Source organism: Candoia aspera, chromosome 7 (assembly GCF_035149785.1).
Source record: "Candoia aspera isolate rCanAsp1 chromosome 7, rCanAsp1.hap2, whole genome shotgun sequence".
In the NCBI taxonomy this organism is placed as follows: Eukaryota; Metazoa; Chordata; class Lepidosauria; order Squamata; family Boidae; genus Candoia; species Candoia aspera.
Window position 1 is genome coordinate 28,315,247 of NC_086159.1, and position 122,139 is coordinate 28,437,385.

At 42.0% G+C, this 122,139-nt stretch overlaps 6 protein-coding genes across 9 annotated transcripts; 5 read left to right on the forward strand and 1 right to left on the reverse strand.

The window, feature by feature from the left end:
- Nucleotides 1-6,781: 6,781 nt before the first annotated feature.
- Nucleotides 6,782-12,329, forward strand: LOC134501477 (uncharacterized). The gene is made up of 3 exons (XM_063309319.1): nucleotides 6,782-6,921; nucleotides 8,552-8,684; nucleotides 10,923-12,329. The coding sequence occupies exons 1-3, from the start codon at nucleotides 6,782-6,784 to the stop codon at nucleotides 12,327-12,329; spliced, it is 1,680 nt and encodes a 559-aa protein (XP_063165389.1).
- Nucleotides 12,330-17,856: 5,527 nt separating this feature from the next.
- On the forward strand, nucleotides 17,857-62,446 carry TRIOBP (TRIO and F-actin binding protein). 2 transcript variants are annotated; one of them, XM_063309051.1, is made up of 14 exons: nucleotides 17,857-17,996; nucleotides 42,721-42,777; nucleotides 43,380-43,448; nucleotides 43,799-43,888; nucleotides 44,684-44,793; nucleotides 45,733-46,276; nucleotides 47,253-47,348; nucleotides 52,737-52,884; nucleotides 56,915-57,026; nucleotides 57,848-58,007; nucleotides 58,672-58,782; nucleotides 59,504-59,590; nucleotides 60,815-60,968; nucleotides 61,712-62,446. In XM_063309051.1, the coding sequence occupies exons 1-14, from the start codon at nucleotides 17,991-17,993 to the stop codon at nucleotides 61,714-61,716; spliced, it is 1,749 nt and encodes a 582-aa protein (XP_063165121.1). In that variant the 5' UTR covers nucleotides 17,857-17,990; the 3' UTR covers nucleotides 61,717-62,446. The 2 variants fall into 2 exon arrangements, with proteins under 2 accessions (XP_063165121.1, XP_063165120.1); XM_063309050.1 differs by lacking the exons at nucleotides 17,857-17,996; nucleotides 58,672-58,782; nucleotides 59,504-59,590; nucleotides 60,815-60,968; nucleotides 61,712-62,446 and adding an exon at nucleotides 18,418-18,516 and having other exon boundaries at nucleotides 57,848-58,176.
- Nucleotides 62,447-67,879: 5,433 nt separating this feature from the next.
- LOC134500688 (histone H1.0) lies at nucleotides 67,880-70,327 on the forward strand. Its single transcript, XM_063308020.1, has one exon. The coding sequence runs from the start codon at nucleotides 68,364-68,366 to the stop codon at nucleotides 68,940-68,942; it is 579 nt and encodes a 192-aa protein (XP_063164090.1). The 5' UTR covers nucleotides 67,880-68,363; the 3' UTR covers nucleotides 68,943-70,327.
- Nucleotides 70,328-75,136: 4,809 nt separating this feature from the next.
- GCAT (glycine C-acetyltransferase) lies at nucleotides 75,137-86,800 on the forward strand. Of its 3 annotated transcripts, none has more exons than XM_063309401.1 (9): nucleotides 75,137-75,349; nucleotides 77,309-77,439; nucleotides 78,568-78,669; nucleotides 79,355-79,501; nucleotides 79,624-79,778; nucleotides 81,421-81,503; nucleotides 82,815-82,986; nucleotides 83,980-84,101; nucleotides 85,873-86,800. In XM_063309401.1, exons 1-9 carry the CDS (start codon nucleotides 75,151-75,153, stop codon nucleotides 85,938-85,940), a joined length of 1,179 nt encoding a protein of 392 aa, XP_063165471.1. In that variant the 5' UTR covers nucleotides 75,137-75,150; the 3' UTR covers nucleotides 85,941-86,800. The 3 variants fall into 3 exon arrangements, with proteins under 3 accessions (XP_063165471.1, XP_063165469.1, XP_063165472.1); XM_063309399.1 differs by having other exon boundaries at nucleotides 85,895-86,800; XM_063309402.1 differs by lacking the exon at nucleotides 85,873-86,800 and adding an exon at nucleotides 85,367-85,449.
- A 5,199-nt stretch (nucleotides 86,801-91,999) lies between these two features.
- Nucleotides 92,000-93,420, reverse strand: LOC134501478 (noggin-like). Its single transcript, XM_063309320.1, has one exon. The coding sequence runs from the start codon at nucleotides 93,418-93,420 to the stop codon at nucleotides 92,602-92,604; it is 819 nt and encodes a 272-aa protein (XP_063165390.1). The 3' UTR covers nucleotides 92,000-92,601.
- Nucleotides 93,421-111,443: 18,023 nt separating this feature from the next.
- GALR3 (galanin receptor 3) lies at nucleotides 111,444-113,834 on the forward strand. The gene is given in 4 exon segments (XM_063309321.1): nucleotides 111,444-111,481; nucleotides 112,460-113,047; nucleotides 113,049-113,123; nucleotides 113,125-113,834. Coding segments are annotated over 4 exon segments (762 nt in total). The 3' UTR covers nucleotides 113,186-113,834.
- Nucleotides 113,835-122,139: the final 8,305 nt, after the last annotated feature.

Genomic DNA, 122,139 nt, shown 5'->3' on the forward strand with positions numbered 1-122,139 from the left:
AAAACAGAAAGGTAAGTACCGCATTCGTGAGACAGAAGATGTTTTATTTCTAAAACTTATAGCCAGTTCTCCAGTAGGCATTCAGAGTTTCCTGGTCAAGCTTTGAAAGTGTGTAACAGGGATCAGCAACCTTTTCATATGGTAGACATCATGTGATTTGGCATAATGTAACAGGTATTACATATAAAGTGATATTAATACACATGAGAGCCAGTTTGGTGTAGTGGTTAAGGCACTGGGCTAGAAACCAGGAGACCGTGAATTCTAGTCCCATCTTACACACGAATCCAGCTGGGTGGCCTTGGGCCAGTCATTCCCTCTCAGCCCTAGGCAGGAGGCAATGGCAAACCACTTTTGAAATCTTGCCAAGAAAACTGCAGGGATTTGTCCTTGGGAGATTTGATTATTTCAGAAGGTTTTACTCATTTTTATTTATTTTTAATTGTAGATTAATGGACTCCCTTTAATGGTATCCCTTGCTGCTATATTGTCAACATCCTGAGTACAGTAAAAAGTCGTGGATCTCCTTTCATATAGCTTCACTGGATAATCACAGTTTTTCATATTTTAAGAATGAGTGGAAAAAGTTTTTTTTGCTACATTTTTCACTCCATGCATAGTTTTATATGACAATGGTAAACTATCTGCAAGGTTCTTGTATCAGATAGTAGGTGTGAAGTGCACCTGGCTGTCTGGTGTGATATTTAAACATTAATTCTTAGGCAATACCTTGGTGAATTGGATTTCACCAAAAGCCAATTGGCTGTCCTTATTCCAGCCATTCCTAAGCATAGTTTGAGGATGGTTTTACACAAAGGTTCAGGTTATTCTATCACCAACAGTGTGTGATTTTTAATTTTTTTTTATCCTGCACTTGGCAATATAGTGAGGTGTTGGGGGGGGTTGGAAAAAAATCAAAATATAATTCATTACTCTCAAGTCTGAGTTCACCTTTTTTTAAATGAGTTACACAATGGACCCAGCTTCAGATGATAAAAGTTTGGCTTAATACATAGCTGGTATCAGCTGGGCAGCAGTTGACAGCTATTGGGATTTCAGCAGATAGGGAGAAGAGGCACCTGATTAAATCTTGACTTTTAAATTAGTATTTGTATTTGAGGGATTATTGAAATAAATATCAGTCTCATGGGAAAGATTTTCTGCAGTGATACAGCATGTGAGCAGAAGAATACATTATTTTTTCTCTCACCTGCTGTGATGTCAGTGGTTATCCTCAACTGTCCACTCTTTGCATGTTAAATGTAAGGACAAAATTAACGTTGGAAGCAGTTCTTTTAAAATGTGATACGTTAATTTTGATGTTTTTTTTATTAATGGCCAAGTAATTGAAATAGAATATTTGATAAGGGGAAGTAACTGGTTGCTTAATGTTGTATTCAAACATTCTTTTCAATGTTATTTTATTGGAAGACTTGTAAATATTTTACGAGGTGACTATTTGGCAGTGTCTATTTCCCTTACATCATCTAAATTTCCAGGAAGCTAAAACATTCAGTAACCTAGTGTTCCAGTTTTAGCTTGATCAGAGAATAGTGCCTTGCACACATGCATACATATTTCCTTGAGAGGGACATCTGAAGAAAAATCACTATAATTCTAATTTGATGAAACAATGCTACTGTAGAAAAGGAATCATTTTCATAGAAAAACCTCAGAGTAGGACATTGCTGGCTGGATTCTACATAGTGTTTCTCCTGCTTAACCTGCAGCTTTGCATCTTTCTTGGCTGACAGGAGACACTCATCCTTCTTACTTCTGACAACTAGGAGTAGAGCAGTGAAATTAGTAAATTCATTCTTGGCTCTTATAGTAGACCAGTGGTGTTACAGGAGCAGAACATCAGGATAAAAGTATAGAATTCTGCTTAGCAGAGAAGAATTTCCAAATGCATCAGCCTTATGTGACACATGCTTAAGTCAGTAAAATAGCACATCACCACCAAAGAAAAACTATTAAATATGAAGATTAAGATTAACTAACTGGTATATCCACTGACGACCACCTTTACATGGTTTTTTAAGCAAGGCTGAGCCTCCTAAACAAGTTTCTGTTATGGGTGTAACTCTTAACATTAAACTGTACCTGAAATGTTGGTGGTTCTCAGTTGTTTGGCTTTTGCCTGCCCTACAGCTGGCAGGAAATCTTGGAGTACACCCAGCTCAACTGCAGAAATGAAGAATCTGAAGCAGCAAATATCTGCCCTGATGCCAACAGCACCCTCAGCATTGATCCAGATGGCAATGCCATGCATAGCGAGGTGAGATATAAGTGTGGGTGAGATCTCCTTTTAGTAGCCTAAAGCTGTCTGTTTCCCCTCTCCTATTTTATGCAAGTATTCCTTCCTTTTGAGCTTCTTTAGACGCCTACAGATTCACTCTTCCATATCATCTCTCAGAATAAAAGCAGATAAAATTACTGCAGCATCAAAAAGGATTTGGTCCTTTGATTGTGGATGTAGTTAAAGGGAAGTACCCTGAGATCTCACGACCAATATTTATTGCCAAACTGCTGGACTGTATTAACACATTTTTCCATTTTAAAAAGAAAATAAGCAGAAAAATAGTTTTATACACTCTCTGAAATATTTAATGAACCAAGTTTTTAAACTCAGTCTTCAAATCTTACAAAAAAGGAGCAGAAAATCCATCCCCCCTTCAGTTCTGACAATACATGCGAGGTAGTGGAAAAACAGCTTTTAGAAAGTGCAGTCCTTGGCCACACAAAAGTTGCCCATCTCTGACTTTGCATAGCTTCTGAAACATCCAAACTTTCCCTGCTGGCAAAAGAAACTAGCTAGATGGGATATGCCCCGTATGTTTTTCCTTCCAGGCCGCTTATTTTTCTTGCTGTCCCCTAAATAAGCTCCAGTTTGTTCATGTCCTTCCTAAATTGCTGTGGCTAGACCTGGACACAACAAGGTACATAAATTCATCAGCTTGCTCTAATTTTTCAGCATTTATATATAACTTACAATAATTAACTCCACTTTCCCTGTTAACCTCCTTGCTCTTTTACCCATTAATTTTCAGATCCATACTCTTCCTTGCATCACACAATCTATCATTTGCTAAAAATAATTTGGGTCCCCAATACAGCATCACCTGCATCCAAAAATACACATATATTTGGTTCCTCAGTCAACATACCAGAAAGATTATTTATACCATAAATAAATATATTAAACAACCAAAGGAGCATCCCGCTCTCTTGTCTTACTCCTTGCTCAATGCTGAACTATACAATTAAGCATTCAATTTATTCTCATGTCTGCTTTAACAAGCTACTATTCCATATGCATGCAAAATATTCCACAGTTAACCTTATTCTCTTTACTGCGCTTTCTCTAAATCAACAAATGTACAGTGAACTTTCTCCATTCATACATTTTTCAGTGACCTGGAGGGCAAAGGTCTAGTCTGGACATTCCCTGCCTGGTGTAAAGCCATACAGCACTTCCCAAAATTTGCTCATGGACCCCTCTTGTAAACTTGCATTCAGAATGCTGCCAAAATACTTTTCCAGGTACAGTTAACAAACCACACCCTGGTAGATGTTGTATTCCCTCTTGCTATCTTTCCTTTGTATAAAGGAATAAGAATAGCATTCTTCTAATCGTCAGACCCTGATGCAGTCTTCACACAAACATTAAACAAGTTGCACATCCATTCCACAAGCAAAACATCAGTATTTTTATACTCCTCCAGATACCTGCAGTCTTACCATTTTTCAACATTCTCACTGTATAAATATCAGTACATGAATCAACCTGCTTCCCTGTAGGGCCTTTTCAGTGACACGTTCATTCTTTCCTTTTTCTTTTAGGACCAGGAAATGACTAGACTCCTCAGCAACATTTTGGGGTCTGAAAAAGAAAACACGCTACACGCTGCAAGTCAGAAGAAAAAGATACAATCTGAAAACTTGCACTCAGATAGACACAGATGGGCTGAGGCAACATCCTGTAGAAGAACAGTGTCCTGGAGTTGTCTGAAACCAGGTACATTTTCCTATCTCCAACAGCAGCTCCAGTCTTTCTGTAGACCTTATTTTTAGGAAATACTGTTCCTCAAAAAAAAAAAAAGAGTCCTGTCCTAATGCTCCACAAAGGAAGACAAATCTGTATTCAAATAAAAATTATTCTTTCTCTCTCAACACACACACTTAATTTTGCCCCATCATTTATATCAACCTTCCCTAATATGGTGCCTTCCAGATGTATTAGTCTTCAGTTCACATAACCTTCTGTCATACTGGATTTCAACTCTATTTGGCTGTTTGGTGAAAGACCTATCTAGGTTTCAAAGAAACAGAAGGTTTTAGACAGATTGGAGGTGGTTGAAGGGCAAAAGGAAATACATATTTTTAAATAGTTTTTTTTAAATTTACATAAATAATTAGTCAAAGAAAAAGATATAGTAAATGTGAAAGAGAAAAGAAAGGAAAAGAGACAAAGAAAAAAGATAGAAAAAAGGAAAAGGAAAGAACATGAAAAGATAAAGAAATGGCTTCCAATCATCTCAGCAATTATACATATTATTCTAATCAAACCTCTCTCTAAGATTACTCATAATTCCCTTCTTTCTATAAACTAATCATCAAAACCGTAAGTCACAAAATCATTTTCTTTTTTATGTAAAAAGTCCATAAGGGGGTTCCAGTCACTGAATGTCAGTAGTGACCTTTCTCTAATCAAAGAAGTCAGTTTGGCTATCTCAGTTCTGTCAATTTCACCAACCATTCCTCCGTGGTGGATAGTGCCAAATCTTTCCACCTTTGTGCATATAATAATCTCACCGCAGTAATCATATAGTGAAATAATCTTCTATGATTCTCTTCTAACTCTGTATCCATCAGTCCTAAAAGGAAAAGTTCTGGCTCCAATTGAATATTAATCTTTAAAATCCTTTGTATCAATGTGTGTATATGAATCCATTTTTTTCTAGCTTTTTTACATGTCCACCAAGCATGATAGAATGTTCCTTCATTTTCTTCACATTTCCAACATACATTTGGAATGCTTTTATACGTTCTAGATAATTTCTCTGGCTTCATGTACCATTTTATAAAAATTCTCTTTAAGATTGTAACATAATGTAAATTTCAACTGTTTTGACCACATATTTTCCCATTGATCCATCTGTATATTATAACCAAAATTCTTAGCCCACTTTATCATACATTCTTTAACCCGTTCTTCCATTTCAAATTTCAACAAAAGTTTATACATTAATTACATGTCCATCATTGGTACACAATTGCACTTCAAATTCTGTCTTTCTTTGCTCCATACCATACGTGTTTTTATCCATTTTAAACCTTTCCGATAACTCTAAATGGGAAAACCACTGACAACTATACAGTATCCTTCTGCCATTAGTTGCTCTCTTGATTTAATTTTATATTCCCCTTGGTGATTCTCCAGTAATTCCTGGTATGTTAACCATTTGGCTTTGCCTGCTTCTCTTCTGCAAAATGCTGCTTGTGCTGAGATCCATAGAGGTGTTTTCAGGCACACCTTGGGTTTATATCTATTCCATATTCTCAACATGGCACATCTGATAAAGTAATTTTTTTTCCTTGTTTGCTCACCATGTAAACTCCAAAAAATTGTTTTTACATTCCCTAGTCTCGTAAGTATTTTTAAATTAAGCTTTCTGTTGGCCGGAAGGGTCTGCTTTGTCAGTTTGGCCACCAGCAAGAATCACTGGTAATAAAAAAGCCTTCACCAAATGGACATTGCTTACATACTTGGATTATAACTCATGTTTTCACCAGCTAGCATAGCCAAGGAGCAGGCTGGCTGAGGCTGATAGAAATTGGTAGTTCAACATGTCTGGAGGACAATTGGCCTGGAAAGTCTGTAATAACACTACTCCAGCATTGTAAAGGAAGATTCTGAAAAAGAATAGGCCAGAATGTTTTTTGTTAGTCCTTTGGGGTCTGTGTTACCCAATTCCATCTTAAAAACAACTCTACCCAGAGGTGTTTGATCTGTATCCTTCCTAGGCATGTGCACCTTCTTTTTTATTAGAACTTTATTATATCTTCAAAGTATAGATAAAAATATGAAAAGATAAAGATTTGAAAGAAAACTAAAGAAAAATAAAACAGTGCAGAAGTAAATAGAAAAAGATACAAAAAGAGTGACTTCCAACTCTCTACAGCAAGGATATACATAAAAAATACATCAATCTCTTACTCCAATTTTAACCATAATAAACATTATTTCTATAGTTGATTTCATTAATAATCAAAATACCTAACACATCATTTTTCTCCAATTAAAAACAAAAAAACCCCAAATGCAGTTTTTCAACAAGAAAATACTTAAACTAAACATTATCTCTCATCCCTATAATCAGTTTAGCCCTCTCTGCCAAATTTATTAAATTTGTATTCTTATTCCCTTAATGTCTTCCACCACTATACTTAAAAAAAACTTATAATACAATCAAATTATTATTTAAGGGATGTGCACCTTTTTGACAATTGTTTCATGTCATATTTTCTTTGCCTTCTAGAATCCAGGACTATGAGCCAGGACTATGGGAATAGTAGGACAAAGCATCAAGCTGAAAGTGGCTATTTCTCTTTGGAGTGTCGTAAATCAGAGTCAAGTTGGACCTCTTCCACTTCCTGTACTAATCATAGCATGTTGCCTGCCCCTAGCAATGCCACAGGGGCAAGCAGGTGGCCGACTTCCTCCCTCAGCTTGGCAGATTCAGAGCTCAGCTGGCACAGTGAGGGCCACCGTGGGCTGATGAGACACAACTACACAGTCTTGGCTGACTTACCCAAGGCAAAGAGGCTCCACCACCAGGAGGCTTTTGAAAAAGAGCACAGCCGTGCCCGTAGTCCAGGCCGGGCAGAGGTGGAACGGATCTTTGGGCAGGAACGCAGGTAAGAGATGCCATTGCATCCCAAGCTTCAACCTTTGTCAGCCTCAAACATGGGAACTAGATAAGCCTTTGTGCTAACAATATTACCACAAAGATTCATCTGCAAGAATATGGGGAGCATCCCTTTGGTCTCTTTAGAGCAGAATCAAACATTCTGGAGCCCCCATATGCTTTGGGCTACAAGCTCCAGACAGCCTGGCTATTGACAAGAGATGGTGGGAGTGGGTGATGGTGGAGTACCCAACTGAGTGTCACAGGTTGGGGAAGGCAATCATTTAATATTTCTGGTACCAATATTCTTGGTAAAAAAGATGGTCAACAGTATTGAAATGAACACTGAGTATGTCCATCTTAAAGAAGACTAAATAGGCATGATAGCACTCTTCAAACATTTGAAGGGTTACCTTCAGAAGAAGGCAAAGACTTGTACTTTATTACTATAGAAGATTAATTGAACTTAAGCTATGTTGAAAGTAAATTTTGGATGAAGGTTAGAAGATTTTTGATGGGTAATTTGATAGCCAATCCCATGGGATTAAGTTCTTATCTTAAAGTGGAGTCTGAACACCCATCTGTTGGAGAGTTTTCTAGTGCCAGAGTGTCTACGCAGTAAGACTTTCTCCAACTCTGATTCTGGAGAACATTATATACCAATAGATTCCTATGCATAAAAGACTTCCCCACAAGGAGTGGCATGCTACCTATGTAATGATGATTGAGACTGCACGATCAGGTTTTCCACTGAGCGTATCAATAAAGGACTAAACTATTTGCTGTAGTTTTCCAGTGCATATATAACATGTTTCAGGGTTCATCAATTTTTCCTTGTCTTGGTATTCAAGCCAACACTGGTTGCTACCAAAGAACTTGTTTGTTCCATATAGTGCAGATCTGCTATAATCCTAGCTTTAAGTTTGCTGTCATTTTGCTGCTACCTGTCACCAAAATGGCTGGGTCTAGCTTTCTCCCACAAAGATGGAGGGATTGCTAGCTCTGTTTTTCATCTCTACCTGGGGTTAGAGAAGGGGCAGAATTGTAGCTGCAGGAACACTACCCACACACTCTCCAGTTACGAACTAGAAAAACAAAGGCTGGAGCTTCCCCTATCAATCCTAGAAGAGGAAGATGAACCCCAAGTGTGATGTGGGTGGCAGGAGGAAATGTAGTCAATCCAGGGTTCACACACTGCTTAATTATGGTTTATGTAATATATGGAATCAAACTATGGTTTAAAACCATAATTTCTTGGTTCCAAAAATGAGACAACTTACCACATGATTTCAACATCATATGGGAACCAAATCTCTGCATCCATTCAGAAAAAAATCCTTGCAGTTCAAACTATGTATAGACTGAAATCAGTAGCCTCCCCTCCAGTGGCTTTGAAATATATTACAGCTCCCATTATCCCCAGCATATCCTTGCGTTTGGGAGAATAATGGGCTTTGTGATCAAACGTGGTTCAAGGCTACCAGACTGGGAAAAATTTTCATAGATACTACAAATAGTTTAATTTTAAAAACATAGCCTGGAATGTAATTACTCATGTTGTCCCTATATTTGAATGTGGAGAGCCTTTGCAGATTACTCAGTTGTTTCTGAATGACTGCCTTTTTCTTTTTGGTTGTTAGGAAGTCGGAGACACTGGAAGTGTTCCAAGCCCTGGAGGAGGGCCTCCTAGACCGGCTGGACAGTAAGTCCTTGAAGCTGGCCAAGGAAGGGCGGTTAGTCAGAAGGCAGTCAAGCCCCACCCTGTGCAGAGAAGTGAGTGACTGGTCCACAGCACAGAATTTCAGTTTCATTTAGCAGCTGGATATTGGAGGGGAAAAGGAAAATATATTTTCAGTGTTGTGTTTCTTAATTTGTCTTGGTTCCTGTGACAGTCTACCTTGAATGAAACTCTTGCTTTCTCAGCTTTGCTTTTCAACTGTGGAAAAGAATACTGAGCACATTTAGACCTGTCCATAGTGCAGACAGCTGAAGATTGTACCACTTCAAAGCACACAAGAAGATAGTTGCTAACTTGGAAATGCTGTTGTAATGAATTCTTCCTGGTTGCACAAAATTCACCATGGTGTGGGGGAGAAGCAAACTGGCCTAACCCTCCCCTTGGTGGGCTTGCTTTGCAAGGATACCAAATTTGTCAGGAGAACCCTTAGAGAAGTTATTCCGTTCTGATGTTTTACACTGTACAGTAACTGGAATGCTCTTTCTGGCTGTAAAACCACCTCAGCATTTTCAGATTCCCATGGCTTCAGTGGATTGGAAAGATTCCAAAGTTGCACTGCAGATACATGAGTATATAAGGGACTCCCAGCATCTTTTCTTCTTGGAAGAGAAGAACAAGTAAGGAAAGATGGGGCTTTCAGGCTTCTCTAAGATGCAAAGCTTTGAGTCCCCTACTGCAAATAACACAACTTTGCAGCTTTTCCTCAGGAAGGAAATCCCCTATATATCTTTGCAGCTTGGTGTTGGAAGGGAACTGCTTGGTCATCTCATTTGCCAAAGGATGGCAGAACACTTTCATGGGTGGGCATGGCAACTAAAAATAGTTGAAACCTATATTTTAATTTCCTCAACTGCTAGCAGTGGCTGCCAGTGGCCTAGTCCCAGGGCATGTGTGTTCCTGTAATAATAGATGTGAGCATGAGGTCTAAAAAATTGCCACTATGTATGAACCAACATGATCTAGGAATCTACTTTGTCCTTACAAAATACCCCTTTGTTGTTAGTTTGTTTTAAAGATATTGATAGCAATCACTGAGGGCAGCAAGTACATAGGATTCAGGGTTAGAGGTCAGGAGCTCAGAATAACCTGTTTGACCAGTTAATCTGATACTGATTTTTTGATTGCACTATATGAGCTTTTTTAGTCTATTGAGAGTGTTCTGCATATTTTGCAAATTCCTTAATACTGCAGAATTTAGCGTCTTCAATGTTTTGGATTTATTTTTTTAGAACTCCCTGCTGTATGCACAGAGCATAGTTCTTAGCATCTTGGACCACAGGCTTGTTAGCATGTGGAAAAGGACTAATGAAATCTCAGAAGTCTTAGAAAAATATCTGACTAGCAATCAGTGGTTTGCCTAACTACAAGAAATTAATGTTTAACCATTTTCTTTGACTTACATTACTGGTTTTCAGATGTGCTGGAATTGTAGTCCCCAGAATTCCTAGTCATTATGATTGGGGAATTGTGGCAGCTGCAATTCCAATCCATTTGGAGGATGTCAGGTTGGGAAAGACTGATTTTGAGCTATGGAGCTTTATAGTAGAATGTTGAATGTTTTTCTGCATATGCGATAGCCATAGCCCTAATTATCTGCTTAAATCTTATAGCACCAGAACGCCAATATCTCTTTTTGTAATACCTGAAAAATAGTTGACCACTAGTTGCTTATCTCCAAATCCCAACTCCCAATCACAAGCATCAACGATGACAATTGTAGCTCTACAGTATCTAGAGAACCTTCTACTTCCTGGTCTAAACAAGACAGTTGCAGCACTTTTCTACAACACAGAATATGTATTTCTTTTAAAAATACTGCCTTAATTAAACGGTTCTGCTTGGGAACATAAGGCACTGGAGGATACACAGAAGGCCTAACTTAGTGCCAGCAAAGGCATCTCAGTAAGACCCAGCAGGTCTGAGCTGAGTAAGAATGGCTTTACCATTAAGTGCAATGAAGCAGCTATTTTGGCCCCTGCTAATGGGAACAAGCTTTATGGGTTTTCTGTTTTGTTTAACAAACTATGTTGGCTTGGCTTGAATATCCAACAGTGAGAGAGATGCAGCAAGACACTCTCTTTACTGAAAATGAAAGAGGGATGTGAGGAAACCAGCCAATGTAAGAAATTGAATTTCCAAGTTACAAATTTCAGCAAGAGGGATGCTTTTCTGATGGATTTCTAATTTCCAAGATAATTCATTAGGTTTGGCTGTTTGCAGTGGGTTCCTAGATGAGACTTGCATGATTCATTCTGTTCCCTTCCCTGCTTCAGGTAAAGAAAAGATTCCCATGGGAGCCAGAACAGCCCAGGAAAAGAGCATCTCTTTGCATAGGAAGATCAGAACAGCAACTCAAGATAAGTAGCCAGAGCCAAGGTGAGTCTTCACACTTAAGGAGCCCAACTCAGCAATTAGAGAGAGAAACCCAAAGTAGAGGGATGCCTTGGTACTCAGCAACTTCAACCTCTCAGAAAATGGAGAGAGAAGGAAGGAAATTGGAGGAGCTTGTCCCCCATCTGAGTTCCAGTGCAGAGAGTGCTGTCCTTCATCCTACGACTCATGGGAGGCAAATGGATAATGGTAAAAAGAGCCAACTGGAGATCTTGCATCACAAGAGCCCTGGGAAGAATGGCACAGAGACCAGATGGAAAAGCTGTCTGAGTACCGTGCACACAGCTAATCCTTCAAAGACTTTGGACAAGAATCAAGCAAGGCTCACAAGGCAACTAGACAGGTATAAAGAAAGTGACCGGAAGGCACGAGGCAAACCTTTGCTGCTTGTAGGTACAGTTGACCAGCCAAGAAAGGACATAAGAGACTCCCAAGAAGTTATTTGTACTGTTGGCCCAAGGAGTGGAATTGCAGCTAGAGGGAAAGGTGGGCAACCATTGGTTTGTTCAAGGCTTGGGCATGAACAGTGGGGAGCCCAAGGAGAGAAAAAGCATCCTTTTAATCCTAGGAAAGAAATGGGATTCAGTTTGAAAAGCCATCGTGCAGAGACCATGAATAGCTTTAGTTCTGGAAGATCTACTTGCAGAAGCCAAAGAGAGATTGGACACTCTTGCAGCCCAGGGAGATGCAAGGAAGGCAGCTGGAACAGCTTGAGAAAGCTCAGACATTCTCCAAGTCCTGGGAGCTTGATGGAAAGTAGCCAAATATGCCTTGAGCAGACAAGAGGCTGTGCTGCTTCACAGCAGCACCTAGAGAATAACTGGAAAAGTCAAAGGGAAGCCAGGAGTTTAAGGGACAGTACCAGTAGTGATTGGCTAAGCAAAAAAGACCATTCAATTGCTTTCACTCATAGGAAGGAGAATGACTTGAAGGGTTGCAAATCCTTTGCTCCCACAGACTGTACTGTTTTTGGACAGAAGAGGATGGTCCAAGATGCTCTTGTACACTCCGTCAGACCAGGGACTAGCCCAAGAATCCAAGAAGGCTCCCAGAGCCATGTGCATCCAATGTCATCCTTGGAAAACGAGTGGGTAAGCCGAGGCAAGTGCTTCCATTCTGCCAAGCCAGGGCAGCAGCAGTTGGAGAATAACGGGGAAAACCAAGGAAATCCAGTAAAATGGGCAGAGGATAAATGGATAGACTGGCAGAGGTGTCCCAGTCCCTCAACAGCAGAGAAGCAGCTGGGAAATGATGAGGAAAAGCTTTTCTCTCTGGTAAGAAAGAGATAAAAATCCTGCCTGAAACTGCTTTCATGTTCTCCCATATTTTCTCCTTGTTTCTTTGTTTTGCCTGCAGTTTGGTCCTCAAAATGCAGCATGGATGGGCAGGTATGCTTCAGAAAATCCTATTTTCTGCCTCCTGAAACAATGTTGATGTGTCTCATTTTTAAGTCAGTATGTATATGCAGATGTGTGTGTATGCCTATAAAATATGTAGTTTGGGCTACTGTGTGAGGAGTTGGCCCAAGGAGTGGAATTATATAAAAACAGAAAATGCAGCTAGTACATCTGGATACACATGTGGGAAGATTGCATGGTCCTAATGTTGGTTCTCAGGATTTCAGGATTTGTTCTACTGACCAAGTAAACTTCCATCTATATTGATATTGCATATACAGCAACCATTCATGCACATTTGGCTAGTTACATAAAACCATGGTTTACATATTTACATTGATATTGTGTAAGGCACTAAAACACCTTAGAATTGCTGTTTTACAAATACATGGATATGCTTATTTAATTTTTAAAAATCCTTGACAAAGACCTGCATCAGCTTCTGAACAGAAGTGGTGTTTGCTTTTTGAGGCATTTCTTCATTATCCCATGAGTGGGGAAAATGAGATCAATGTTTCAAATGCAGATTCTCCTAAAATACAGCTTTCTTTCTGCACATTCCTTTATAGAAGCAGCAGGGTGGAGAGCACACTGTGACAAGTGCCTGTTCCTCTAGAAGGCAAATCCTTTATCTGGACACCAGTAAGAAACGTAAGGTACAGTACTTTATCCTTTGCCTCGAGTATAGGCAACTTGATCCCCTTCTAAGTTTTGGGATTTCTTCAACTCCAGCCAACATGGTCAAAGGAAAGGGACTCTGGGAGCTGAAGTCCTGAATATCTGCATGGCTGCAGGTTGTCTACTCTTGATTTAGCTGTTCAGGATCGTGGACTGTTGGTGCGTCTTGCACTTCCCTTTAGAAATAATAATTCCTCTGTGCATACTTGATACAAGTTCAATCCTTAGTATCTCTGGATAAGGAATTCCTGTTAATATATTTTGGAGAAATAATTATAAGAATCTGAAAGGCAGATTTGTGTGTTCTCATAGGAATACAGACAACTGCCTTATATCTGATCAATCTGTTGATCTACAGTATTTAGTTAAATACTGTCTATTCTGATGGGGAATTGCTCTTCAGAGGAGTTTCCCATCCTTTTTTACAGATGCTTTTAGCAGGAGGTGGCAGTGGCTGTGTGCCTTCTACTTTTAGAGCTTGTGCTCTGTCCTTGAGCAACCAAGCCTCTCCCTAGAGGACTGGCGGTATTGGTCAAAATAGATGCCAAGCCAACCATGGCTGATCTCAGAAACTAAGCAGGGTTAGATTTAGATTAGAGACCACTGGGAAATACTAGGGTTGGAAGTAAACTGGCTAGCTTAAAAAAATCTGTAAGAAAGCAGCAAGCCATTTCTGGATTGACACCACAAAAACCACATGGAAGTGCCTATGAAATTATCAGGAGTTGGAGCCTGACGTGAAGAAGACTTACTATATCTTACCCTGTGAAATACACTACTGATGCAAGTCCACAGATTTCAGTGATAATTGTTTTCAAATAGATGGTCATAAGTTGCAACTAAATGAAATATAGAGAATTTAAAAGTACTAGATCATCCTTTAAGATTAAAGAATTCCAGTTCCATTAATACCTGGGTGTAAGAATGAGAAGGGCCCCCCCCATTGGTCTGAATTTATGGGGTCCAGGGACAATGCACTGTTAAATCTGGACTGTGAACGCCTGATTAGAAATGTAGGTGCATGAATAGCAGGGGAATCCAGATGACATTGAAGACTATTATTTGTTGGTGTTCAGCTGGAGATGGCTGGCCCGCTGGCCTCTTCTGCAGACATTGCATCAGTACCTAGCCCAACCCTCAGAACTTTTAGAACAAGCCTCTGCTCGAATTGCAGCTGCAAGAGAATGATATGAATCTGCCTGCATGCTTTAAGCCAGCCTAGCACCCATATCTCTGCTCTTCCAGACGCTGCCTCTACTGTTGGGCATGCTACACAGCTTAAGGGAGGCAGCAGCAAAGTAAATAGCCTGAAAGCACCATTAATCCCTATGTAGAAATGATGACACTGAAATGACTCAAGGCTATATGCAAATATTTCTGGAGTAGGATCAAATTATATTCTGCAATACAAGATAGATAATATTTGAGGAAAGTTTGCAAATATGCAATCTTTTTAATTTTTAAGACAAAATCCAATATCCAGTTAATTTTTTGCAGTAAAAACTGGCCTCTATTTGCATTTTCACAAATACCAGCTATGAAGAATTTCTACATCTAAGTATTATTTTCTGAACTGCATGATTTCTGGGGAGGGGGGATTTGGTACAGCCGGTAGGGAATTGCCATAGATGTCATACTCCATGGCTACACAGGAAAACACTTGTTTTTAGAGTTCTACTGGCATATTTTAATAAACAGTACATCAACAAAAACGAGTTTGGCAATATAGATTATAAAGCAGTAGAATCATTTTTTTGTTCATAAAGCAATCCAGCCCTGCATGATTGCATTTTAATCTAAATGTTCAAAGTTAAGAATTTGTATTTTGTGAATAGAGAATGTAGAAGTACCTTTGCCAATAGCTTCTGATCCATCTAGGAAATAAATGGTCTTGTATTAGGCAACCTATAAATACCCAACAGGAAAAGCTGGCAATTTCTTAAGTACAGCTATGTAATTTAAACTGAAGATGGAAGCAATTCAGTGATTTGCTACAACAGATGTAATACTGAGCAAGGTTGGCAGGTGGGAGGCAGAAGCAGCAGCTTAGCACCTTGTTTAGGAGATGGCTTGCTGGTGGTGGTTTCTCTGACTGTGGGTATCATTGACATAGCATTTCCTTCCCATCATTCTGCATTCTTTCTTGCTAGCAGCTAACCTTCTCATCAATTTCTTTTTTTCCAGTAGTCACTAATAGATTTTCTCGAATGAAATAAGTGTTTTCAGCTGCTGGGTTGTACATAAGCAAGTACTTTTGTTTCCAACTGTGCATGTTTGAGACTTACAGCTTTTTCCTCACTTAATATATTTAAGAGATTTTCAACCAGTGGAGTTCCCAGAAAGCAGAATTAGGGCCTATTGTACCCTGGTTGAATGAACCATTGATATGCTACATATTTCTTAGGGCTTTTCCAGAGATCATGTCATTACAAGTTCAGTTAGTGCTAGTAAAATGTAAAGGGAAGTAGCATTGTCTCTGAAGCAGAAAGCTTTTCATTTGGAGCCTGACAGAGCTCCATTTAAGAAAAAACAATGAACAGTAATTCAGATTTCTCTGTGGGACATATTTATATTATTAAATTTGCTACACACTTTAACTGCCCGTCTATATAGTTATATAAATGCAATCCCTCCTTAACCAGAAAATCCTTACTATTCTTTTTAATAATAAAAGAGAAGATTCTTTGGAAGGCAAGTGTGTCCGCTGTCAACTGACAGCTTCTAGTGTATTTGCGTACTTTTGCTCAGTATATTATTGGAGCCTTTCCACCCTTGGCATCTACGTATGGCACAAACATAGCATTGTCTTCATCTCATCCCCAGTCCATGAATGAGTCTTAAGTCTTTTTTTTTTTTTACTATTATTAATTACCCTATTACTAAAGTAGTATTCCCCCCTCCCCCCATTCTGGCATTAACCACAGCAGCCTTAAGGTATCTAAAATCTGTTAGGCTTTGTCACCCGCTGTCAGGGAAATCGGGAGACTGCTGTGACCTGAAACAGAATCCGGAGAGGGATCAGCAGCAGGGACAGCAAATTTCATGCCAGCCTAGTTCCCCTGACTCAAAGCTGGGTAGATAGCAGTTCAGCTCAAATGTGTGGAAAGGCTCTCTCTCAGGCAGCCTCCCTAAGGAAATTCAAGGTGAGGGTGTGGTCCACGGTCTGCGTAACTCTTGAATACCTTCATCAGCTACATCGAGAGCCAAAATACTCCAGTCTGCTGTATACCCTTCTGCATACTGGAGCAATGGAAATAGGCTCCTGGTGCAGGAAGTGGGTGAGGAAGCCTAGACTGTTGTGTTTACTCCCTACTTGTAACCATTAATGGCGTTGTCAGCCCAACTATTTCTCTTGTCTCATCTTTAGATATGATGTTCGGATGTAAGTTGCCAGCAGAGAGGTTTTAATCTTTATTGGGTTAAGAGAGAGAGTGCTTTTTGCTTTTTAAGTTTGCAGAGAGACAGTCATCTCAGTTTGCTGATGTACCATAAACAGCAAACATTACCATTACCTTGGTAGTTTAAAAACTAACAATTTGATTTTTTTGGTCACAAGCTTTTGTGGATAGAAACAGCCCCCTTGATACAGTAAGAGTTATTTTAATCTAGAACTAGAGGCATAAATAGGGAGCTGAAAATTATAAATAGGAAGATCAGAGTAAAATGAAGTGCAGTGAGAAGCTTATGTTTTAAAAGGGCTGATACTTAAAACTGCTGTTAGTCTTGAAGCTGTCACAAGACTCCTTGTTTTGATTTAGGAAATTTCATTGGCACAATTCTTGCTTTAATGGGGTTTTCCTCACTCTAAACTAGTATTGTTCTGTATTATACCTCTTGGGTTACAGGATAGAAACTGAGAGTAACTTTGTCTGGCTCAGGCAAGGGCAAAAATACAGTTACTTGTTTTGACTGTACACATCAGAGCAAATACACCGTCTGATCTTGTCAGCCTTTGTGAAGAAACATGAGCCATAGATTCCCACCCCCCATCAGTATACTTAAGGCTGAAGTATCCGATTACGGACTCCCATTTGTGCAAGCCACAGTTCACATGCAAAGCATCATCATGAATTCCACGAAACACCCTTTATCCTATTTAGGTTTCCCCTCTCAGGCTTGTGTACACAATTATGGCAAAGTTAGGAAGAATGCCACGAGAGAAGTCCGAGCTAAGTGCCTTCTTTTCCTTTCTCTAAATTGCAACCCGACGCCTCCCCCTTCCCAACAATTCCCAGCATTAGAGAAGGGCAAAGGAGGAAGTACGCGCGGGAATCTGGAGCGGTGGTAAAAAGGGGGAAGCCCCGCCTATTCGGATCTGATCTGCGAGCTCCTCCGTTCGGATTTTAGGTCGGGATGCGCGCCTCGAGGCTTTCCGTAAGATGGTAGGTTCCGTTACTTGTTTTCCTCTCGGGCTCAGGCAACCTCTCCTTCGCTCGGGTTGACACGGCGCTGCCTGGCGCGCTGTCTGTCTAGGAAGGAAAGGGGACTCCCGAACGCCTGTTTCCGAGCCTTGCTCGCCGCTTTAGTCTCCCCCGCCTCCACCTCATTGGTTACTCTTGCCTTGCCTTGGGCAGCCGGGCCCCGCCCCAGCTCCTTTCCTGCTTCTTCATTGGCTGCTTGCAAATGGTGCCCCACGAACGTTGCAATTGATACGTTCCTATTGGCGGGGAAGAGCCTCCCAGGAAGTTTTGAGGAAAAGGGGGAAAAAAGTTTCTCCTGGGCGGATCGGAGAAGTTAGGCGAGTCCGAGGAGGGAGAGCGGGAGGCGGGGAAATGGCCATTGATGTCGCTGCTGCCGGCAGTGGCTTTAGCGGCGCTTGGGGCTGATACTGAAACGTACCAGGAGGTTTGACAGCTGTTCTCTTTAGACGGCAGTATGACGGTAAGTGTCGGTCCTGGAGACTTTGGTGACCTCAGATTCTGGTTGTGTGGACGGTCTCTGGAGGGCGTGTCTGGTCAGGTTAAGCTGCCCCAGCTACGAGCTATTCTCGAGATGTAGATTCTCCGCGGCGCCTTTTCCCGCTTTTCCTCTCCTAAAGGTGAGCTGATACCTGAACTTCACGTTATGGCGCCCCTTTTTAGGCCTGCTGCCTCCTCCACGGGCTCTTTTCTCTCTTGGGTAGAGGTCACGCGTTTGAACACGAGCGCGCGCCGCGCTGACTTGGGTAGATTTTGCGTTGGCGGCTTAGAAGGTAGGGCGAACGCGAGATCCCTCCGAGCCCGCTCTGTTGAAAGCGGTGCACGCCGGTTCTCCCCATTATCTTCCCGCAGGACAAGAAACTGGCTTGGTACAAGTTTCTGATTTTTACTGAGGCAGAGCTATGCAAGCTTTCTCAGTTAACACAGAATCCTTTCGTTAGATAACTGGTGAAGAATTCTGTAGAAAAGTCTATTAAAACATGGTGAGTGCTTATTATTCCCACAAAGGTATTGTGGCTATAAAATATCCATATCTGTAAAGCGGGTATGTTTATAAATAAGAGCCTTTTTTCCTGGGTAGGAAAATACTGTTTGCCTGTCCCAGAACCTACCAGCCTTCCAAGTGGGTCTACTAAACAGGCTTTGTGCGGTTGCAATCCTTTCTTCAACTTCTTCTCCTTCTCACTCTGACCTCTTGGGAGTGGGTGTGTTGTAATCATAGCATGGAGCAGTTTTGAGATGAACATTACGTTGATTTGGAAAAGACAGCTTTTTTTTTTTTAATGGCTGTTACATATGAGTTGTTAGGCTTACTTTGTGGAAAGGTTTAAAAAAAAAAACCTAGGCAAGCAGACATATTCTCTGGATCTGTTTCTTCTCCTTAGCCTGTGGATTGGACGTTATAAAAATATTGTAATAAATAACAGTATATGGTTTTCCTTTTTATTGAAAAAAGTTCAACATTTCATTCTGCATCTTTACAGAGAAGAGCAGCATCCAACAATTTTGTGGAATTTCTGACTCAGTTGGCAATAATGGTATTTCTTATGCATAGGAAAATAAGGAACTGACAAAACAGGGAGAGAAGATTGTTCCTAAAAGGGTGATGGGCTGGGTTGTGGGTCCAGTTCCTGAAGAAAAGGGGTGGGATGCAGGGGAACTGATGCTGAAACAACTGAAAGCTGTGAGCTGCTTTTCACAAATGTGGGTTATGGACCTTCTCCCAATGCCTTAGGACTGTGGACAGAACTGAGATCCAACAAACAATGCGGCAACAAGTTGATGTCCCTGGCAAAAATCATCTTACATTCCCAGGCTGGTTGGCAAGAAAAAGATTTGCTAGGTGGCTGGTATGAAGCCTTTTGCTTGTCAGACTGTGAGATGAGTGAGCCTGTTATTGAAGAAGGGGTGAAAATAAATGGGGATCTCAGCTCTTTTACCTTTTGGTTTAGCAGCCATGAAGTGCATCCACGTAGACGTTTGAGGACTAAGCAATGATCTAGAAATATTTTTAATCTCCTGAAGTCTGGGGAGAGAGGACTGGAATAATGAGGGAGTGTGTGTGTGGCAATAGCATTTAGTTATTTATGCTGGCTGCATGAAGAATGAAGGCTTCAAGTGATTTCACATCCATATTAGGGGAAAGCAATGACCCTGAGTTTGCTCCGTGCTTCCTACTGCCTTGTTAACATCCTGCAGCGCTTCCTATCCTTCCTGGAGACACCACTCCTTTTCCTCTTCTCTTACCCTTCTGACGCCCCCCATTCCTGGCCCAGGATAATTACTGAGAGAGGATCAGCAGAAGGAAATGGGCACATGAAAATGTTTTTCTCTCTTGAGGCCTGTGTGGAGCCCCCCTCCTCCAGTGCCATAAGAGAGGCATAACTCCTGGTTAGATTTTCCTTCTTTTGGTTTTCCATTCTCCCTGTTTTTATTGGGGGTGGAGTTGATTGTCAAGCCTTGGCTGCAGTGCAGAGGGAGAGTCTTTTAATGTTGAAGAGTGTTGAATTCCATCTCATCAGCTGGAATAGGCTATGCTTACCCCCTCACTATTTCTAGCTTTCCTTTCTTCCTTTTGACAGTGTCATTTTATTTCATTCAGTTTTAGTGGGTTCCCACTCAAGAACATTTCAAGGTGAATGCTTAACACAGGAACATTCTTCTAATGACTGTTGTATGCATAACAGTAAGGTGATCTTTCCTTACTCTTAAACAGACCTGTGCTGTGTTTCTGTAAGAATCTGTTGGAGACAATATGTCCTCTGTGCTGTAAAGTCTCTGGGTTACAGGCATGCATTCCTCAACATTTCACCAAAAGGAATGAGTAGATCATAGAATAATAAATGGCAACAAAGAGTAGTTTGCGTGAGTACATGGGGAATAAGTCACCCATGGTGGCTGCCTGTAGGGGATACATTCAAATATAATGCTAAGCAATTTAATATAATAATGAGTCTCAGTCTTCCCTTTCCCTCCTGAGTCATGGCTGTTGGAGATACGGCAGGATAGTGCTTCCAGTTCAGTTCCAGAAAGGTTCTGTGGACTGCACAGGGATAGGAATATTATACACATCTGCAAGAGTTTAAAGCAGCTGCATCTTTTCTTGGGGATGAGTGCCAGTATACTGTGATGATGATTTAGGTGGTGGACTAGGAGTAGGGAAACCAAGGTTCTAGTCCTCCCTTAGGCATGGAAGCCAGCTGGCTGACCTTGGCCCAGTCCCTGTTTCTCAGCCCCCAAACAACATCAGGCTCTCTGACAAGCCAGCTGAAGAACAAGTCTCTCATTGCATCATGCTTTGATGGCTTTGCTGTGTGAATTAGGCAAGCACAGAGCAAACAAGCAGACTCTTCAACAAGCAAGACAAATGCTAAAAGAAAAAAAAACTTGGAATTTTGCAGCAGCTGGACCTTTGTGAAATAAACCCAGAATACTGCACAGGCCTAGTTAGTGATGTTTGATCCTCGTGTTGTAACAGAGCCTTCGAGTTTCATCCAGAGAGGCAACTGATCTCTGATAGCTTACAAACAAGGATTAGTTTAACTTTTTGATGTACAAGCGATGATAAGCCATGGACTGCTTAAGATGCTAAACTATATCTTGTTTTTGATTTAGCATGTAAAAACTAGCCATTATAGTTTGTGAAACATTGTTTGATTTGTGTTCCATATTTCTACCCAAGCAATATTCAAAGCATCTACAGTTTTTTTTTAAAAATCCAAAAAATTAAAACATAAATTAACATTAATAGTAACATGAACAATTAAAATCCTAGTGAAAGTTGTGCCTTCATAGATTTTCTAGACCAGTGTTCCTCAACCTTGGCAGCTGTATGGTTTTCAACTCCCAGAATTCTGGCTGGGGAATGCTGGAAGTTGAACTCTATACATCTTAAAGTTGCCAAGGTTGAGAAACACTGTTCTAGACATTAAAACAGAGCCATATGTCACTCCGAAGGTAATGTGTTCCATAGTTTGTGTGGCAACCCGGAAGAAACCCCTCTGCTGTGTGTAGAATAAGCAAGCTTCTGATAGCAGGGGCATCTTCAGGAGGGACTGTTCTACAGATTTTAACAAGTTCATACTAGGAAAAGTGGTTCCTGAAATAAACAGAACCATATACATTTAGAATTTATGAAAAATTCAAATACCTGAAATTAAGTTAGGAAAATTATTGGCAAACTCTGCACAACTTTCAATACATGAATGATATACTTCATACCAATTAGCCAAGAGAACCGTTACATTTTTCACTGGTTGTACTGTAATTACTAGACACTTTTCAAGAATAGCCCATGAACAGTAGATTTCAGTAGTCAGATGTAACCACCATAGTCATTCTCATCAAATTTCACTGGCTTGGAGTTACTATTACTGTACTGGCATTGGCCACAATTGTGCAAATATACTTCTTGCCATTGTTGCCATCTTTGAATTCAATACATCTGAGGATCAAGGAACACTCACAAACTATGGAACTTCTCTTTCTGGGGGAGTACAACCCTGTCCAAAACAGTCTGAACCCCAGTCACTGGGTTCAGTTACCTATTTACCAATAACACATTCATCTTATCTAGGTTTCAGCTTGTTCTCCTTCATCCAATCCATTATCAGACTTAGGCAACACTCAACGGTATCTTGGAGCTGGATGCTAATAAGCACTAGAACTGGGTTCATCAGTCTCAATAACGCCCTGCTACAGTGCTTTGAATGACCTCCCCAGCAATTTCATATACATGTTGTACAGCAGCAGGGGACATAAGGGAATCTATGGGATACTTTAGGTCAAAGTTTTAATATCAGAAGTCCCCAAGCACCATGTTCTGGTTATTGCTTTATATGTGAGACTGGAACTACTGTAAAACCTTGCTTCTAAGTCCCATCAGATAATCTAGAAGGATGTCTTGTTGATAATATTGAAAGCCGCTGAAAGGTCCAAAAGCTCTAGCAGGACACAAACTGACCTTGGGTTCTGCTAGAGCTTTGCATTCCCCATTTTCCAGTTTTGGTGTAGATCATCACCAAATTGAGCTAAAATCTAATTGATATGGATCCAGAACATCAACACCATTCAGCTATGTCTGGATTACTTTTCCCAGGAATTGAATGTTTAAGAGTGACTTATAATTGCACAGATCTTTTGGTCAGTAGACATCTTTTAACTCTCTCCTTTGGTTGGGAGGAAATATTCCCCCTGTAAGGAGGCATTGGTCATCTCCCTTGAGTATGGACCCAGGAATAGTATGGGTCAATTAAGCAATTGTAGTCTTCATCTCTGCAGCCTTGTGCACCAGTTCAGATCTACAAACTGAAAATAATCTAAAATGATATACAAGTAGTTGCTGAGATTATGTCTCTATGATCTGCTCCAATACTTCACAAGTCAAAGTGCATCCTTTCGACTTTATCTGCAAAGAATGATGCAAATGAGCCAGTCACTAACCGTTAGAGTGGCAATTGCCAACCCTTGGCTTAGTATAATATAATTTTAAGACTTGGCATATGTAAGAATTGGGAGTTTCTGATTAAACTAGGAAATGCAGGAGTTTGAGGCTATTTATTATCTTCATGGAAAACCCATGGTTTAGCATTATGGCAAGAGCCTTGCCTCAGTCTATTCCTGTCCTCTCCATTAACTCTTTCTGTGAGAACAATGTAGGCATTAGAGTTGCTCAGCATTCATTTAAACCAAAGTGGTTGCATGGATATGATTTGTGCGAGTAACTTGAGTAAGGAACTACGTATTTTGGGGGAGAGTGCAGTTGTATGAAAAACTCAGCCAATGGTTGGCAGACTCTATTATGTGTTTGCCTATTTTCATGATGTGTTCCCAATTTCTGTAGCAGTTGTGCTTTGAAAAAGTATTAAAACAAGTTTATCAATGATGCCTAATAATGTATATCATGAAATTTGAATCTCTTCTGTTACATAGTGCTGTAGGTCAGAAAAGACTTGCTCTAGTGTTTTGTGTTCTGCACAGTAGATGGGTTTTCTTGCTGCTTCTGAAGGTGCCACACTCCCAAACCTAAGTCACAATTTAGATGAACGTTATTCTCTTCTGTTTTGGGTGTGTGTGTGTGTGTATACACACACATGCAAACCTTGCTATTTTCAAATGTTCCTGATAATCAAGATTTCTTTTAAATAAATGTGTACAAAGTCAGTCTGGGCTCTGCAGATGTATTGAGCACCTGTGCCGGATGAACATTTTGGGAATTACAGTCTAACCAATATGGCAACTTTCACACTGGGAAAATCATCTTAATGGCTTTGAAGGATACTTTATACCATTTTTGTCAGTTGGAGGAAGAGGTTTACAAAATATTTTGTCCTCACTTATTAGAAAACAGGGTTCTTTATACAAATTTTATCTGACAGATCATGTGGATAATAATACAGTAGAAGCTTTCTGAATTATTCTAAGGCTGGTAAGATAGGGCTTTGTTTAGTGAGCTACCCAGGGTTAGGGTTACAAAATGAGCAGCCATATAAATTGGGAAGGAAGGAAAGTCTCAGCAATGATTGTAGAAGTGTCAAATTCAGAAAAGTGAGCCTTTGTGCACATTATACTGTATAGATATTTGTTAATCATTTGTGATGTGTAAGTGGGAAGGGACAGTTTACAGGATGTTCCTATGTGATCACCTGTATATGATTTGTATACAAGAGAGGCAATCCAAGTGAATGGCTAATATTTTTTAAAAGTTCCTTTAATTGATGTTGTGTTGTATTTACATTTGAGCAGAATCAGAAGCATTGAAAACTACGAACCTATTAGAAAAACTTGTTATTTGAAATCAGAGGACATTGCTTTTTAAGAAAATGTAGGACATCATTTGTCTTTTCTATACCCATAGCTGTCTTATCATTGTGCAATATTCATTGTGTCATACATCTGGCTGGTATATTATACAGTGATGGTTCCAGATCTGTATAATTGAATTTGCAAATTGGAATGACTTTTGTAGTAGTCTGGTCCAATGCAGCAATGATGGCCATTCATGATGATGGTTTTTCAGAAAAAAATGAAGTTATTTTTTTCCTATGCAAATTAGGCTGTATTGCATAGGAAAATTTGTATCAGCAGTGAATTGGAGTAAAAAAATATTTTTTTAACTTTGCATTATAATTTTATTTTAAGAAATTTACATGCAACTCTTTTCTTTACACTCATAATCCCTTAATGGTTTCAGTGGTGATTTAGTATTCTTGGGTGATAACACCTCATGTACAGAGTTTCCTCCTGGCTTAAACCAAGGGGTGGTGTTGAAAAATGAGCTAAGTCTTGCAGGAGAGAGCAAAGCAAAGTAATTGGCTTGTAGAGATGATGCTCTCAAACTGGAAATTTGAATCCAGAGGACAGACGGGAGCCAGATGCCCCAATCCTCTAAAGCTGCAAGCAGTCCTCCGGTATCCTTTTTCAGGTTTCTTGATGTTCCTGTGGGCATGACTGGGATGAAACACAGGATAGATAGATGTATCAGTTAATCAACTGTGAAACGCTCCAAACTCAGCCCCACCCATTATTCATAGAATCATAGGACTGGAAACCACTTATAGAATTTTTGCACAAAAAAGAAAAAAAGGAACATACCATTTGTGGCTTTGATGATTAGAAAAAAAAACTAGATAATAGAAGAAGAGTTTTTCTTTTTGTAACCGTAGAATAAGAGATAATTTGTAATTATGCCTGTATTTGCTGCAAGGAAATTGGAAGCTTCTTTCTATTTCTTTTTATCTTTCTTTTTGCACTTTTGCCCTTCCTTTTTTTCTCTCTCTTTTCCTTTCTTCTCTTTCTTTACTTTATATTCGTTTTTGTTAGTTTCTATCTTTTTAAAACTTTTAATAAAATTTATATGAAAAACAAAACAAAACTCAGTCCCACCCACTTTGTGGCCCTCAGCTTCCCCCTCAAATGTTAAGTGTGACCTTTGTCCACCCAAAGATCGCCCATTCCTGGAGTAACTCAGTGCTATGCTAAAGAAAAATTTAAGTCTTGGTCAGGCCTCTTGTAGACTTTCTTAGCCTGGTATCCTCTAAATATATTGAGCTGTGGGTTCTGGTTATGGCAGTCCCAACATACTGTTAGTCAGGTGCCAGATTGAGAAAGCCTGATTTACTTTTGAAGAACAGAAGTTGTTAGAGCTAAGGTGGACAACACAGTGCGATATTTGGTTTTCTCTTTGTAACTAAACTACTGCTGGGTCCAGAATATTTCTCATTCTCTGTCACACAACCTTTTTATTAAAGGGCTTGTTTGCTTGCTTTCTCTCTGCCCTAGTTACGAAGTCCTGTTTGCTTTTGGAATGGGGTGGATATGTAGCTGTGATGAACCATTCTGAGTTGATGAATTTTCTGAAACACCTTCAGTTGGGTTCTGTGATCTCATTTCTGAAAAACATAAACAGGTCATTGTTTCCCAATTTCAGGTTTATTGGGGATGTGGCATAGTTCAGAGAAATTAGAAAACTGCTATAGAAACCACTAGGCTTTTATGTTTGATCATGCAGTTTGGTTAGAAGAAGATCATTGCTGCAGAGGGCAGTTTTGTTTTAGCATAACTGCATAGTGACCAAGAATGCCTTAATGTATTCATTAAGTAATTCCTTTATTAAGTAATTCATTAATGTAGCCTTCCTGAACTTGGTGTCCTCCAGTGTGTTGACTAAACAGAGCCATGCTGGCTAACAATAGTAGGAAGTCCTGCATATCTGGAAGACTAAGTTGAAGAAGGGTAGGCTGCACAGTCAGCCATTGGCAGCAGTGAAATTCAAACTCAGCTCCTTTGCTTTAGGTCTTTATTCAGTGGACAGCTCTTGCTACTGAGCTTTTAGGTAACAGGGAATTTGTGTGCTAACTTTTGTCTGTTTAAATTTACTAATTGGTTTTGGCAGTATATGTTTGTGATTTGCATGTGAAAAACTTACACCTTTCCCTGTCAAGATAAGCCACCTTAAATCAAAATTAGGTGTGGAATTGGAGAGATGTCCTAATGTCCATGCTACAAATCACTTCATACTTTCTCTTGGTTTGGTGCCTGAAGTCTGCATGGACTTTGTGTCATTTTAATCCTCTCTACAATCCTGTGAAAAAACCATAGGGAAACTGATTTTGCCAGAATACCAGTCTGCTTAAACTGGGCAGCAGTTGCTTTGAACTAGCTTTTTTGATTGCTATTGTGCTCCAAAGATCACTGACCTACCTAATTCCTTTTTTCCACTTGGCTTCTGTTTTTGATTTGGAGGAAACTGTTCAGAACCTTATGGCTTTATGGTCCTTAGCAGCATGAGACGCAGCCCCCAAACCTCTGAGATATACAAGATATTTGTCATTCTCTCAGGAACTGTTGGATTCCCTTTTTATGCAATCTTGCTATAAACTGACTACTAGACCTCACACTTGATGTCTTATGAACATTCTTTTCTTGTTCTTCTACCCATTTTGCCATTCTAAGCAATTCCTTTCCTTCTTTGGTATTTACATTCTTGGCGTACTTGTGCACTATTATCATAGTCCCCATCGACTTCATTTTATCAGGCTAAGCATTTTTTATTCCTTTTAATCTCATGCAGCACAGACCTCTTCAAACCTGCAAGAGGATTTGGGATTTTTATATATATATTTTGTTTTGCTGCATCTTGTAGCATGTTGCTTTAAGCTGAAATGTAACACTTATGATGTAATTTAATTTACTGGCTAGTTGTTTTCCTGCATGACATGTCTTTTCTACTGATCTTGTTAATTTAATATTGCCAACTTTCATCTAATTGGAATACCACATTCTTTTCCAGTATTCCATTTTTTTAATGTTTTCTTTGGGAGCAGTGTGGATACCCCTTGGCAGGCTGCACTGAGAAGGCAATAAAGTTCAAAGATGTACCTGTGGTGTATGTAGAAGGTGCCAAGATCAACACTAGCATCACCATTTGAAAAGAGTTTGGTAGTACAAATTTCCCCCAGCTGTGGGTCTAGAGCTGATAGGAGTACAGATAGTCCTCATTTAACGTCCACCCATTCAGCAACTGTTCAGTTACAATGGTGCTTAACAAGGGGAACTTACAACCTCCGGTCCTCATAGTTAAGGCTGTCACAGTGTCCAGCAGTCACATGATCACCGTTTACAATCTTCACTGCTGGCTTCTGACAAGCAAAGTCAATGGGGAGGCTGGCAGGAGATCACAAATGGTGATCATGTGACTGTGGGACACTGAGACCATGCAGGATTTGCCTAACAATGACAACTAGGACTGCTGGAACTGCCATTGTAAGTGATAACGTGACATTGCATCTTACAACTGCATCGCTTAATGATGGAGTTCCCAGTCCCAATTACCGTTATTAAATGAGGACTACCTGTAATAAATCCAATGCCTGGAGGGCCAGATTGGGAAGTGTTGGGTTATTGGGTAGAGAAACCGTTTTTCTGAGTCCCTGTAAAGCTGCCTGCTAATCAGAGGAAACGTCCAACAGGATTCAACAGTCTGGTGCTCTCCAAAAGTTTGAGACTACAGTTCTCATAATTCCTATCCATTGGCCACTGGAGCTGTCTTAGTAATTTACAACCTCTGAGGGATACCGGGATGCTGATGACAGATGTAAACAATATTAGATGGACAACCGGTCTGATTTGATCCTGTGCTTCTAAGATGTCTGTTGATAATGTTTACTGGCATGGATTTCTGGAAATTTGCATCAGAATACTGTATTTACACTTTGAATCTGAAAATTTCCATATGATTGATAGAGCTGTCAGACATGCACATGCACACTCATCATGCTATTCCCTTTCAAGGTAGAGAGCATTAGGCAGAGCACAGAAAGGACTAAGAAATATTAAGACAAAGAAATTAAAGGCTTGAGATAAGAAAAGGAAACATCACTAAAACTAGTTTACAACAATACTTTCGCTATTGTCTCCATACTATTCTATCCTTACAAAGCATCTTTTCTTCCACCAAGTCCTTGGACATTGTGACAGAGATATTTCTGTTATGTATTTGCCAGGGATAATCACCTGAAAAACATCAATTCAGCTTTGGAATTACCAAATTTGTCTGATGCTGTATTTGCCATTGGTATCTATTATTATTCCCAGTGCATTTGTGAAGTGGAAAATTTTCCATGGAAAAATTAAGCATTGGGAAATGTTCCACTCCCACTCCACAACTAGTGGGAGGTGTGCTGCTTCATTAGGACTGCTGGTCTTGGCATCAAAGCACAAAATAGTGAAGTTGCTCTAATTTGTTGTAGTTTAGTCCTGCTGCACTCTGAGATTGAGAAGGATCCCTGAGGTTGATCCAAAAATGTCTCCTGTTTTTTGGCTGGAATAGAGGTTCAGGATTGCCAGAGCTGTTAGCTGTCTAATGCCTACCTGTGGCAGTATCAAAACACGGGTGTTTCTGTAGGAAACTTTGCTTTGGTTCCAGCACCTGGTCATTCCCCAAGAGAGGAATAATGATTTGTGTGGTCTGAGTTCGAACGCTTCATTAAGATGCAATGTCTCATGTTTTTAAAAACAAAGCTCCAAGTGAATCTTTCCTACAACCATGGCTTTACTCCTGAACAGTACATCTGATTATTAATTTTCCATTGTTTCATTTGTATAGAAATTCTTCTAGAGTTGTTGCAGCAACTTTTTAAAGCCAATAACCAGCATCAGATGTTTAAGTACAACTCTTAAACAAGACTAAAGGACAGAAAGGTCATTTCCTAGGGGGTAGTGTTACATTTTTTCAAACTCAGAGCAGCCAATGGCCTTCTGTTTTTTAAAATTCTGTTTAATATAATACAAAAAGTTAATCAAGCTAAAGTGTAATTCCTTGCAGCTTGCAATTCTTGATCAAATGTCACCTGCAAATATATTTAAAATATGTGTTGCTACTGGGGAAAATACTTACACGTGTGACTTTATTAGATAAATGTGTTCCAGCTCCATGGTTTGATGTTTGTTGCAACTAGGAATATCATTTCTTCAGATCTGCATGACGGCCTGGCCTATCTGGATTTCATATGCTGTGGAAAAAGTGCTTACAAAGTGTAAATATATTATTTATATTGGATGTCTTTCACCCACTCTAAAATATGGTGGTAAATGCTTAGAATTACCTTTTAAAATAATTTGATATTTATTCAGATTTCTCTAGTCATCTAAGAATTCTTGCAAAACTCCTTACTACTTTTTCTGGGAAATGGCAACTTATTTCTTTTCTTTTTCTATATTATATTCCATTTTTTCTTTTTTTCCCTGCACTTTTTATTCTTTCTTTCCATTCTCTTCTCCCTCTCTGTTTAGTTTGCATTAGTTTTTGCCACTGTGATTAAAACTCTTAATTTTTGAATAAATATTATATTTTAAAAAAAGGAAATGGAAACTTAGAGACCCTGGTTACCCTGGAACATAATGGAAGGTTCTACGATGAAAGGATGACTTAGGATAGTATTCTTTGGAGTTAGAAAGTCATGTTAATGATGTCCGATGTGTTGTGTAAGACAGCTGCAATGGGACTGTAGTTCCTATCACTCCAGCCAGAATGAGGTGGTAGCTTGGGTAAGTCTTATTTAAAGTAAGCTTGGGTTTATCAAGCCCCAGATGTCCCATGTGTTTTTGGCTTCCTGTTATGTTGCTGCTGTAGAATACATAAATGAGACTTACCTAATGGGCAAAAAAAGTACTTCCCACCCTGCAGCCCTTTCATGTGCTATAACAAAATTTTACACATTTTCTTCATGGCTTGATTGTCCTCTCCTGCTACACACCTGTCTACACACCTGTCTAGGAATCTGATGAGATTTAAATCTCTCTAGAATGGTAGGCTACAACTGATGGCCTGGATCAGGGTCCCCAACCGATTAGGGCTAGTGGGCCCATTTGTAATTTTGAGAGTAGATCATAGGCACTGTTATGAAATAGCTGTTGGGAGGCTCTTTCTGATTCACATGGGATAATTCCATCTCCCTTTCCCTGCTGGGTGCTGCCTATTATCCTTGCTTATCTGTCTTTTTTTTTTTTAACCAAGTTGACATACTTCCAAATAAAACTCTGGCAGCAGCTACCCATCATTTTTACTTTTTAAAAAAGCTTATGGGGCTCAGTGGCACTCTTGAAAATAAAAAATGATCTCATTAGCTGATGCTTTTTTTTAATTAAAAGTTGCTTTTTAAAAATGTCCCAAGTAATTTATGCCAGGAAGCCTGGTGGGTACCAAAGGGCATGTCTGTACATACATTAGCATCTCCTGTTATGCTGGGGAACCCAAGCAACCGTATTAAATACAAATGGATAAACTCTGAGGATGTGCAAACATAAGATCCTAAACTTCCCTGTTGTCTTCACATGTTCATGTGGACACCTCACAATCTTTCATCTTCTAGTGGCTAGAAACACGGAGATGAGGAGTAAGGAAACCTTGCTTGCCTGGTTCTAGTTTCCATGTGGGTTTTTTCTTTCCCTTTTCCTATTGATATCAACTCCCTGCAATCTGACACCCCAGAAAGCTAGTGATAGGCTGAGATTCATAGTTGTAGCAACAGGTGGCCCTCCCCCATATCCAATCAGGTTGTACAGTCTGGGATGGGCCTAGCACTCATGCTTCAGTACACCTGCCCATCAGCTTGGGTGTAACCAAAGAACTCAGTCCTCTGAGATGAAAGCAGAGAAAGTTTCATCCAGGCTGGACTTGCAGACTCATCTTGATCCTTTCTTAGAAGTATTGGAAACTCAGTAAGATCTGAGCATCCATCCAGGAACTGCTTCTAACTACTGTGTCCCAGAGTGGAGAATGTGGCAGATGAGACCATCGGATGGCTTATCTCTAAATGCTTTTCTTGATGCGGACAGCTCTCTGGTACGGATATACTATTTCAGTGTTTATGCTTTCCTGTTCACCTGGTTGAGATAAGCATTTAGAAATGGGAGTTTCGCTCTTACAGTCTGGAAACAAATGTTGTTCCTTTAGAAATTAAAGATTATGCTAGAAAGTATAGTAGGTGTCAGGTTTGCAGGTGTGTTTTCTTTAACTAGAATTTTGAGATCCATCACCACAATCAGATATGACTTATTATTAGGATGAAATAATTCTCAGCCAACCAATTTTTTTGAATACCAGAATTGTGCGTGGAAGCAAAGTTTGCTTCCACGCACAATTCAGTATCTGGTTGCCCAAAGCTTGCTTGCTTTTCAGTATAACTTAGGATTTGAGGAGTGGAATGTGTGTGTGGGGGGGTCTTTTTATGTTTTTGTTTGTAGAACGGTTGGAAGTCTGAAATCTACAACTAATTATATTTACCAGTAGAAATTGATCAAGAATCTGTTTACCCCTGCACTAGGTATTTTAGGACTCTGTTTGCAGATTTGCATTGAGAATTATTGTTGCTCCAGGCTAAGCCCAGTACTTTAGAACAGGACTGGAACCTGACACCCTAGGGAGGGCAGAGCAAGGAACAACAGTGAAGTAAAAACACCTGTGCTGAAGTGGAAATAAGCCCGTATCATTTCTATATACTTCATTTATATGCATTTCTATATATATTCCATTTCTATATACTTGGTCCAGAAATACTCTGAACAAATGGGGCTATCCGGTGGCCTCTGCCCTTTGTGACTGTGGAGACATGCAGACAACAATACATATGTACACTTGTCCTTTGTGCCCTGATCAATGCACATTTGAGGACCTCATGACAGCATGACAGAACGCAATTAATGTTGCCAGTTTCTGGGCAAGATCTGTTTAACTTTTATATATTTTATATTTTAAATTCTATGTTTTACAGTATGCCTTATTTTAATTGTGATGCTTCTGACACGAATAAATAAATAAATAAATATCTATATACTATTGAAGAACATATGGAAGCTTAGGATATGAAGCTATGTAAGCATAGGGAAATTTTGTTTGTGCAAGGAGCGGTTCTAGATAACCGATTTTAATATTTTTGTTTGTATCTTATTTTTCTTCACAGTTATGTTATAACCACATAGTGCATCCAAATATTATTCTGTCCCATTTTTGAAGGGGTTAGTATCTGTTTTGTTTTTCTGAAACAAGGCAGATCTTCCTATGGCAGCTGTTCTGAACTAGGAGGCCAAACTGGTTGGGGTGCAGCAACAGCTGGCATGGGTGGCATTACAGATTTTGTTTGTATGGCATCCACGTACAGTACATATGTTGATAAGGTGCAAGCGTTTGCCAGCAGAACCAGGGAGGAAAGGGCAAAGGTGGGAGGCTTGTGGCTCACCTGAGAAGCTTCTGTTGCATTTTTTTATACTAAGGGTTTTTTTTCTCAAATCTGACTTGTGCCATAGCCTCGGGTGGGTAATTTTAATATTTATATGGTAACGTCTCCTGTGTAGGCATAACAAAGCTTAACCCTGATTTGTTTGGTCCATGTCTTGTGCAAGGGAAAAGGAAAATGTATTGTTTTAAGATGTGATTCATAGTGCAGGGTAGCCCCTTTAAAAGGGAGTTCAATTTTTTTTCAAATACACAAAAAGATGCTGTCTTTCTATGGCAAAGGAATCGTTCATGTAAATGACTGAAAAATATGTCATTTCTGAAGAAAAACCTAATGGGGGTAGTTCATTTATTTTTCAAGTCTAATTACTTATTCATGTAGGTAAGTTTGAATGTGTTCACTACTCAGTGACCATGGATGAAGAAGCACCTTTAAAAACGTTTCAGAGAAGGGAGCCCCTGACCTAGTTATGGATGGAGAGCCCCATGGAATACGAGGGCTGTAGGCAAGACCATGAAGTTGAGAAAACTTCCCAAAAGAAGGCAGTGACAAACAACTTCTTTACTGTTGCCAGGAAAACTATCTGGATGCGTCCAACTAATTATCAGAGATTTAATTACTAGTTTACCAGAGACTCAGTGTAGTTATGCAAACATATTTAATGAGTATGAGCTAATAAAACTGCAAGCAACATTAATGTTAAATAACACTAGCGTATGAAACTGTTAAGACAACACAATGACATGCAGTTCACTTTCCACATGCTGTTCCTGCCTTATCAATTACTAGAAAAATTGTCATTTGTTGCCTGCCACCTAAACCAACCAGAACCAGGGAACTTTGTTCTTTGTTAAAATCCCTAGATTTTGTTTGCCATAAGCAAGTGCAAAATTGCAGCTGGGGGATGGAGCCAAGCACAGAATAAGCTGCATGTCATATATGTATAATAACTGTTTATCTGGCAGTAAATGCCACATAAGCTATGTTGATCTCCTTGAAGAAAGTCAGGGTATTAAGTAATAAATAAATAAATAAAATAAATAAATAAAACTATATTTTAATTCTTTGAAAACGGAATATAACACCATTTTCATCTGGATAGCAGAGATCTGACCAAATGCAACCAGCTAGTTCAAATCATTGTTACATATATATACATGTGTATTCACATATTCTATATTAAGAACAAATCCTTCCTATATTTTTAGAGAGACGATGTCACTTTGCTTTGGGGTTTAGTACCATTTTTGCCATAGATCTGATAACTGAACTTGGCCAACACAGTGTTTGTTTCTTTTCAGTTCTACAACTGTAATACGGGAAAAGCAGTAATCCTTATTTATTCCTTTAAAGGCACTCATAAAGCAATATGGTGAGAGAGACCTGTTTGTGTGCTGCTGCTTCTAAGTAAGCTTATAAGCCCCCTAGATATTTGGAAGCTGTAAGTGTAACTGCTTGCTATTCTTTGTGTGGATCAGTTTCAATGTACATTCTTCTGATCTTAGGAGAAGGAGGATGTTAATGTTTCCAATACATAAAAGAGTTCTATGTGATAGTGTGGATTGGTTGAGGAGAGAGAGAGCACTTGGTCCCTTGTCTTCTCCCTGCATAGAAACCAAGTAAGAACTTTAAGGAAGGAAACCTTTTCATCTGAGTCCTTCCTTATTACAACTCCCAGCAGGCTACTGAAATGAATAAATAAATCTTGGAGACTTATTTACAAAGCGGAGTTAATTAGTCATAAGCAGGAGAAAATGCAGTGGTAAATCTAATTTGTCTATATGTGACTTCTCTTTCAAGTTTTCAGACATAAGGATTTATTCTATATTCCCCCTATGTATGCTTTAATCTAGTCTTTTCCCATCTTCTAGATGCACTGAACATTCCTACTGTGGCAGCCATCTTGGTCAATAGCTGTGAATGATAATCATAACACACTGGAGAGTACAAGGGCAGGGAAGGGTCAGCTTAATTTTGTGCCCTGTATTAAATCTGCTCTGTCCTCATCTGTCGCGTCACGCGACCAGTCCTTCGCCCTTCGGTCTATGGGATTCCCTGGGGGGGGAATGAGCCAACGATTCCCTCGCAAGGGTGAGGTCGAAAAAACAACGGTAGGCACAGGATTCTTTTGTGGTGGTGAGTGACGCTACATCTCAGGAGGTTGCTGGTACTGCCTCCTGGTGCCACGCCCCCACCTCCTTTTATTCAGCAGTTCTATCAGGGCGGGGGAGTGAGTACAAAGAGAATAGGGAAATACAAGTCATGCCCTGAGGCTACGTGAGAGACATGCAATCTAGCTGTGCAGTAATGGAGTCAGGTACGTCACAATTCCACCTTTTTTATTTAATTTTGTTCCTCCCCCAGAGGGTCTGAGTCGGGGAGCCAGGGACTCTTCAGTCCAAGGAGACCCATCCCAGCGTCCTCTCTCGGGGGGTAGTGTGACCGGGGGTCCTTGTCCACTTCCGATTCACTATCGGAGGACCATTCCAAGAGTGGTGTTTTCTCCATACCTACAGCAGTGACCAGGTGTTGAACAGCAAGCTTTGTCTCGGATACCTCTGAGTCCAATGTATGAAGTCTCTGCTTTAAGAAGCGGAGAACGCGACCCAGCACACAGGGGCCTATGGTGCATACGAGAATCAATAACAGGAGGGGCCCCAACAGAGCGGACAACAGTGTGGTTAGCCATGGAGAAATGCTAAACATATTTTGATACCATGACATGGATTGTTGGCGCTCCAATTCCCTTGTTTTTAAACGGGAATTGAGCTCTTTCATAGAGTCCAATACTACTCCTGAGTTGTCGGCATAAAAACAGCAGTCTTCCTTTAGAGCAACACACAGACCCCCTTGTTTGAGGAACAGAAGGTCGAGACCCCTACGATTTTGCAAAACCACTTCGGATAGAGAGGTAAGGGAATCTTGTAGCGCCACAATAGATTGTTCGATGGCGCGAAGGTCAGTGTCAATGATAACGCTAAGGTGACGCAGGTTCTGATCATTGACAACAAGGGCTGACACACCAGTGGCGGCTCCGGCCGCACCTAAGCCCAGTAGGACTGATAAAGTTACAGCAGTCACTACTTCGCGCTTAGCCTTGAGGGGATAATGAGGGGGCTCTAAAATGGAGAGAAGTTCGTCAGGGGAATAGATAGAAATCTTGGGGAGTAGGAGCACCTGAATACAAAAGGCGTTAGTTTGTAACAAGGTATCACCATATACACATGCGGTGAGGCCAGAAGAACATGCCCAAACAGAGTTGTTCCCAGGGATAAAGTATTGCCCTGTCAATCGGGCAGAGATATTACCAGAGGTAGTGTAGAGTACACCGTAGCCACCATGGCCGGTGTGACCGTTGATGTTCAAGCGATTTTTTGGAAGATAGAGGGCACAGTGATCATGAGAAGAATTAAGGCAATATTGAATATAGTTAGCAGGAACACGGCCAAGGCAGCAGCCCTGCCCTATTATAGAGGTGATAGTCAACGTGGTGTTTTGCCAGCGGCAGGAGGAGGCTGAGGTAGAGTTTCGGATAGGGTCAGGAGAACCGACTGCTTCATAGAATGGTGGAGAGGAAGACAAACAAAGCCAACATCGAGATGTGTTAGAAGCGGTGTGAACAAGGGAAAAGGAGGAGTTAAGAAGAGAGACAAGGGGGTTTTTTTGTTTGGTGAGGGGTTTAAGAAAGGTGGAGTGAATGTCGTCGGCATTGGGCCCAACAGGTGGGGACTGAGGGAGAGTGACCTGTCGTTGAATGTAGAACATGTTGCCATAATGAAACCCAGGCCATCTGGCATACATACGACCTCCCCATTTTACACCTGAGTCCCAGGCATTCCCCTGAGCTTTTCCTGCAGCAGTGAATTGTACAATAACCGGATTACATCTATTCCAACCCCCCTGTCCTGCCGCATTCTTTTTGGTTGCGGTGCACCTAATGTCCTTTCTCAACCGAGTGAGGGTGATGTAATCAGTCTTATATGGAGGGGTCCAGTAGATGTAGCCAGTGGAAACGCAGGACCAAGATTTGCAAAAGTAATCTGCTATGCCTCCGCAGTCGTGCACGTGATCAGGGCTGGTGTCATGTCCTGGGCACACATACAGGGGATACCTTTTAACGGTGGAGTGGCTGGGCTCTGGGAAGCCGGCCAGCCTCCTGTAGGCTGTCACTCCTAAAAGCATTTCTGAAAAGTCAAAATACAGGTTAGGGAAACAAGATATAATTGGGCTATAACAAAAGGAGGTATTCAGGATCTGTCCCAAGGCATCGCGGATTGTCCAGGTGATATTGTAAGGGCGATGCGATCCCTGGGCGTCAAATGCCAGTAGGCGTCGTCCCTGCCAACGGGCGGGCTCAGGAAGGGAGAGTAAAAATAAGGTGAGCGTAAGGCGAGATGAGGTGGCGAACCCCTTAATTAATTTTGTTATTTCACAGTGATATTGTCCTAGATCGGTCAACTGTACGTTGGTGATAGCAAGGGTAGTTTGGCGAAAGTGATAAGTGATGGAGTAGGAATCGCCATCTTGGAGAAGAGTGTTGTTGCGAAACCAGCGCCAGAAGGTGCCTTTTCTTTTGATGGGAGAGCGTTGAAGACATTCCATGGCGTTGGATGCTGAGCTGCGGCCAATGGTGGCAGGGTAGCGTAAACGATGGGTTCGAATGAGAGAGGTTGTTTTAGGGTTCGTTGTGAGGGGAGCAGAGATGGAAGAGAGATAACAGAGAAGGAGGGTCAAGAAGGTGCTTGTCAGGAGACTGCCCATGATATGGCCGGATGCAGCGAGCAGGAACCCAGAGCACTCGATCAGGAAGTTGCACAGCAGCGTAGCCTTTTCCCCAGGTGACGAGTTGCGCAGGGCCTTTCCACTCAGGGCTGGGCAGTTGCCTAAAATAAACAAGGGGACGGGAAGAGGGAACTACTGGCTTGGAAAAGTGTCGAGATGCAGCCGTAGCAGGGGGGGTACCGGTAAGATTAAGGAAATTTAAGGTAAACAAGGTGAGATTAAGGATATTTTGTAACATCGGGAGGCTTGGGGGGCCTAAGGCCTTTTTCCCCGTTTGCCGATCAAGGGCATTCTTTAGGGTCTGGTTAGCCCTTTCCACAATAGCCTGACCTTGGCTGTTGAATGGTATACCGAATCTGTGAGTAATGGACCACTTACGGCAAAACTCAGCAAAGGGAGTGCTGACGTAAGCGGGGCCATTGTCAGTTTTCAAAGTTTTGGGACATCCCGATGTGACGAAAGTGCGAATACAATGATTGATTACGTTTTTCGTGGCTTCTCCTCTTTGCAAAGTTGCCAGGATGAATCCCGAATAAGTATCCACAGATACATGGATATACTTCCAAGGTGCAAAAGAGGGATAATGAGTGACATCCATCTGCCATGTGTCACAAGCATGGACACCCCTGGGATTAACTCCCTCAGGGATGCACTTTGCCTGCAAACTGCAGGTTGGACATTGTTGAAGAATGGCGGTAGCTTCTTGATATGTAATGCCAAATTGGCGCACCAAGGCTTTTTTATTTTGATGGAAATAAGCATGGCTGTCCCCTGCTGAAAGCGGCGGAGGAAGAGGGGAAGAGGCCATAATTTTGCAAGCCTCATCTGCCATGTGGTTGCCTTCGGACAGGAAACCGGGTAGCTGTTGGTGGCTTCTAATATGCGCTACAAACAAAGGGGATGTTCTGTCCTTCAGGAGAGTTTGAAGCTGCAAAAAAAGCGTCATGAGAGAGGGGGGGGTAACAGGGGAAATATATGCATCAAACATGGCCACAGCCATTTGAGTGACATACATACTATCTAATATAACATTCAAAGGCTGTTCTGGGAAAAGAGACAAGGCTAGCAAAAAGGCGGCTAACTCAGCCTGTTGGGCAGATGCTTGTGGGCCTGTTAGGCGTTTATGCCATTTGCAATTATTTTGCCATGTACAAGCCCCTATGGTTTTGGAGCCGTCTGTAAAAACAGTGAGGGCTTCCTTGAGTGGCTGCTGAACGAACGGCGAGGTTAGTGTGAAGGGTACTGTTCGCAACAGTTGCAATCGAGGATCAGGGGGAAGATGGCATGACACCTGGCCACACCAGTCCTCCAAGGCATCCTGCAGTGCAGTGGAGTTTTGTAGGAGGGGTTCCCATTGAGTAACCTTAAGGGGAATGTACAGGGTGGAAACATCCAGTCCCATTAGGGCTCTAATCCTCTTCCGGCCTTTCTCAACAAGAGAGGCCATTTGTGCTGCTCTGGTGATGATGGATGTCTTAGGTGTGTGTGGCAAGTGTAGCCATTCTAAAATATGTAGATGTTTGTTATCAGACGTTTGGACGATGATGGCAGTTAATAATTGATGTGTTGAAAGAATGGCAAGAGAGGGTGGTTTGTCAGTGAGCGCACGGTCCACCCATTGGGTCGTAAGGACGGCATTGACCTGTTGTAGGGCATGCAATTGTTGTTCTGTAAGGTATACCTTGTCAGCTGGGTTTGTCAAACCCACTAGCGCTTGGAATAAAGGTGATAACATGGGTGTAGTTAAAGCAAGGTATGCGCGGGCCCAGTTAATGACCCCCAGACATTGTTGTAATTGGACCAAGGTGGTCGGCTGGGGAAGCGTGAGCATAGGTAGAAGTGGGGCAGCTGTGGAGGCTAAAACTTTGTGGCCTAGATATTGCATTGGATAACGAGACTGGACCTTTTCTGGTGCAACGTGCAACCCTGCCGTTGCTAGGGTGGCTAAAAGAATAGGAAAAGTTTTTTGAACTGTCCCTTTCGGGCCCTCAGCAGCGACTAAAATGTCATCCATATAATGATACACAAGAAAATGCGGAAATTGGGATCTATAGGGTTGCAATGCTTTATCGACAAAAAATTGGCACATTGTGGGTGAGTTCAACATGCCTTGTGGGAGGACCTTCCACTGGTACCGAGCAGTAGGCTTTGAATTGTTAAGTTCCGGTACCGTAAATGCGAAAATAATTCTGTCCTTTTGTGCCAAAGGTATGGAAAAAAAACAATCCTTGAGGTCTATTACAATAAGGTCGTGTCCTTCCGGAATCAAGTTGGGGTTGGGAAGTCCACACTGCAAAGGTCCCATGGGCTGAAGGATGGTGTTGATAGCCCTAAGATCCTGTAGGAGGCGCCATTTGCCAGACTTCTTTTTGATGACAAATACCGGAGTATTGTATGGGCTGGTGGAGGTTTCGATATGGCCTTCAATTAACTGCTGTTGGACCAAGATATGTAAGGCGTCCAGCTTCTCTTTGGTGAGTGGCCATTGATCAACCCATACCGGCACAGAGGTTTTGAGAGAGAGAGAGAGAGACCCTGAAGGGTCCTGTAAAGCCATTAGGGAAGTTGAATAAAAGCGTGGAACTGTGAAAGCAAGTCACGGCCCCATAGGTTACAGTGCAAAGGCAAGATATAAGGCTTTAGATACGCTGTAATATGAGAATGAGCAGTCACAGCAGAAAGCCAATGAGAGCTGACCTTAGCGGCCTGTGCTCCGCCTACTCCTTGCACCGAGGAGGCTTCAGCGATAGGCCAGGAGGAGGGCCATTCAGCGGAACGAATGACAGAGACGTCGGCGCCGGTGTCAATCAAGCCTTCGAAAGAGCGACCATTTAGTGTGACAAGGAGGGTGGGTTTAGAGGTTTGGACTGGTTGCTGCAAGGCAAACAATGATGGCATATCAGGAGAAGGGAGAAGTATGAGCGTGGCGACAATTGTTCCTTTATTTAAGGAAAAGCACCTATCTCCCACTCCTGCCAGAGCAATTTGTGTCAAATCTGATGAATCATACAAATAGGGAGCAGCAACCATCCCCTCAAGCGTGAGCGAGGAGTTGGGAATAAGCAAAGCAGGGGTAAGAGGAGGGAGGGGTTTATGCAGCGTGACAACAAGAGGAAGGGAAAGGACAGCCCCCGGATCGTCATACAAAAGATCCTCTGCCAACTCCACAGGGAAGCTGGTGATGGGTAATTCAGCCTTTGGGGCGGGGTTAGCTGACAACCCCCGATCTAGTTTTCCGAAGGCTGGTGAGGGGAGGAGTTATTGCGACATTGCGAGGCCCAATGAAAGCCTTTGCGGCACCTGGGACAAGGAGTTTTAGGTTTGGAGGGGGGGGGCGGCCCCCTTTGAGTGGAAGGGGGCGCCCCACCTCCCCCGGGTGCACGGCATTGATTCTTAAAGTGGCCCGGCTTCCCACAATTGAAGCAATTTCCATGACGAGTGACTGCGAGGGCTTCCGGGGAATGGAGCTGAGGGGAGGGGTTAGTAGAAGGCAGCGAGGTGGTAATGGCGGCAGCGAGAGCGCTCACTTTGTGAGAGGTGGTACCAACGATTCTGCAGAGTTGCAGGAAGTCTGCAAGCTTTACACCCGGTTGATTGACTGCGGGTTGCAGAATGGTCTGGCAGTCATGATTAGCGTTAGAGAAAGCAAGTTTCATTAGCAGCTCATGTTTAGCCGTGGCATTATCAATTTGTCGGTCTAAAGCAATCTGAAGGCGACTTATGAAGGAAGCATATGGTTCATTTGGTTCTTGCATTATTTTCAAAAACGTTTGGGTGGATTGAGAGTCGGAATCATCCACTCTTTTGAGAGCATTCATGGCGCACATGTGAATAATAGCAAAACAACGACGGGGGGAGTTCTGTTGCTGGACTAAGGTTGCGAATTGTCCCTTTCCTAATAATTGATTTGCGGTCACCCCTGCGGGAAGACCTCTTCTAATTTCTACTTCCACCCCTTTGTCGTATTCAGATTGCCACACAACGTATTGCGCCGGGGTCATAAGCATAGAAAAAAGCATTTTCCAATCATACAATAACATAACAGTGTTAGCAGTAACTAAAGAGTCTAAAACTCCCCTAGTAAAAGGAGAGTGCAAGCCGTAGGTGGTTACAGCATCTTTGATTTGTTTCAAAACCTTAAGTTCAATATTGTTATACAAATTTCCTCCCGCCGCCCCTAGGCCGATGGTCATGGGAAAGGCAGAGGGACTCTCCATTTCCAATGAGAGGGGGGAGGAGAGGAGTTCAGTGATGGCGCCTCCTAGGGGGTGGTGTTGAGGGGATCCGGGGGTTGGAGCTGAAGGGGGAGGAGGAACGGCTGGGTATGGAGGGGGTGGTGGTGAGGCAGCATCGAGATGGGCGGCAAGAGGGGGTGGGGTTTTTGGGCCGGGAGGAGAAGGGCAAGTTTCCGGGGAAGACGGGGGAGGGTAAAGAGTGTTGATGGCCGCCATAACAGCCTTCCAGGCAGTCAGAATAGGCACGGGTGCTCGTGGGGTATCATGAAAATATTTTCCTATCCTTTCCCAAGTGGATGCTTTGAGCGACCCCTCTGAAGGATAGACAGGGCAGTGTCTGTCCATGTACAGTAGGAGTTGAGTCACCGATTTTTTTGAAATGGGAAAGATGGTCGTACCGTTAGCCTTTTGACAAGAGTTAGCCTTCTTCACTAAATCATAAAGTTCGTCCCTATGAACTGACGAAACTTTGGAGAGTGGGGAGCCCATTACTTACGATTGCAGAGCCTTTTCCAGGTGCGTAGTAACGAGAGTGAAGGCAGTGCACCTCTAGACAGAGATCACACCGTGAGACCGAAGGGATCCCGGACGAGCCCCCAGTTGTCGCGTCACGCGACCAGTCCTTCGCCCTTCGGTCTATGGGATTCCCTGGGGGGGGAATGAGCCAACGATTCCCTCGCAAGGGTGAGGTCGAAAAAACAACGGTAGGCACAGGATTCTTTTGTGGTGGTGAGTGACGCTACATCTCAGGAGGTTGCTGGTACTGCCTCCTGGTGCCACGCCCCCACCTCCTTTTATTCAGCAGTTCTATCAGGGCGGGGGAGTGAGTACAAAGAGAATAGGGAAATACAAGTCATGCCCTGAGGCTACGTGAGAGACATGCAATCTAGCTGTGCAGTAATGGAGTCAGGTACGTCACACTCATCTCTCTTTCCAGCCAGATCTTCTGAATTTCAAGAAGGGATGGATGTCCATATTGGATGAGCCAGGAGAGGTAAGGTGTAAGAATTATTAGGACACAATCATCCCGTCCTCCTCCTCATTTGAACAATTATTAGGACACAGTCTACTTCCTACTCTTCCTCTTCTTCATTTGAAGAATTATTAGGGGACAATCTACTTCTTCCTACTCTTCTTTCTTCCTCTTTCATCCCCACTGAAACAAGGCTTTTACACCAATCCCTTTTGAAAATGTAGAAATTAAATACGCTTTTGATTTTTCTTCATAGTTTGTTGCTTTTCAGAAGCTTTTGCTTGTGCAACATAAATGAATTACCTGATTTCTTACATAACAAGCAATATCTTGTGAACAGTCTTCAAAGTGACATTAAATGAAATAGATATGTATGAATAACCTTTGACTGATACTTTACCTAGTGTGTTTTTCATGGTTCACAATTCTGTTGCATGTTCCCTGTCAAAAATGGCTGACATCTTAAAAAATAAACAGGGAGGTCTTTTTTTCAAAATTACAGGGCCACACACTGAGACCAAGTGCTTTTTGAGCAGCACAGGTATTGAATGGTCTGTGTTTCAGAGAACATATAACAGTCTTCTCTTTTGTCTTGCCATTCTCCTTCCATTAATGGCCAACAGTGGACAAAGCACTGGTTTGTGCTGACAGATTCAAGTCTGAGATACTACAGGGACTCCAATGCTGAAGAGGTAAGAAAGTAACCTAGCCTGCATGAAATCTGTTGGAAGTTGGTAGTCAGGTAGTCAAGTAGTCAAGGGAAGAATACTGTGTAATGATTGTATGTATGTCCTTGGGGAAAAAAATAGAAGTGATGTGCTCAGTTGAAAGAGGCAAAGAAATGCCATGTACTTCTGTATACGCTGAAGAGAATAGGGAGAGCATGGGACTGCTTAGCTTGGAAATAATTATTTAACTGAAGTAGGTAAGAGGAAGGAGGCTAGGGTAGACTGGAGAGGGTGTATATGGGACATATAAAGGAGATGGAAAATTCCTGGGCTAGATCTCTCACATAATATTGATGGTCTGGAGGTCATTTCAGGCAGATGATCTAGATGGAGAGATTGACCTACGTACTTGCACCGATGTGACAGAATATGCAGTGCAGAGGAATTACGGCTTCCAGATACATGTGAGTGCTCAGAATCCTAACATTTGGGAATGAAATAAAAGGGCCATATAGTTTACAGAGTCCAGCAAGAAACACTGAAAGGTGATTTAATACTGCTGCAGAAAAAATGCTTCTGTCTTGCCAACATAATAAGGTAAACTCAAAGATGGCAATTTAGCTTGTGAATTGAAATTATTTTCTAAATCACAGTCATAAAACTATAGCAGTAAGGAACCCCAGTGCTTATCTTTTTGTCTGTCAAGACAGAGCAGAGTTGCTCAAACTGAAGTTCTCCAGATGGATTAGGCCTGCAGCTTGCATAAATACTGTTGAACAGAGACTTAAACGAAGTGGGATTCAGCTTCAATTAATACTTGTTTTGTATGGAAGTTATGTGATTTTATCCCTATTAAAACCTTCCTGTTTCCTAATAGTTTTCCAATTCAGCAAAAACCCAAATCTGAAGACTCTTGCAAATGTGTGAGTCAGATGTGACTTAAAGGGCTTGCTACCATATGGAGTCTTTGGTGTTCTCTGAGCTTGGTTATTTGTTTGCAGACATTTCAGTACCTGACTAGATAACATCATCAGTGCTGATGCTACCTAGTTGGGCAATGAAACATCTGTAAGCAAACACCCAAGCTCAGAGAGCAGCAAGGACTCTACAGTTCAACCCTGAGCTACATATATTCTCTTCTGTTGCTACCATATGCTGGCTTCCATCTGCCCAATTACCTTTCCTGCGTTGAAGGTGAACCATAGGTATGTTTGAGATGTATATAATCAAGCCATATTTTGTGTGTTTCTTTTTTCCAGACTAAAGATGGTGTTTTTACATTATCTGCAATGACATCAGGAATCCGTCGAAATTGGATTGAGGCTCTAAGGAAGAGTATTCGTCCAACCAGTGTGCCTGATGTCACAAAGTATGTGGTGCATTAAGCTTAGTAATAAATTAAATAAATTAAATACACTGAGAAAGTTGGTTGAACACTGTTTCCCCAATGGTTTCTGCCTATCCCACTAGATCTGGCAGAATGGGCATACTCCAGGTCCCCTCGGTGAGACAGTGTCACCTGGTGGGTCCTAGGAAGCATGCCTTCTCTGTCATGGGGCCTGTCCTGTGGAACAGCCTCCCTGCAAAGATATGGATGACCCAACCTTAGCCTTTTAGAAGGCTGTGAAGATCTGGCTCTTCCTCAAGGTTTTGGAGCCAGGCTGTTAGTTTCTGGAGCTCTGGCATAGATGTACAGCATGGGCATTTTTTTAGATTTTCAATGAGGGGGCCTCGACCTGCATTTTTTCCCCTGTGTCTTATGATTGTTATTTCTTTCTTTTGATCATCACCAGAATTTCTTTGGATAAATGGGCAGCCTTATAAATTAGATAGATAGACAGACAGACAGACAGACCTCAGTACTGTCTACATTGGTCAGCAGCTCTTCTCCAGATTTCAGAAATCCGTCTTCCCCAGCCCTGATGAGAGTGAACCTAGGATCCTTTAAATGTACATTGAGAGCTAGATTGCTGTGCTGGACCTCTTTCTGATTCCCAGAGGCTTTCTAGTCTGATCCAGTGCTGTCAGTCTGGAATGCCTACTCTTCTCTCCAACTCAGCCAGGTGAAAATATTTACTAGTATTATTCATCATCATGTTTGGGTATATTTCCAACAATGTAGTTACTGTAACTTCTTGAGAACTTGTTCCTCTTGAATTGCCATGTGGGATAATAGGGCTGACTGTACTTGGATGGCTTCCAGATCTGGGTGTAACCCACACTGAGATTGGAGAACCATTGTAGGCAGCTTCTGCATCCTGCATGATTCCTACTTCTAAGCTTTGCGTGACTTTCCTCCTGTTTCCAGGCTATCTGACTACAACAAGGAAAACTCATTCCGCAGCAACAAATCCACCAAGAGCTCCTTCAGAACTGAGCTGCAGCCCAACACTGGAAGTGAGGTGATATCCAGAGCTGGCAGCAGGAAGGCTGAAGGGCAGCGCCAGGCTTTTGACTATGTTGAGCTGTCCCCCTTTCAACAGGGGTCAGCTTTAAATCAGGGGTCCCCACAGCGGCCAAGAGGGAGCCTAAGAACTGCAGATGGAGCAGCCAAGCGGGAGGAGCTGGAGCGGGACATGGCCATCCGCTCGGAGGAGAGGCGCAGGTGGTTTGAGTCTTCAGTCAGTGGCAGCCTCCAAATAGATGGTCCAGCAGAGGATCCCTGCCCTAAGAGACCTCCAGGGATTCCTCTTACTGAAGCTCAGAGGAGTCAGCTAAGTGAAGAGATTGAGAAGAAGTGGCAGGAGCTGGAACGTCTGCCTCTGAAAGAGTCCAAGCGGGTCCCACTGATGGCACTGCTGAACCAGGGCAAAGGGAACCATGAAGATGCAAGTGAGGCACTGGAGAAAGAGGTAGAAGTAGTCACTGGCAAAGCACTGCTTCATCATGTGTGGGAGGAAAATACCTCTGTCCTTTTCACAAGCCTGAATAATGCACTTCTGTACATTCTTTGAATTGTTCCTATTCTTCATGCTGACTTTTTGAAAGGTGTTGAAACAAGGAGGAAGGAGGAACATGAGCTTCTCTGTAGAGATGCATGCCATCGGTCTGGTGCACTAAGAACACTAGTTGAATAGGAAAAGACCTCCTTCCATGCTTTTATCATTGTGCAGAGAAGATATCCCAGGCCAGGTTCATTTTGAGTAATTTGACATACCTACCAATGAAATTATGATCACTTGACCCTCTCACACACATAGGTCTGGCTCAGCTGGTTTGTTGAATAAGACACAAACCATGGTTTACAAGCCATGGTTTACAAACCATAGTGGCTGGGTTTTCCCAAGATGCTAAAGCAAAACTGAACAAAGCATATTTTAGTTTAACACAGTACATGAAAAACCAGTCACATCCACAAAGCCATTGTGCGACTTTGTGGTTTGCTCATAATACTAAATAATGTGAACCAAACCAGCCCATAGAGATCACTGGAAATGGTTCTATGTTTCAGTACTTGCAGAAAAAGAATATAGCACTTTGAAGCTATCTGAGTATGGTGGCCAGAGCATAGAGTCAGCTGTAAAGAAAAATGACTTCTGAATGTTGCCAGCAACTTCTAAAAATCCATTGTCACATAGAAGTTGACCTCCATGCAGCAGTGATTATGGTGCTTTGGAGCAGCAACAAGAGGGAAATACTAAGGGGTTTAAAATGGATGTACTAAAATGAAGTATCAGTATGCCAGCATGTTCCTGTGCCATAATGTCAAGAGTATGTGGGTAGATTAGGAATAAGTCCACTTGCCTTATCCTGTTGAGCTGGGACTTGGGTTAACAGAAAATTATTGCTTGGTTGTTTTTGTTTTGCTAAATGGTTTTTCTGACACAGGTCCAAGCCCTGAGGTCACAGTTGGAGTCCTTGCGTTCCCACGGTGAGGCAAACCTCCATAAAAATGGACATGTGCCCCAAGGATACATTTCTCAGGTAATGGTAATAGCCCAGCATAATCTTTTGCACCTTCCACCTTTTCCTTTCTCCACCCCGCTTACCAGCTAGCCAGTGAGGGTAGAGAAATGAGCCCATTCCTTTCCTGCCAGACCATCTATGATTGGAGCATCTACAAAGAGACAATGCCCTTAATCACATGGTCAGGGCCTGCCCACTATGGCAAACATTGGAAGGGAAAGGACGTCTAATGCGAGCCCTTTCTTATTGCATTGCTCTTTAAAGCAGGAATGGAAACCTCTAGAACTCCAGAAGCTGCTGACTTTGATTTGCAGAAGCCCTTGACGTTGACCATGCTGACTAAGGCATGCTGCTAGTTCAGCAATAGCTGAGGGGCTGCAGGTACTGAAACTGTCACCAACTTGGCTAAAGGAATTTTTCTAGTGATTTCATCCTAGCCTGTTTCAGTCTCAACCAGTCATAGTAACTGTAAATGCCTGCCTGAGTCCTCTGATATGGAGTGAGGATGAGACAGGAAACTCTTACTTCCATATTAACCAGAAGCTGTTGTATTATCCACATCTGAACAAACAGTTCAAGTGAATCTCTTGCTTATTTACTGATCAGCTAAGATCTAATGGGGATGGACTCACAAAGTTGCTGTATCTGGCAACAATTCAGTCCGCAGTGACTCAAGACAGCATTTTCAGTACAAGGTACTCAGCTACAGTTGCTGCCAAGTCTTGGGAACTTTTAGCACGAACTTAAGTCCTGTCTGTTCATTAAAAGTTTTTTTTTAAATTGCTTCCCACTTTTGGATTGCTTTTAGCAATGATTACAAGCTAAAAATTGAATGAATGGATAAATAAAGTAGCTATGACTTGTTGAAACAAACTAGTTTCAAACCATGCTATATGAACTTGGTTTGTTTTAACTTTAGCTAAGGCTATTTGGAGTGCTTTTGAGGCCAGGCAGGACAGTAACTATGACTAATTTGAAATGGAAGGGAGAGTTTTCAAGCTTTCTTGGTGGCTGCACAAACAACAGAGAAGGTGAGACCAAGGTTCACTGTGTCCTGTTTTTATAATGCTGAATTATAGTATAGCATTTCCAAATAGTAAGATGGTTGAAGATACATATAGTTAAGAGTAATCACCTTTGAGGTTCAGGCGTAACCTCAGTGCAAAACAGGATGCAGTTAGTATCGTCGACTAAATTATTTTAATAAAAAGCAATTGGACAGGCTGAACTTGTTGACTGAAATTCTAAACTGGAGACATCTTTTTTTTTTAAAACTCTTTTTGTTAAGTTATTTATCTTTATTAAAAGTATTTCTATATTCTTATTATAGAAAACTCGAAAGCATTTTAGAACAAATATTCTAAAATATAACAAGATGGCAATGATGGATGGTTTTAATTGATTATATATTGAAACTGCTGCTGCTGCCCAGAGTCTGTCTGGATTGGGGCAGCCTATAAACACTAGAAATGAATGAATGAATGAATGATAAGAACTATTAACATTTTTTTAAAAAATGAAAAAATATGGAAGGTGTGAGAGGCTAGAAAAGGCTGAAATGTAGAGTTGATTTTTTAAAAAGATGCCCAAAGTATGTCAAGATAATGCCTCACATATTCATATTAATACTAAGATACAGAGTGTGCTTGTTTTGAGTTGCTTAGATTAAACTTAAATTTTGCATTTGTACATTTATAAACTAAAATGTTAATATCTAACTTTATCACTAGATTTCCCTCTATGACTTTGCTCATGAGATTTATTTATTTACATTGTTTGTATCCTGCTCACTTCAATAAATGCTAGGTGACTTTCATGAAATTAAATATTTTACACTGTGTGCACAATTATTAGGCAAGTGAGTATTTTGACCATATCACCATTTTTATGCATATTTTCCACCTCCAAGCTGTATAAACCAGAATGCTTATTGGAAATAAGCATATCAGGTGATGTGTATTTGTGTAATGAGGGAGGGTGTGGCCTAAGGAGATCAACACCCTATATCAAGGTGTGCATAATTATTAGGCAGCTTCTTTTCCTCAGGCAAAATGGGCCAAAAAAGAGATTTAACTGACTCTGAAAAGTCAAAAATGGTAAAAAGTCTTTCAGAGGGATGCAGCACTGAAATTGCTAAGATATTGGGGCGTGACCACAGAACCATCAAACGTTTTGTTGCAAATAGTCAACAGGGTCGCAAGAAACGTGTTGAGAAAAAAAGACGCAAATTAACTGCCAAAGATTTGAGAAGAATCAAATGTGAGGCTACCAGGAACCCATTATCCTCCAGTGCTGTCATATTCCAGAACTGCAACTTACCTGGAGTGCCCAGAAGTACAAGGTGTTCAGCGCTCAGAGACATGGCCAAGGTAAGGAAGGCTGAAACTTGACCACCACTGAACAAGACACACAAGTTGAAATGGCAAGACTGGGCCAAGAAATATCTGAAGACAGATTTTTCAAAGATTTTATGGACTGATGAGATGAGAGTGACTCTTGATGGACCAGATGGATGGGCCCGTGGCTGGATCAGTAACGGGCACAGAGCTCCACTTCGACTCAGATGCCAGCAAGGTGGAGGTGGGGAACTGGTATGGGCTGGCATTATTAAAGATGAGCTAGTTGGACCTTTTCAGGTTGAAGATGGACTCAAAATCAACTCCCAAACCTACTGCCAGTTTTTAGAAGACACTTTCTTCAAGCAGTGGTACAGGAAAAAGTCTGCATCTTTCAAAAAGACCATGATGTTTATGCAGGACAATGCTCCATTGCATGCATCGAAGTACTCCACTGCGTGGCTAGCCAGTAAAGGCCTCAAAGATGAAAGAATAATGACATGGCCCCCTTCCTCACCTGACCTAAACCCTATTGAGAACTTGTGGGCCCTTCTCAAATGGGAGATGTACGGTGAAGGAAAACAGTACACCTCTCTGAACAGTGTCTGGGAGGCTGTGGTTGCTGCTGCACAAGAAGTTGATCGTCAACGGATCAAGAAACTGACACTCCATGAATGGAAGGCTTATGACTGTTATTGCAAAGAAGGCTGGCTATATTGGTCACTGATTTTTTGTTTGAAATGTCAGAAATGTTTGTTTGTAAATTTTGAGTTGTTTATTATTCTCACTTTAACAGATGAAAATAAACGAGTGAAATGGAATTTTCGTTTTTCATTTAGTTGCATAATAATTCTGCACACTAATAGTTGCCCAATAATTGTGCACACATAGATATGCTCCTAAGAAAGCCAAAACCTCACTTTTACTTTCTTAAATATTCAGGTTTGAGGTTTATTAACATTTTGGATTGACCGAGAGCACTGTAGTTGTTCAATAATGAAATTCATCCTCAAAAATACAACTTGCCTAGTAATTGTGCACGCAGTGTAAAACCTTATCAATTAACAGCTATAATTAAAAAGTTAAAAGCGACCCTGCATTGCACACAGCTCAAACCCCAAATCCTCACCAGTAAAACCATATTTTCATTGCTTTCCAGAATGTTTTGGAGAGATGGGGCCATTACCAACGAAGCCTGATTCTAAGCTCCCACCCTCTCACGGAGAGAAGGGCTGCATCACCCCTTCCTGGTTGATTAAACTGGATGAGCAGCTTCTATTTTGAGGTCCCATAGATAGGTTGGATCCAAACTGTATAGAATATATAGGACAATAACAGCATCTTGAATTGTATTAAAAACATACTGGTAACAAATATAGCACTCATACATTCTGTACTACTGAAGTGCCTCTCACCCACCAGCATGCAGTTTCCAGGTAGTCCTCATGGGCAGGCTAAGTAGAATGCCTTGCAGTGATCCAGCCTCATGCTAATAAGGCCCTGAGTCATTATGGCTGAGCGCCCCCCAAAAGAGCCACAGACCAGCTGAAGTTGGGCAAAGCTTTCCTTGGGATAGATTCCACCTGCTGCTCCAACAGAACCCCCAAGTTGCAGACCTGCTCCTCTAAGGGAAGTGTAATCCTGTCCACAGTGAGCATAGGGCTAACAGCAAATTCAGTGGTTTCTAAATGAACAGCAACTCCGTCTGGCTAAAGTTTGGTCTCTACTTGTTTAATCTCATTCAGAGCCTTACTGCTGCCAGTCACTGAGTAAAGATATCCACTGCATCTCCTAGCTGGCCAGGGATGGATGTGTACAAGTGGGTCAGTGTATTGATAATACCTGATGCTGAACAAGCAGACCTCCCCCAGTTTCATATAGATTTTAAATAACACTGGTGAAACAGCAGAGCCTATACATGAACAGCCAAGAGTTTGATTGCTCCTTTCCCTATACTACTGACTTGAATTGCCTGCTCAGGCAAGAGCAAAACCATGATAAAACAAAAAAGCCCAGCTCCCAACCCTCATGGGGAATCCAAGAGAAACCTGGTCCAAAATAATAAATGCTGAGCAATCTAATAGGACCAGGAGGGCCATACTCCCACCATCCAGGTCCCAACAGCATCATGCAGTAGTCTCCATCCACATCCAGGTCTGAACCATGACCCAAAGGATTGAGATAATCTATTTCATTCAGGAATCTCTAAAAGCATAATCCCACCACCACCTTCAAAACCTTCAAGAAAAGGGAGGTTGGAGTCCAGACAGAATTTGTGTAACTATGAGATCAAGAAATGGCCATTTGAGGCAAGGGTGCAGCCTCCCTGCCTTCTTCAAGGCAGAAGGTACTTACTACACCCATTCCTCAAAGTCTTTAACCTCTTTAGTCCAGCTGTTGACTCCCCTGAACTGCCTGAAGGAAACAGGTGGCAGAACTTGTGTCTTCTAGAATGCCATCCATATCCTCAGATCCACAAGATCAAAAGAATCCCAGGAAACCTCGCAAGATGGTGCCCCAATTACCTAATTGGATTCTGCTAATGGGGAGTCAAGATCTGAGTAAATGCAAGCAATTTTATTTGCAGCGTTTTGCTGTCACAGCAGTCTGACAGAAGTTCGTCAAACCTGTCCTTCCCTAGTAGGGTGTGGGTTACCTTAAACAGTGATGTTGGAGATCTTCTCCCAATGCAATGTGAGGAGAAGTACTGATGCTTTGCTGCCCTCATTGCCACCATGTAGGCCCAAACATGGACTTCTACCAATTGGTTTGTAATGTCGTCAGAATGATGTGCCTTGATTGCTCATTTTTCCCTGCATTTTAACATAGCCTTTCCATTGGAAATGTCTTAAAATGTAGCCCTAAGAGGGCTGTATGATGCCCATACATGTGTGTCTCCCTTTTTAATATATTAAGAAATCCCTGTTAACTTTTTTTTGTGATTACCCATGCACAGTGTTCCCCCATGGCAAACAGAAATGCAATCATGGAGAATATGCGTTTCTTGTGATTCATACTTCATCGCATAAAATGTGTCTTTCCATTCTTCTGTCCCTCAACCCCATTCTAGGAGGCGTGTGAGCACAGTTTAGCAGAGATGGAAACTTCCCACCAACAGGTCATGACAGAACTACAGCGGCACCACCAGCGGGAGGTGGAGCACTTGCGGCAGGAAAAGGAGCGTCTTCTGTCCGAGGAGGCTGCTGCAACAGCTGCAGGTAGAAGCCACCCGGTGACACGATGCATGCGTAACACTAAGTCATAGTGCTTATCTTTATTCCTGTAATACAATATGAAACAGGGAAACAAAAAGAAGAAAAAATACAAATGCCTATTCTAACAGTCCCATTTTTTAAACACAACATTAAACCTTGCCCAATAATTTTGATAAAGTTTTCCTTTCTGTCAATAGAGAGCCAGTTCAAAAGCAGAGAGAGACCACATAGCCAAGAAAGTAGATTTAGAATGCAGTCTTTTCCGTGTAACAGAATAAGGTTTTTTAATGCCTCATGCTTGATAAATACATACTTCTTTTGTTGATGAGTTCCAGTGTTTTCCTCAATAGTTAAAATCATGTAATGCTGCCCTCTCTTGATTAGGAGAAGCAGAGCATGTACTTGGTAGCAAACAACCGAGCATCAAAAACAATTGAAGTTCATGGACTGCCCTTATTCTGCACTTATCCCTTTGAACGCCAAGGACAGGGCATGTAAAAATTAGGAAGACAGGGCTGTCAACCAGAGCAACATCTTCAGGGTGGAAACAAGCAGCAGGCAGTCTTCACAACATGGATGGGAACAAAAGAGAGGAAAAGAAGAGGAGAAATCAAAGGATGGGAAATTTAAGCTCAATTTTATGTGAGATGTCTTGTAATCAGCAACAGAGCTATAAAATTCCTGATAGAGCTTCCACTAGAGATTTGGGAGAGCTGTCACTTCACATTTCAGTAGTCCCTGTTAGGTTGCTTCAACCAGTATGGCCTCCTGTTCCCTCCATTAGCCTGAGTCCTGGAGATAGCAGGACTGGATTCATTGAACTGGATTCCCCCTTTTATGCCAAGTCATGCTTTTAATAGTTTGAACCTGCAGCTGTTGATTTGTTAGCATTGGGCATTCCCAATGTCCATCTTAAAAATGTTTATTTTTTACTTTTTTGTAAAGTTCTGTAGATTAGAATAATCTAAAATGCATTTCAGTATGACAGTCTCTCAGGAGCTACAGAGTTGCTAATGCATCCAAACCAAATTGTGAAATCAGAAGACAGATATACTGCCTTCCTGCATTTTTAGACAATCCAAATTCCTTTTGCAATAGATCAAATATTGTAAACACTTGATCTAAAATATTTGTTCACTCATGAGTTCCCCCCCCACCCAAAAAAGATTTACCTGCAATTTTAAAATAGAAATTATCCCAAAGTGTGTATCATGTGAAGAAGCATCAAAATTGTGCTTATATCCCAACATTCCTCAAATATGCCTTGCAGCCTTTAATGCTGGAAATACAGTAGAATGTTGGCTAAAGAAAGAACCAGGGCCCTGCTATTTTGTTGAAAGAGTTATATAGAAACTTTCTAATTGTGCCCGTACTGTTCTTTGAGCTTGATCATCTGAATTCCATAAGGAAGCAGAAGTTGATGCCCACGAAAATCAGTAAAGTAACACATGTTACCCTTATCCTCAGATAGTAGCCATAATTTCAATAAAGAGAATATAGGGGTTTTTCCTTCCCATAGAAAACTTCAATAATGTGCCAATCTGCTTAAAATAATATCTCTAAAGATAATAACATAGGAATCTCTTTAAATACAAACTTCAGTCCTGAAGAAATACTCACTTGTATACAGTTGTCTTTCCCTGTATACTCAAGAGGATTTGTAACCATTTGTTAACACCAGTATTAATCTGGGATAATAGCTGAAACTGTTTGTTTGTTTGTTTGTTTGCTTTATATCGCCTCCCATCTCACCTAAGTGACTCTGAGCAGCTCACATAATTAAAAAAGCAACAACAATTAGAAATAAAAACAAAATAAAGCCATTAAAATCAATTAAAACAGTTAATTAAAACAAACTGATTTGCAGGAGAGTACAATAAACTACTAACAGTGCAGCCAACCAGCAGGCTCCGTACCACCACTGGACCGCCAGGCAGGATGACAAAACCATGTCTTAAGAACCTTCCAGAAGGCCAGCAGGGTCGTGGCTAGGCTCTGACCTCGGGGGGAATGATGTTCCAAAGGGCAGATGCCACAGCAGAAAAGGCAGAGAGATTCCTCTTTTTTTTTTAAATATAATTTTATTAAGAATTTTAATTACAGTGGTAAAAACGAATACAAACTAAACTTAGAGAAAGAGAAGAGAATGGAAAAAAATAAAAAGTGCAGAAAAAGAAAAAAGAAAATATCATAAAAAGAAAAGAAATATATGAAGAGTGACTTCCACAAGTATAAACACAAGTATAGACAAATTTAATAACTTTTCACCTCCTATAAGGTTAAACAGGTATCTCTTTATCCCATATCCCATCCCTCATCTATAAGCAAGTCCAGAAAAAATCAACTTTTCAATGTCAGCAAAAAGTCCATAAAGGGTTGTCAGAACTTTGCAAAGAAAAAAAAAGACTTATTTTAACCTTGATCAAATAAACCAACTTTATATTCCTTCCTTTTACTTCTAACAGTCTTAATCTTTAATTCAATCAAATATTGTCATAGGATTTGATTTCTCTTCAATTCTTCTTTATCCCATTGCACAGATTTCTTCAAGGCTTTAACAAGCCTCTTTTGTAGATCCAATAAGAAAACATTTTCCATGTCATTCTCTTGGCTTATCATTTGTATTTCCTTTTTAATTTTTTAAAACTTCAGCCAGTTTCTTTTGTATATCCAATAAAGCATCTTTTTCCAAATCATTCTCTTGGCCTATCATTTGTAGTTCCACTTTTGGTACTTTCTCTGTCTTGTCAGATAAAATCTGTCATTCCTTCATTAAAATCTTTTAGACATAGTCTATCATATAGAAGCAGACATCATTACTGGCAGTGTTGATACTGTAGTTATTAATTTCTGGCTCCATTCTTCAAAGAACTCCTTTAATATTTCCAATGTTAGAACATTTTGTGTCATTTTGTAAGTCCCAGTATTAACTGACATCGGGCTTGTATTTTTTTCCTTCCACTTAGAATCTTTAGTCCCCTCTAGTATCCAGTTTCTAAAATCATCACTTATCTTTGTTACGAATTTCAGTAGTCAGGATAGCCAAAATAAGCCTGTTTCCCATGAGAAGCTGTTTATTTTTTATAGTTAATTCCAAAATCTGATAGTAAAAGTCAATATTCCAAATTTATCTGGACCCTTAATCCATTTATAACTTTCTTAGATCAACATTTTATTTAGCTTTTTGCTATTTATTTCAATTTCTCTAAGTTCTTAAGCTTATAATTAATTTTTCTTTTGTTCAGAGTTGAAAATAAGTTCACCCGATGAAGGCTTTTCAAGCTGCTTGTTCCAAAAGTCTCTAATAGATTTAAGGTGGTTAATAGGCAATTTCCAAAAGTGATTAGAAAGTGAGGTTTGTGAACTTAATGTCCTTTAAAGGCTCTGTAAGCAAGATGGCTGACCCCTTCGTCTCCTGGAGCTCAAACCTGTGGAAACCCGCTGTCCTGTGGTATCCTCACAAGGAGCAGCCATCTGGGGCACATGTGGGCAATCTCCCAATCTCTCACCAGTTTCTTGGTTTTTGCCACAGTCACCAGCTCCATGTCTTCAGTTCCCCATACCTCCCTGGAAGTCCAAAAGGCAGAGAGATTTCTCTTCAAATAATTGCTCTGAGAAACTTCACAAGTAAACCCCCAAAGTAAAAACCTCATTTGTTAGGAATTTTAACTGGGAATATATGAGATTTCTCCAGTTAATTGAATAACCTGATAATTCAGCATACTTTTTATACTATGTCAGTACATTTTGGTAAAGAATATTCACAATACCAATCAAATAAAATGTATCTTTTGCATATAGTAAGTTTTGTTTAGCTCTAGCCACTGAAATCTCTATCATGTAATGTTGTCTTTGTCACCTGATAGAATGTATGGATGCACAACACATGCTCTTCTACTGGATTTTTCTCCTCCCCAAGAGATTTTTGGTTTTAGTTTTGAATCCCTAAGATGCATACACTTTCAAGTTTAGCAGATTTCACAGATGCTTTCTGTGTCTTGCGTTTCTGCTCCTACCCTTCCCTTTGCTCTAGCAATTGAAGCACTGAAGAAGGCACACAGGGAGGAAATGAACAAGGAGTTGGGCAGAACACGCAATTTTCAGAAAGGATTTTCAAATCCAGATGCACTCCAACAACAGCATCGGTAAGCAACACTTGAGGAATGACTGATGGAATCTTGACTCTTGAACTGAGATAGGAGATACAATTGTGCATTTCCCCCAAATGTTGACTGCTGTGGCACTTGATGAAAAGGAGATCCTACTGTAAGTGCTGAATGTATAATTACTTTGTTAGAAGAGCATAACCTGGGATCCCTGGGCCTCTAAATCTTCGGGTGCAATTCCCATTGCATCTCCACAGTTGCCATCAATTTTAAATGTAATATCGTAGAAAGGAAAAATATTAAATAGCTGGTGAGTAGTCATATTAATTTTATGTGTTCATTTAAATTGATTTGGATCAAATTCAATTTTTGTCCTAACTCTACAGTATTACATTCTTTGAGTTATTCCCATTCACTTTGGGAATGCACACACAGCGCCCTCATCCACCCCCCAAGCTCATTTAGCTAAGTAGAACCCTTTTATGGGAAAAGCTCATGGCCTTGTGCTGTCAGTTTTCAGTAGGAGCCATTGCTTGTTTTCTTTCAACAGATGGGACCAGCTAGGTCTGTAATTAAGTAGGACCATTAAGGCCCTTTTGTACCATTTTTAGCCTACAGGAAGAACTCTGACACCTCAGTTAAGAAGGTGCCGAGGCATATCAAATCTGGAAATCGGGATGATAGTAGTAGGTGGACTTGTACAGACTAGTCCCCCAACTGGCTTCTGTCCCATAATGGTCATATTTTGTTCAAGATTTGCAAAATAAGATCCCTGGAGGGGACCAGGTTGTGAGAAGACTAACACAGGAACTTAGAAGGAAATTGATCTGTTGATGGTGAAATTCTGGTGTCTGCTGCAGGTCTGATGTGGAGTCTCTGAAGCGGGAGTTGCAGGTGCTTTCAGAACAGTATTCTCAGAAGTGCCTGGAGATTGGGGGCCTGGTGCAGAAGGCAGAAGAGCAGGAACAAATGCTGCAGCATTGTCAACAGGAGGGGAAAGAGCTGCTTCGGCAAAACCAGGCAAGGGGCTGGTGGGGTTGCCAGTAGCAGGAATTCTGAGGGAAGAACAATGACAGAGCAGAGCAGCATTTGTGAAAGGAGGACTGCTGCAATCTCCTAAATTTAAAATTCAAATTAAATTTAAATTCCAAGGAGTTTTCCATTATTCTCACTTGGTGGCCCTTGTCTTAGCAGCTAATTCTGGGATATTTGGCAGCAATTTTTGTGACATCAGCCATAGGCCTGTTTGGAATCCGTAGCATGCTGAGTCAAATTGAGCGGTAGAATAGTAAACACGGTATTAACCTCTGGAAAGACAAGCTTTATATGTAACCCTGGGTGACCTGCAGCCTGAGATCTCTCTCCTCAAGACTGCACTACTGTAAGATGTTAACAGGCCATTGAGTGAAGGTGGTGCAATTGTCCAGAGTCTCTTGTCAAAATAAGTTAAATAGATTTGGTTTTGCTATGCATAGCTCATCTTTTAATAATTTAAAAAGTTAGGAAATTGAGAGGGGAAAGCCAGAAACAATCTGTCTCCTTTGAGGACATTATCATATCACATTCGCTCTGTGGTCCTCAACTATTAAAAAAAAATGTTTAAAAGTTTACAAGTGGCAAAAAGTCTGCCTGCATCTTTTTTATGGGATGCATATGGTGAACTCTTTCATCCTCCTTCTTCCAGGAGCTACAGAGGCGTCTTTCAGAGGAAATTGGCCAGTTACGGGCCTTCATTGCTGCTCGGGATTCACGTAATGGTGCTTCACATAATGAGAGGAGTTCTTGTGAGCTAGAAGTAAGGAGGAGGGTTGCTTCTTGCCTGATATTTTGAATTATATAATACTGTGAATGAAATAAATCTCTGCTGAATTCAGAAGCAGGTGCACATAGGTATTTGCGGCAACTTCCTAAGATATTCAAGAAGATTTGGAAGGACCACTCAGTACCAAATCATTGGGTCCTAATGGCATCCATCCAGGAGTTCTTGAACAGCTCACATGTGATGTTGCTGACCTCAAATTGGGTTCAGTACCAGAGGACTGGAAGATAGCCAGCGTGACACCAGTTTTTGAAAAGGAGATCTGGGAAATTATGGGTCAGTCAGCTTAATGTCTCTTCAAGACAATAGAAATAGTAATCAAGGACATAGAGAAGGAAGCTTTGCTAAAGGAAAATCAACCTGGATTTTGCAAATATTGCACCAAATTTCTAGGGTTTTTGTTTTGTTTTGTTCTTTTGTTTTTAGAAAGCCACCAGGCAATAAAGTATGGTTGAACAAACATGGTTGAGCAGGTTAGGTGAACCCAGCCATGGAAAATCAGTTGGTGGCTTGTTCATGAACACTGTCAATTTCCTGCTTTGTATCAGGCATCATTTCAGTCTAGGGAGAATATTTGGGTAACCCAATTGTTGCTCTTTTCTGAGGGCAATATCTCACCTGTCCTACCACATTGCAAGTGGCTTCTGTAGTAGACAATTGTACCCTGAACATTTCCCTTTCCATCTTCTTTCTAAAGGTGCTTCTCCGAGTGAAGGAGAATGAACTCCAATATCAGAAACAAGAAGTCCAGTGTCTGAGGGATGAACTCCAAATGATGCAGAAGGTAGATTCCGAAAAGCAAATCAGAGTTGCTGGTTTGCAAGGAGAAATACATACACACACAGGCACAAACCCATTCCCTCTCACAGTATGCAGTGTTATCCAAAGTAAAGAAAAGTAGTAAGCCAAAGAAATTAAAGGCATGTGATAGAAAAGGAAACCAAGCTAAAACTGTTTTACACCAAATCATTCTCTATATTTCTCCATACTTTTCTATCCTGGCAAATCATCCTTGCTTCCACCACATCCATACCTCCCTTTATACATTGCCATTTGTTCTTTAAACTGCTTGGCTCTCCTTTTTGAGGATCTCTTCAAATCCCTGACTTTCTCAGTCATCCTTTTCATCTCAATTTACTCATTCTTTTTTTTTTTTTGGCAATTTAATTCTCATTCATTACATTTAATACATTTCTTTCATACTAGCCACTCACTTTAGTATTCAGGACATATTCTTATCTCTTTGTTCTAATTTTACCACATTTCACTGCATTCAACTTTTATGTTTCTCTCCTGATATATCCAGCTGTAACTTTCATAAAACAAGGTGGGCAAAAGCATGCTCTCATAAGCAGCTATTGTCTTTTGATAAACATTCACTCCTCACAATAGACCTACCCACTATTTCTCTAGAAGCATTTGCACATCTTAAAATTTCTCCATCCGATTTCCCATCTCTAATAAAAGTTCTACCATGATGTACAATTCATGTTTGCTCTTCTTTTTGCTATTTATGTACTGCTTGCAGACATTTACTCCATTTTTCCTGTTACCCACAACTCCCTTTGTGTTTGATACATTAATTTTCAGTTACATACTCTCTGATGCATGACACAATCTAACATTCACTTCAAATCATTCAAGTTCTCAGCCAACAGAGCATCATCTGCATACATGTACATCCATGTCCAGTATTCCTCTAACATAAATAATAAAATAAGTCCATAAATATGTTAAACAACCAGGGAGATATCAAACATCCTTGTCTTACTCCCCATTCAGTACTGAACTATCTGCTAAGCATTTAATTTATTCTTACATATGCTTTGCCACAATCAAATACCACTGTTACTACATTCAGCAACAAACCTTCAACACAAAAGATTCCATAATTTGAGCCTGTTATATAATCAATAATATGCTCTTCACGTCAGAAGATGCCTTTGTCTTCCATTTATATCCTTGTTTTCCATTCTTTCTGGACAACGGTACTTCCTTCCCCATGCAGGACAAGAAGTTTGCCTCAGAAAAATACCAGGATATCTATGTGGAGCTGAATCACATCAAGCAACGGTCAGAACGAGAGATTGAACAGTTGAAGGAACATCTGCGCCTGGCCATTGCAGCCCTAGAAGAGAAAGAGATGCTGCACAACAGTATTGGTAAAAGACCAGCACACTTGCATTAAAGACATATGTTGTATAAAGTGGAGCTAGCCAAGCTGCAAAGGCAGAAGGCATTTGGGAGTCTGTTTCTCCAGCAGCTGAGATGCCACTTGCATTGGATATCTCACTGGTTGCTGGGCAGTGCTCAAAATCTTTCTCCCTACCACCGCCGCCTCTTCTCTCTCCACTTCTGTGGGATGCCAGAGGAGAAATGTATAAACGAACTGCTTGTAGAAAGCTCCATGAAATCAGGCTGAAAGCCACAAGTTATTCCCCATTACTGTATAGGTCTGGGCCAGCTCAGGTTCATTCTGCATCTAAAATAAGTTTATAAGCCAGGGCTGTTAAAGCTACAGTATATAAATTGCCATCTCCAAGACACTCTAAACCAGCCTATCTCAACCTTTTGACCCTGGAGGGACCCTTGAAATACTTTTCAGGCCTCGGGGAACCCCTGCACATTCAGGCTCAAATTTAGGCCAGAAGTTACAAAATTATTATACTTACCTCTTTAATGTGAAGTTGCCTGAATTTAAAATAATTTTTTAAATAAATCATGATCTCCCAGGGAACCCCTAGTGACCTCTTGTGGAACCCTGGTAGAGAGACCCTGATCTAAATGATTTAGATTCCCATCTTCCATCATTCTTAGCATGACCACAAGTCCCAATACATAAGAAGGACATACTTTTTGAGCATAATTCAATTTTCTTAATTCTGCTTCTTTCTTTGTTCCATAGGTTAGTTACCTTTCTATGCACCACTTCGGAGAATAAAGCACCGTTCCCCTCCAGGAACACATGGCGATCCTCTATCATAATAGCCATCACATGTGCCTGCATAACTTGGCCATGTTTTGGACTGGATCCTACTACTAGCACCTTTTGGGGACATTATACATGAAAATAAATTTTATATTTTGGTGGGTGGAGTGGGGTGGGGATATGTTTTAAAATCTTATACTTAAGTTTCCCCAGCAGTTAACCACAAAGGCGGACCAGATTTTTCTCCCTAAAGTTCCTTTAGACCTAATTGTTCCTTCTCCCAAATATTTAGCTGTATTTACAATAAAGGTGTCTATCTGCTTCCAATTTTCTTCAAGTGGAGAGGCAAAATCACACACCCCTCAACTTCAGGATGTACAGTGTTGCTTCACAGCAGTCCATGTTTCAGATGTGCTGTGCTGAAAGAATGTTGTATCAGTTACTTTGTCAATGGAACTGGTTTGTCCAAAGACCATGCAGAGTTTATGTTTAGAATCTATGAGTAGCAATTTGAAGATTTTTTTTAAAATGTTGATTAAATGTCTTTGCATCCCGTTGTAAATTCAATCTTCATCCCCAAAACTTGTGTTCAACTATTGTGTTCTAATGGGGAGAAATTTCACTGCTGATGTTGCCAGAGCCAAACAATGAAGGCGACTGATTTTCTTTATTTCGGCAGAGTTAACTTAATAAAATCCTTGACTATAGAAATTTGTGGTTTTTGCTTGGCAGCAGAAGGTATACATGTTGAACCATTTTGCATTCCCAAAAGGTTGGTGCCTCCTGTTCTCATATTATCATTATTGGCACTTAGTGCTCTTTGGAGGTTCAAAGCACTTTCTCTGATTTATCTTGTCATCTTAGAACCCTTTAAGGCAAAAATGGGGGGAAAGCTGCATTTATCATTTGGATGACTTGCAGTACATCAGCAAATATTTGACTCCCAATTGTTTAACAATAGCAACAAGAAAACTTTTCCACTCCTAAATTCATTGGTTATAATCTATGCTTTGCAAATGTAGTTTTGCATTTTGTAATTTGGCTGTAGTTGATAGACTGAAGTCCTAAAAAAAAAAAGTAACTATGCAATCTATCCATGCTTGCTGCATGATAGATAAATCAGTAATGTTCCTACTAATTTGGACTATTTCAGTAAGTGGTAGCACCAAGTTGAACTTGGCTGGCTCAGAAGCTAAGCAAGGTTTGGCCTATTTAGTAGTTGGATGGGATGTTACCAGGAAATCCCAGGATGGCAGATTAGACTGGAAGATCAAAAAACCACTCCAAGAGAAAACAATAACAAACCACTTCTCTACTGTTGCCAAGAACACTACATGGGCATGTCATAAAGTCATGATTGAGTCTCTAATTATCCCTTAAGTAGGAATGCAACTACATATTTACAGCAGTTACAATGTCCAAGTGTGATCCTTTTTTTTTTTTTAGTGCCTTCGAGTCAGTGTTGATTCCTGGCAACTGCCTGGACTAGTCCCTGCAATTTTCTTGGCAAGATTTTCAGAAATGGTTGGTCATTGCCTCCTTCCTAGGGCTGAGAAAGAGTGACAGGCCCAAGGTCATCCAGCTGGCTTCGTGCCCAAGACGGGACTAGATCCTTCTAGATTATTTTGATGGTTTGAATGACTCATTCACCAACTGCTTAAGATGTCATTAGCACTAGCTGCTAGTGAGAAGTACCAGTATAACATGCCAAGGAGACCACACAATGAATTAGGGTTGGACTGATTTGATTCTCTCCTGCCACAGACTATATTTGCACTGAGCCATCATTTGCTGAATAAATCATAATGGTTAGGTTCACCTATTTATATAATACCAAATTCAGCAAAATGTGTTTTTTCATGACAATTCTCCTGCAAGGTGAACAGGCAAGATGTAGAGATTGACCCCAAATCACGCAGTTTTGGGGTCTGAATGGGAACTTAGTTACTTGAGTTTATTTCTCTGTGCCTACTCTATGCTAACCACTCTACCACAGTGGCATACCACATCTGAACCCAAAGGTTATCTGCAAGCTGTTTAAAGTATGCAGATAAAGATTCTACTCTCCTGCAAATCTGTTACCAAAATGTATAATGTATAAGTGTTTTGAACTTTGTTAAAATGCTGTTATCAGTAGTAAATACTCTGATACTAAAAATATGAACGACATTCTTACCCTCTTTTAGATATCCTTCCACCTACAATTTGCCTCTTTTTAAAAAAAAAAAATCACACTCTACATTTAGTACAATCATTGTATTAACTATATTACACAAGGTCAAACTTCTGAATTAAAAAAAATTAGCAAAGACCTTCATACTGCCATTTTATCATGCAATTTAATTAGGTGACCCACAATTAGTCTCCCTTTCCTATCTAAAACAAAGACAACCAATTTTTAACACGCATGGCTTCATCCAAAGTTTTTCATAAGATACCCAGTTGCAGTAACTTAACAAATACTGCTTGTATTTATCAGCTGTTTTCATACACACAGGCACTGCCCTTCTATCATAATTCTGGCATGTCAGGCTTCTCATTCACAAGACATGCCAAAATGATACGCCCAGTTTAAAAAAATAAGATAGCAGTTTGAGCTATATTGTAATTTTATTTGTAAGAAAAATAGACGTTTATTTCACAACTACTAAGTCCTCTAAAAACAATGACCTTGACTGAACCAAGAGGAGAATATAGTTAGCATTATAAATACTGGAGCCCAGCTGGAGAAGACTTTACATGTACTTCATTAGTCAAAAACTAATCCCACGGACTGGATTCGTAGAACCCACTGGCTGAAAGGCGGTTGTGCAATCAGGATGTCCTAACACAGCCATGAAAAAGCTGCTGTAGCGGAAGATACGACACTAGCAAATTATATTTGTAAGAGATGGTTGGGTTTTAAAAAGCTAAAAGTCACCTTAAGGAAATCCTAGTAAAAGTCGTCATCCGTCCGTCTGCAAATCGTCATTTTCGTTTCCCTCACACACAGCCCGCAAAGAGCCGCGTATGCGTCCCCTAACCCGGCCATTCCTTCATTCTCCCATTCATTTTGTATGCCGTCCCCCACAATGCCTTTCTAAAGCAGCGGATGGGGTCCCTAAAGGATGACGCCGAGATTAAAGTCAAATTCTCTAGTAAAGCACCCAGGAAGCGAACGGCACGTGCGCTCAGAACTCATCTCTGGCTTCACTAAGGGAAACAAAGGAAAGGGGGGCTGGCCTCTTTTGGGCGATGCGTGTAAATAATCTGTGGTGAAGAGGAAGTGTGAGTGTTTGACATCCATAAGCATTTGGCTGTCGCTGTCAGAGGCGAATTGCAGGGAGGAGTAACCTTCCTATTTATTCGTTTGTTCCAATGTTGGGGCTGTCCAGTACAGTAGAGGCAAGCCTTCCTTCACCGACTACATTTCCCACAAAACATTGCTCGCGCATTCTACGGTGGCCTTTAGCGACGAAAGCCAGGTTATTTTGACTGATTCCCCTCCCTCTGTAAGAATTAATCAGCTGATTGATGAGAGCTCTTCAAAGCAGCTATTGCTATTGTCAACAGAGAACTGTCAACGGGCTCACGTCCCATGGGGCTGCTTTATCGCTGGCCCTTATCGCAATCCTTTTCAATTCTTCACTAAATACTTAGCTCATAGAAAACTACTTTCCTGAGAACTTGGCTCGTGACACACACTAAGGAAGCAAAATCCCACTTTATAATTTCAATGAATTAAACATGATTTACAATATTAACTGTCGGGAAAACATTTATTAGAATTTTATGTAACGTTTTTGTACCTTATGTGAACCCCGTAATTAACCTTCGATCCCACCGATTAATTTTCTACACCTCCTGCCGTTTACAATCCTGGAGTATGGGGAAATTTGAAATTACATTTACTTTACTGGCGTAATCTTTTCCCCTATTAACGTTTCTCGCAGTTTTCGCATAACAAGTCAAGGGGAAAGGCAGCTTTGAAAGAAAAGTTTTACACGAGCGTGTATCCTCTCCCCATAATTTTTTTCCCCAACTCTCCCAATTAAAAGTAGCCTGGATATAAAAAATAATCATTTTGAATAATGACTAGGATACCGAGATAGTGATAAAGGGTAGAAATTAATGAGCCTGGATCAGTTGGCAAATCATTTGGCAACACAGTAAGATTAGCGAACCCAATCTTCATCCGCGGTGCTCAAGTCAAAACAATTGAATCGAGATAGACGGGCCGGGGGCTGGGGCTGGGGCTGAGACCAAGGCCCTTCCCCATCCCTCTGCGGTCATCATCTTACTCGGAAGTCATCGAATAACCTCGGGAGTTAGAGATAGTAGAACAACTTCCCAAACCGCAGCTGCCTTGTGGCTTAACTCAATTCTTCTACGTCTCCCCACGCCCGCCCCCACGCCCTGACATTACACGGGGGTCTTCACTTTCTCCAAGTCGACGAACGCCTGCCTGCCTGCCCCCTTCCTTTTTGTGTTTAAAGAGTCTAAGGAAGCCACCCAAGAGAAAAGACGCAGCATTGCAAAGGTGCTGACGTTTTATAATTCACATTCTACTGCTGCCATACAACTGCATCTCATGGTTCTGCTTAAAAAAACAAACAGACACATTGTTAACTCGATTTTTGGAACTGAGCAGCGACGGGGTATCCTGGAAGTGGGGAGAGGTGCTGATGTACCTGGAAGTATGTTTTTTTGATGGTATTCTCCGTGTTGCTAGGATGCCAGTTCGATCTTATTATTCCCTTTTTAAAAAAGTATTCTAGAGGTGTGCTTTTTTTTTTTTTTACTTTTCCTCCCGAGTTTTTCCGATACCACAAGCCGACACTTTGCAGCTCCGAGTCTTTCAGGTTGCAGCCACGACGCTTTTCATTAATATCTTTATTAACAACAACAACAACAACAACACTCCTAAGAAGGGAGCTGGGGGGAAAAAACAACCTCAGTTCCTCCAGCAAGATGGCGATTGCACGTACATATAGTCTTCCAACAGTTAAGCCCTCCGCCAGGGTTGGCAAATTAGGGTTAATTCATTTAGGGAAACGGCTCTTCAAGCCCCTGCCGCCTCTTACCCCCTTCCCTCCTCGGGAACTTACGTTGAGAAAGTGTTTAAGTAAGGGGAGAGGCTCCACCTTGAAAAGCTCAGAAACAAAACAGCCCGTGTAAATCTCCACAGCCTTTTAGTGGGGGACAAAACCATCCGGGGGGCGGGGGACGCGAAGGCAAGTGCAGCCTAGGAAGCGATGAGGAGTGGGGTCCTAGATAAGTCGGCAGTGAGGTACTTAGGCTATGGGGGTGTTGTGTCCCCCTCCCTCTCTCTCATGTGGACAGACTTATTATTTGGATCCCATTGCAGCCAATGAAGTACGTTTGGGGGTAACGGGGGGCGAGTGAAGGAAGACCCCATTCTGCCCCTCTCCGCCCGAAGTCAGAGGGAAGGTCCAGCTGTGTCCCCAAGCTAGATGCCCCCAACTCCAAGCAGGGGGCTGCCAGGTAGCCCTTGGGGGAGGGGACGGCTGCAAACTTCCCATCTAACAAAAAGGAAAGTTTTCTCAGCGCTAGGGCTTGGGGAGGGGGCGGCTGGAGGACGGGACCCACGGCCTAGGGGCGAGGGTCCCCCCAGAGACACCCCCAACCCGGGGGGAGCCGCTCCCCCCACCCTTCCCGGCCAGGTCTTAGCTAAGCCTCGGCTGGCTCGGGGCTCCCTGTGTTAGTTGGGGTCTGCTCCAGGGCGCCCCGCGCGGCTCTTGGGGCTCTTGGAGTGCCGGAACGGGGCTTTCCCATCGGCCCAGGGGTGCCCCTTGCTTGTCGCCTTCCCGCTTGCCCGGGCTCCCCTCGGCTGCTTCGCTAGGGGGGAGCAAAGGGGAAATGTCGAGGCGCCCCACTCGCACCCAGCGCCGTTTGGGGCGCCCTGAAGCGGCGGAGGACGGCTGCAGAGGGAGCCGGCCGCGGGGACCAAGAGCTCAAGGACCGGAGCAGCCGGCGGCAGTGGTGCGGAACCCAGGAGCCACGGGGAGAAGCGGGAAAAAGCCGCTTTAGGCAGCGGAAGAAACACAGATGTCGGCGGCGCGGCGCCATTCGGGGCCTGAACAGGCAGCCAGCAACCCTGTCCTCACCGCGGTCCGCGCCTGAGCGCTAAATACCCGGATGCGCCGGCTGCTGCCTAGAGAGCCAGACACAGAGCAAGAAGCGGAGGCAGGGCGCAGCAGAAGCTGTCAGAAGAGGTGGGGAATTGAGTCCCAGAGAGGGAGAAGGCACGCACGAGCTGAGGTTGGGCACAAAGCAGTCCCCGAGCCCAAGAGCGGACACCTGCTTCCCGAAAAGATTGGTGAGGCAGAAGGGCCTTAAGCAAGAGCTCCTTCTCAGGAGGGGGCATTCCCCAAGAAGACTGTCCTGACCACGCCCTGCCATCAGCTGCCTGGAAAGCCTGTAAGACGGTGGCATCCTCCCTGGGCATTAGAAAAAGACTCTGCAAGGGAACCTGTTGGCAAAAGTTCAGTACATCTCAGCAAGATCCTCTGCACCACGCAGGCTGCTGGGAAGGAGTCCCACGTGTCTAGAGGGAGTTTAGGACCAGCCCTGAGACCGGTGGCTTAGACAGCAGACCTCTCCTTCTGAAGGGAAACTGCACAGCGGCATGACTGAAAACTCGACTGCGGCCCCTGCTGCCAAACCCAAGCGGGCCAAGGCGGCCAAGAAGTCCACAGACCACCCCAAGTACTCCGACATGATTGTGGCCGCCATCCAGGCTGAAAAGAGCCGGGCTGGTTCCTCGCGCCAGTCGATCCAGAAATACATCAAGAGCCACTACAAGGTAGGAGAGAATGCCGATTCCCAAATCAAGCTGTCCATCAAGAGGCTGGTCACAACAGGTGTCTTGAAGCAGACCAAGGGGGTCGGGGCGTCGGGTTCCTTCCGCCTGGCCAAGAGTGACGAACCCAAGAAGGCTCCGGTCAAGAAGGCCAAAAAGGAGGTCAAGAAGGCCGCAACGCCCAAGAAAGCTGCTAAGCCCAAGAAAGCTGCTGCCAAGTCCCCGGCCAAAAAGCCCAAGCCTGCCGCGAAGAAAGCCAAAAAGAAGCCAGCGCCCGCTCCAAAGAAAGCCAAGAAGCCAAAGACTGTCAAGGCCAAGCCTGTGAAGGCCTCCAAGCCTAAGAAGGCAAAAGCCTCCAAGCCCAAAGCAAAGTCCAGCGCAAAGAAGTCAGCCAAGAAAAAGTGAGGGGCGAGTTTGGGACCTTCTTTCTTGGACCTTCTTCTTGACCTCTCCTCTGTAAATAGACTCCTTCTTTATTCTCTACTCATTTCTATTGCAGCTTTATAAAGACTGAACGGTTCTTGCCCTGTACTTTAAAAACCCATTCATCTGGAAAGCTACATTTGGGGTTTGGTTTGGTTTTTTCTATTGTGATTTGAAAGAGACTTTTATGTCATTCTTCTGTTTCCCTTCTCTATTAAGGTATGCAGCACTTGTGTTCTGAGCATGAGGGAAGATTAATGAGGGACATTCTTAATGTTCTTGTTTCTGGAGGAGGATTTGAGAGGTATTTGATGAAGGAGGGGATGTGCTGGGGGCCTTCCTTAACTGGATCTCCTCAACTAGATAGACCCACAACCGATTGCTGTAACTGGCTTTTAAGCAAAACACAACTTTGGTTTTTCATGGATGAATAGGCTTCCAATTTAGCAAATACGGGGATGGTTGTTTCCAGGGCCACAACTAGGGTCTGTGTCACCCGGGGCAAACATGGATTCCACACCCATTTTGGCGCCCCCCCCCCAGCACTCATTTTGGCGCCCCCCCCAGCACGGCGCCCGGGGCACATGCCCCAGTTGCCCTCCCCCTAATTGTGGCCCTGGTTGTTTCTTTCTAGACCTAGTGAAGGCTGGATTGGTCGAGGTTAATAAGCTTTCCACTGACTTCATTGTTTCAGAGGGGGACTGTGCTATTTGCAGGGAAGATTGAAATGGGGTCAGTGAAAAATCCTGCAAATATTTGAATCTCTCCCTATTAATATTCGTATATGCTGGCAACATTGGAGTAAAGAAAGTGAAGATGTTAATTCTGTTCTTCAAAAGAGAATAGAAATAGTTAGGAGGGTGGTGTGTGCATGGATTCTGACTGCCATCTGGTTCTGGCAATTTCAAGAGAGGTGTTGCAAAAGCTATCTATTGCCTGCTGTTGGAATCTGGATGCTTCCCAACTCTGCAGTGTCTGCCACCTAAAATTAAAACTTTTGTATAAGGAGTATAGTCTACAGGATTCCCCCCCCCTTCACTTTTTAATTATGTGTCTTTTGACTTGGTAAGGGAGAAAGAACAAATGTAGGGGATAATAGATAACACAAATGTAGCCAATATTGAATCTAGGAAGCTGTATACAATTATTGCTAAGGTTTGGAGTGTTTTCCCCCAGAGGGGAATGTAAAACATAATTTTAAGTACTCCAGTTTAAAAAAAAATTAGGTATGCTTATGTTTAAACAAAAGCAAATTCTTATAGGATTGATATATGTTCATTTTACTTTGTATGTGTAATTTTGTGCCAGGAAGATTTAGCTGTCTTTGTAATTTTAGGGTTTAAAATAAAATTTAAAACCGACTAACATTCTAGTTATTCTTCATTTACATTATTTTGATATACAGTTATGTAAAAATAATTGTTTTATAAAATTGCAGATTGAGGTATATATCCTCAACACCAGACAGATCAAGAGCATTATTCTTGATTAAATATATAAACTTGAAAGGAAAAAGGGACAGCTGTCCGGTAGTTAAAACAAAGCATTCAGAAAAAATGTTGTGCCAAAACCTAGCTTTCTCCATTCTGGTGCTCTCCAGATAACTTCTTGGACACTGAGTTTCCATCAAACATACCTGGAAAGCATGAATTTGGGAAAGCTTTACTATAATTATATATAGTAATTATGGTAGAGAATGAAGGATCTGGATATTTGACAGGTTGGAAAAGGGAAGTTTTCATCATAGAAAAATCAATATAACTTGGCCACCAGATGTCAGCCTAACAAGACATAATCTCATTTTACTATGAAAATGTGTTATACGGTAAAAATCACCAATCTGCTATTTAGTTCCTTGTCTAAACCCTATGTGAACTATAGACCAAATCACATTTATATTGCATACTTGTATGTGTGGATCTCACAGTTGTCTGCTACAATGTTGAAAACTGCTACATACTATCATATAGGTTGGAAACACATTTGCCATTAAAATCATCAGTTGGTCCTACAAGTAGGCCTTAACAGTGCCTGGTTTGGAACTAGTAACAGTGGATAGATAGGAACAACTTGGATAGAATATTTGGAATTTATGGAATGCAGAGAGTACTTTCACAGAACAAATGCATTTGTTCCTCCTAGAATATCCATGCAGATGTGTCTTTACAAAGATAAACAATTAACATTTGTATGACCTGTTTAAGATCAAAATTCCAAATGAAAAATTCCTGTGCAGGGATCCTTACTTTGTAGCAGAATCTTCACAATGGCTCATGCATCTAGCCATAAGATTAATATAAAATAAAGGGAAATAGAGAAGGGAAACTGGATGGAGGTATGCATCTGTATCACTTTCTATATAGTACTGCAGAGCATAGCTGAAGATATGCATTTGTCATTTGTCCTGTGATGCAATTGGGGAATGTGCATCCACAATCACTGTTTTAAGCCAGCTTGCTTGGCTGCTAGCTGCACATTGCCTGCACCCACCATACATTGCTGTAAATACATATCTCTGAAGTCAGCCAAAGTCTCCAGGCTGGAACAAGTCTGTTACTGAAACACAAAGTAAACAAAATACATTTTGAAAATAGGGCCTAATGTTCTAATATTCTCTGGCTTTGAAGAAAGCGAACAACCAACCCTGGTGTTTCCAGTTTGAAAAAAAAGCACGAAAAAACCTGTGAACATAGAATAGGAACAGCTGTCACTCTTGTTTTAGCTGAAATATAAACAGTAAAAACCTGAGCAAGTTTGGCGTGAATGTACATCCTGGATAGTGGCAGAAGATCAGATGAAGTGATGACTTAGTGTAAAAGAAATAAAGTCCTGTAAACTAGTAGTTGTAAAAACAGATGATCAAAGATAACACAGTTTTGGCAAATCTCATTTTTTTCCCCAAGATTTGCATTTTCACCCACAAATCCAGCTAAATATGTTCACTTCACTTTAAGCAATCCTAGTGAATGTCAAGATAATGTTATTGGTGTTACCAAGTTAGTAAATGTATTTTAATTACAAAATGTTCTACATCTCCTTTTCAGCTACTTTCTAGGATGTTCTCCTCATATACACACATTCTCCAAGCAGAATAAAAATATTCAACATATATAAACAACATACTAAAGCAGAACAGATCTAAAAGGGTAGCAGAAAACCATCTGTAAATATTACACAGAGGAGCAAAATAATCCTGGCATGTGGCTCAATGCTTTCGAACCTCATTTGATGACTGTCGACACTTTCTTGCATCCCTTACTAACTGGGCATTTCAGTTTCAAAATTTTTGAACCTATGTGATAGTGGAGAACCAGATGTTCATATAGCTCAAAAATGTACATTTTTCCAAATTTATGCAGGCAAATCTTTAGTAATTTAAGGCAAGAAAATAAGCTGTAAACTGTAATGATTGCCTATCCTAACAGACTCAGACTCAGAAGCAGGAGCTTAAGAATATCTGGTTTATTAAAGAATAGTATGCAAATACAGAGAAAGCTGAGAATGAGCAAAAGCACGCCAAATACAAACTAAAAACCCTCGGTACAAACATAATCCCTCCCCTCGCCCAACTGTTTCAAATTCCCCAAGCCCAGGTGCTGGTAATGAGTTCTGCTGATGTCCTGGGAAGAAAACCTTGAACACAGTATATAACCCAAACACATTCCATTCCCCTGAACACAGATAACAAACCCAGAAGAAGGAGTTCACAGCCCCCTCTTAGACAGAACACGCATCAGCAACTTAGCTTGACATGCGAAACGTTATGATGTACAATGCACATTGAAATGGTGAACATGACATAAACAATTTTTATGAGACCTACTTCACTGCCTGATCTACAATTTTGCTTTAATAATGCATTGATATAGGCACTTGTTTTGTATGATATAGATATGTTGCTTTTTTCCCCTCATTCCTACTTACATTCTCTGATCTTCTCTGCCTGACAGCTTTCTGCAGGGGGTTTACAGCCAACCCAAAACACAAAGGAAAAATATGAAATGTAACAATGACAAAAGTAGAAAAACAAAAATCAGATCTGGGTACACAAACCTACAGCAGTTGAAAAGAATTTGGCCTTTGCCAGGGAGTTGTTTGGATTTCACATACTATTGCAAATCTCAAACGCCAGGCAGGTTTATACAGGAGAGGCAGTCCTTCAAATAATTTGATCCTAAACCACTATAATTGTATAGATCATAACAAGCACTTTGAATGATCCCCAGAAATGACTCAGGAGTCAATATACTAAATGCTTCAGTAATATGGGAATGCTTCCTAAAACTGGGCAGGGTCAACCAATATGTGGTGCTGCCTGAGGCAAATGTTTATTCCTAATCCATCCCATATTTCTTTTGCAGAAGGCTTTCAGTTGAATATTACTTCAGCACTGGCAACAGGATAGCATTTTTCATGTCCTATCTTAGAGCGAAGAACCATGCTGAGACAGTATCTTGGTCTCTAGTGTTTATTGTCCTACTCTAGTAGACAAAAAATCGTGAGAAACCCACACAGATAAACCCAAAACTCAAGGCAGGTCTGCTCTGAGTTTCTTTGAAGGAAAGTTCAAAGCCCCTAAACTACGCATGCGCTTTTCCCTCTGGATAGGGGCCCCCTCCTGCTCACCATCGGTACTCATGACATTTCAGCATACAAACAAGACTTTTTGAATTTGGAAACAGAGGTTTCCTGGTCTGAAATGAGAGCAGGATAGGTGTATCAGGGAAGGTCATTCTACAAGACAAGAGGAGAAGTCATTCTGCAGGAGAAGTTCCCCTCCAATTTCTACCTTCCTTATCTTACTCAGCAGAATATCACATTAAGATCCCTGGGTGTGGATCAATTGCTATGGTAGTCCCAGAGAATGTTTGGATCCTAACTGGGTATGCGTTAAAGGAAAGCACCAGCAATTTGAACTGATCCTGCCTCCTGACTTCTATTAATAATTTATATATGTGAACTGACTGTAGCTCCCAAACTGACTTCAAGGCAGCCCCACAGGGAAAAGCTGATAGTAATCTAACCATGAAACCTAGCTAAACATCTTAGACTTTTCTATTTTGGAAATTGGCAGGGTAGTTTTATCTGATAAAGGCATTTGCCTGTCAGGAGAAGTACTGAGGCTTCAGTGAGAAAATGGAGCACCCCAAACCCCAATGCTTCTGAGTAGAGTAAAAAAGGTTGAATACCAGCAGTGAGAAGTATCAGCATATTCTCCATTTGATCTCCTTTGAGAAATGCAGGTTGAGCAGAGACAAAGGTTAACTCTCTGCCAGGCTACCAGGTAGATTCATTATGTCACGTTCCATCTCCAGAAGTGCTCAGTAGCTTCACAAGGCACTGCTTCTGTTCCCTTAACAAGCCACATACAAGTAACCACATGTTGGTTTAGCCTGTTGTGTTAACTAAGCAAAAATGAGCTTCTCTTTTTCATAAATTTTGATTACATTAACCTTTGCTGAGGGGAGGGGTGGGGAAGGGAATAGCATCCTTCAGAACTATCCTTATTATTCCATATTAACCATTTTCAGAAGTCTCCATTGGCTTCCTAGCCAGCCATTCCCATAAGCCAGTGTTTCTTAAGTGTGGTCCCAGGATCCCTGGGGGGGTTCCCAAGACCCTCTCAGGGGTCCTCGAAATCAAAATTATTTGCCAGCCTATGTTGAAAAATAATACAGTATTAAAATCCCATCAAACAATCGTGACTAATGCATCCATTTTTTTACTACAGTAAATATCAATAAATATAACCCATACAAACAAAACCTCTTTTGGGGTCCTCCATAAACGTGGGAAGGGGTCCTGAGAGAAAGAAGCTTAAGAAACACTGCCCTAAACAAATGGAAAATTGCATGACAAACTCGATCAACTGAGAAAGTTAATTTTAAGCAAGCTTTCAGGCTTCTTTTTACTCTTTCCTGTTAGGCCTGCCGTATTAGTTCCAACAACCCATTCCGCTCCTTACCAATTTCAGTTCAATTTCAGCTCCGCTTAGAGAGTCAGAATATCGTTCGTTCTAAGTTTTTCTCTGTCTCCTTAAATAAACTCTGCTGCTAATCGGTGCTGCTGGAGGGAGAAGCCGTTTCTGTTCTCTGATTGGCTACTCGGTCTACACCTCGTTTTTACGTGATGCCCACGTGTCTCCAGTTTAGCTGCCGCTTTTGTGTGAGTGGCGCTCGCCTTCGGAGAGATGTTGTGCGGCCAGTTGTTTCGGTCCCAGCTGGTTCTGAGGCGATGCAGCCCCTCGCGGGCGCAGTCTGCTTTGGCCCAGCTTACGCACCTGCTGGAGGGCGAGCTGGAGGGCATCCACGGGGCGGGGACCTGGAAGAGCGAGCGGGTGATAACGTCAAAGCAAGGCCCGCATATCACCGTGGAAGGCAGCCGAGGAGGTAAGCCGCGCTGCCGCGTGCAGTAAATTGGGAAGGAGAGGCGAAGCTTTGCGGGGGAAAAAAATAGAGGAAGTTATTTGGCTGTAGTTTCAGGAAGGCGTGATCCTCTTTCTTGTTGACCTAATGCATTTGATAAGCAGAATTCAGATGTATCATCCGTTAGTGGCGTTGGTAGAAACAGATCAAGTTTAAGAGTTAAAATTTAGGTTACTTTTCTCTTGCATAGGACTCAATTCCTGCTGACTTTGCAGAAACAACCATGTCTTTTTATTTTTATTTATTATTAAATTTATACACTGCCTATCTCACTATAAAGTGATTTTTTTGGGGGGGAACCATGCACTAGAGATCTTTCTAACATAGAAAGGTTCAAACTGAACCCTTCTTATACATCCATTGGGGTATCCAGTAGTCTTGAAAAATAATACTTTGTTAAATTAAATTCATCTTAAGGTCAAGTGATACTGATTTGACAGTTTTAAAAACCCTAGCCCATTGATTTGTTACAACAAAATCTTCTAACCTATTATTGGAAGCTATCTGCAAATTACCCATATTTTTCAGTAGCACCTTTTAATTGTAGATAAAAATTAGCTCTAGGATTAGAACTTTTTCTAATGATATTAATAGTTTAGAAACTCAGATGCATCTAATGCTTCTGGCTCAAACAATACTGTCAAGAGATTTTTTTTCATCAAATATATTACCATGAGAAGTCTCACATAGTTAGAATTGTTTTCACAAAACATCAAAAGTTTTGAAAAACTGGTTAACAATAAACCACTCTAAAATGTTAATGCTTCTTCCCCATGTATTCCATAAAAACGGTTTGTGCCCAATCTTAAAGATTGGATTGTCCCATATGTACCATTTTTTACACATTACGTTATGCTTGCTTATTTCAAACCACATTTATCATTTTAGTCCCTACTTCTCCCATTTAGAGACAACATTTTTAACTCTTTACTGTTTCTTTTTGTTTAACCATCTAAATAATTTGACATGCACTGCATCATTTAAAAATAATTTAAAAAGAAGTGGTACTTAAGATTTTGCTGAACTGGGGACCAGTGCACAGGTTACATGCTTCTGAGTGAGAATTATCCTGGTGCATAAATGTTCCTGCCACCTCCATGGCTAACTCCTTCCCCACCACAAACACATTTTCATAAGCTGAGAATGTTGTGATAGGTAGGGAGAGTGAAGATGGGGGCAGAATTTTAAGGGCTGTGCTTAACTTTTTTGAGTGGGGCCATATCATATTTGGACAAGAGTGGGTTTGGGTAGATATGGGGATTCTGTTTTTTAACATTGATACCTTTTGTTAGGGCATTATACTTCAGTTTTCATCTACTTCCCAGATTAATGGACAGCACAGGTTCTTGCCATTTCTTTCAGCCCATCAGAGCCAAAAGAGGTTCCAAGCCAACAAAAAGGGGATTCAAATGTGAAGCCCTGGAACCTCAAGTTAGCCACCCCTGGAGTAGATTAATATAACTTAACTTTGATCTTGCTGTTCCCATGACTACTCTCGCATTTATATCCATAGCTCCGACTCTCTGCATTACTATCCATACAAAGGTTCGCTCTCCCATATTTGCTAGTGTAAACAAAAGCCTTTTTAGTAAGCTGGTAAGCCTTGTCTGCATACATATTCAGGTATTTTTTTAAAAAAAATTGATATCGAAACCTGCAATTATTGAGAAAGTCCTGTAGGGTAATGTTATTCAGTTATAATGGTCTATCTTCAAATGTTCAAATGACAAAATGATATCTGCTAGATGTCCTGACAAGCCGAAGCTGATTAGGTTAAGTGGACAAAAAAACCTCGTGGCATAAAGCAAAATTGTATATATCTACAATCTAAGGGAGAAATATAGAATTATTTAAGAAGATGCACAAGGCTGGACTACCTATGCCTGGTTCACTTCTTCCTGTTACTACTTGTCATTTTTGCAGATATCCTGAATTTCTGTGCCAACAATTACCTTGGACTTTCTAGTCATCCAGAAGTTATCCGTGCTGGACTTGATGCTCTGGGGAAGTATGGAGCTGGTCTCAGTTCTGTCCGCTTCATCTGCGGAACGCAAGTAGGAAGGAGTAGGAATGTGGAACTGTGTAAAAGCTACCCTTTCATTCTTCATTTAATAACACCTTATTATATTTCAGGGCAAACATTTGAAAAGTTGATTTTCTTTAGCAATTGCCCTGGGGACAGTTTTTCAGAGTTAAAGCTATTATTTTCACAAACAGGGCTAAGTTACGTTGTATTATTTCTTAGGGCTGTTTAGCACTTCAGTTTGAAGGCAGAAAGGTGCTTTGGAGCATGTGGGGTGCTCACATAGTGGTATTTGCAACTTCTTGAAAAAGCTGCATCTTTTCTTGCACTTCTCTCCAGCTGCAGCACAATCCCAGGAAAAGACACATTTGGCTTAAGGAATTCCAGACAGATGTCACATACATGCCTCTGCAGGCTCTGAATCATTTTTTTGCCTTTAAATCCAAAGCAGTGCACAGCCCCAACATTTATTATGGAATGCTATAATACCATACCAAAGTACTGAACTTTGGGGACGGGGAAAGAGAAAAGCATGAAAAATTACCATTACTAGCACATTTCTGATGCTAGCTTTAGGAGCCTAAGGCTCATAAAGATTTGAGTTTCTCAGGATTCTATTACGCACCTGTTACCCAGTTCTGATTTTGTGTTTCCTCATATATTAGGTCTCTCTAAAGCTACTTTGATCTATCCTGGTGGAATAATAGTTACTGTACCTGCAGTTATTTGGATATTTCTGAAAAGAATACAGAATTTAAACTAATACCACCCTTCCATTCAGATTTGACTGCGTAGATAATGTTTGGTGCTGGGCCAGAAGCTGCTTTCTGTGTGGAGAGTGATAAGTTATTCCTGGATGTATTAAAATGAGTTGGATATAATGTTTGAAGTATAGACCTATTAGATAATAAATAACATCATTTCTCAAGCTAGTGCTCTCAGATGTGCTGGGTTGTTTATGGTCTAGTACTACCTATGACTCTTATCATCGTACTTTGTGCAACAAAATGTGATGGAAGCAAACCATGGTTTATCAATGTGTGAATGCACTATGGTTATATCCTCAAAAATATGGATGTAGATTTTGCAACCTGCATGGATAACAGTGATAATTGTAGCCACTTATGTTGGGTTTTTTGTCTACTTTCTAACTGTTTAGAATATACATAAGGATCTAGAGGAGAAGATTGCTCGTTTCCATCAAAGAGAAGATGCCATTCTCTATATCAGCTGCTTTGATGCCAATGCTGGGATCTTTGAGGTTGTTATCTTTATGTAAATAGGAGACTGACGGAGTGGTGCTGGGTTACCCATCACAATCCCAAATTACTGCAACTTTGCAGTAATTTATAAATGATTTGCTGTACTAGTAGTTCTGTTGTAAATAACGAAGGTTCTGATCCTTTAACCACCAAATTATTCTGGCACAGTGATTACAGTAGACTCATCACATTAAACTGTAATATGATTTGATCTGGTTTAGTGTATTGTGTGAACCCAGCCAAATGTAGTTTATTTAATAAGTCATGGTTAAAGCATGGCTTAGTGTGGTATAGGAACCAGGCCTGTGTGTGCCTATAGTTCTATGCACATATATTCTAGAAACTTGTATATGGAAATAGACATAGGGGTATAGAGCAAAAAATATAAACGAAGATGTCAGAGGGAAATAAATGTTTAAGTAAAGAGCCTGTTATAATGACATGTATGCAAAATAAACATACCAACATTCCAAACAACAACAATTGATAATAACTTAGCATTGTTAGAATGTTTGTTAATTCCCATCTGTGATGAACTAATGTCAGGGGACTCTGTAATTTAATATTTGGGGTAGTTTGTAGACTAGCCAGAATGACATTTTCTGGGAGATATGAGTCCGTCATGCTAAATGGAGCAACTAGTTGCTTTCGATAACTATTCTGTTTGTTTTCTGGTATTTACAGGCACTTCTGACACCGGAAGATGCAGTACTGTCAGATGAACTGAACCATGCCTCCATCATTGATGGCATCCGTCTTTGTAAAGCCAATAAGTATCGTTACAAACATATGGATATGCAGGATCTGGAAGTCAAGCTGCAGGACGCACAGGTTAGTAGCTGCACTGCTCCTAGATTGTTCAGTAGTACAAATCTAAAAAAAATAAATAAATTCTCAGGTTCTTTGACTAGCCAGAGTCCCCTGCCTATACTATGTCACCCCGTTTTGTGCAGAAATACCGTCTACGGATGGTGGCTACTGATGGTGCTTTTTCCATGGATGGTGACATTGCCCCCTTAAAGGAAATCTGTAGCCTCGCTCAGAAGTACAAAGCCTTTGTTTTTGTCGATGAATGTCATGCCACTGGATTTCTTGGGCCTAATGGCAGGTAAGAAACGGCTATTCTTTTTACCTCTTTTTTCTGGTGGAAAGGATTTTAGAAAAGCAGTTATAGTGACTGCATTTGTTGAGAATAGCTAGTTAAAATTTGTTGCTGTGTTGCTTTTTGTCAAAAAGGCATGTAATTTTTTTTTACATATACAGCAGTGTGTTTGTATACACAGCCTGCTTTCTGAATTCTCACATCAAATTATCCATGATTTGTTAAATAAACCATGATGCATGAAGTAATGCAATGCATTATGCAACCCATGATTTCCAGTCCACAATTGTTGGGTTCACACAACAAGCTAAGTCAAGATCAAATAAAACACGGTATGATTTAGTCCTTGGTTAATGACTGCCTTGTTTAGTGACCATTCGAATGTCCAATGGCAATGAAAAAGTAGGTTACAACCAGTCCTCAAACTTACAGTGGTCATAGCGTCCCCACAGTCCCGTGATGGCAATTTGGGCGCTTTTGGGTGCATTTACAACGGTCGCAATGTCCCACAGTCACATGATCGCTACTTGCGACCTTCACAGCCAGCTTCCGACAAGCAAGAGGCTGCAAGTCATGGTTAATGACTGTGGGTGATTCGTTTAACAATTGCAGTGGAACTGATGTAAGTCAGGTATGGTCATGTGATGTTTCACTTAACCTTTTATTTGTGCATATGTTACCCCTTGTGCATAGGTCAGTTGTTTCTCAGACTGTGTTTCTGGGAATTCTTTTGAGATGATCACGAATGGCAGATCAAATTGAATTATCCATTCATTTGTATCCGACCCTTGGTGATTCCGTAAGCCAGCTCTCTTCATGATTTCATGAATGGCAGATAAGCATTCTTAAAACTGTACTGATCTTCTACGGTGCAAGCGCTGTTGGGAAATAAGCACATTTTAGATTATATACTCACCTTGGGGTGTACAGTATTCAGATCCAAAGTGGGCAAGGGTGCTTCAGATCTAGCACAGGTACCCTCTTTCTACTCCTTTAAAGAGCAGTGGATAAGTAGAGAGGGGACTCCTGTGCTGGTTCTGAAGCTCCCTTGTTCACTCTGGATCTGATTGCTGATTGCTATCAGACTTCGTTAGTCCCTCTTTTCAGATAGATTCTTTGGAATATACCCCTCAATCCTTTCTAATGCATAAGAGCTTCCTTAATAGCAGAGAAGACTCCTGAACAGCATGCTTGTTTGAAGGGTTCTCTGCATGCAGGAAGTCAAGCCTATTCTGTAATGGCTTATTATGGTCTTTGTACAGAAACATGTGAAAGACGATTCTAGATCTGTTTTGGACAAAGTCTTCTCAAGGGAGACTTAAAAAGCAAGAACATACAAAAATGTTTGTGTTATGACAGTTCTAGAATAGTTTTCCCCAACCTGATGCCCTCCAGATGTATCGGACTGCAGCTTTCCATCATCCAAGTCCTGATGCCAAGTTGGAGGAAACTCTAATAATGACTTGTATTCATTAGAATTTACAGGTTTTCCTTTTCAGACTAGATAGTTGTTTGTATCCTTCCGTTCTGGAAATGACAAATGAAAGGGCAAGGCTACATGGAGTAAGTGAGTGTTAGCATGCTGGTTTTAGGGTGTTGTTACTTTGACCTGAATTGCCTAGGCTGTTAAGGTTTTTTCTCCCTGCAGGGGCACTGATGAGCTTTTGGGAGTGATGGATCAAGTAACTATAATCAACTCAACACTTGGAAAGGCCCTTGGTGGAGCAGCAGGTGCCAGTTCCAGCTAGTGGTTTTAAAATATAGTTTCTAACCCTTGTAAACTTGGAGGAAAGGCAGGGCAATTTAAATTCTATTTTAGCTTACTAATTTATGCCTTGCTTTATACCCCAAGCAGTTTTGCAGATCTTTCTTGCTCCTATCTTGGAAATAAGTTTGAAGGAGAGGATGGGTTTATGGTCTTGTGCTACAGCCAGAGATACTAGCTTTGTCTACTCCAATCTGGTGCTCTCCAGATGTGTTGGATACCAATTTCCATTATTCCTTGCCAGAATTGTAGGGTCCATGTTGGGGAAGGCTGGGCAGGACAGTGAAGTTTGCATAAAAAAGGGCAATTTAAGAGAATGATTGAGGTATCAATTCATGCCTGTCCAGACATAGTAGTATAGTCCATTTCTTGGTCACCTGTAGCTCCTGGACATGTATCAAGCCAGGCTAATTGATCCAGCAGCACCACACAAACCTCTTTAGAAAGGGGGAAAGCATTTTGGATGAGTTTTATCTTCTCATATTTAAGTTCCTTCACATTGTTTTTCTCCATTCTAACTAGGGGGCCCCAAACCCTTTCACTGAACCCTTTCAAAAGGAAATTCTAGCCAAGTCTCCAACCATCTAACTCTCTAAATTCTACCTCTGGCAGTAGTGTATGGCCATTAGATAAATTTGGGTTGCCTTCAGGCCACATTCAGTCAACCAGGCCCATTTTTTGACGTTTCTGGAGTCCCTCACCATTGCCCTGCTGAAATTTAGGAGCAAACCTCCAAATAACAGCACAATTTTCTTCAGGTCAGCGGTAAAGGAGTAGTAGCAAGAGTATTAAGCCACTGATAGGAACAACCACCCTATTTTAATTAAAAGAAAAGATTCAAGCTTCAACCCAACCTTTTTTATCTTTCTTATCTTTAGGTCTCAGCCCCTAGCCATACAAAAGTATAGTTGCTGATCACAAAAATATTGTTCTAGCTGTCCTTAAAGAAAGCAAAATATTTGATTGTCAGTGTTTGCCACTAACTTACTCTTCCTGCATCTAGTGCGCGTTTCTTTCAAAGTGAAGTGAAGAACATGGGTATTCTTTTTGCCAATTACTGTACTTCCTCTTTCTGCACAAATGTATGAACCATCAAGAGGAGCACAGACCACCAGTCATGCATGATAGCCCATTGGAATCTTCAACCTTCACTGTCGGCACTATAAAAAGAGCAAAGAGACCCTGTGCTGGGTTCTTGGAAGGCTCATTGGGGATTACTGGTTGGTGGATTGCAAACTTTGTGGGCCTGTAATAGAATTTTTTTTTTCTCTTTGTAGGTGGCTATACAACTGGTCCTAGAGCAGTAGTGGATCTTCTGCGCCAACGTTCTCGCCCCTACCTCTTTTCCAACAGCTTGCCTCCTGCTGTTGTGGGCTGTGCCTCCAAAGCTCTGGACCTACTCATGGAGAGCAATGCCATTGCACAGTCCATGGCTGCCAAGACTTCACAGTAAGGGAGAATATTTATATTATGCCTTTCATGCTAATAATAGGTTCTACATGGAAAGAGGGACTGGTTCACCTATTGAACTAAAGTATTGGTTGCGTAACTGTTATTTGAATAAACCTATATTTGCACAGCATACTAAATTATAAACTATGGTTTACAAACCATAAACTCAGCATGCTAAGCCAAAACTAAACAAATTTTATAATATCTTAGCATGACGCAAGAATCTAGAAACACATTCTACAGCTTAACAAATCAGCAGTCCTTACTCTGCAAGGATTCCCTTTAGCAATGCATTTCTTAGCAATTGAACCTAAGCATGCTTTGTGATAAGAATGGGAGAAAGAGGCTTACCAGCCTGAACTGAGAAGTTTATATATATTCTTCCTGAAGGTGCCATACTGTGTTGAGCCTGCACATCCAATGCAGGCAGCCTGCTTGCTGCTGCTCCTGTGCCTCTTCCATTTCTTGCAGGATGGCATCTAGTGATATGAAATCAGCAATCTGCAGTTTGGAGTAATTGTGCCTTCATTAGGTTGCAAAAGAGTTTTGGGTCCTCTTATAGTTAATTGTGAGATGGGGAAGGGACTGCAGCCAGTCTTCTGTGTGTGAGCATGGGGGAAGAGAGAGAACAGGAGCTGTCTGACTTTGTTTAATGAGGTGCCTATGTGCATGCTTCACCAAAGTATTGTTCCTTTGCAAACAATGGTGGGAAGGAGAAGAAGAGAAGCTGGAACTGGTTGGTGGAGCCAGTTGCTGTCTAATTGAATAAACCATGCTTAGATCCTATTCTGTTTTGGGAGGAGGAAGTCCCTTGTACCACACGTATTCTCAGTGGTTCTGCTGTTTGTTATATAACCATTGGCACCTATCATCTGAATTCTCTTTGTTAGGAAGTTATGTTTTCTGCTACCAGAAAGACTGAATTACTGATGCCAGGCTTATGCATTTAGCATAAAATAGATCAAATGACGACTTTCCTCTGACTTGCAGGTTCCGAAGTAAGATGGCAGCAGCTGGATTTACGATTTCAGGCAATAATCATCCTATTTGCCCTGTGATGTTGGGTGATGCCCGGTTAGCTTCAGTGATGGCTGATGATATGCTAAAAAGAGGTAAATGTTTTGGAGTAGTAGGAGGCTCACATAATCTGATGTGATGTTTTGCCCTTGGGTATTGGTTTCGGTACCAATTAAGTCATAGGAATGCTTAAAGTTGTTACCCTATACCTGGTACCCTTTAAATATTCTACCTTTATAGACATCATGGGCAGTAATAATCCATAACTTCTAGAGGGCTTCTGATTTGTGACAGCTGGTTTAAAATCTTAGAACAGTGAGAAAAAATCCACTTGCATCCTTCTCTGTTGAAGGCCATCAGAGTTGGAACTAGTGCTCCCCTGTTCCATCCCAATTTACTCTTTAACAGAAGATAGGTAAATGAGGAGAACATCCTGGCAGTTTTCAAGTAGAAGAAGCATCTGAGCTAATTCCAGCTTCTGAGAATGATTTGTTAAACCATTCCATTTTCGCAAATGAAACTGAAATTCCTTTGTCATAGAATCATGGAACTGTCAAGTTGAAAGATTACCACAGGGATTATCTAGTTCAACCCTCCAGGAAAACCAATTAAACCATCCTCAAGAAGGCTTCTTCTTAAAAGCCTTCTCAGATGGAGAATCCATAACCTCTCTAGGTAGACTGTTCCACTCTTGCACAGATCTTACCATCAGCTTATGTTTAAGTGAAATCTAGGTAGCTGCAACTTATATCCATTATTCCTGGCCCTAGTATCTGTGGAGTGGAAAACAGTTCCTGACCAACTTCCTTATGGCACCCTTTTGGGTACCAGAATAGTGATATTACATACTTGAGCACTGATATCTTCCCTCAGACTTCTCCAAACTGAACATTTAGAGTCCCTTCAGCCTGTCTTCATAGGCATGTTCTCAGATCCCAGTATCATCTGGGTTGCCATCCTCTGAACTCTCTCTAACTCAGCACGCTGGCTGGGGAATTCTGGGAGTTGAAGTCCACACATCTTAAAGTTGCTAATGTTGAGAAATATTGTCCTAGAGTCATCGCTAAGACATTGTATGGTACTGGAAGCCCAAGTGCTTTACAGCCGCTAATTTGGCATTTGCCTTCACCTTGGGTTGATGGGTCATAAAGAGGCAGTGAAGTTAAAATTTCAGATCTATAAGTGATATGCATCCACATCTGACTTCGAGTGCTATGAAATTCCCTTTCCTGTTAGCCACTTCTTGCTTCTGTTCCTTGTCTTCTCTCTTCCTTAAGCCATCTACTCTTCCATGAGCATCTTCTTTTTCTGTTCATTCTTTTGCATTCTTTAGAACTTTAGAACTGCTCCTTCTAATTAGACTAGGAAAGATTCTGGCCTGAAACCTGGAGTGCCACTGCCAGTTGAAGCAGAGAATGCCAGGTAAGATGTACCAGTGGTCTGCTTCAGAAGCTTCCTAGGTCCACCCTAGCACCTTTTGCCTATTTTCTGCCTACCATTGAAAGAAAATCAGCCAAACCCTAGCCAAATTGTCAAATTCCCTTCCATGACAGAAATACTGTATATAGTGCAGACTGCTTAATTCTGTGATTTAAACATTCCATGCCAGCGCACCAGTGTAATCCTTCGGTGCGAGAGTTCTACCATCACTTTGCAGTGCAGATTAGTGCCGTAGAATCTTTGCTGGGGTGGTTAGGCAAGTGCCTAACTGTATGTTATGCTATCCATACTTTATTTATTTTATTAACTGCATTTCAATATTGAGACCTCTCTGAGCAACTTACAGAATAAAGTTTAAGGCCATAAACCATGCAAATAATAAACTAAAGAAAATGAAAGCCAACACAAAGCAAAACCTAATGGCAGCACCCTTTTTCTCACCCAACAGGCATCTATGTCATTGGCTTCAGCTATCCTGTAGTGCCCAAGGGTAAAGCCCGTATCCGAGTACAGATCTCAGCTGTTCACAGTGAAGAGGATATTGATCGATGTGTGGAGGCCTTTACTGAAGTGGGTCGTAAACATGGAGCCTTGCCTTAAATGGCTGCTGGAAATGAATGGTGCCTTTCTGCAACTAAAGCCAACTGATGCAGCTTTGCTACCAAATAACTCCTTAGCATTGCCAGTGACAAGGAGTGTGGGAATTATAATTCCAAATACCCCCGTTTGCCTGCTTCTCTTATATGGACTATTTTGCAGTGGTTCCAATGATGTAATGTTAGTTGAAGGCTTATGTTTTTAAGAACTGCAGTCCACTACTATGCTAGAAGATTAATAATGATTCCTTCTTCCATGGTTGAAGGGAATCAGAGCCTAGCTAAGACAAAGGAATTGGCTGCATAGAATACCATGTTCTGATATGGGCCCTAAGGTCATGCCATTGTGGCTCCATTTTACCCCATTGTTGCAGAACTCAAGCTAGAGCAGAGTTTCTCAATCTTGGCTGCTTTACGCTGTGTGGACTTCAACTCCCAGAATTCCCCAGCCAGCATGGGGAATTCTGGGAGCTGAAGTCCACACAGCGTAAAGCAGCTAAGGTTGAGAAACACTGAGCTAGAGGAAGGAGAGGGAGGGGATGACTTTTTCCTTTTCTTGCACAAATTTCTCTTTGTGGAAGCAGTTTCTTCAGACTGAACACTAGAGGGCATGTTTGTAACTCTTGCATCGGGGACCCCAAGGTAGCAGAACATACCTACATTGCACTAGTTCATTGCTTTTCATTATGAAATCCCTTCATTTTGATATATTCATTGCCCTTACAATGTACCAAAAATACTAACAGTTCAAACGATTATATGGTTCTCTGTATTGTAATAGCCTGCTTTGCATAAATACTGAATTAGAAGTGGGAAGTGGGGTGGGAAATAGGATGTGATATTGCAGATGGGACAAACGACCTAGAGTGCAGGCATGCTTGAAATGGGGTGAGGCCAAATTTGACTTTGCTGCTCTCCCGTGCATATATGATTACCATATCTGGCCTTTAACAATCTGGACAGCCACTAGATAGCAGCAAAGAGACATAGTACTCCAGCTCTTGGCTCCAATCTAGTGACTGTCTGGATTTGTGTAGCCTGGATATTGAAGCCCTACTAGCACAATCCACTGTTAACATTAAGAAATAAAGAGGTAGGGTTCCGTTCTGCAAAATCAGATTGGCATAATTTCAAGGATTCAAAGATACATCTTAAAGCACTGCAGTTTGTTTTTCGTTTTAAAACAGTGTTGACCCCTCTCTAAATTAGCGTAAACCGAAACTGTTTTTCTATCTTAGTGAAAATAAAATCTCTTCCTATCTCATGCTACCTATGGGGACTGTGACAAAAGGTGAGCCAGTTGTATTTGACTGAAACCATTCATTCTGTGTTATCAATGAATTACATGAGGTACCTTTGTGAAACATGTGGGAAAGGCAGGTCGTATGTGCCTTTCCTATTTCTCACAAGTCTCCTGCAATGATTATTATTTCCACTCAAGACATTTCCCAGTGATACCTCTTGGATTTTGTTGTCCTGAGCAACAGTGCGCTGAATAGGAAAGAAGCAGGTGTGAAAGTGTTTTTCCTTAATCCTCTCCATTATGGCAATCTTCCAGTTCATAGTGTGTTAACTGAGTAGGGGTGGACAAGGATAGAGGAAATGAACACTTTAAAAATATGATACTCACATATAGTTTGTCAGTGTTAATAGGATATAATTGCAGAATTAGAATTTGTGTGTATGCCTTTGGGGCAGCCTTGACTCTTGGCAACTACCTGGACTAGTCTGCGGTTTTCTTGGCAAGATTTTAGAAGTGCTTGCCCTTGCCTCCTCCTTCCTAGGGCTGAGAGAGAGCAATTAGTGCAAGGTCACCCCTCTGGCTTGTGCCTAAGGCAGGACTAGAACTCACAGTCTCCCAGTTTCCAGCCTGGTGCCTTTGACCACTATACCAGACTAGCTCCTGGAATGGATTACTAGCATATAATTAGAAGTATATTTCATAATAAGAAAAACTGTAGCAATATGACCTGTTGTGCCTGTTTGTTCTATTATCTCAAATGTTGGACAACTTCTTACCTTTTGTTCTCTCCCCTTATGATCTTAATTATGTTATGATAGCCTTTGACTCAGCAAGCCTTTAGGCAGATCAGCAATTATAAAACAAGACACAGGGACATCTCATGAGAGAGCCTCTCAGCTCCAGAAATTAGCAGTAGACCCAGCAGGTGTCCCCCTCTCACACCAGTTATGGTCACTGGTGTTCTGGAAGGCTTATATTCTCAAGCACTGGGACGTATTTTAGGCAAGGTAGGAAGGTCCAAAGAAAAATTCTTGAACCTGGACTCATTCTGCCTCATAAGCCCAGAACTGTACAGCAGTATTGAATTTCTACTGCATTTGTAGGAAACAATTCAGGAGGAAGGGCATTTTGGCAAATCTGTCACCTTATGAAGTCAATGTTGATTCCTAGTAAGGTCCTCATTGTCTTATTTATCAATAAGCCAAACTGAATAAGGATTTCCTCTGTGCCAGGGCTTTTCCTCAAAGCAGTATTAATATGTTTTCTTCTGGCAGGGGAGGTGGCACAAAAGTATGCTGGCATACCTCATGCTGCCCTCATTGCTGAATCCCATTCTGCCTTAGTAACGAGGCCCCTGATATCATCTACTGGCAAGAAAAACAACCACCAGTCGTTCTTTCAAAGAGATGATGCTGTTCTGCTTTATGAGGCAAAAGCCAACTAATTCCCACCCGGCACAATCAAAAACTGTGTAACATTTAGTTGAGCCTGATACTACATTGTCCTTGTTTTGAGTCCTGGGTATCAAATAACATCAGGCCAAGGATAAAGTAATATCAGAGCATTTCAGCCTCCCAGGACACCGTATTGCAGACCTCAGAGTGACCATCTGAGAAGAAGACGACCTATTCCAAGCAACAATGAGCAAGAGATTGCTGAACTCATATACATCAAAAGGCCTCAACAAACACAAGGGTTTTTAATGCATCACAATTGTTAATTGATAACGTACTGGCAATCTGTCTGATATGTAAACTGCATCTTTATAACTGACCTATCTTCCCTTCCCTTTGCCCCCCAAGCCTCATCCCAATTTAAATCATCAGTCTAGCTCAGTATTTCTTAACCTTGGCAATTTTAAGATGTGTGGACTTCCACTCCCAGAATTCTCCAGCCAGCATAGCTGGGAGTGGAAGTCCATACATTCTAAAGTTGCCAAGGTTGAGAAACACTAGTCTAGTTACTCACATCTGATGAAGGAAGCTGCTCCTCATAAACCTTATGCCTTTTAATACAATTTGTTAGTTGGAAAAGGGGCCATCAGACGACTCCTGATTTTTTGCTACCATAGACTAACATGGCTCTCCTCCTATATTGGATACAATAGTGTGTGTGTATTGTGCATGTGTGTAACTAAGACCACATACAAAAGGAAGAGGGTCTTTACAAGAGCAGCCTGTTCAAAGAGTTTGAGCAACACTGCTTCAGCAAATCGATCTTTCCCCCAACGAAAGACACCCTGGCATTTCTTTCGGCAAACAACACAGCTGCTGTTGTCTGGCAATTCTGCATAAACAGCAAATTTGTTCCCTCTCTAACAGGCAATTCAATCACAATGATTTCTTCCTGTGCATTAAATTGCATCAAAATATCACTCAGCTTTAAAAAAACTGGCCAGGTTGGTTTCAGACAAGCCAGAAAACACTCTTTGGTCCAATCTTCTTATTTGTCCTTCCAAATATGGTGCTTCCCTCTTTCCATGGGTTTTCCTCACTGCTGAGTTGAAATATTGTCCATCCATTAAGCCCTGAGTCAGCGGAAAGCAACATGGCATAAAATTAGCTGTCCTCTTTGCCAATCCTTATCCTGCCTCTGTTTCAAGTCACTGCAGTCCCCAATTTCCCTCCAAGGTAATGGAAGACAAAACCTAATAGATTTTATATACCTTGAGGCTGCCCTTGGACAGTGCTGGAATGAAGAGAAATGCCCTACTTCGGTGTTTCTCAGCCTCAGCAAATTTGTGTGAACTTCAACTCCCAGAATTCCCCAACCAGCATGTTGGCTGGGGAATCCTGGGAGTTGAAGTCCATGCATCTTAAAGTTGCTGAGGCTGAGAAACATTGCCCTACTTTAATACCCCTATAACCAAGGATAATTTAAGATGTGTCGCTCATAGTCTGGGATGAAATGAAGACAACATCCTAGGGATAGAGCAGTGAAAAGGTGTTGTCCAGGCACATTTGTGCCATGTGTAGATGCAGGCTGGAAAAGACTTTCTGATGCAAGTAGTGTACTAGACTTTGGGCAATAGCAAAATGCATGCTGGGAAATAAACTACAATATTAATCATTCAGTGGAAAAGAGTCATGATATGGCCGATACTGATCAAAAGGTTCATATTTATACAGAGGACACAACCAGCTTCTGATCTGCAGAGATCCAAACTGTAGGGCAAGCTGCTCTCTGCATATACAAGATACAGCCTTTACCAGGCATGCGTAGCATATGTTTGCTCTCTAGAATCAAGAAACAAGGTTGGAAAGGGCCATTGTGCCATTAAGTCCACCTAATCTGTTCAGTGCAGGAATTCATATAAGCCTCCCAGAAGAGGAGTGTTCTAACCTCCAGCTGAACACATCTCCATGTTTGGCCAATTCCTTCTACCCTATCCACGGAGCTCCAACCAGTTTATTCTTTCATGTTTTGCTCTCTGTTTTTCTAATTTAGTCACTTTTAGCCTCCTTAGTGCTTTGAAAATCAGGTGGCATACATGATGATGATGACTATGATTCTCTAGTTTTCTCTACCTCCTACCACCAGGGTCCTCTGAGAGGCAGTGTAGGATAAGGAGCATCAATGGACTTGCTCTCAGTTTTGGTTTTGCCCTTTCTGGTATGAAAACAACAATTTTGAGTACAAATTAGATCAATATAGCAGTACAACCTATGATACTTCTAAAAAGTATTACTGTATTCTTTATAGCTTCAACACACTCACCCATCTACCCTTTTTCTATAATACGTGTTCCAGGCCTGAAACTCTTAACAAAAAATGCCTGACCTACTATCAAAAACAGTCAGAAACTGAATCCTCTAAATAACATTTAGATACAATATTCATACTCCAAACCTATGTCAGTTTGATACCATAATAATGGTTTCCACTAAGCAATGCATTCCAGATTTCTTTGATTAGAATCTCCACTAGTCAATAGGAACAAATCTGTATAGCAATATGCTAGCTCTTCCCTTTACAATGCTACATCCAGTACCGTTCCTTGGAAGATTGACATTCGTACAGATCCTAGGAAAAAGGAAACAATGATTAAACATTTAAGTGCATATTATGTAGTTCCATCCAGCAGTACAGAAAGCAACAAAATATTTCGCTTTTCAAAATCCAGACCTTATCACTATGGAGTGCATTTGGTTACCATCTCCTGTTATTTCTGTACATAGTTTCTTATTAAAGTGTATATAAATGAAGGCATATGCTACTATAGCCTTATTGCTGCAGAGGAGAATGTTTCAAGCTCTGATGATGATGATAACTCTTTTAAGAAGCTGGAAGGTTGAATAACTTAGGAACTTACATGTCGTTTCAGACATGTACCATCCATTAACTTTCTTGAAGGTTGTGAAATGATTATGTGATAACACCAGCCTACACAAGTCTAATTAAAAGTCTCAGAAAACTGTGTATAGCGTTGCACCTGATTGATTGTATACAACAGCCTATCCCAACCTTCAGATGCATCATCCATGAATTTATATTATTCCCAGCCACAGGATGTATTTGGAAGGAATACACAGAAAGGAAACCAAGCCAAAGAAGGTTTAGCAAGGCAGGTATCTTCCATTTATCTAAATACCTGTTAAGAATTCATACACTAGATAAAAGTAAGCTGAGTAGTAGTACTTTAATTTCAAAGACCTAGATCAAAACACAGAAGACAACCAAACTTCCTCCCTCCCTCTCTCCCTTCCTTTCTGCTTTTTTAATAGAGCCCACACTGGAAAATGTCAAGGATTGGGTCCATGTGCACTGTATCTAAGGCTTACTAAATTATGCACAACCAAGTCTCCAATCCTCTATAGTGAATAACAGAGTGATAATTTGATGAGATTAGTTGTCCCAAATTCTAATCAAGCCCTTTTATTTCTTTATGCCCCTTTATTTCTTCACATTAACAACATGTATCACCTCCAATTAAAAGAAACACAATTACTGAATTTCCAGAGTTCCAAAATGCTTGACTAAAACGTATTTAGTTTCTGCTGTTATTTCATCATTACACATTTGAGAAAGATACTGGTGTTTCTGTTTTGCTTTTGGCTAGCATTCCTCAGATATGACAGAGAACTATAATACCTAGTTTAGTTTGGTTTTTACATAGCTGTGAAGATTCCTCCAAGGCAAAGCTTTTCAGATCTTCATGAAGCACTTTTTCTCTCATTTCTCATTACAATTGCCCTCTAGATTTGAATAGCTCAAGACCATACCCTCATCTTGAGTAGCAGCTTTCCCCTGACTGGGAAACGACAACAAAATCCTCACAAAGTTCAGTGCTGCAGTATAAACCTCACCTCATCCAGATCACGAGCAGGCACATTTACATGCAGCCACTACAGGATATGGAATTTGTCTCCAAACACATTCCTTACGAGTCTTTCCAGGATTCGGAGACCGGGTTCCATTTATCCAACAGTGCCAAGCTAGGAGTTTGACGTGGGTGATTTGGGCTGGCCTGCAAGTCATGCCTGGAGGCCAAGAGCACCCAGCTTGTGTCAGGTCGCAGTACGTATGGCGTATCCAGCGTGGCCAGAAGATGGATCCCATGTCTACCCAGGAAGAGGTTAAATGACAGGTTGCACTATCCACTAGCCATTGACTTAGATGGTAAATGAAGGACTGGCTCAAATTTTGGGGTATCCCCTCCTCAACAAGCAGCAATGGAAGCCACTTGGGAAGCTCTAATCTGCCTGTCTCTTGCAGGAGCTTCTTCCTAAAGCGGGCTGTATGTTCAGCCAGGTCTTGGCTCTGCATGCTTGGTCCTTCTGCGCTTGGGTTCTGACCTCGGGGATCCTCGAGAGACATCCAGAAAGGGTCATAGGAAGATCCCAGAAGCTTCATCAACCTGGAGGTCCGCAAGTCCTTTGCCTTGGGCAGAGAGTGGTGGTAGTCATCAGGAGAGAGGGAGAGGCTGTAAGGCCTTGCTTGAGTTCCCAGCTTACTCTGGATAAGATGTATGTCAGGATTGGACTGGGGCAGCGCCTTGATCTTATTCGATGGTCGGGGAACCCCACTTAAGGAGAAGTCTCCCTTTTGAGAGAGGAAAATTGCTCCAGTGTGGCAGAACCCGTGGCTCCATTGCTCCAGAAACAGCATGCAGACCAACCACGCTTTAACATCCATGTTTCTTCAAGACTTTAATGTGTCCTAATTGCTGCAAGCTAATTCTGTGAGGCTGCCTCTCTTTCTCTCCACCTCTTTTATTATCAGCCTTTGACCCAGAGTTGAGCAGCTCCCCTCTACCCTACTTGCAGGCTTTGATAACAAACAGCACTGTGGCTCCCACTGACATAAACAGAGAGAGGGGGAAAATAGCCCTTGTTTTAGCCATCTGGGCATGTTTTTAGTAACCTGGGGTTTTAATGGTATACTATCATCAGCATTCATGGTTCGACAACTCTTAGTTCAGCATGTCTTAAAAAACGCTAGGGCTCGGATTAACCAGCTATCGCCAGACTGAGATCTAGTTCTGGATTTTTAGTTTACATCAACTTCGCCCAACTTAACACCCTCCAGATGGGTCAGAGCACAAATCCATCATTCCTGGCTATATCAGATTTGAACTGACTCCCCCCTGTGGTAATCCTGGGTAGACCATCAGTTTGGTATATATGCAAATTATCTCAAATGTTTAATTGTAATGGTAAAGCCGTTTCTGGATTATTGCATACCAAGTTTTTGTTTGTTTGTTTGCACTGTATTTGGATAGTCTGCATGTTCTGAAGAACAGTTACAGTTCTGAAATTAGTGGGTTATTCTGGAACTGGATCACAGACCTGGCAGATATTCAAAAATTTGATTCCATCTCCAGTAATGAGATGTGAAAAACTGAGGATAGTTCTTTTTATCTCTATACCTTTATTAGGAATCCTCCAACAAGACAAACGTTTAGTTGCCAGGCATAATAGATGGCACTTTCCCTGTCTTCTCCAGAAAATTGAATTTCAACTAAAAATCCATCTGAATTTTCGCTTCAGCACGCTTTGTAAAGGAAAAAAGGATTAGCCAAGTTTATAGTTCTTTTTGTGACCCAGGACCAGTTCTGTCATCAAATAAAATAAGATGGCAGGACATGCTGAGGAATCATGTTCTGCTGCACACATGGTACGGCAGTACAGAGAAAATTCATAATATACAACATGTTTGGTCAGGAAATAGGCCAGTCATAAGAGAAATAGATTACTACATCAAAATAGTAACTATGTGATACAAAAGCAAAACCAAGAGATGGTTCAAACATGCCTCTAGCATCAACTCTTGAAAATGGACAGCTTTTAAGCTAAAAACTTCACTACTGTACTCAAATGCCAACTGCTACAATCAGTCCTGATTACCCTGAGATATTTCCTCATTAGAAGTAGTACATCTTAGAATTCCTTTATTGACAAGAAATCCTGTTTTTCAGCTGGAGTATTTTTATGCATCTGAACTTCCACCCACCTGCATTTGGGGGGCCTGAGTAATGTTAACTGTATTCTCCAAGGCAACTGTGGCAGTTTCAGTTACACAGAGAGACACATGCATAACAGCTGCTTCCAAGGAACTCATCTTTGCCCCCATCCCAGTTCAATATTTTAAAAACAGGTGTTGTTTTCAGGATACATGAGGCTGCGAAAACTAAACTAAATCGTTCTCCTGGCTTGTCTGCTGCCTTCCTGTTCATTGGAAGATGCTGTCCTGTTTCTACCATTTTAAGTCATGTTCAATGGCCACTCCACTCAGCTTTTCTGCGTGGAATGCAGGAACAAACCTATATCTCAGCACCAGACTATCTAGGCACGTCCTGGCACTAGGATCCTAGTGTGGTATTTTAGGATGCCAGGGGCTCATGGACACCTCCCTTGTTTTTGTTTTTTAATTATTATTTGTATTTAATACAAGAATAACAAAACAAGAAAACAAACCATAGAAAGATAAAACACGTTCTCTTTCTAGTACAACTCAGTTTTAAAACAAATTAAACCTTGACCATGTAGAATGAGTCTTTCCCTTACACTGATAAAGAGTCAGTTCAAAAACAGAGAATGCAGGCATACCACTATCTTTCCTAGAACCAGAATATTTTGCAACAATCCAGGCACAATAGAAACAAAGTTCTTCATAAATAGATACATACATTTTAACTCTCTTCCTAAAACCTGGTTCACATTCACATTACTAAGTGAAAATCTGCAGTCTCTTGGCTTTGGTGCAAGGACAGCCCATTAACATCTGCATGGCACTGCCTGTATTTCATCATCCACTTACAGCTGAGTCAACCAAGGATATTGTCATGCGCTGCCTGCCTCTGAATAATGCTCAGACACTGGTTCGATGGATCAGGCTCTGATTTATTCACAGCGCAGTTACAGCGTCGGAAGAAAAAAGCTGAGAGTGACAGGAGCGCGCCGGTGCGGGGTTTAAATACCCCGCGCCGGTCAGCGCCCCCTCACTCGCGGTCACGTCACCCCCCTTTGTCCAATACGTTGCCCTGCCGGTGGGTGAGGGGTTGTGAGGCCCCGCTGGCGTTCCGGGATCGCCCATCATCGGGTTTTCTATTCATCCGGTGATTGCTGTCAGCTGGGCGATCCCCGTTGTATTGGCGCTGATGGCTCGGGTGTGCTCCGTGATCCGTTTAGTTATTGTTTGTTGGCCGTTAGTCGTTGTGAGTTGATGGCTACTTATCTTGAGCCCCTTCTCCTGTTTCCTTGCTATTGTCATGTGTGCCATTGCGCTGATGACTTCAGCTCAACGGCACTCATGACATACTGCCCCCTGTCCGAATAGTGCTCCCCCCCGGTTTTCTTGTTTTTTTTTTTTTCCGGTGGAGCTGTCAAAACGGCACTTTTTTTTTTTTTTTTTCCAAAATTCCCGCCGGAGTAGTTGTCGCCCCTCCCTTTGCTCCTCCCTCTACCACGTGCCTTCCCAGGGTGTGTCCATGGTGCGCATGCCCGGGTCACGTCCTGGCGTGCGCATGCTCCAGCCACACCCTGTTTGTTTGGCTCAGTTCGGCGAGGAGAGAGGCGTGGCTGGTCGGGTGCTTATCCTCTCCAGGTAGGGCCCTTCTTTTTTTTTTTTTATTTAAAGTGCGTCGCCTTTGTTATATCTCCTGGGCGTTGCCCCCAGGTTGCCCTGTTGACTTGCTTGCCACTCCCCCGCGGCCGGGGGGCGGGGGGAGGGTGCTGGCGAACGCTTGTCACCGCCTCGTGGGCCCGGGGCGGGGGGAGTGAGTCCCGGGGGGGGGAGGTCCACCCAAGTCGCGGGCTTGGGGGGGCCCTTTCCCTTGGGGCACGGGAGGCGGGGGGGGCCTGCGGGGGGGGTTTGCAGGGGACGGCTTGCTGACCTTGGTTGTGGCTTGTCGGGGTATGCCCGGTGAAATGCTCTGGTTAGGTCAGGCGCGTTAACGTTGTGCGCCGCCACTCATTCCGGGTGGGGGAAGTGTTTCCGCCTGACCAGATAGTGTAGAGTTCCTCGTTGCTTGCGGGAGTCGAGTATGTCCCTTATCTCGAAGTGGTGTTGCCCGTCAATCATCACCGGTGAGGGCTGTGGCGTGCTTGGGTGCCATCGAGAGGTGGTTGCCGGTTTCAGGAGGCTGGTGTGGAACACCGGGTGGAGTCTCCGTAGGTTGTGTGGCAGGTCCAAGCGTATTGCTACCGGGTTCACTATTTGGGTGACTCGGAACGGCCCGATGTACTTAGGCCCCAGTTTTTTCGAGGGTTGGGTTGACTTTAGGAACTTGGTGGATAGGTAGGCCATATCCCCCGCTTGGAACGTCGGTTGTTGGCGCCGGTGCTTGTCGGCCTGCTCTTTGTAGGCTGCCTGTGCATCCTTCAGCGCCGCCGTGATTATTGGCCATGATTCCGCGATCTTCCGTCCCCAGTCGCTAGCGTCCACCTGGGGTTCCGGGGGTTGAGGTAGCTCCGGTATGGGGACGAAGTCGCGCCCCGAGACTACTTCGAACGGAGTTTTCCCCGTGCTCGTGTGGACGGCGTTGTTGTATGCGACTTCGGCGAACGGGAGCAGTTCAGCCCAGTCGTCTTGGTGATAGTTAGTATATGAGTGTATGATTTGCTCTAAGGTGGCATTAAGAACCTCTGTGGCTCCGTCCGTCTGGGGGTCCCAGGCCGTAGATAGGGCCTGTTGGGTCCCCGTCAGCTTTAGGAAGGCCCGCCAGAATTTGGAGGTGAACTGTGTGCCCCTGTCGGTCACCACATGTGCGGGACATCCGTGTAGCCTGTACACGTGGATGAGGAAGAGTTTGGCTAGCTGTTGTGCGGATGGGACCAACGTGCAGGGGATGAAGTGGGCCTGCTTTGAGAAGTAGTCCTTCACCACCCAAATGGCCGTTTTCTTCTGGCTGGGTGGGAGGTCCACTATAAAATCCATAGAGATTTCCTCCCATGGGCGGGAGGGTTCTGCCACCCGTTGTAATAGCCCCGCGGGTTTGCCTGGTGCCCGTTTGGCCCTAGCGCACGTTGGGCAGGACGCTACGTATGCTTTTACGTCTCGCCTGAGCGCGGGCCACCAGAATTGACGCCGTGTTAGGTGTAGGGTCTTGAGGAACCCAAAGTGTCCCGCTTGTTTGGCGTCGTGTGACCTATGCAAGATCGCCTGGCGTTGCGAGTCCGGGACGTAGATTCTGCCTTCCCCCCATGCTAGGTCCTGTGCCATCGTTACCTTGTCGGGGTTTGCCAGGAACCAGGGGTCGGTTTTGAGGGCGGCAGCGAGGTCCGTGCGCATTCCCCCTGGTAGTTGCAGTTGGCTTCTTCCGGTCGCCGGTTGTCCCGCCGTCGGCTGTGCCGTAGAGTCGAGCTGCCTCCGAGCGCCGCTTCGGGTGGTCACGGCCATCCCCAGTTGCGAGGCGGATAGGACCGTCCCAATGGTGTCTGGGGCGGGCTCTTCGTCTTGGGGCAGTCGGGAGAGGGCGTCGGCCAGGAAGTTCTTTTTGCCCGGCATGAACTTCAGCTGGAAATTAAAGCGGCTGAAGAATTGGGCCCATCGGACCTGTTTTGGGCTAAGGCGTCTGGGCGTTCGTAGGGCCTCGAGGTTCCGGTGGTCGGTCCAGACCTCGAATGGTTGGGTGGCTCCCTCGAGTAGGTGTCGCCATGTCTCTAGCGCTGATTTTACCGCGAAGGCTTCTTTCTCCCAGACGTGCCATCGCCTTTCTGTCTCGGAGAACTTCCTTGACAGGTAGGCGCATGGTTTCAGGAGTCCCGTGGGGTCTTTCTGTAGCAGGATGGCCCCCAGGGAGAAGTCTGAGGCGTCGGCTTGGACCACGAACGGCCGTTCTGGGTCCGGGTGCGCGAGGATTGGCTCCGTAGTGAACAGCGCTTTCAGCTTGTTGAATGCGGTCTGGCACGCGGGAGTCCAATTCAGCACTGTGCCCGGGTTCTTGGCACGTCGGGTGTCCCCCACCCCTTTGGTTTTGAGGAGGTCCGTTAGGGGGAGGGCTATCTCTGCGAACCCCCGGGCGAATGACCTGTAAAAATTCGCGAATCCGAGGAAGCTCTGTAGTTGGCGTCTGTTGCGGGGGCGCTCCCAGTTTAGCACCACCTCGACTTTTGCGGGGTCCATTTCTATGCCGTCCCCGGAGATTCGGTACCCCAGGTAGTCTAGGCGCGCTTTGTGAAACTCGCACTTTGTAGGCTTGGCATAGAGCTGCGCCCTTCTGAGCTTGTCGAGGACTTGCCTGACTAGGGTCACATGTTCCTCGTGCATTTTTGTGTAAATAAGGACGTCGTCGATGTAGACCAGGACCCCTTTGAACAGATGTTCATGCAGTACCTCATTGATGAGCTGCATGAACACCCCAGGGGCCCCCGCGAGTCCGAAGGGCAGCACTTTGTACTGGAAGGCGCCTAGGGGGCAGTTGAACGCAGTCTTCCATTCGTCCCCCTCCCTGATTCGGATGCGATAGTACGCCTCGCGAAGGTCCAGTTTGGAAAAGACTTTGCCCGTGGACAGGTGGGCGAGCATGTCCTTCACCAGGGGTAAGGGGTATTTGTTGGACAGGGAAGCCGCGTTTAGGCCCCGGTAGTCGGTGCAGAGCCGTAGGGTGCCGTCTTTCTTCTCCCGGAATAAGACGGGGGCTCCGACCGGTGAGCATGCTGGCTCTATGAATCCCTTGTCTAGGTTTTTATCGATGAACTCCCGGAGGGTTGCCATCTCCTTCGGGGTCATCGAGTAGATCTTTGGTCTAGGTAAGGGGACGTCAGGCAGTAGGTCGATCCGGCAATCCGTCTTGCGGTGGGGGGGTAGTTGGTCAGCTTCTGCCTCTCCGAAGACCTCGGAGAAGTCGGCGTATTGTTCCGGTAGGTCTGCTGTGGTAGCGGCGTTGTCTTGTGTAGTCGCCTCCGCTCGTCCTACAGTGGGGTTGGTTCTGCCCGCTGGAACTGGTGCTCGATACTCGCCGTCGCCGAATGTGAAGGTGCGGGTCTCCCAGTTGATGCGCGGGTTGTTTGTCGCGAGCCATGGCATCCCCAGGACTGCAATGGGCCGTCCGATGTGAGTGACGACGAACGATGTGCGTTCGGTGTGAGTGCCCATTTGCAGGGTGACCGGCTCGGTTTGCAGCGTGGCTGGTTTCCCTCCCGCTGTGGAGCCATCCAGCTGGTGGAATGCCAGCGGCGTGGGGAGGGGGAAGCAGCGGAGGTCGAGTTTGGCGACTAGGTCGGGGTGGATGAGGTTTTTTGAGCACCCCGAGTCCACTAGTGCCGCGGCCGTGGTGGCTCCGTTGCCGGCAGAGAGTTTGATTGCCGCCATTATTACGGGGCTTTCGTCGTTCCGTCGAGGTGGTCCGCGCTGCTGTCCCACCGCCTGCCTCGCAACGCGTTTCAGGGCAGGCGGGGAGCTTTTCCCGCCGGCTGGTCGGGGTCTACGTTATCCTCTTCCCCCCAGTAGGCGTCCCAGCCTTCCTCTGGTGTCGCTGTGGCCACGGTCATTCGGCGGTGAGGGGGCGGCCCCAGGTTGGGTGGTTTGGGGCTAATTTTCGGGGTGGGTTTAGGCGCACTGTTCGGCGGTCGGTTGGCGAAGCAATCCACCGTCTTGTGCCCTAATTTGCCACACTTCCCGCAGGGCTCCCGATTGAATTTCTTTTTTGGGTATATGGGGCCGGCCATCCCCACGTGTGGTGCGGGTACCTTTTTCCCGGCATAGTTTGTGTCTTCCGTGGTTGTCATGAGGAAGGTGCGGTGCGCGTGTTCGGCTTTCCCCGCGAGGTGGATCCACCCGTGTAGCGTTTCTGGGTCGTCGCGGTAGAGGGCCCATTGGAGAACGTCGCGATTGAGCCCCCTTTTGAACATTTCCAGCAGGGTGGTCTCGGACCAGTCGCTGACCTTCCCCGCGAGGGCTTTGAACTCCATGGCGTAGTCAGGGACCGTGCGTGTGCCCTGTTTAAGTCTTTGGAGTGCGCTTTTCACCCTTACTTTGGCTAGGGGGTCTTCGAAGTAGTTTTTCATCTCATTGATGAAGGCAGGGAAGGTGGCGAGGGCGGGGGAGCTGGACTCGTACAGTTGGACGTACCAGTCCGCCGCCCTGTCTTGTAGTTTGATCGCCACGGCGGCGATCTTGTCGGCTTCGGAGTCGTAGGAGTGTCCGTGCCTCCCCATGAACTCCCTGGCGTTCGTTACGAAGAACGAGAGTTTCGTGGGGTTCCCATCGAAGAAGATGGGGAAGTCCTTTGGGGCCCGGGCGTTTTGCGTGGCCCTGCCTCTCGCTTCCCGGCCTGTGGTGTCGTCCGCCTGTGCCGTCTGCTGATCCTCCGCTGGCCCGTGGGGGTTCGGTGCTTCGCTCGGGGTGTGGGCCTGTGCGGGGACGTCGTTGGGTGGCGCGGGGGGCATAAGCGACTGGAGCATGGTCCGGAGTTCCGTCAGTTGGGCCCGCATGGCCGCGAGTTCAGCTCGTGCCTCCTCGTCCACAGCCCGCGCCGCCGCTGGGGCCGGTTCCATTGGTGCGTCAGCGGGGGTGGGTTGCCGGCGGGGTTCATCCTCCCTCTGCCGCTGGTCCGCTTCCTCCGCCATCTGCTGGGTGTCTCCATCGTCCTCCTCCGTGTTGACCGCCGTTGGGCTGTCGCTCCACGCCCGTTGCTGGGGTGCGATGTGGGGCGCGGGGTCCTCCGCTGGTTTCGGAAGGCATGCTGCTCCCTCCCGCGGTCGGGTTGCCTCCGTCGCCATCTCCCCTTGGGGTTGGAGCTGAGGCTCGGGTCAGGTGGGGTGGGCGTCCATGGCTCCGGGAGTCCGCGGTGCCTCTGGCCTTGGTCGGTCCTCCTCTGTCTCTTGCCGCGCGGCTCGCCCTCCTTGCCCGCGTCGCTCCGGCTTCCTCTTGCTGGTCTTCTCGCCGTCTATTCCTCCCGCGGCTCGTTGTCGTCCGGTGGGGCTCGGCGAGGCTGAGTTTATGACTCTCAGCTTTATGTCATGCGCTGCCTGCCTCTGAATAATGCTCAGACACTGGTTCGATGGATCAGGCTCTGGTTTATTCACAGCGCAGTTACAGCGTCGGAAGAAAAAAGCTGAGAGTGACAGGAGCGCGCCGGTGCGGGGTTTAAATACCCCGCGCCGGTCAGCGCCCCCTCACTCGCGGTCACGTCATACGGGTGAGGGGTTGTGAGGCCCCGCTGGCGTTCTGGGATCGCCCATCATCGGGTTTTCTATTCATCCGGTGATTGCTGTCAGCTGGGCGATCCCCGTTGTATTGGCGCTGATGGCTCGGGTGTGCTCCGTGATCCGTTTAGTTATTGTTTGTTGGCCGTTAGTCGTTGTGAGTTGATGGCTACTTATCTTGAGCCCCTTCTCCTGTTTCCTTGCTATTGTCATGTGTGCCATTGCGCTGATGACTTCAGCTCAACGGCACTCATGACAGATATCCTTGTGTGTGTCTGCCCTGGAAGCAGTGTTTTCGCTCTTATCCCACCTCCAGACGCTGCATGTAGGCCAGGTAGGATGCATTCATGCTCATGGAGGAGGCAGACTGAAATTAGACATATTCTGGGTCAGCCACTTTGTGGCTCCAATGGGTTCTGCTGGTTTCCTGCGAGACTGCCTCCTTCCATTTGTCCCCTGACTTGTTCTCTTGCCCCTGTCACCTCTTATCACTGTAAGGAAGTCTGGAACCTGCTTCTGCAGGCACTTTGGTTTTTGTTTTTTGCTTTTTTGAATAGACTGATCAGTTGGCAGAGTTAGAGAGTGTAAAGCCTGGCAATTGACTAGTCTGTCCTTGGCTTAAGGTAGGTAATTAGGAGTGTGATTGAAAGGACTCTGCTCTTGTTGGAAGAAAACCACACAATGGACAAGGAGAGACAGGAACACTTTATTTACACTGCACACTGCCAAGGCCACATATCTCCAGATGTACCCATTTCCATGGCAACAAAACATTTGCATTTAAGAAGTTGTTTCCCTTTTTTCTCCCCTACTGCTTAATGTTTAACTATATATTTCTGAGATAAATTATTCAACACGAAAACAGTACTATAAATAATATTATGTGGTCCTTCATCTAAAGTGTTTGAGGTACCATTGCTCAGTGCAGATGTCCTTCAGAGTCCCCTCCCAGAATCCCCTCCCATAGTTTCACTTCAATTTCACTTCAACAGGTTTTCTATCCTTTTGCCTCATCTGCTCAGAAGCCCTTTACTAATAGCACCAGGATTCTTCATAGACTCGTATCTCTTTAGGTCAAGTGCCATACTTCTAATCCTGCAACCCATCTAAACCAGTGTTTTTTCAAACTTGGCAACTTGAACATGTGTGAACCAACTCCCAGAATTCCCCAGCCAGCATGCAGTATATGGAAGGCTATTTCATCCTTTCTTTAGGCATCCAAACATTTCGGCCAAACTCTGACTAATAGCAATCTCATTATCTGAGCACTGATCTTATCAGGTTGTTCAGCAGCTGCCTAAGCCAAAAGTGATTCTTTTCTAACCATGATTCTCACAAAGTTCTCTTCAGCAAGACTTACTGAGATGAAAAGGATAGGGGGGGTTTCAATAAGGTATTTCAATAAGCGAACTATTTCCGAGTTATCAACAATATATCTCCATGTATCTTAAGGAGAAATCTTTCTGGTTCTCTTGTTTACAACATCCCTAAGGAGAGGATAACAGCATCAAGCTGATGAAAGTAGCATTGCAGCATTGTGATACAAGCCTTTTCTACATACATCAAAATGCCACACATATACCCCAAAGAGGTGGAGCTTGAGATGTGATGCTATGACATTGCTTTAATTATTCTGAAAAAAACAGCAGGATCCTGAGGACACCATAGGAAAGAAGGTAGGTCTCTTCACTGATAAAGATAATTTTTATAGCTAGTTGCTTACATAATAGTCACCTAAATCTACTAGTCTGGGAACCAGCTCTTACAGATCTTTTTGTAGCCAAAATGGCACCATCTACACACAGGAGATGGATATCAGCTTGAAGGCAGTGAAAGCTATACAGAAATCTTTCCAGAGAAAGAAATCTCAAAATTATAGAATCATCAAGTCCAACCTCTTGCTCAGTTCAAGAATCCAAATTAAAGCCTTCTGGATGGGTGGCTGCTTAGCCACCATTTGAACACATCTCATGAAGGGAACCCACCACCTCTCTGAGTAATTGGTTTTACTATAAACAAGAGGGTAAGAAGCAGTCCAGTGACAACTGAGTCCATTAGTGGGCACAGGTTCCTGGCTAGTTTTGGGGTGAGAAAATAGAAAATCAGGGGAAAGAGAAAAAAAAAATAGAGTAGGGTATCCTCAAGAAAACTCATGTCTTCATACTGGCACCAGTAGCTGATAATTTGCTGGAGAGACAATGTTTTTCAGATATTAGTTATATTCTAATCCTGGATCCTCTACTATATTTTGTATTAACTATGTTTTGCTGATACAAATTTGCAGAAACTATTACCTCTTATAGGTGACATAATTAAGGCTTATAAAAACAGCATAGGTTTTAGAATTCACTAGAGAGTCAAACACTGCAGAAAATTTATTTGCTAGCACTGGATTTTGCTCAGATTGATCAATATAAACATTAATGTTAAGTTTATCTTCCTGTGTAATAGATTGTTCAGTCTATTATTTCTCTCCCCGTCCATCTAAATTCCTTCCTCAGGTCAAATATAATTCAAGCTAAAACCAATATTTGACTCACCATTATCTTAAATGACAGGACACTGTCTAAGTCTAAGCCCATGCTAGGAGCTTTATTTTTATTTAATGTTGGATAAATATTTAATATTGACTTAATATGCTTATTTTGAAGAATTCTGCCTTATGGTTCCATACACCGTTACCATACAATAACCAAACCTTCTGAGATAGCCTGAAACATTTTGATGTATGTAAATTTAGCTGTCACAACTCAATTGTGTTGGCATAGTTACTTGACAATCTGTAATGGAATGCCCTGGGAAGTTAAAAAAACTCTGCTATTACTTTGTCCTTATTTTGAGTCCTGATGTCAAATTTGTGCCCATTAATTCTTTCATGCAGAGTCTGTCCTATTTGTCCTACGTAGAATCCAGATGGGCATTGCCGGGAGATGATGGCATACATTGCATTAAAAGAAGAGCATGTGGAGACATCTCTAACCCAATAACTACCAGACTCTTTCTGATCTTCAGCTGCCATAGCCTTATGTGTCTCTCCTTCTGCAATGTTCTCTCACAGTGTAATCAGTCCTAGCTAAGATCTACTGCCTGAGTAGATTGGGATAAGATGTGATTACTTTGCCACCATTGCAGAAAGACACTCCATCTGGCTTTGCCCTCAAATGGATCTCCCCCCCATAAGCCAGTCAAATGATCAGCTAAGAGATCTGCTCTGACAGGGAAAATCTGCCACTGGAGAGGCCAAAGGAGATAAGTGACTGGCAAAGTGGTGGTATGGATGAAGAACATTTACACTTCATTCAGATGTCCATTATTTTAAAGACACTGGCACTTCAGAAACAATGTTGCATGAGGTAAGGGCTAGTATAATTAAATCATGTCTTGTTTAACTATTGTTTATTGAATAAACAACAAGTGGGAGGGTCTGCACAACAAACCATTAACCATAGTTTACATTCCACAATGATTTGGCTCACACAGTGTGCTATGCCAAAATCACACACACATTGTGGCTTAGCAAAATGTGTGAATCCAGTTACTCAGTTCTGTAGAAAGAAAGGAAATCTAGAAAAATTGCTTCCCTCATTGGAATTAGGATACTGGGATGTGGTGTAAATCAGCACCCAATAACAGCACACTACCGCTAGTAGTAGCATATTTATTGTATATCATTTATGTCATAACAAACCAAGTTATGAAAATAACATCAAATAATGAAAATAAACAGGACCAAACAAGACACGGTATAAATACGTGTATTTGAAATAATGTTTGCAAGGACCATTGCAAACCAATTTCTCTCTAGAAGCAGCTGCAGTTCTAGCCACAAGAACATAACTTTAGTAGAAAACAGTAGTAGAAGAAAAATTATTTTATTATGATCTGACAAATCAATTTTATTCTGCATAATAGATGACAGGATGTTTTCCTGGAAGCTTGCAGAAATAGGACAATGAAGCAAATAGTGAGGAAGATCCTCAATCACATTTGTTCTGTATGGACAAAGGCACGAATTATAGGGAGTAATTCAAAACTGGCCTTCAAACACTGGCAATGGCATCAGCTGCATTCACAACTGAGTCAAAGCCCTTCCTGCTGGAAAATTCCAAATGAATAGCAGGTTCCATAACACTGGAAAATTTAATGAAAGGAAAGCAAAGTCACACCCTATTACTTGCTCGGGCAATAAAATCTAATTTGATTGCACAGTCATCAACATGGATCTTTATGATTTCCTCGGCAGGAGAAGGGGAGAGATGGGGAAGATCTCACTGGAGAGCTCCTAAGCTAGGAGATGCTGATGGATAGATCTAGCCCATGTGACAAATCAGCCTATATTTGTTCCAAACAGCAGTCTTTGGCTATTATAGATGGAAGTGACGTGCCATAGCTTGAGCCAATAGTTTTTTATGAAAATGTTTGTGTGTGTTGCTATTCTTACAGAAGTTATCCCATCCTCTACCTGGAGTAGTACCACCCACATATAAGTCTCATGCTGAATTGAGATTGTCTAGAAGCTCTGTCTCTTGGTCCTAAATCCTAAAGCTCTTTGCCTTTATTAGAGCTTTTCATGCTTCACATCTAGAAAATGTATTCTAGAGTTAAGTGCGAATTTAATTTATTTAGAACATCTGTTCTGTTCTTTCACCAAGGAACAAAGTTGTCAACTTCTTTAACCTCCCAACAACCCACTGAGACTGGACTGGACAGGCTGGGCTGTGATATGCCATACAGCTAAGATTCAACTCATGGGCTCTTTGAACTAACTCCACCACATTTGTCACCATACATACAGACTCCAGGGTCTTGCTACATATAATGGCACCCTACTTTCCAAACAAAAAGACACAGGAGATATTTATGGAACAACAATTGTCTGAGTTTATGCCTATTTTTATTAACCCATGCATTACCCTTTCCATTGCCCACTGCCGTATGGTAGCATTCATAACTTTTTGATATTATGGTGCTCATTATGTCATGAAAACAACGTTGCACTTTAATCTGAAAGGTAGAGATGATTTATATGCCACAGACAGATTTGCAGCATGATCTTGATCAGTTAGTCTTGTTTGACCTAAAGTACCCAGCTTTAAAACAGCATTGTTACTGAGTTACTTATCAAAAATGTGCAAACTGCTTCTTTTGTATAAATCCTTAACTGGGTTTGGCTTTATTTATAGAACTGCTGTGTGAACAAGAGTCAAGTAATGTCATACATTTTACAAAGGAAAAATGACACCTTAGTGAGCCTCTGTTTAATCCCAGGCAAATGAAAATAGTGTCACCAGTTAGGCAGTGACAAGAAATATAAATAAGCATAAAACCACCTAATGAAAGGAGCTCATAATTATGATAACAGCTTTCAGGAAATAAAGCATGATCTCAGATTGAATGTGCTCAGGTTTCAGTTTAATGCTTCAACTGAATGGGACATGAGAGTAATAATTTTTGGCTGACTCAAGCCCATCAGTTTGCAGAACATTAAATGGGTAGTTATTAACTATTTTGTGTAAGTACAGCTATTTTTCCTCAGTATAATTCATCTGCTCTGGACACTTCTTTTGCCAATATTCAAACTGCAATTTTAGATCATTATGAAAATTATATTCTTTTCACCTTTGTTCTGTTATTTGGTGTATGAACTTACTGCATGCAAAGCGTGAATTCTACCATTTCTATAAAAAACTAAAGCATGTTGCCAGATTCTGAAACTGTTTCTTCATATGCAGGTCCTCCTACAGGTCCAAAGGAAACTAATCAGTGGAGTGAAACCTATACCATTACATAAGGTAAATGCTGCCTGTGAAATAAATCTTTGAAAATACCTGTTTGGGATGATGTTAAGCCCATAGTAAACTGATGGTCCTTGCGGCCCCAGGGAAAGGAAAGGGCAGGGCAGGGCAGGGCAGGGCAGGGCAGGGCAGGGCAGGGCAGGGCAGGGCAGGCAGGACAGGAAAGGAAAATGCCCAATGCATTCTGGAAAGCTAATCTCTCTACGCCAGCAGGTACATAACATTGGTTCGCTAGAGTCTGGGGTGTCATTTTTTCCATGGTCATTCAGAGGACACTATTCAGCTGCAGCTGCCAATATAGTTTTGAGTGGCAAAAATATGCTCCATTGTTGTTGGTGGAAGCAATATATAAGATGTATATTCTCTGCTCTACATTCCTATATGTCCTTGTTGTACAGACATTATAGTGTTTAGGGAAGAGGCTAGTGACACTGGATGGGTGGATGGGTGGATGGGTGGATGGCATTGGATAAGCAGTTCTGACTATAGGAGGGTTAACACAAAGGCACAGCAAAAGCAGGAGGGGGAGAGCAGAGGCAGATATCAAAGGATGAGAGGAAGAAGGAGGAAAGCAGAGGTGGGGAAGGGGAAGAGTCGGAGAGATGTGCTGAGAAGTAGCTTGCAGAAGAGAAGCACAGGCCAAGTCTGGTTGTCACAACTTAAGGAATTCTGCCCAGCCTGTTTTCCATGACTCTGGAGTGAAGGGAGCAAGAGCTTCTTCTTCACGTTGCCAGTTACTGCTGTGTAGTGAAAACTTGAAGGAGACCAGGAGGAGCCCATCTCTTGCCTAACAAAAGTGAGTATGTGCAGCTTATAGGGAGGAAGCAGGCTTTCTGCAGGGTGGCTTTGCAAGGGCTCTGCAAGTTACCCAGAGACCGAGAAAGGGAGGCAGCAAAGGTCCCTGGAATGGCCAGATTCAGTAGGCAGGCTCCTACCTACTTCTAATGGGGAGAATTTCAGCAGGTGCCTCTTCTTCCATAACAGTTTTCTGTTCAGGGGAGGCAAAGAAGAAATAGCCCTAATCTGAGGCAGAAAAGGATCCAGAGAACTGCATGCCATCTTCCAACATAGGGCACGGGGGTGGGGGGGCAGCGGAAAATAACTGGATGGGCGAAGCTCAGAGCCAGTCCATCTGGAGGGCAAGAGACAATCCCATTGCCTATTCCATTACCTGCCTTGCCAAAGGGGTGAGTTAAGGACAGCAGCCGGGGGCTTTCTGAAGGCTGCTTTCTTTAGGCAAGTGGCTAATGGCTGCAGATAGGTAAGCTTTTGTTTCTGCTCTATTAACTTTGCAGGGTGCTGCTGTCTATAGTAATATAAAGGGCTTTGTCTCTGAGAATAGGTTTGGTCTATCTTTCTGTCAAGGATAGTGTTGCAGAGAGTGCCAGCTCTTTGTGTGAACCTCAAAGCACTCCAGAGGCAAGCAATGGAAGGAACAAGTGCATTTCAAGAGGCTTGGGCGTTCTGGGGTAAGGCACAGTCTTCTATTGCTCAGCAAATTTTCTGATATTCAGGAAAGCTAACCATGGAGCTACCCACGTTCCTTCCTCTGTGGCTCTGAGCCATCTTCCCCAAATCATACAAACCTTCATTTTATATTTGTATTGGTAGCAAAATGGACAGATAACTCAAATGCCAAAGTGTCATTTAAAAAGTCATATGGAGTGTTTGCTTTAAACAATAATCATACAAAGTATGTGCTTTTCCCATTAGTCTCACCTTGGAATGTATTTTTCTCACACAGATTTTAAAAAATGCAAATCTAAAATCAAACCTGGTGTAATTTTTTCCATCTGCTGGGATTTAGCTCACTTGCAGTCTCCAGGCTCCTGACCCAGGCAGAATTCGTTTCTATTTGTGAAACCAACATAGTCAGGCAAGAACTATGAGGGATTGGACTCACAATGGCTTTGTTGAGGGTCTGTGGTGGTCCCTGGTCCAAGGCACCAAGGTTGTCGACTCTTTTTCTACAACCAACTTCTGGAATAGTACATAAACTAAGTGTGGCATAATCAGCAGGGTGCAAAATGTCATATCTGCTTATTATGTGCAAATCAGAATTATCCACTTAACATGAGCAGCAGAAAGGAAGTCACAGAAACACAAAAGGACTGCCAGAGGCAAAAGCCCCAATTATATGCATAAGACGCAAGTCTAGCATAAAGGATCAGGCTAAACCCAGTTAAAACTAGAGATAGACAGTTGTTTTATTCAATGATTTCCCATGTTCACCTCCAATAAATTGTTCTGAAAAACCTGCAAAGCCTATTTGACCAGAAGGACCAAAGAATATGAGTAGGAATTAATACCTCTCGCAGACAGCTTTTACTTCTTAAAATTGTAGACTGAGTTCACTCATTATACTAAGCCATGATGTAATATGTTTGGTTTTGGTTTAGTATGATGTGTGAACCTGATGTTATACATGAATCAAGTCATTATGGCTAATTAAATCAAACCTGTTGTTTCTTGTTCATCTTGTTCATTATGTGTCAGGGCTCCTATAATTCCTGGGACAGAGAGGAATCCCAGGTTCAGCTTTTCAGTCATAGGGACCACTGCTACACTTTGACATGCCACTATATAAAATACAGGACCTGTCCCAAATGAAACCCAGCAATTTGTACAAGATCATAAACAAGGCAAAAGAAAGAGCTTTTGGGAAAATGACTGTGTAAAGTGAGTTAAGTGGTGCCAGGCTGAGGATGAAGGATGGAAGCCAGGGCTTCACCTTGACCCTCCTAAAGAGAAAGAGGTTTTGAATGTGCATCCTGAATAACATGGGGGAGGAAGGAGCTTTACAGCTCAATGACACCATTAAAGTAGCATATTTAGAGTAGGCATCTAAAAGATATTGGTTGGATACATGAAATATACTAAGCTGTGGTTTGTTTTAACTATGGTTTATTGAATATGCCACAATGGCTAGATTCATATGTGAATTGCAACAAACCATGGCTTATAAATGGCAGTGGCTGGATTCACACAGTATACAAAGCCCAACCATGCAAACACTATCATGTAGCATGATGTGAGAGCCTCTCATTAGTGACCTTCCAAAAACAAGTCCCAGGGCCAGCTGACAAAGATGCCCAATTCAAGCCCCTTAAAATACAGTCCTACATATTACTATCCAATGCTGTATGTTTTTGGACAGTAGATGGGTGCAAAATTGCAGATTTTGCATGTTGATCAAAGCAGCTGTGCTTAGTTTTTGTGGATTCTGTTGTCATATCTCTGTTCTTCCTCTGCTCCTGGGTTTAAATATTGTCACACATAAATCCATTTCTGCCAAAGATTATTTTTTCCCTACTTATGCACTAAGTTAAGGAAAGCTTAACCTGTTGAATGCATGTGTCAGGTTTCTGCTAAAGGCAAAGCAGGAGAGCAACTGTGTTGGAGAAGTGATTGCCTCCATAGCTGATTGCCTCCATTTTCATCTACTTGTGGTGTCCTGGGTACAGAATGTTCTCCTCAAGACATATGGCTGGCCCCCACTTTGCTGTCTTGTAGGCACTCAGTAAATTATTGTTTTATTTACCAAGAGAGTTCTTCATATGTTACTAGTTTCATATTTTACACTCTTGAATTTTATTTGTGCCTTTCTTTATGCATCCAATTTCTATGTATGGTATTTTTGCTTTGAGATTTACAAAATCAGGCATTTCAGTGCACTTAAGCTGAAACCAAAAAGCATTTGGGATTTTTTTCTCTTATTATATCATCTCCATTAGTGGGCATGATGGCATACAAACAGTGAATGCATTGTAGAGACATGATAGGAAAAAAAACAACCTCTGATTTTGACATAAGGTAATGGGACTGACTTCTAAATAAGCATGATCAGAAGGAATGCCAGTGAGAGTCATCAGCATAATAGGCTCTGATACTGTGCTGTTTTGTCAATGAACAGAGTTTCATAGGAATTAGCAGAATGCATTTTTGAGATATAGAATTGTCTCCTACTAGAACAGGTGGTTTCTGATCAGATTGAAGGAGGGGTACTTTTTAAATCAACCATTAACATTTTTCTGTAAATGAAAACATAGCACATCAGGAAGGTAGGATCCAGCCAGCCTGCTCCACATTCTGCTAGCTTTCTACTTGCAGGGAAAATCTTCCATGTAACAGAGTTTACATGGATTGCCCACCTGCCATTCTTCCATCTCTAAACTCTCTCAATCCATTCAACTGTGTGCATAGTTGTAGCCTTAGACCTGATCTCCTGATCTCCACTGATCTCCACTTTCATTCCCAACCTCCACCTATGTCACAGCCAATTAAAAAAAAAAACTTCTTGCTATCTCCACATAATTATTTCTAATTTTATCACTTTACCCTATTCATGCTTCACCCTCCCTTTCCCCTTAGTAATTGTAGCTTACTTAGCAGTTCTTTCTGTTTCCTCACAAAGGGTATATGAATAAATTCTTCCAGAACAATGTCATCTCCAAACAGAGCATGGATTTTTGGCATGATTCAAGTATACAGGTTTCAAAACCCTTTCTGCCTGTATTGGCGGAAAAAAAAAAGATCCGTATCATACTTAGTGTGATTATGAAATTATGAACTTCTACATTAATTTCTGTAGACTTTCCAATAGTAGGTTTTGGTGGCATTTTAAGTGTCAAATATTGAGTGACTTATGAAAAGGGCGTGAAAAAGACCTGTCACAAGTGTAGTCTGGGTCTGGGAGAAAGTGGTGCAATAAGGGCAAGACATGTAAGCAACAAAAGTAAAGAGTGACAGGTGTATATATATTGAATTTATCAACCTCTGTCTTGTTTCCAGGTATTTGGCTATTTGTTACCCATTGAAATCTCGGAATCTCCATTCCATTTCCAATGCTGTCTTTGCTATTGTCATGATTTGGACCCTCTCCCTGCTTTTTGCAGGGCCCTATCTCAGCTATTACCAAACTGTTAATTACCAGGAGAGGCCCATCTGTGTTCCTGTTTGGGAGAGCCAACACCGCAAGATTTTAGACACCCTCACTTTTGTGTTTAGTTACATCCTCCCAATCTCTGTTGTCAGCCTGGCTTATGCCAGAACCATCAAATTCTTGTGGACTGCTGTAGACCCTCCGGAAGGAATCTCAGAGTTCTGCAAAGCCAAACGGAGGGTTACCAAAATGATTATTGCAGTGGCTGTCCTCTTCTGCTTGTGTTGGCTGCCCCACCATCTGGTGATCTTGTGCTTCTGGTTTAGCTACTTCCCCTTTAACCAAGCTACCTATGCCTTACACCTAGCTTCTCATTGCTTGTCATATGCCAATTCCTGCCTCAACCCAATTGTCTATGCTCTCATTTCCAAGCACTTCCGCAAGAAGTTCAAACAAGTCTTCACTTGTGTTCTTGTCTAAGACAAGAACAAGAAAGTGAGCTGACAAGAAGATCCAGGTGGCCAATGTTGCTGATGGTTTAATCAACCAGACTGCAGGTTTCTATGGAGGAAACAGAAGTAACATGGTTTAATGAGGAAAATACGAGCTACTACATGGACCTGTTGTTGAGATGAAGGGAAGGCAAGTTTCCTGAGGAATGGCTCTAGCATTTACAAGACACTACCATATCTGACCAGAAATATCAAAAGGACCAAGAAAGTTCTGGAGCAATCAGAAATCACCCCATTGGCTGCAATTCCACATGGACAACAGTAATTTTAAAATATTAATGGCAGATGGTATCAATCATCCTTTTTCAGCATGACTACCATATTCTCATTCAAATCAGGCTCAGGTGGGTGGAGGAGAGTAATTCAAGTCAGTTTTTGTCAGTGCAACCAAAGTATCCGTAATTCCTTAAGGAACATCTTGATATGACTTTGGATTCTCTCCACAGTGGGCTGAGGATGCGACAAAGACAATGTCTTGAAGACAAGTAATTTAAAAATGGTTCACAAACTGTGCCACAGTTAGAGGTATGGGAAGATGAGCTGGAGGCTTCATTTTAATACTACTGATTCGCTCTTTCAGCAATAGTTACAGAAACCATAAATGAAAGCTTCAGAGTTCTTGGCTTATTGTAGAAATAAAAGGTTTGGAGATATACCTGTGAACAATTGGGGTTGTTGTTTTGCTGTTTGTTTTAGCCTACATACCCAGACTGATAAATGTACAGAGCATGGACCCCTTCTCCCCTTCCTCTCATTTTATAATTAAGACATACTGCCTGTTTTGTTTGGCTTTTTTGTCATGAATTCACATGTTTATCCTGCATTTCTTTTTGCTTTTTTTTTAAAGAAGGATTTTACATTATTTTAAAACATTTAAAAATTGTTCTGAGAGAGGAGAAAGTTGGGGTTTCAATTATCACAAGGATAAGCCAATAGAGCTATGAAGAGCTGTAACAATGGTGTCATGGTGATATGTGCTAAAGTTCAGAGGTGGCTCTGATTCAAAACTTTTTAGGACTTTGAGAATCCTAAGGATAAAATGTTCAACTCATTCTCTCCTCCTTTTCTTCTTATTGCTTCCTATGTCAATGCAGCTTTTTCTCCCATTATTTTTGTTAGTTATAATCAGTAAACAGGTGTGTAGGAGGAAACATAGAATTATAGAATTATTTTTGGAGCTGCATTTTATGGATTAGTTTTATTCCTTGAATGAAGAATATGGTTTCATTTGAAGATTTCAAATGTTGAAACATTTTTGGGATGGAAGTCCCTCTGTATATGGGGCTTGGAGCTACTGAACCTTTTGCACGTGCACACACACACACACACACAAGACCTCACTTACCATCTCAAAGCTGAACACTTTATTATTGTATAGTTTGTTTGTGATGGAGTTCACACATCATACTAAGCCATAATGTGGTTTTTTGGTTTTGGCTTGGCATATTATATGAAACCAACCATCATAGTTTGAGAGACTGTGGTTAAAACAAAATATGACATGTGAACCCAAGTTACTGTGTATTTATTTTGGGTTGGACAGGAGTTTTAAAGACTAAAGAAGCCTTTTTTATTTTTTCTGTTTATTGCAATTTTCCCTGCCTTTAGTAGTTAGGGCAATTTGAATTCAGCAGTAACCTAGAAACAAAGTATTACTGATATCAGTGAATATTTATTTCTCCAAATGTCCTTAAGTTTAAAACTGTGGTTGTTTACACACTTATTTGGGGGTGCAAATTCTACTGACTTAATGGGACTGACTTCTAAATAAGCATGATCAGAAGGAATGCCAGTGAGAGTCATCAGCATAATAGGCTCTGATACTGTGCTCTTTTGTCAATGAACAGAGTTTCATAGGAATTAGCAGAATGCATTTTTGAATAAATCATGTTAAGTGGTATTTCCCCCACTTATATCAGTGAGAGTGACTCCCCTAAAGACCTGATTAAGGCTTAACTTTATTTCACATTCATAAATATGCAGTATAGCACATCTGTTTCTGCTGTGGACTCTGAACATTAAAACTTGTCCAAGAGTATTTAATTAATACTCCTCTGCCTCTTGGTTTCAATGCTTTTAATCTTGCACCTTAAACCCAACCGGGAGGAAAGCTGATAGCTCATATAAATAGCTTATTATTTCAGTTTCACTCCAGGACCTATTATTCAAGTGAATTATTGTAGAGCAGTGAGAATAAATGACAAGCTTGCTTCAATTACATTCCATTATTATTTTTCCACTTTTCCATGAGATGCAGAATCATAGGAGCTATTATGAGATTGATTTTTTCTGACAGACAACTTTCCATCCAGGATTAGTTTTCTAGGGTCATATTCATCAAAGCCTGACAAGAATTTTTAAGAGTTGAAAGTGGCACAAAAGAACCTTTGCTTATGTATTCATTTTTTAAATGTTTGCATCCATTCAGATAGGTTTTGCTGGTTTTTAATCAATGCACAAGCTAGCAACACTTGTTTACCAGAGGAAGATGAGCATACTTTCTTTCAAATCACCTTCAGTTTGTTAGAAGTATAAAATGTCACTTTTTTTCAAGATGTCTTTACAACCCCTACTGGCCCATCAATCACATGATCTTTATTACACTTATCCGCATTTCAGGGCACTGTGTTTGTGGTACCAAGCCAGCTTTGATCAATCATTGGTGGATTCCTAGGGAGGTGCTTGTGGTGAGAGGGTGAAGAAGACAAGTCACGGCCATTCACTAGCCACTCTCAAAAATCCCCCCTCCATGAAGGCATTTTGTTAGCCATTAAGGACAGAACATGAATAGGGACAGCATATCAGTTGCCCACCAAGCTATTATTTTGACATGCCAAGGGCTAGGTGACACTAATGAAGAAAGGTTCATTTGTGTGTTTGAAATCTATGTTTCTGCTCCTTTTTTCAGTCTTTTTTGTCTTTCTTGCCTAACCCTTTCCCAAGTCCTTCCTATTGTAAGAATCCATGATAAGGCTAGTGTTGCTTTTCTTTCACAGATACAGATTATGACAATGTAGTATATGTGAAAACATTACATTAAAATCAAGATAGACTTTACCAGAAAGATTAGATTAGATTACTGCTTAGCCCTTCATAAAGCCATTCCACATTTAGACACATTGCTCATCGTATGTATTGATCCAGAGCTATTCCTGTGTGCAGCAAAGACTTTTGTTAGAAAACAAACAAACTACTTCCATCCCCTTCCTTAATACTGCATCTCATAAAGCATCTAAGCTAATGCTGTTGCCTAGAAAAAGCTTTAATAATTATAATTGTGTTTTTTAAAAAGGTCAAACAAAGTCACAATGTTTTCTGTTGAACTGCAGCTAAGCATAAAGTAAATCAGTTCAGCTCTGAACAGAAATTGTGTTCTGGGATTACACAGGTGTGGAACCAGTCTGGGAGTGCCACAAGCATTGTGTGTGGATGTACTACACATGTTACTTACTTCTCTTCCTATAATGAATTCTTTTTTCTAGTTCATCTTTGAATTACAGCAAATATTTCAATATACTATTGGTAATATAGACATATTTATTTTATTTATCAAATTTATCACTGCCCATCTCCCCCTGAAGAGGGACTCTGGGTGGTTTACAATAAAAAGAAAATTAAATAACAATACAATATAAATATTATATAATAAATATAAATATAAATACAGCATATAGCACTCCTATTCATGTTTACATGGAAATAAGCCCCACCACAAGAACTTATAGAGCACTGTGGTTTTGGATCCAAATGTACGGTATGGTGATGTATGATGTACGGTGTTTTAGCAGCTGTTTTACCATAATAGGCTGGTGAAATTAAGTAAAGCGAGGTAGCCAGCTCCACTTCAGTGCCAAAATGTCTTTGGGTGACTTCTGCTTGTGACATCTGCCATATTGATAAGGTTCTGGCATCAATATATTTTATCTGTTCACCAGCCTATGAATATTTACTATTTATCTGTCAAAGAAGGGGAAAAAGAAAAGGATTCAAGTATGGTGCTTGCTTTGGCAGCAGAGATACTAAAATTGGATTCAAGTGTGATTCTCTGAATACAGTCAAGCTGGGCAATGCAGTGAAATGTGATCCTTGTCTGAGAAAAGGAAAAGAAGAAGCTAAAGAAAGAATCTAGAAAGAACAGAAGCAGGAAATAAGGATTCTACTTAGAAAAGCAGACCAAGAAGGTACTGCAATGTATGTTCTGTAGCTATTGTAAACAAAATAAAGTAATGCTGTGTAATGGCCAGTTCATAAAGAACAGTCCATGCAAAACTGCCTTTGTGAGAAATATTTCTCAAAGAAATCTGCATATGTTGGCTATTAACTCTTTTTAAGATCTAATGAATGGAAGTTCTGTTCATGAAAATTCATTAAAACCTGTATTCGGTGACACTAAGGAAACCTGAAACAAAAAATTTAGATGCCAGATTCATATCTAAGTTTTAATTCATATAATTGCCTATAAATTCACATATTCCTACACACACACACACACACACACATTGCTTTTTATTTAATTATCATAGAATACCACTTTGGCTGAGCTGATGCAAAGTGGATGATCCAAAACTGCACACTTGCTAGGCTGAATTGATGCTCTGCTGCATCCCTATTGACAGTTACTTGTTCAAATGAGATCCTTGGGGGAATATTAGTCAAAATTGCAAAGTATCTACTTGTCGTCATGGTGAAGCTTTTTAGACTTAAAAGGGAGAGAAAGAAACTATGGCAGGCATTAGCTGTGATTATGGCCAGGATAGTTAAACTGCCAGGACAAAATAGGGGAAGGCAAGCCTTTCCCCACTTCCACCAAAACATGGGAGGAATGTGCCCCAACACACCAGCATGATGTTTTCTGCTGTGTTCCTTATAGCAGTGCCTTCAACTCACCGCCCCCACCACCAATACCTGGAACAGTTTGAAATTGTCTTTAGCTGTTCCAGTGTTAAAATATTGTCCCCTCCCCCCACTTAAGCAGATAACAAGACATGGTAGTTTTGCTATGGGTAGAATCATACCACTTCACTGGCCATTCAGTTGGTATCATAGACAGGTGACCCACTAGGATCAGTCTAGCATCCACTGAATGAACCATTTAGGCTGGTGAGGACAAAACTCTTCCCCTTTGATCCTGGACAGTGTCTTCAGTCTGCATCAGGAGAGTCCAGTTCTTTCAGACTGGGCTGTCCCTCTGTGCCCAACAGGTCTCCAAAATGATCTCCAGTTTGGAGACCTGGATCAGCTGACCAGCAGCTGGCCAGCAATAGCAACCGAAGGTGGGGCAATGCACAGTAGAAAAACAGCCTGCTCTCTCTCTCTCTCTCTCTCTGCTGCTCCATACTACATCTCTCACTACATATTTCAGCTTTTTTAAACATTGTGTTAGTGCTGGAATAGCACTAGACCCATACTCAGAATGAGTCCAACAATCAGCTGATAGTTGGGTTCCCTTTGGATGCACCTGTGCAAACCCAGAGTGAGTTCTGAAAGATGGCTGAACTATCCAGCCTAGTAATTTGTTAAAATGTGTTTCTTCCAAACCTAAACCCCAGTCAATGTCAAGGAGAACAGTTGGTGGAAGGGGAGGGAAATCTCTGTCCTTTATATGATCTATATGCCTTAAGTAAGGACAGTACCATTCATCAGCATTGTGCCAGTGACAGGATACAAATTTCCAATGGGCGCAGCACATGTTATGCCAGTCCAGTTTTCTCTAACTCAGTATAATAATGCTTATGAGGGTTAGAAGAACAAGTGGAGTTAGCAGGAACAAACATCATAGGAAGTTTCCCTTGGCTCAGACCAACCAATAGGCCTGTGGGCACACCTATTTCTCATGCCCCTCTCTCACAAGCAAGGAGGTGGGTTAGGGACAGCATCCTTCATGAATCCTGCCATTGTGAATTGTCAGTCATAGTTCACGGCAGAAGTGCATAATTTCTGTCAGTTTGAGGGCCATGCCAGATTTAGCATAGCATGTTGAGTTTTATATTCCAGACATAGCCAGGGCCAGGACTAACCTAGATTCAGGTGTTTTAAAAGGTGAAAGGATGCCTTAAACTTCTTCAAGGCTTATGGCTCCCAATTTGCCCTTTAAGCCTACAATTTTTTTAAAAAGTCAATAAAAAGGCTGAAGTTTTTAGCTTCACATATTCACATGCATTTTTGTACCTCTGTCTTAACATCTCCAAACCCAGCCAATTGTGGTTTAGTCAACACATCAAAAATAAATAACCGATGACTAATGTGTGAATCCTGTCAAAAATGGAGAAGGAAGTTGGACCATAAAGCTGAAAGGGAAAAAACTAAAGTCTTTCTTTTAGTACATATGACCCTCTTACTCACTCATCCAGGTAATAGGCTTTCAGGTGGTCATTCATCAGACTCTGGAGATAAATCAGTTTTAGAGGTGAAATGGCATCTATATCCTGAGTTGCTGAAATGTCCATTGCAAGAAGAAGAGCATTGTTCTTTGCTGACCCTAAAGCAAATGCCACAAAATAAGATTTCCAGTATTTCTTTCAGCTGGTGATGGATTCTGCTGCTTCATCCAAATAACATGAAGATATTTTGCCTCTTGGTGGCTCATTGCTAAAAGCATAAAACCATTTTGTTTTGCAGGTTGTAGTTTGCTAATTTTCTATTTAAATTTAGTGCATTGTATGTTGGTTTATTTCTTTGTATGTCATGTTTGAATGTAATATGTAGTTTCTGAAAACCATAGAGCATCTCAATATTTTAGAAAGATTATTTGGAGAAAATCATGTTCATTCACATGTTAAAACTTTAATATAAGAGTAATCAGTGGGATTGCATTGAAGTACTCCCATTTTTTAATCTCAATGATTGCACAGCATTCCTTGTCTCCTGAGGGTGCTCAGTTCCTTTTGAGTAATTTGGCGTTTCTCTCTAAAGATACCTCCCTTTTGTGTTTTGTACATGTGTGTGTGCATGTGTCTGTCCATCTGTCAAGGGGTGGGGGGAAGAGAATTTATGTGGTATTTCTTTGGCAATATAAAGAACCATACTTGGAAAACAAAATGAAGGAACCAGTCCTTAATATACAGTGTTACTGCTTCTCCTTCTTTGTGATATGGAGAACACTAGCCAGGTAATAGCTGGATACGCATTTCTGTGCAACTATTAAAGAAATAGAAGACATCTTCCCTTTTGTCATCTTATATGAAGTCTCAGCTATAAATTGGCACGTATTTCTGAATTTCAGTAGCAATTCTAAGAATATTTTTTCCATGTTGGTTAGGTATTGAAGTGACGAAAAGTTGGAGGAAACCCCAAAATGGAAGAAAGATTGCGTGCTTGCAAATTCCTGTCCTGGGTGTGCACTCAGATTAATTTTATATGCTCTTAAGAGGTGGCAATTATTTTTATTCTGAAATTGCCTTTTTGTTTTACTGTAACTTTCTTATGATTTATCGTATCTGAGAGCTGCTCAGTTAAAATAAGCAAACATTATTGGTGCCCCAAATTAGTGTTTGCTTGACTAGCACTAAGTGGAGAAATTCCCAAAGAAAGGGTTCATGCCACAATTTTTAGTTTTTAAAAATGTTTTTTAAACAATGGTTGACAAAATACAAGGATCAAGCCCGCATAATATGCTAAGCCAAAATCAAATCACTCAGAGCTTACTAATTTGTGAGGACCTAGCTAACGTTTTGTCATTAGTGCCTTTTAAGGGCTTAACTTTTTAACAGCCTATGATGGCCTTTCTCAACCTTTTGACCCTGGAGGAACCCTTGAAATATTTTTCAGGCCTCGGGGAACCTCTGCACAGTCAGACTCAAATATATGCCAGAAGTTACAAAATTATATTCGTTTCATGTGTAGGCCTGTATATATGCACTAACAGTGTTCTTAAACTAAAAATAAAGAATGATACTTACCTCTTTAATGTGAAGTTGTCCGAATTTGAAATAATTTTTTAAAATAAATCGTGATCTCCCAGGGAACCCCTAGTGACCTCTTGTGGAACCCTAGGGTTCCATAGAACCCTGGCTTAGAAACCCTGGCCCATGATATCATCATTTAGAGTTTCTGTAACCTCCATTTCCTGGAAATGCTTATTTTTCATCTCCCTCCCTGTTATCATAAGTTGCTTTAATACAGCAGGTTCTGGGTCAAGGTGACCCACTGCACACACTTTACACATCGGCTGTTCCGATAGTGGAAAAGCCCTGTTTATATTAATTGCTACTAAGGATTTGGGATTGTTCTGTGTGAGCCCAAACAGCTGCAGAGCCGTAACAATTCTTCTGTCAGTTTTCAGATTCACACAGTCTGTTAAGACAGGTACGCTTTAACCTCTGAAAGCTTTCCCTGATCTGGTGCCATCCAGATGTGCTAGGATTACAAATCGTACCTTGTGGCCATCTTTGCCCTTCCTTCATACTCAGATTTTTCTTGAACCTGTGCTGCTGTGTCCTAGTTCTGATTTCAAGGTGCTGTATATTTATGATGGTTTAGTGGCTAATACATTTTATAAACAGACTTCATCTGCCACTGGTCAATGCTCTGGGTCTTCTGCGGTTCTTATAATCTCTTCCCGTTGTAGGCAAAACCATTCAGATTCTGAGCAGTGGTGCAGCCATCCGTTCCTATGCTTTAGGGGGTATGGTCAAAAAAGTCAGGATGGCAGTCACAACAGTGTGATTGGAGCTCTACCTTTTTAATGTGCATCATATGTTTCTCTTGATCCTGTATGTATACATGAGTGCATATTTGCATTTTTAAATCTGTGATGCATTTATGGCTCCTCTGTTGACTACTAAAGTTAGCCTCATTATAGGATGTTTTTTAAAAGACCATGTTCTGATTCTCATTTATCTGCATGTTGATCAAATGCATTTCCTCCGCTGACATTGAGCTTTTTCTCACCCCTCTTCTCATTATGGAGAATGAAAAAAAATGATTTTAGAGGCATTTTCTGTAGGAGATGACTAAGAGAACAAACCCAGTACTTTGCATTCCTACAGTACACAGAGAAGCTAGACCAAGTAGCTGGAGATCCAACCCCTACAGTTAGACATAAGAAATAATGAATATGGATAAATGGAGAATGAGGA

Excerpts from the sequence above, each read along its gene's own strand:
- LOC134501477 (XM_063309319.1), top strand. The coding sequence starts at position 6,782 with ATGAGACACAACTACACAGTCTTGGCTGACTTACCCAAGGCAAAGAGG. Across the intron at positions 6,922-8,551 it reads ATCTTTGGGCAGGAACGCAG|GAAGTCGGAGACACTGGAAG; the intron begins GTAAGAGATGCC and ends TTTGGTTGTTAG. Across the intron at positions 8,685-10,922 it reads GCCCCACCCTGTGCAGAGAA|GTAAAGAAAAGATTCCCATG; the intron begins GTGAGTGACTGG and ends TCCCTGCTTCAG.
- GCAT (XM_063309399.1), top strand. The coding sequence starts at position 75,151 with ATGTTGTGCGGCCAGTTGTTTCGGTCCCAGCTGGTTCTGAGGCGATGC. Across the intron at positions 79,779-81,420 it reads TTTCTTGGGCCTAATGGCAG|GGGCACTGATGAGCTTTTGG; the intron begins GTAAGAAACGGC and ends TTCTCCCTGCAG. Across the intron at positions 84,102-85,894 it reads TGATGATATGCTAAAAAGAG|GCATCTATGTCATTGGCTTC; the intron begins GTAAATGTTTTG and ends CTCACCCAACAG.
- TRIOBP (XM_063309051.1), top strand. Across the intron at positions 43,449-43,798 it reads GGGACTCCAATGCTGAAGAG|GCAGATGATCTAGATGGAGA; the intron begins GTAAGAAAGTAA and ends AGGTCATTTCAG. Across the intron at positions 47,349-52,736 it reads CCCAAGGATACATTTCTCAG|GAGGCGTGTGAGCACAGTTT; the intron begins GTAATGGTAATA and ends ACCCCATTCTAG.
- LOC134501478 (XM_063309320.1), bottom strand. The coding sequence starts at position 93,420 with ATGGATGTTAAAGCGTGGTTGGTCTGCATGCTGTTTCTGGAGCAATGG.
- LOC134500688 (XM_063308020.1), top strand. The coding sequence starts at position 68,364 with ATGACTGAAAACTCGACTGCGGCCCCTGCTGCCAAACCCAAGCGGGCC.